Source organism: Populus trichocarpa, chromosome 6, assembly GCF_000002775.5.
Source record: "Populus trichocarpa isolate Nisqually-1 chromosome 6, P.trichocarpa_v4.1, whole genome shotgun sequence".
Taxonomy (NCBI): Eukaryota; Viridiplantae; Streptophyta; class Magnoliopsida; order Malpighiales; family Salicaceae; genus Populus; species Populus trichocarpa.
In genome coordinates this window covers 9,037,515-9,145,939 of record NC_037290.2, presented here as the reverse complement: position 1 = coordinate 9,145,939, position 108,425 = coordinate 9,037,515, and the positions used below count along the sequence as shown (strand labels likewise).

General features: G+C 33.2%; 9 protein-coding genes and 1 long non-coding RNA gene across 23 annotated transcripts; 7 read left to right on the top strand and 3 right to left on the bottom strand.

The window, feature by feature from the left end:
• Positions 1 to 13,002: 13,002 nt before the first annotated feature.
• Positions 13,003 to 18,423, top strand: LOC18100079 (glucomannan 4-beta-mannosyltransferase 9). Its single transcript, XM_024602474.2, has 9 exons — positions 13,003 to 14,028; positions 14,123 to 14,221; positions 14,364 to 14,616; positions 16,204 to 16,314; positions 16,450 to 16,586; positions 16,965 to 17,078; positions 17,217 to 17,416; positions 17,543 to 17,734; positions 17,830 to 18,423. Exons 1-9 carry the CDS (start codon positions 13,699 to 13,701, stop codon positions 17,990 to 17,992), a joined length of 1,599 nt encoding a protein of 532 aa, XP_024458242.2. The 5' UTR covers positions 13,003 to 13,698; the 3' UTR covers positions 17,993 to 18,423.
• A 6,888-nt stretch (positions 18,424 to 25,311) lies between these two features.
• Positions 25,312 to 29,910, top strand: LOC18100078 (enolase 2). Its single transcript, XM_006381263.3, has 16 exons — positions 25,312 to 25,663; positions 25,962 to 26,025; positions 26,141 to 26,205; positions 26,311 to 26,358; positions 26,554 to 26,640; positions 26,729 to 26,809; positions 27,365 to 27,466; positions 27,548 to 27,628; positions 27,988 to 28,062; positions 28,170 to 28,232; positions 28,338 to 28,415; positions 28,749 to 28,943; positions 29,100 to 29,150; positions 29,248 to 29,388; positions 29,485 to 29,541; positions 29,638 to 29,910. The coding sequence occupies exons 1-16, from the start codon at positions 25,595 to 25,597 to the stop codon at positions 29,716 to 29,718; spliced, it is 1,338 nt and encodes a 445-aa protein (XP_006381325.1). The 5' UTR covers positions 25,312 to 25,594; the 3' UTR covers positions 29,719 to 29,910.
• Positions 29,911 to 36,205: 6,295 nt separating this feature from the next.
• On the top strand, positions 36,206 to 38,981 carry LOC18100077 (splicing factor U2af small subunit B). Of its 6 annotated transcripts, XR_002982588.2 has the most exons (7): positions 36,206 to 36,622; positions 36,735 to 36,816; positions 37,129 to 37,255; positions 37,347 to 37,785; positions 37,922 to 37,955; positions 38,170 to 38,255; positions 38,666 to 38,981. XR_002982588.2 is itself a non-coding variant. In XM_006381262.3 (5 exons), the coding sequence occupies exons 1-4, from the start codon at positions 36,293 to 36,295 to the stop codon at positions 37,741 to 37,743; spliced, it is 936 nt and encodes a 311-aa protein (XP_006381324.1). In that variant the 5' UTR covers positions 36,206 to 36,292; the 3' UTR covers positions 37,744 to 37,785; positions 38,666 to 38,981. The 6 variants fall into 6 exon arrangements, 3 of the variants coding, with proteins under 3 accessions (XP_006381324.1, XP_024459961.1, XP_024459960.1); XR_002982591.2 differs by lacking the exon at positions 37,922 to 37,955; XR_002982587.2 differs by lacking the exon at positions 38,170 to 38,255.
• A 5,649-nt stretch (positions 38,982 to 44,630) lies between these two features.
• LOC18100075 (histone deacetylase HDT1) lies at positions 44,631 to 47,611 on the bottom strand. Its single transcript, XM_006381260.3, has 10 exons — positions 47,447 to 47,611; positions 47,219 to 47,289; positions 46,928 to 47,139; positions 46,791 to 46,804; positions 46,643 to 46,690; positions 46,387 to 46,562; positions 45,614 to 45,721; positions 45,413 to 45,503; positions 44,948 to 45,071; positions 44,631 to 44,883 (listed from the first exon to the last, which is right to left on the bottom strand). The coding sequence occupies exons 1-10, from the start codon at positions 47,457 to 47,459 to the stop codon at positions 44,823 to 44,825; spliced, it is 918 nt and encodes a 305-aa protein (XP_006381322.1). The 5' UTR covers positions 47,460 to 47,611; the 3' UTR covers positions 44,631 to 44,822.
• Positions 47,612 to 49,356: 1,745 nt separating this feature from the next.
• Positions 49,357 to 52,347, bottom strand: LOC18100074 (uncharacterized). The gene is made up of 4 exons (XM_006381258.3): positions 51,930 to 52,347; positions 50,570 to 50,896; positions 49,816 to 50,469; positions 49,357 to 49,640 (listed from the first exon to the last, which is right to left on the bottom strand). The coding sequence occupies exons 2-3, from the start codon at positions 50,888 to 50,890 to the stop codon at positions 49,825 to 49,827; spliced, it is 966 nt and encodes a 321-aa protein (XP_006381320.2). The 5' UTR covers positions 50,891 to 50,896; positions 51,930 to 52,347; the 3' UTR covers positions 49,357 to 49,640; positions 49,816 to 49,824.
• A 962-nt stretch (positions 52,348 to 53,309) lies between these two features.
• On the top strand, positions 53,310 to 61,451 carry LOC18100073 (delta(14)-sterol reductase). Its single transcript, XM_024602578.2, has 13 exons — positions 53,310 to 53,455; positions 53,540 to 53,657; positions 53,743 to 53,813; positions 53,946 to 54,002; positions 54,866 to 54,957; positions 55,672 to 55,719; positions 56,092 to 56,212; positions 56,312 to 56,358; positions 58,193 to 58,274; positions 60,311 to 60,387; positions 60,490 to 60,609; positions 60,935 to 61,009; positions 61,101 to 61,451. Exons 1-13 carry the CDS (start codon positions 53,414 to 53,416, stop codon positions 61,252 to 61,254), a joined length of 1,104 nt encoding a protein of 367 aa, XP_024458346.1. The 5' UTR covers positions 53,310 to 53,413; the 3' UTR covers positions 61,255 to 61,451.
• Positions 61,452 to 68,607: 7,156 nt separating this feature from the next.
• Positions 68,608 to 79,850, top strand: LOC18100071 (DNA glycosylase/AP lyase ROS1). Of its 7 annotated transcripts, none has more exons than XM_006381255.3 (20): positions 68,609 to 68,762; positions 69,225 to 69,749; positions 70,150 to 71,820; positions 71,935 to 72,345; positions 73,008 to 73,098; positions 73,194 to 74,574; positions 74,673 to 74,752; positions 74,961 to 75,045; positions 75,144 to 75,235; positions 75,312 to 75,380; positions 75,488 to 75,524; positions 75,619 to 75,701; positions 76,100 to 76,582; positions 76,865 to 76,901; positions 77,000 to 77,057; positions 78,049 to 78,188; positions 78,307 to 78,372; positions 78,463 to 78,577; positions 78,655 to 78,693; positions 79,525 to 79,850. In XM_006381255.3, the coding sequence occupies exons 2-20, from the start codon at positions 69,374 to 69,376 to the stop codon at positions 79,644 to 79,646; spliced, it is 5,436 nt and encodes a 1,811-aa protein (XP_006381317.3). In that variant the 5' UTR covers positions 68,609 to 68,762; positions 69,225 to 69,373; the 3' UTR covers positions 79,647 to 79,850. The 7 variants fall into 7 exon arrangements, with proteins under 7 accessions (XP_052310263.1, XP_052310262.1, XP_052310261.1 ...); XM_052454299.1 differs by having other exon boundaries at positions 70,150 to 71,829; XM_052454300.1 differs by having other exon boundaries at positions 68,637 to 68,762; positions 69,247 to 69,749; positions 70,150 to 71,829.
• Positions 77,394 to 80,516, bottom strand: LOC112328025 (uncharacterized). Of its 3 annotated transcripts, XR_002982595.2 has the most exons (4): positions 80,315 to 80,516; positions 80,049 to 80,224; positions 79,125 to 79,171; positions 77,394 to 77,853 (listed from the first exon to the last, which is right to left on the bottom strand). It is a non-coding gene; the product is annotated as an uncharacterized LOC112328025 (long non-coding RNA). The 3 variants fall into 3 exon arrangements; XR_008059639.1 differs by having other exon boundaries at positions 77,394 to 79,171; XR_008059640.1 differs by having other exon boundaries at positions 77,394 to 79,171; positions 80,049 to 80,214.
• An 8,778-nt stretch (positions 80,517 to 89,294) lies between these two features.
• Positions 89,295 to 103,825, top strand: LOC18100068 (serine/threonine-protein kinase CTR1). Its single transcript, XM_006381252.3, has 15 exons — positions 89,295 to 90,026; positions 90,738 to 91,039; positions 91,128 to 91,272; positions 91,501 to 91,604; positions 92,142 to 92,350; positions 99,420 to 99,719; positions 99,864 to 99,904; positions 100,620 to 100,688; positions 100,794 to 100,894; positions 101,041 to 101,125; positions 101,256 to 101,354; positions 102,111 to 102,179; positions 102,292 to 102,423; positions 103,266 to 103,360; positions 103,443 to 103,825. Exons 1-15 carry the CDS (start codon positions 89,421 to 89,423, stop codon positions 103,549 to 103,551), a joined length of 2,466 nt encoding a protein of 821 aa, XP_006381314.2. The 5' UTR covers positions 89,295 to 89,420; the 3' UTR covers positions 103,552 to 103,825.
• A 1,531-nt stretch (positions 103,826 to 105,356) lies between these two features.
• Positions 105,357 to 108,221, top strand: LOC18100067 (heat stress transcription factor A-3). Its single transcript, XM_006381251.3, has 2 exons — positions 105,357 to 106,115; positions 106,928 to 108,221. Exons 1-2 carry the CDS (start codon positions 105,660 to 105,662, stop codon positions 108,038 to 108,040), a joined length of 1,569 nt encoding a protein of 522 aa, XP_006381313.3. The 5' UTR covers positions 105,357 to 105,659; the 3' UTR covers positions 108,041 to 108,221.
• The last annotated feature ends 204 nt before the right edge of the window (positions 108,222 to 108,425 follow it).

Sequence of the window (108,425 nt, the reverse complement as noted above, 5' to 3'; positions counted from 1 at the left end):
AATTAAAATTATAAATATTAAATTTAAAAAATATAAATATTCAGCACATTTATATTTCCAAAATCAAAGACTAAAATGCATGGGTAGGAAAGGTTCATCCCCTTTATTTTTATCCCTTAATTTGATTTTTTTTCAATATGATCCATTTAATTTTGCTTAATGTAGGATTTGTCTTGGTAGTTTTTTTGGTCACCTTGATACTAAGATCTTGCAATGTCGAGGGAAGGTTTTGATGCTTGAATAATAATCGGTTTTGCAAAAAATAGAATAAAAATTGACCAGCTCAAAACAATTAAGTTTTAAAGGATCAAAATTAAAAATAAAACAAATATAAGTACTAGGATAAACGGGTAAGAAAATTAGGTTGGTGCGGGCTAGCTTGTAAAAAGCTTCCAATATCTTTAAGATGATGCTTAAGACGTCATACGACAACCAAAAAATTCCTTCAATCGTATCATTAGAATAGTCACGACATCTTCTTCTTATTAATGTGGCACATGGGAGCGAGTGTGGGACGATTTGTCACCAACGGTGATTTATTTTTTTCCCCTATTTTATCTATCCTCCACTGAAAACTCGTGCTAGCCATCCAAATCTCAAAGTTGCCCTTTTATTTATTGACATTTCAAACTCGATCCTTATTCTTTTTATTTCTAATTTTTGTTTTTGATCTTTTTATAAAATTTTTATTTATTTTTAATTTTATCCTTGAAGATATGCTATTTTTTTTAATCTGACCCTCATTCTTTTAATTTTTTTTTGTCCTTAAGTTAAACTAATTTTTCTTTTCAATTTCACCTTCAATAAAAAAAAATTAGTGTCCTCTAATTTATTTTTTATTTCAATTTCAATTTTAATTTTTAATCTTTTAATTGATATTTTTTGGGGATCTTTTTATATAATTGATTTTTTTAATTTATGTTTGAAAAGTTAACATGGATTGACATCGTTGTTTTTTTACTTATTTTCTTTTTTGAAATTGATTTTTTTAAGAAAAATTAGGTTTGGTGAAAATATAACATTTTATGAGTAATGTTTTGATGCAGTAGAAATTTTATAATTACAATAACTTTATAATTTTTTTTACAAATTATTGCTGTGATTTTATTTTTATTCTAGATTCATTAATTAAATATTTAATAAATATTAAAAATAAATAAACTTTATTAATAAATTAAACAAGAAAAATACCACGTATAGCCATCTAATCATCTCCATGACATATATACTACCATAAATAAGGTCAATGCTCTTAAGCCGACACTAAACTAGCCCACTATTTGGCGTGAAGAGTTAAATCTTACCGGAGTAATTCTACCATGAAAGTTGCTAGGAAAAAGTTAAGGGCTTGAAAGCTCGTTTTGACAAATAATGACCTCTTTAATGGAGATAAAGATGGTCGTTTGTTGAAATATTTAGCCCCCATGAGGTGTTAAAAGCGATGGCAGAAGTACATCAATCAGGATATTGACGAGTGATTTGATCTTGTTTTGGACCAAAACAAGGAAAGATTGCGTGGATATGGCCTAAAGTGTCTGGTTCAAGGAATGTTGGCACCTAGGACAGATGCGGAGGAGCTCACTGTGAGAAATCTTGCTACTCTGGACAGATGCGGAGGAGCTCACTGTTGATGGGCGACTAGTATGAGAATGAGCAGCCATCGTTAATTGCAGCATCGATATTCTTGATCTATAAAAGATACAAATTTGATCAGGGCAAGAGAAGTGGTCAGAAAACATTTGTGACGACCTGGTTCCAGTCATTGTGCCTGGAGCTGGAAGTATTGATATTTTTATTTCACCGGTTTGAAAGTAGTTTATTTTCGGAAAAGTGATTTTCTTGAAAAATAGATTTTTAAAGAGTGGTTTATTTTTTAATGTGTGATAGTATTATAAAAAATAATATGAAAAATATTTTTTAGTGTTTGGTTATATCATGAAAAATAAGCTGAAAAATAAATTATTAATATTTTTTTCAAGTTTATTAAAATAATAAGAAATAAATTTTACAAATTAAAAAGTTGAATGAGAATAAAATTAGAAAAAAATAATCTAATTTCATAAATTATCTCGAATAAAATAAATAACAATCAAAATAATAAAAATCAAATCTATCGGATAAAAAAGTTGAAAGATGATGAAATTAAAAAAAATATATAATTTCATAAATTATTTCAAATAAATAAATAATTAAAAAAATAAGGACCAAATCTTATAGATAAAAAATTTCAATTAAGAAAATAAGGTATTTTAGGTTGTTAAGTGGTTTATTGAGAAGTTTATAGTATTTTGAGATTCTTTTAGGTGAAAATGATTTGAAAATAGATTTTTAGGCCAAACCCTCTTAGTTTTCCGACAACCACGGTGGTGCACATATTCTAATAAGTAGCCTATTTGGTGACATATCAGTTGTAATGGAAAGCGACCTATGAAGCCAAAATAGAAAGAATGCGGGTGTGGACCTTGGATTTTTCATTAAGACCATGCGTGTGGACCTAGCCCATTAGCACTTGATTTTTTTTTTCCCTTGTCATTAATTATTTTTATTGGATTAGCTTTGTTTTTTAAATAATAAAATTATGTAACTGTCAGTTTTCTCTTATTCCAGAGCCAAACAGTAGATTCTTATAGCACCATCTTTTGTTATAGAATTAAATATTGTAATTTGAAGATGTTAAACTGATATGTACTCTAATTTTGGGTATTTCATTTTGGATTTATAATCATGTTTTAAAAATTAAGCATATTAATATTTTGTAATCCTTTTTATATTTAGTGCATCAATATTGAATTTTATATTATTTAAGATAAGATCCTAAAGATGACCTTATTCTAAATTTTAATGTCTATTAACCATTTAATGAAGTATGTTATATAAAATTATGTGTAAATTATTTCTGTTTAAATTTCATGAAAATTGGATGTATGCTATATTTGAGTTGTGTTTATATTATTTAAGATAAGATCCTAAAGATGACCTTATTCTAAATTTTAATGTCTATTAACCATTTAATGAAGCATATTATATAAAATTATGTGTAAATTATTTATGTTCAAATTTCTTGAAAATTAGATGTATTCTATTTTTGAGTTGTGTTGATGAGAGAAATGTCTAAGATGATTGGACTTTGACTATGATATTGACTTATGATATAAAAGAAATTAACGATTACTTGGTACGCTCCCAGTATAGGAAAAACTATGTCTAAATTTTGATAGGGTACATGCAAAAAAAAAAATCACCATTAGATTTTTGCATTACTTAAAGGTCATTGTTGTAGAAAAATATATTTTAAAAGTTAATGATGTTACACCATTAAATTTAAATTTAAAAAAGAAAAACTAAAAGGTCTCAAGGTTACACTATAGTCTACGAGGATATTCATTGGGGTTTCATACAATATATATTTTTTTTGCAGTTTTATTTTTCTTCGGTTACTTGTTTTTTTAACAAGATTCTTTAACCTGTAATTTATCTAGAATTGAGCTTGATAATTTATTTTGGTTAACTTCATAATCTTTTCTCTCAATATTAAAAAAAAGATTCCAACATTAAATTAATACTTGATTTGAAAATATAAAGTTCAATTTTCTTGATTTGATATAATTAAAACTCTAGGGATTAAAATAGATACTAAAACAAAATCGCAGCCTCTTTTCTTTTCTTTTTTCTATAGTAGCTAAGGCACTTTTTTAAAAAAAACTTTTTTCCCTATGATTTTTATTTTTATATTTTTAGAAGATTTGTTTTTTTAAAAAAATGGAGGATGACACGTTTTTATCCCTTTAACATAAAAAAGAAAAATAAAAAGAGAGAGGCCTGACTTCCTTTCTTACAGGTAAAGTATGCCGGCCCACCCTAGCACATACGTGTAGCTTATTTTGTTCCTTTTTTTTTAGAATTTTAATTTAAGTCTATTAAAATAAATTGATTAAAAATTTATTTGAGATTTTTTTATTAAATACCATTTAATTTTGTACTTTTTTTAACTAACATCATAATCTCTGTTTTTTTTATTATATTCACAAGTGTTTTTTTTTGTGCATTTCTTCATAATGTTTTTTCTTTTTAATTTTCTATTTGATCACATTCCTACGCATACCTATTTTTCTTTGGAGCTCGAGTAAATTAACTATGGAGTTCTATTAATAATACCTTAATATTTATTTATTTTCAATAAAATTTTGATCATACTAGCTTTTCTTTTATATTAAAAAAGATTTTGGTCCGGCGAATTACATTACACTGACTAGTTGAATATTAAATGTTCTTCATGATTTTCTTTATTGAACCTGTTTCTGGTTTCTATGTTAAAAAAAACATTGGTAATTATGTTCCTTACATTTAAAAAGCATTTTTTTATGACACTAATTACAAGAAATTACGAAAATATTTTCCGAAACATTTTTTTTTCAAATAAATGTAATATTTATCTAAACAACTTAACTAAAGAGTTGAGACCATTGAAACCCGGCCCGGCCCGGCGGGTTGACCAGGGACCGGGCGATCCGAGGTTGGAACCGGGCCGGGTTGAAGAAAAAACAGGGAAAGAAAAAATCCGGTGTGATCTGGCTGACCCGGCGGGTTGATCCGGCAAGATCTGATTGCAAACTCATTAACTTTTTTTATTATTTTTTTACTAAAACGATATTATTTTAATTAAAAAAATAATTCAATGACTCGATCAAAATTCTGAATCCAGATCTTGAACCAGATCGGTTCTTAAATTTATAGGAGAGACATCCAAATGGAATGATTATGGAGTATAACTGAATTTGGAAAATAATAATTAAATGATAGCTGGATCCAATTATATGCCGATACAATGAAAATGTGGATTCGTACATTTACGCCCCAAGTCAAAAAAAAAAAAAAATGATCAAAATAATAAAAAGTCTACACGAAACGCTGCATTGATCATCATGAATACGGTGGGGCCACCCAATGGCTACGGTTGAGCACTAGGTTGTTAAATTCGCGATTTTAACACGGCACAGAAAGTCATTCACAAACTTGAATTGTAAAAACGGATCTTAAAATCGTAAAATCGTAAGGAATTTTAAAATACATTAAAAAAAATTCATGCTTTAAATAAAAATTCATACATAACAATTTGTCCAATTAATTCAGTCCTATAATACTGAAATGACATTAAATTCAGTCAAATTCAACAATTTTCAGTCCAATTTTCACCCCATTAATATTCAATATTTTTTCAATCCAATTTTCACCCCAATTCAATCAATTCAGTCCAATTTTCACCGAGTAATATTTTGCACAATTCAGTCATATATAGTATATACTGTGGCATTCAATTCAACAATTTTCACACCCAATCAATTCCATTCAATTCAACATTATACATATACAATTTACTTACGATGTCGCCGGCTGCTGTTGAAGATGATGATGGTAAAAGAGGCAGAAAGCTGAAACCAGAAAGGAGAGTAAAAAGGCCCTCTATTGTCTATGCAAACAACTTTTAGAACAAGGATCAGTGTCATCCTAACCATTTGATTATTTCACCTCACATTGTCTCCTCACTGTCTGATCATCGTGGAGTTTTTTGTTTTTACTCTAATCAATGGGAGCCCGCTGCTCCAAATTCTCTCTCTGCTGGTTCCACTCTCATCTTAAACCTTCAGTCCTTGAATCCTCCGATCTCGGTAAATTCATCAAGCCCCTCTCTTTCTGCCAGTCTCTCTCTGTCTTTTTCTTTCTTTCTTTCTTGGGTGTAAAATGAGGGGTAATAGTTTGCGTAATGGCCGCTTTTGTGGAGGATGGAGAATAGATCGTTGTCGCCGCCTGATTAGGGATTTATTCTGTTGGAATTGGAAAGAGTATTTGTGAATTGTGATTTGTGAAAGAGTTTTTCGCCTTAATTGGAAAGAGCAGAGTGAAGACAGTCACGTGAGTCCGTGACTGTGCAGGAATAATCCAATAGGCATCTGACAGCTGTCCAGGAGGGGGGGATTTTGTTTCAGGGCCTCATTTTGTCAAAATCGCAAAATCGGTCCTGAAATCGCGATTTTGCGCGATTTCATCCCATTTTTGCGATTTCACTCGATTTCAACCCGATTTTACCCATTTTTTATTTTTTCAAGCGATTCAACCAGTAATGCATGTTTTGACTCATAAAATCGTACGATTTTACGAGTCAAAACGCGATTTTAACAACCTTGGTTGAGCAGATCCTTTCATTATATGTCCTGCTGCGAGTTTCTCCACGTGGTATATATTGTTTATGTTTTAAATGATTTTTTTATTTCTGATCCTGTATGTAGACTTTAAAGCACGTTGTACGTCGGCAGCTGCATCTAGAATTGTTTTTTTTTACAAAAAAAAATTGAGAAATCTTTTTAGTGGTTAATAGATCATTCTTCTTGTTTATATTTAATCAAATTAAATAAAATATCATAAAATATACATTTTATATTTATATTTAATTTATTTATTTAATTTTAAATTTTTTTTAAAAAAATCTAATAAAAACAACAAATAAAAAAACCTAGAATAACCCGAGTCATTTTCAAAATTAGTGAAGAATCTTACACGAAGCAAATAAAAAAAATAATGGAACCTGATCTTCAATTAAATAAATGCTAAATGAAGAAATTGAAAAATATGAGCTAACAAAATATCATGAAGTGAGCATCTCATGCTTATTTGTAATCAATTAAATTAAATTATATATCCATAAAAAAAATCTAAATTTAACAATAAACAATAAAAAAATCCCAAGATAATTCGAGTTATTTTCTAAATCACTTAAAAATCCTACAAGAAACAAATAAAAAAAATTAACAGAGCTCGATCTCCAATTGAATAAATGCTAAAGTCTAAAAAACAAACAAGCCCGAGTGAACCTTTTAATCATAAGTTAATATCTAAAACTCGAAATTTATGAAATTCTAGACCCAGACTCAATCAAGAAACTCAATTCCCAACCAATTGAATGTCGAAGGACGATATCGGGAAAAAACATCAATTTAAAATACCTGTCAAAGTAATCAAAATAACGAGAATCAAATTTTGTAGAAAAAAAATACATAGGAAGGATGGAGTTGCAAGAAAAAATCAATCTAAAAAATTATCTCAAATCAAACAAATAGAAATAAAAAGAATGAGGACCAAACTTGAAAGATAAAAAAAATTAAAGCGGGATGAAATTGAAACATAATTCTAAATTCATAAATTATTCCAAATAAAAAATTAGTAATCAAAAGAATATAGATCAAATCTAAAGGAATAACAAATTAAAGGATTACTTTGAGACTTTAAAAGGACACGCGGAAATCGAGGAGGTGAGAGAAAGAAAAAAAGCCACCAGTGGATTGCGCTGAACTGGATGTCTGATGCCCACACGTGCCGTCTTATCATGGAGGCGATGTTGAAACGATTCAAACATGCACAACCTGAAGGGCACGAGGGCCGCTTGGGCGCTAATGCATGCACTGCACACGTCAATAGCTTTTTTTTTTATTATTATAATACTTATATTTACTGAATTACAGAATTTCCCCTAAACAAAATTGATAACAATAAAAAAAACTCTTAGATATTAAGAAAAATCAACTTTTAAATGCATTTAAGTTATTTTACTTTTTATAAAATTAAAAATACAAAGACATCCCTAGGCATTAGCTTTAAAAACTTTGATTTTAAAAGTATTTTAGTCATTTTATTATGTATTACAAATGCAAAAACAATAATTTATCTTCGATCAATATGAAAATAACAATTTAGTTTTAATATTGTTAAAAGATCTAACACAACTTCAATAATTCAGGAATAAAAAAATTCTATTAAACATTTTAAAATTATGATAACAAATGAATACAACAGGGATAGAAAGAATCACCACCAATTTAATGCATTTCCTCTTTCATGAGTCGTATTATTTTCATATTATTTAAGTATATTTAAGTATAAAAACTAAGGCCCGTGACAAAAGTCCTCACATAATGTTTCCTCTCTTTTTTTTCTCAGTACTTGAGATATTTTTCCATATATGGAACTCGATTTTTTTTTTTTATTCTTTGGTGTTGCAGTTTTTTTTGGGATTAAACTTTGTGGTTTACTTTGTCTGCCTTGGCCAGGGGATCATGCCGTGTCAGAAAAAAAAAATATTGTTCAATTAATGCTTGATTTGTCAAAATTAAATTAAATTTTATTAATTTAAAATAATTAAAATTATGATAATCAAATTTAAAAAATATAAATATTCCGTACATTTTTATTGCCAAAATCAAAGACTAAAAATGCATGGGGAGGAAAGGTTCATCCCCTTTATTTTTATCCCTCAATTTGATTTTTTTTCAATATGATCCATTTAATTTGGCTTAATAAAGGATTTGTCTTGATAGTTTTTTTGGTCACCTTGATACTAAGATCTTGCAATGTCAAGGGAAGTTTTTGATGCTCAAATAATAATTGATTTTGCAAAAAATAGAATAAAAATTGGTCAGTTTAAAACAATTAAGTTTTAAAAGATTAAAATTAAAAATAAAACAAATATAAATACTAGGATAAACAGATAGGAAAAATAGGCTGGTGCGGGTTAGCTTGTAAAAAGCTTCCAGTATCTTTAGATGGTGCCTAAAACGTCATACGACAACCAAAAAATTCCTTCAATCTATCATTAGAATAGTCACGACATCTTCTTCTTATTAATGTGGCACATGGTAGCGAGTGTGGGATGATTTGTCACCAGCTTTGTTTTATTTCCCCCCCTTATTTTCGCTATTTTCCACTGAAAACTCTTGTTAGTCATCCAAATCTCAAAGTTGCCCTTTTATTTATTGACATTTCAAACTCGATCCTTATTCTTTTTATTTTTAATTTTTGTTTTTGATCTTTTTATAAAATTTTGATTTATTTTTAATTTCATCCTTGAATCCAAGTTTGTGATATGCTATTTTTTTAATCCAGTCCTCATTTTTTTAATTGTTTTTTTTATCCTTAAGTTAAACTGATTTTTCTTTTCAATTTCACCTTCAATAAAAAAAAATTAGTGTCCTCTAATTTATTTTTTTATTTCAATTTCAATTTCAATTTTTAATCTTTTAATTGATATTTTTTGGGGATCTTTTTATATAATTGATTTTTTAATTTATGTTTGAAAACTTAACATGGATTGACATCGTTGTTTTTTTACTTATTTTCTTTTTTAAAATTGGTTTTTTAAGAAAAATTAGGCTTTGTGAAAATATAACATTTTATGAGTAATGTTTTGATGTAGTAGGAATTCTATAATAACAATAACTTTATAATTTTCTTTACAAAGTATTTCTGTGACTTTATTTTTATTCTAGATTCATTAATTAAATATTTAATAAATATTAAAAATAAATAAACTTTTATTAATAAATTAAACAAGGAAAATACCACGTATAGCCATCTAATCATCTCCATGACATATATACTACCATAAATAAGGTCAATGCTCTTAAGCCGACACTAAACTAGCCCACTATTTGGCGTGAAGAGTTAAAATCTTACCGGAGTAATTCTACCATGAAAGTTGCTAGGAAAAAGTTAAGGGCTTGAAAGCTCGTTTTGACAAATAATGACCTCTTTAATGGAGATAAAGATGGTCGTTTGTTGAAATATTTAGCCCCCATGAGGTGTTAAAAGCGATGGCAGAAGTACATCAATCAGGATATTGACGAGTGATTTGATCTTGTTTTGGACCAAAACAAGGAAAGATTGCGTGGATATGGCCTAAAGTGTCTGGTTCAAGGAATGTTGGCACCTAGGACAGATGCGGAGGAGCTCACTGTGAGAAATCTTGCTACTCTGGACAGATGCGGAGGAGCTCACTGTTGATGGGCGACTAGTATGAGAATGAGCAGCCATCGTTAATTGCAGCATCGATATTCTTGATCTATAAAAGATACAAATTTGATCAGGGCAAGAGAAGTGGTCAGAAAACATTTGTGACGACCTGGTTCCAGTCATTGTGCCTGGAGCTGGAAGTATTGATATTTTTATTTCACCGGTTTGAAAGTAGTTTATTTTCGGAAAAGTGATTTTTTTTGTAAAATAGATTTTTAAAGAGTGGTTTATTTTTTAATGTGTGATAGTATTATAAAAAATAATTTGAAAAATATTTTCCAGTATTTGGTTATATCATGAAAAATGAGCTGAAAAATAAATTATTAATATTTTTTTCAAGTTTATTAACATAATGAGGAACAAATTTTACAAATTAAAAAGTTGAATGAGAATAAAATTACAAAAAAATAATCTAATTTAATAAATTATCTCGAATAAAATAAATAACAATTAAAATAATAAAAATCAAATCTATCGGATAAAAAAATTGAAAGATAATGAAATTAAAAAAAAATTATAATTTTATAAATTATTTCAAATAAATAAATAATTAAAAAAAACAAGGACCAAATCTTATAGATAAAAAATTTTAATTAAGAAAATATTAAGAGAAAAGAAAATAAGGATCATAAAAATAAGGATCAAAGTTGGTATAAAAATCAAATTAAATCAAATTCTAAGGGATGAAATTAAAAAAAAAGATTCAAAACAAAATATATAGCAATCAAAAGTTTGAGGGTCAAATCTGATATAATCAGCAAATAACATGATATTTTTAAATTTTTTATAATTTCTGGAAAGTGTTTTCTGTCTAAAATAAAAAGAAAACACTTTCCGAAAACCAAGTCAAATTTTTTTTTAACTGAAAATTGTTTGTCTTGACTAACTTTTTTTAATAATAAACAAATAAAAATTTAAAAAGTAATTTTCATAAAACCACTTAAATGAAAACGAATAAGTAACTTAGTTTCTTTTTTAAAGTGAGAGAATAGGACCCACAACTTCCAGTTATAATATCTGGGTGAGAAAATTCATGATAAAAAGGGTGTTGTTTGGATTGAGGGAGAAGAAATTTACTTTGGGATGGTTGGTTTTTTCCTCTTTGTCATCATCTTCATCCATGACATCAAATATTGGTAAGATTTTTTCTCCACACTGAGAGCTTGGGAAGAATCCAGGTAAGATTTTTGCACCGATCATGCAACCTAATCTCTAATCTAATCTCTAATGGGACAAAATTAAAGTGCTAAATATTTGTCAAAATCTTAAATTTAATTTTTAAAGTTTTAATTGTTATAAATTAATAAAATTTTATTTTATTTTATAAAATCAAACAACGAAATATTTCCTTAATATCTCAAGGTCTTTATTTGTGGATAGACAAAACAACTAACCAAGCTTAAACCCATATTATTGCAATGTAAAAAGACTAAATTAAAAAAAAATGATGTATCAAAACATAAAATATTAAATAATAAATAATAAATAAATAATTACTGCTGTAATAAAAGTAATCTCTCTCTTGGGGTACGTTAACTTCAAGAGGAGATTTAGGTTTCAATTTAATTTTAAGGGATGACCTTTAAAATAATAATAAAAATATATATTAAGTATAGAAAAACGTGACATTTCCAAAAACAAATAATATTTAATATGTTGGTAGAGAAACTTTTAAAGGTTGCGTATGCTGGTTAAAAAAGAGGTATAAGTTGGATAAATAAATAAACATTTGGGTTCAGCAAAAACGTGGCCTTTATATATATATATATATATATATATATATATATATATATATATATATATATATATATATATATATATAGTTTAAAGACATGGCCTTTTATTTATTTATTTATTTAATGAAAAAGACCCACAATTAAATGTCGGTTAGTAATTGGGGGCGTATAAACCATTTGCTGAGGGCGATTTCTATGTATCTTCTCATTTCCGACTGAAATTGTGGAGTCTAATGAAACAGAGGAAAGCTGTTCTATATGCTCTTAAGGTAGAATAGAATGGATTCTGTTTTCAGACTGTATTTTCAGTAACTTGCCGGTCATTTTAATCTTAATTAATCCACTCGATCTCGTAAATAAATAAAATAAAATAGAAACACTCGCGTAACGTGCAAATAGAAGATTACAGCCAATACATCGACACAACCGGCAACCAAACATGCACACAAACATGACTTTAGATAGTACATTGACTATGAAGCATGCACATGGAAAGATTATGCGTGTTTTGCTCTGCTTTAAAAAATAGAATATGACAAGTCACTATATGTTTTTTTTTTTTAATAATAGTTATTGGTGCTCGTCCTACGTGGTATTATTTGAATCAGTAAAGAAACCAATCATGTCAATATAGATTAATTTGGAGATTTAAAAATTAAATTATCTTGATAATAATTATGAAAGGAATAATGGTAGTCTCCTTTCTCTCTCTTTCAGACTTAATTATTCCCTTTTTCTCTCTTTTAATTTGGTATTTTATGATAAAAATAGATGATTTCTTAATCTAGAAACTATAATATCATGTTCCTTGTTGTTGTGATGATTTCCAAAAAAAAATAAAAAATATAATGTTTATATTTTGAATTAAGAACATGAAATCAGAGAGGGCAGGTTTCCAGCGCATAGAAAATCGACAACCGTAATGCATCGATGAGCCTCGCGATCTAGATGCTCCGTCCATTTCAATGCTATATTTTTCCATGTGAGAAAAAATCGGGTGACTAAAAGAATGAGGGACTCATCCACCTCCTAAATGATTAGATATTTTAACCCATAAGACTTACAATTACATTCGAATCTATTTATTAAAAATAAATCATGAACGACCTGAGATCAGGTTGACCTGATATTGGACCGGTCCGAGTAAGATAAAAAACTAGAATGAGTAAAATTTTATTATTTATAACATGGCTAATTTATATTCACATAAATTATTTTTTAATTTTTTATATAAAATATAAAATATTTAAATACTTTTTTAAATTTTTTCAATAATTAACTGAAGTCAACCTATATAACCTGAAACTTGACTTCATAGCGCGGTGAACCCGGCCAGGTCTGATAAGTATGCTGGAGGCTGCTAGCCGTTGGTTACTTCATTTTCACCCTGTTTTGTGCTTGCTTTAAATAAGCGGTGTAATTGTGGTTGAGGGGGGAGGAGGACTATACCCTTTACAATGAGAAGTGATGAAAAGAATACAGAGGAGGGAAGTGATTTAAAAATAAAAAACAAAAACTGGGAAGAGAGAGAAATTCAGGGAGACCCTCTTATATAAACGGCATTATTCTGTTCCGTTTTTTCATGCTCTCTTCATTTATTTCTTCTCTCTGTTTCTAGATTTCTATTCGGGTTGTTTCTGCTTCTGTTTCTTGAAGCAGAAATACCTTTCCATTTTGCAAATTATTATTTTTCTTTTTCTCTCTTCAGAGCATAAACCACACACACTACAAATTTGTCTTTTCTTTGTTCTCTGCTTCTTCCAGCTTCTTCTTTCTTTTTTTTTGATGGATTGACAGCTCAAGAGGGTTTCTTCTTCTGGTTATCTTTTGTGGGTGTCTGTATAATAGGGTTTTTTCAAGCAGTGACTGACATCGCAGCTCTGTGTGTCCGTTGTTTAATTGTTGCGTATACCAGAAGCAAAATCACAAAGCCAAAAAAAGAAATATTCTCTCGCTTTTGTCAAAGGAGGTCCTTCGAGACACATTCAGATCTAGCTAGCTAGTGGGTTTCCTCAATAAAAACTGTTTATTCTAGCTTCGCATTTGTTAATCATCCTCTGTTTTTGCTCTGTTTTTGTGCCCTTGTTAAATACATAATCATATATAGATCAAGAGTAGGCAACAAATGGAGAGGCTAACCTCAACACAAATGATTCCTGATGCATTTCAAGGTGCTAGAGATGACGTAACAATGCAATTTGCTATGATTTGGGGCCAGATCAAAGCACCATTGATAGTTCCTCTACTAAGGCTCGCGGTTGCCATTTGTTTGATCATGTCTTTGATGTTGTTCATTGAAAGGGTTTACATGGGCATCGTTATCGTGTTAGTTAAGCTTTTTGGTCGGAAACCAGATAGGCGATACAAATGGGAGCCGATGAAAGATGATGTTGAGGCGGGGAACTCAACTTATCCCATGGTTCTGGTTCAAATCCCAATGTACAACGAACGAGAGGTCCCTTTCTTTTTCCTCTTTCTTTATTAAGACTACAACCACTAGATTTGCATTATTAAACTTGTGTTTTCATATTTTTTAATCCGTCTTGCAGGTTTATCAGCTTTCAATTGGAGCTGCATGTGGTCTCTCTTGGCCCTCAGACCGAATCATAATTCAAGTCCTCGATGATTCAACAGACCCAACAATCAAGGTAACAAACATGTAATATACTTATGTGACATTCATCTAGTGATCTTAAGAGGATTATTCTTTTTTAATCCCGTTTCCCAGCGTATTTGTGCACTTGGAATTAGAAAGGTGGAGAGTAAGAAATAAATTATGTCAAAATGCAGGACATGGTGGAGCTGGAGTGTCAGAGATGGGCGAGCAAAGGGATAAACATAAAGTATGAGGTTAGAGATAGCAGAAATGGTTATAAATCAGGGGCATTGAAAGAAGGCATGAAACGAAGCTACGTGAAGAGTTGCGATTACGTTGCCATTTTTGACGCAGATTTCCAGCCTGAGCCTGATTTTTTACGGCGCACCATTCCCTTTCTAGTCCACAATCCAGAATTGGGTTTGGTCCAGACTCGTTGGAAATTCGGTAACCTCGCTTTAATCACTATTTTCTCCGAGCTTAATTTGGCTGTCATTACTGTTAATTTAGGTGCTTAATTATGGTTTCACTCTTCTCTAGAAATTGTCGGTGGGTCTTTTGTTTGGGTGCTGTGCTGCACTGCTGGGTCCTACCTCGTAGATCTAACACATCTAATCCTTGATTGCCATCTGGATCCGACACGTGTTATGTGTGGCTGTGTGTATTTAGTTGGACCCACTTGCCAAACTGCTCCAACTGCGCTTTAAAAACATCTCAAATCTTTATTATATACTACCAGTATAAAAAAAAAAGATGAAAATTGACGTAGGATGTGTTTTTTTCAGTTTTTAAATGTGTTTTAAAATTATTTTTATTTTAAAAAATATTAAATTGATATTTTATTAGTATTTTTTATGATTTTAATATATTAGTATTAAAATTAATAAAATATTTTAATATGTTTTTTTAGAAGAAACTCATTGCATTTCTGTGTTTTTTTAAAATAAAAAAAATAAATAAACTTTATTTAATTAATTTTTTTTTTAGTTTAACGTGGGTGTCCGGGCCAGCTTGCGCGCACCTCGACTAACCCCTCGACTAATCCCACGGGCCCTGAAGTTAACGACCATATAAACCTCCAGTGGCTATCATATGAGTAACCACAAAACTCGAACCTGAGACCACAGAGGGTGCAAATTTCTTGGTCTCATGTTTTTATTATTGAGTCACAATGTAAGGTGGTACAGCCGGGAGGGACATTTAATATTTCTAAATCAAATTTAACTGGGAAGTTGCGACAAAATTTAGGTTGGAATTTATGACGTTAAGTGAAACACATTTTCTGTGATATATTTTCCTCTATCTTCAAATTTTGCTAGGTAGTGGTGCCCTTTAAAACACGTCATATCATAAATTGAAAGCATCCAAAAAAGATAAATGGTCCTCGTCGATTAAATTTGTGTTCTTGATTCAACATGAAAAGAGAGGCTATTAATTGGTTTTCTAAGCTTTCCTAATTTTTTTATTTAAAATAAAAAAATTTATATTTTCAAATAATTTTAACGTTTTTTTAGAAAATATATTTTAAAAAAATAATTATTATTATATTCATCAACACTCTTAAAACACATGCATGCTGTAAATGGACCGCCAAGGATGGCTGTCGGTCCACATAATATACGGCAATCTGAAAGGATTTTCAGCAGCAGATGCTGCCTTTCAGCTTTTTGCTGCAAAAGCTGCCAATGTGTCTCGAACCATGGATATGGTTCTTGGTCCTTGTAATATATGGACCATTGATAAATCTAAAAGAGGAAGCGAGAGCATGGGCATGTTTGGCCGTTCCTGAATATCCCAAGGGGTATATCTGTCTGTCTAACATGCAAAACCAAAACCCTCTTCTTAATATTCCTAACAGCTACATGTGCAAACTTAATGGTGGACCTCATGCCCGTCACAATCTGTCTCTACTGACCGACACTCCACTTGATTTTGATGTTTTCTTGAGCAGTAAACAGAATGAGTTGTAATTATTTGCAAAATCTATGACAGCTATGTTGGTGACATGGAAATGGTTTTCTGTGCTGTTTGCAGTGAATGCTGATGAGTGCTTGATGACAAGAATGCAAGAAATGTCACTGGATTACCATTTTACAGTTGAACAGGAAGTGGGCTCCTCCACGTATGCCTTCTTCGGCTTCAATGGTAAATCATACGTTACTGCAGTAGCACTGCAGATCAATGTAACAAAAGGCTTCATTAATGAATTGAAGTTAAGCTGCATTTAGCATAATTAATTAGTTTGTTCTAATATGAAATATATCCTGCATTATGCTGCAGGAACGGCAGGTGTATGGAGAATTGCTGCGCTTAATGAAGCTGGGGGGTGGAAGGACAGGACCACGGTGGAGGACATGGACCTAGCAGTCCGAGCTAGTCTCAAAGGCTGGGAATTCCTGTACCTTAGCAGTGTAAAGGTAATTTGTAAATTATATATATATAAAAAGTTGTTTACATGCATGAAGATTAATCCCTAGCTACCTATATATGCAAAGTGGGTGCAAATTATAGAAGTTTACATCTAATTAACTTATTAAAATGACCAATGCTAGTTGTGTCTTGTTTGTCTTAAACAATAGTGGTGCAAGTTACATGAATAGATTAACTTCTGAGTTCTGACACACTCATGTGCTGAAAAATCTTACAAAAGTTTCATTTTCGAGGCACTTGTATGCATGTCTTATTATAAAATTTGAAAGATGCTTAAATGATTGTTTCATCTTAAAATATAATTAATTTCAAGTATAATAGTAAGTAAATTTAGTGTTCATTAATTAATGCAATATTGACTACAGGTGAAAAATGAATTGCCCAGTACATTGAAAGCATATCGCTATCAACAGCACCGGTGGTCTTGTGGTCCTGCTAACCTTTTCAGAAAAATGTTAATGGAAATTATAACAAACAAGGCAAGTTAGATTTTTTTTTTTTTTTGGCTTCAATTCGATATTCTTTTGTAAGTAAGAGATTATGGAGGAAACAACTAATTAAGAGAAGTGATTTGCTAATAATTAATTCATTTTTCGTGTACGTACTGAATAATGCAGAAAGTGACATCGTGGAAGAAAGTGCACGTAATCTACAGCTTCTTCTTGGTTAGGAAGATCGTAGCTCACCTTGTTACATTTATCTTTTACTGTGTTGTGTTGCCGGCTACTGTTTTGGTGCCTGAAGTCGAGGTCCCTAAGTGGGGAGCTGTTTATATCCCTTCCATCATTACCATTCTAAATGCAGTTGGAACCCCAAGGTAGGTTATGTATTGCTTTTGTCTATCGGCTTTTCAAGGAGCATAAAATTTCTCAAACTGCAGATGTATCGCTAAAAACTTCTCTATGATATTTAATACACCATGTTATTGTTGTTTTTCTTGCAGATCCCTCCACTTACTGGTTTTCTGGATCCTCTTTGAGAATGTCATGTCACTGCATCGCACTAAGGCTACCTTCATTGGCCTGCTAGAGGCTGGTAGAGTGAATGAGTGGATTGTCACTGAGAAACTAGGGGATGCTCTCAAGAGTAAAGCTAACAAAGCCGCCAAGAAACCCCGATTTAGATTTGGAGAAAGGTATGCATGTGTGTTAAATTTTCTTCTGTGAATATGTAGCTAGCGAAGTTAGAACTATTTATGCACTCATACATAATTACACTGAACGTTGACAGGCTCCATTTATTAGAGCTCGGGACTGGAGCTTACCTCTTCTTCTGCGGTTGCTATGATGTTGTCTTTGGGAAAAACCACTACTTCATATACCTTTATGCGCAAGCAATCGCCTTCTTTATCGTGGGGCTCGGCTGTGTCGGCACCATTGTTCCCCGCTCTTAGTGTGTTCGTGAGGCTGGGCTAATATTCTTGGCCATCTGCCTGGGCTACTTGTTCAAAGTGAATTTTCCTGCTATTTAGCTTTGTATAAAAAGACGGAAGAAGGTCATTCTTTTAGGTTTCAAGCATAAAAATTAATCAGTCGAGTGGATATGATTCCATCCAAAGATTTAGTTTCCTTTTCCTGTGAATATCCAGAAATGATCAATTACGGAAATTAAAACACATAAATGTTGTTTTACGTACGTTGGCATAAGGAGCAACCGAAAGTCGGCTTCTGGAAAGTAGATACAAGTTTCTGTTCATTTTTTAACGGGTTGTAATTGTGAGATTTTGTAGCTCTTTCGTCCTTTTTTTTTTCTTGTGTAAGTCGTCGTTGGCTTCGAGAGGGAATAAGCTGATAGAAATGGTGTTTCACAGTTGAATTCTTCGAATATGCTTCTCACTCTCGATATCAATGCTTGCTTGCATAGATTAGTTGTTCTTCTGTTCATATATTTTCTTTTTCCTGCCGTCTGGTCATACAAACTGTTGGAAACAACTAATTACGTAGGGCAGTGACGATTTGCCCTAATAAAAGTAAAGGAAAAGTAGCCAACGTTGCTAATTAATGACGTTTATCTCTGTTATTTCTAATAGGTGGGCTTGTAAACGAACCAAGCCGCGAATTTACCAAAAAAAAAAGATGTTAGGTGTTGATGGGCCAAGCTCACTTCTATTTCTATTTTATTTTTTTTGCCTCAAGAGTCCTTTTTTTATTAAACAAGCAATAGGTTGCTTACTTGGCTTTTACTCAAAACTTAGTCACCTGGCCGGAAAATCAAAGGGTTTGTCTAAAAATTTATTTTTCTACTCAATTTCACCTGAAATTTTTCAAAAAAACATAAAAACCTCCATAAATCATCTATCAACCTAAAATCACTAAAAAATAAATAAAAATCAACTGAATAAAAAAAATATAAATCAAACCCGATCTATTTTTCAAGCATGTTTATAGAAAAAAATCACTACCATCAAACTTTTATCATAAAATGAAACTTATTGATACAAAAAAAAATCAAGTTTCTTTATTAAAAAGTGATTATTTATCAACTTTTTTTTTTCTTTGTTTTCAAGCGACTTTCTCTCATATTTCTCAAACTGATATGTTAAGAAAATAAAGTTTTAGAACTATAAAAACCGGGAGTAAGAGAAAGGAAACTAGGTAAACTAAATAGAATTTTTGTTGAATTAAGGAAAGTAAGGGAAAGGAAAGTAGAATTTGATATTACATTTTGGTCTTTTTTGTTGAATTTATTTTTTTCTTAACAAATTTTAATAAATTGATTATTAATTTAGACATTGAAGGTTGTGATTAAAAAGATTGAGGATGAAAATAAAAAATAAATGAATTATTTACCTAAATGTTTTAGTATATATTGTAATTATAATTTTACCCTAGAAGAAGAAGAAGACATCGAAGAAGAACCTCGAAATTCATGCTGAAGAATTTCCCATTTATACCAAAAATACGCATGCTAAGTTTGAATTTAGTTTTGCTTGCTTCTTATCTATTTCAACTACTTCGACGCTCTTAATTCAATATTAGTTAACTAAAGTTTTATTTTTTGAAAAAAAGAATATCCATATAAAATAGTACTCTAATGACTTTTTAAAATAAAACAATCCATGGAGTTATTATTCTAATAATTTGTTTGATATGGGTTTTGAATCCAAATCAGAACTACATTATACTATACATTAAAAATATTGTCTAGTGTTTTAACAATAATTAAATTGAATATGAATTCGTTAGAATTAATACGAAGGAATTGCTTAGTTTTTTTTTAAGAAAAAAAAACATTAGACATGTAACTTAGGCGTATCTGAGTGTTGTTGATATTTGAAATAAATATTTTAAAACAGCAGAGATGTGAAAGAAATTTTTTAGTTGAAGATTGATAGTAACGAAGTCATGAGTGGAGAATACTACTTAATGTGGTCTATATAATTTTGATGTAGCTAATTTTATAGTTTATTTGTTATTATAGTTGTAGTTGTTTTTAAAAGTATATCTTATTCGGAAATATATTAAAATAATATTATTTTTTTAATTTTTAAAATTTATTTTTGATATCCACTTTTCAAAATAATCTAAAAATATATAAAAAAATTAATTTAAAATAAAAAAATCAATTTAAAAAAAAAACTTTTGTAACGCAAAAACAAACTTTATTTTAAAATATGTTTATCTAATCTTTTTTCGGTTTCAAAAGCAGTTTGAAGACTTAGACAAATGAAATCTTAGAGCTTGTTTGATATTGAGATTAAACATACTTTTTGTTAAAATTTAAAATTTTATTTTTATCTAAAATTATTTTTTTAATATTTTTTGATTATTTTAATGTGTTAATATTAAAAATAATTTTTTTAAAATATATTATTTTAATATATTATAAAAAATACTTTAAAAAATAATATTTACAACACTGTCTGAAACATTACCTTAAAGTAATAAGATTTTACGATAGCAAATAGCAATTATTGTAGAAGATTCCAGATGGTGTTGAGCTCAAGATTTTTTTATTTAGTCTTTGTAAATTATTAAAAGTTTTACCTTTTTAAGTTTATTTATTTCTTGTCTGATGTGGGCATTAATAATTGTCGTAAATAGTATTTTTCCTAGCTAGAAACTAACTCCCAGGTTGGCCTTAGAGTAGTATCTGAAGGAGCCTTGCTTAATATAATATCTTTGCGTTGCCTCAAACAATTTTCAATGCGATTTTTTTCGAGTTTCACTGTAATTTATCTTTTGAAATTTACTTCTATGAATTTATAGTTTTCAACTCTATGTTTTATTTTTCTTCATAATCTTTTTTTTATTGCATTATTTGCATGCTTTACTTACAGCCATATAAAATTTATTAGTAAACCCATATCAGAAGGGAGGGCGTAGAGGAAAATAAATTAAATAAATGGCCTGTAGTCGACTTAGTCACCACTCACCAGATCTGACATGGATTAACAATTGAGAATTCTTTTTTTAATATTCATGAAATTAAAAAAGGGGGGGAGGAGCACTCCCCTAAATCATGAAATTTAATATGGAGTAAAGTAATTAAAAAAAAATCTAAAATTTTGCAAGAGTCAACCATTAAGCAAGCCATCACGCGAGAGGAAGATCATGACATCTATGCATTTGAAATATTAATAAAATAGCATGGACTGTATATGTCGTGAATGGGTTATGCTGAGAGGATGATCATGCTATTTTATTTTACATGAGCTTCAAATAGTAACCCAACATGATTTTTTTTATTTTCAAGTATATATATATATAGATATATATATATAGAGTGAGAGGTTAGTTGAGGCATATAAAAAAAGAGATAGAAATACTCTTATGTATAAATAAATGAAATTAATTGCTTAGTTTGTTTTTTCTAAGATATTCTAGTTTTAATATTGATAATAATCTTCGATCGTACGTCTGTTTGTTTAAAGGAAAATATTTTAATTTTTCAAATTTTTATTTGCTTGTTTATTATTAAAAAAAGTTAGTTAATAAAAAATATTTTTAAATAAAAAATAATTTTGGCTTGATTTTCAGTAAAATATTTTTCTTTTATTTTATTTACCAAATATAAAAATAATAAATAATTAAAATGTGTAGTTAAATAATAAAAATACCCTTAGAAGCAAAGATTTTAAATTTGGAGTCAAGAGGATTTTTGGTATTTTCACAATAATTTTTTTTTTTTGTAATTATCAAGTTAACTCATAGGCAATTTAATATTTTGCTAAATAATAATAATAAAAAGGACAGGTGCATGGAAGACGCTCATGCACTTTAGACGACGAGGGTGACACCTCCCAGTGTTCAAAATGTTTTTTTATCGTGTCATTGGAAGCGTTGATGTATTCTTTTCCTTTTAAAGCAACACATATCAGTGTTGGTGGTCCGATTGACCTTTCTTTATTTTTTCTCTCTTCTCTCTAAAAAATTACAAGTTGTATTTTTTATATTGGTATTTCAACTTTAGACTTTATTCTTTTGATTTCTAATTTTTGTTCTTGATAATTTTCTAAAAGTTTTATTTGTTTTCAATTTTATCCTTCAATCTTAATTTTTCAAATATTATATTTTTCAATTTGATCCTTATTCTTTTATGTCTAATTATCAGGGTTACATATTTGTCTTGTTAACTCGGGTTAACCATGACTGATTTTTTTATATTTTTTTACTTTATTTTATTTTTCTGTATTTAATGGATTGTGAATTGAGATACATCGTTTATCCCTTTTTGAAAAAAAAACTTCTCAGGTTATTTTAATCACTTCTTTTTTAAAATTTAATTTATCTGTTATCGTTTTTTTATTTGATTGAAATAAACACAACTTGTTTGACTCAATCGAGTTTATAATCTAAATTACATATTTTTCTTTTATAAAATAAAACATGTTGCTACAACTAAATATTATTTTTTGTTAGAAAGAAATAGCCCAATCACGTGACAAAATACAGACACCAAGGATACTTCTAAACTACAAAGGAAAAGGAAGGCAAAAGAGCTGATTTATGATGCTGAGAACAACCCCTTGAACCCTTATTTATATTGAATTTTGACACTACAATTGAAGTCGAATTAATTAATTATCAAAATTAATTCTCACCATCTTTTAACCCTTAATTACCCACCACGAAACAAAATAAAAATATAACTATTTAATCATCTAAATGGTGGTCCAATGATAAGAGCTTGGAACTAAGAGGTTTGCTTTCTCTGTGGTCTCAGGTTCGAACCCTATGGTTGTTCATATGATGGCCACTGGAGGCTTACATGGTCGTTAACTTTAGGGCCCGTGGGATTAGTCGAGGTGCATGCAAGCTGACCCGGACACCTACGTTAAACTAAAAAAAAATATGACTGTTTTACCTTATAAATAAGATGTTTTCTTTTAAAAACAAATTGCTCAGTTAGTGAAATGTTAATAATCAGGCATGTTAGTTATGGATTGGTTAAAAGATAATATTTCTTCAATTTATTATCTAGGAAAAGAGTGGTAAAGGTAAGAAAAATTGGAATCTAGGAAGTCAAAAGGTCGAAATGTCCCTTGCAATTTCTTCAATTTCCCTTTTATTTAAATTATTTTTCGCAGAAAGCAAGAGCCATCGTATTTCAGGCAGCAGAGGGAGCTCATCTCACCAAACTCTTCTTGACGGTTACCAAACCCCGCCAACAGACAAACAAGAGAAGGTCAGGTATACTTACCCCTTCATGGTTGAAATGATGCTTTGATGCATAGAGTTTTTTTTATTAGAGAATAATATAAATTATATTTTAAAATATCATTTAATAATTTAAACTATTAAATTAAAATAATTCTTTAACATGATATTAAAACCTTAATAACCAAACAGTCACGAGTTCAAATCTCAGTGCAAGTTTTAAACCCAAAGAGCTTTCACTTAAACGGATATGTTAGAGAATAATATATATCATATCCTGAAATCTCACCTAACACCTTAAATTATTGGGTTGAGATGATTTTTTGACAACCACGTGTATAAAAAAATATGTTATAATTATATATCATATGTCAAATTTAAAAAAATGAAAATATAACACCATTAATTAAAAGAACTAAATAAAATAATTCTAATAAAAACTTACATTAAAGGTCAAAATTAGTTTCAATTAGGCAGGAAGTACAACAAGACTAAAAATACTTAATAAAAACACCTACTCTAAATATAGCTTAATTATCGGCATGAAAAAAGAAAAAAAAACTCTGATGTTTAACCAAAATTCAAGCTTGAAATGGGAAAAATTCAAATTGGATTGAGACGTAATAAATTATAAATACAAGTATAATACTATTACCAACTCATTAATTTTTCATAAAATTACTTTGAGACTTAAAAAATGAATAAAAACTTATCATGTAATTGTTTGTAAAATTGTCATTAATGTATAGAATAAAAGAGAGACAAGTAGAGAAAGTTATTCAGCATTTAAAGTAAATAAATCATAAATCTAAACCTAGTGCTATATTTTTTTTTCTTATTTTTTATATTTGAATTTGTCTGTATTTTATTAATATTATATTCATTATAAATAAAATTAATTTTATTTTTTGTTAGGATTATTATCAAACCGAATTAAGGTAAATCCATATTTGATTTATTTAATAAATAGATTAGCGGATCTAGATCGTATAAGTTAAAAATCAATTCCATTTAATTATATCGTATAATTCGAATCAAGATCTAGTCCATTGATAACCATAGTTGCCAATGGCAATAAAAGTTTTACCCATAAAAAAAGTGGGATAACTTTATTTATAATAAATATAATATTAATAATGAATATAATATTAATAAAATTATAATGACCTCTGTTTGAAGGTAATATCCTAACAAACGTGTGACAACAAATTATTAATAATATGAATATAATATTATATTCATTATACATATAATATTAATAATGAATATAAAATTATTTTTCGAGGGATATACTTTTCATTATTATTAATATGAATATAATATTCAATTGTTTGTTAGGATTAATATTTAAAAGTTTTCGAGGGATATACTTACTAAAATCCATGACCTCTGTTTGAAGCCTTGAAGGAGATCAACAATAATTGTTTTTAAATAGTTTTTAATTGATTTCAGTAAACTTTTGGTGATTCTATTTCTTTTCTTGTTAAATAGTTTTTTCCATCAGTAAAATATTTATTTTTTATAAAATATAATAGAGTAATTAAGATTTTAAGTTTTTATATAATTTTTATTGGAATTAATTAGAAAACAATATTTCTATAAAATGGGATTGTGTCAAAATAAGAATTATAGGAAAGATACTTATGAAATACAAATTATACTAAGAAATTAAGGGAAAATCTAGTCGATTAATAAAACTTGTATTAAATGGGAAGCAATATTAATAATTTATGGAGTGAAAATAACATCACTCCAGTATAATAACACCATATAAGTGATAAAAAACAAAAACTCATCAACCCATAAAACATTTATTCAGGGCGATTCTATGATTTATTCATAGAAGCAATCATTATTAACCAAATCATTTTTTTTCTTGACATCTCGATAACCTAACACCAAAAAAGCCAAAATAAACCATTAAATTCAATTTCACATTATTTCAATGTAAAAGAATTAAATAAAAAAAAACTATGGAGCACTGTTATGTTCCATAATGATTTTATGTCTTATACTTTAGTAAAATCATGAGATATTTTAAATTTCTCTTAATAATAATAATTTTAAGTTTGAGATTCTCATTTGAAAAAAGAATTATTTTTAAAGTGTAATTTGCTTTGCTTTGCTTTGAAAGAAGTATGGAAACCAAATAATTAAAAAAGAAAAAGAAAAGGAAACGACGTGATTTCTTGTAGTAGAAAAGAAATAAACCAAATCGTGGTGTGTGTTTGGTACTGAGGTTGAGTCTCGTGTGTGTACAAATACCTGTGTCTCTCTAGTGTTCACTATCTCCTCTCAAGTCCTAAGTAGCTAAACACTTGTCTCTTGCGCCTCCCCCTCAAATCTCCCTCTCCCTCTCTCTTTGTCCAGATCCAAAACCTTATTTAATCAAAGCTATGACGATTACTATTGTCTCCGTCAAGGCAAGGCAGATCTTCGACAGCCGTGGCAATCCAACCGTCGAGGTATGTCTCTTGAATCAATAGATTAATCAGATCTCTGTGGTTTCAATGTTTTTCTGCGTGAATGAATTAATAGACGTTTCACTTCTATACTGTTAGATTCGTTTATTCCAGTTTAATTCAATTCAATTGAGTTCAAGTAGCTATGAGCCTCCTCTGTTTAGTCATCATCATCTATGTTTAGGCTAAAAACTGAACTGCTATGAGCCTCCTCTGTTTAGTCATCATCATCTATGTTTAGGCTAAAAACTGAACTGAACTAATTTGATTGCTGTTGTTGTTGTTTTGCGATTGGGTGTAGGCTGATGTGACAACATCCGATGGCGTTTTGTCAAGAGCTGCCGTTCCTAGCGGTGCATCCACTGGTATGTTATGTTACTTTAGTACGGAGTATTTGATTTCTCTAATTCACTCACTAACAGTAGGCTTTTGCATCAATCATCGATTGTTATTCATTTTTGGGCTGTTGAATGATTTCAGGCGTTTACGAGGCCCTTGAACTTAGGGATGGAGGCTCAGATTATCTTGGAAAGGGTGTTTCCAAGGTTAAATTTGTTACTATTAATTTTCTCTTAATTATGTTTTACCATATTCCTCTCTCTAATCCCTGATCGGGTCTTATTTGTTTTTCTATCCTTCTGATTTCTTAGGCTGTTGGGAATGTCAATACAATTATTGGGCCTGCATTGATTGGCAAGGTTTGTTGCTCCCATACATACATATATATACATATACATACATATATATATACATATACATACATATATATATATACATACATATACATACATATATACATATACATACATATATATACACACATATATATATTCTTCTTTGTGCTTGTCTTAATAATTTCTCATGCTTTTATTTTATTTTTTCCTCCTTTACAGGACCCAACTGAGCAGGTCGCTATTGATAACTTGATGGTTCAACAACTTGATGGAACTGTAAATGAGTGGGGCTGGTGCAAACAAAAGGTAGCTTAATAGATTGCTGTTACTTCCTTCCCTGTTGTTTTTAGCAAGTTTATTAACTGGTGCGGTGCACCTTTTGTTATCTTTTCAGCTTGGAGCAAATGCCATCTTGGCAGTTTCTCTTGCTGTTTGCAAAGCTGGGGCCCATGCCAAGGGTATACCCCTTTATAAGGTAAATTAAGTTTTTGAATTGTTTTATTTCTTTTCATATCTGTAATATGATCCGTGAGAGTACTAACTATCCTGCTTGCTAAAACAAGTCCTGAATTATGTTCAGGCTCTGTTGTGTCTCATTTGATAGGATAGGTCTTAACTGTTAAACAAGCCAAAGAAATAAAGAGAAATACAAAAATAAGAAAGGAGGAAGCTAAGGTTTTATTGATACTGCATAATGCAATCAAATAATCAAAAGGAATAAGTTTTACCTAAATACAAAGAGTATATATAGGCTAAACAAAGGAAACTGAAACGAAAATGAAAAGACTATTCTACCCTTAATAAACAATAAAACAAAATAACCCTATATTTCTTAACATTAACATACACAAAGGTGAAAAAGTGTAAGTCAGGCTAAGCCCTTGGAAACAATGGAGTCAGTCCTGCTCTTGATGGGATCTCACAGACTGCTCATGCAATGAAAAAAACTTGATATATTCTCATTCTTATTCCCTTATTTTGCTACTGGTTCCTGGAGATATTCTCAAAATATCACATCTTTTTGGTGCAGCACATTGCCAACCTTGCTGGTAACAAGAACTTGGTGCTGCCAGTTCCTGCTTTCAATGTCATCAACGGTGGATCACATGCCGGAAATAAACTTGCTATGCAGGCACGCATTTTGATATTTCATCTAATTTACTTTTCAAGGATGCTGCTTGAATTCGAGTTTCTGACTTTGTTTCATCTGCAGGAGTTCATGATTCTTCCAACGGGAGCTTCCTCTTTCAAAGAGGCCATGAAGATGGGAGCTGAAGTATACCATCATTTGAAGGTGATTCAGCCCCCCCACCCACCCACCCACCCACCCACACACACACACACAAAAAAAAAGGGCAGTTACACTTCATTTCAAATGTAATTTCTATTTTGTTGTTGCACCTTTTGAGGGCTTAATGATGATAGCATAATTTCCCTGGGGGAGTCAGATTTAATAAATTTTTCATTGTTTTATATAATAGCTTCAGGATTCTGTAGAATAATGGTGCTTTGTACCTTTTTTTATGTTTGACCTTCAACGGACCCGTGCATTATTCCTCTGCAATAGCTTCCTCTGCAATAGCTACATCATCTTAAATCTTCCAGTTGGTTGTATAAGTAACACCAGTGACCATGTTCCTTTTCATTTTCCAGTCCGTGATTAAGAAGAAGTACGGTCAGGATGCAACAAATGTTGGTGATGAAGGTGGTTTTGCTCCCAACATTCAGGTAACCTTTTCTGAGCAAAATGTTATCTTATTAAAATTATTTGTTGCTAATTTGCTGTCCCATTTTCTGCCACTATGCTTATTGTATAAAACTTGGGTTGTGTTCAGGATAACCAGGAAGGACTTGAATTGCTCAAGACTGCCATTGCTAAAGCTGGTTACACAGGCAAAGTTAGTGTCTTCTTCACTCTTTCTTAATTGCCAATTCTTCTGCAGTTTTTTGATATTTTGATATAACAAGGGATGCCAGGCTGAAAGTTTTCATCATTTTATTAGGTGGTTATTGGAATGGATGTTGCTGCCTCTGAATTTTATGGAGCAGATAAAACATATGACCTTAACTTCAAAGAAGAGGTGAGTGTTTTTCTAGCATGATAAATTTTTTTTGATTGCATTATTTAAATTTTAGACAGGAAGATATGATCATTCTATTTTAGACTTGCAGGGAAAAAGTTAACAATACATTTACAGTTTTGATTTTTGTTTCTTCTTCCTCTTTTCCTCTTGCATTTGCAATGTCACCATGCTAAATATTGTTTTTAGCGCAGTAAAAATTATCACTGCCTGAGAGTGCATATGAGAAAGTAAATCCAGCTGGTTCTGGTCATTTTGAAGTATTGCTGATGTGTATAGTTTGTCTGTAGTGGAGGATATGTGAAATTTTATGCATTAATCTTGTTTTTGCAGAACAATGATGGTTCAAAAAAGATCACAGGTGATGCTCTCAAGGACCTCTACAAGTCTTTCGTGTCCGAGTACCCTATTGTATCGATTGAAGATCCATTTGACCAAGATGACTGGGAACACTATGCAAAGTTAACTGCTGAAATCGGAGAGAAAGTACAAATTGTGGGAGATGATCTCTTGGTCACCAATCCCAAGGTCAGTATGAGGAAGTTTCTCTTGCCTTCTTGGACTGTTTTTTGATTTTTATTACCACTGATTGCATGGAGCCTGTTTGACTGATCAAACAAGAAAACCATTAATAGCTTTCTGTCCTTCCTTTGACCTTGCTGCTGATCTTATTCTTGCTTGCAGAGGGTTGAGAAGGCTATCAAAGAGAAAGCTTGTAATGCCCTCCTCCTCAAGGTACTGCTAGTAATCTTCATATGGATTGTTGCCAGCTTTTCTGCCTTGTGTATGCTGGAGACAAATATGCATAATTTTCTGCGTCATATGGGAACAGGTTAATCAAATTGGATCTGTTACTGAGAGCATTGAAGCTGTAAAGATGTCCAAGCAAGCTGGATGGGGAGTGATGGCCAGCCACCGCAGTGGTGAAACAGAGGATACTTTCATTGCTGATTTGTCAGTGGGTTTGGCCACGGTAATTGAAATCGATTTCAGATCTGTGTTGGCAATTTAAATTTATTTCAATTTGATTTTGGCCCTCACATAATTCCCTCGTGTTTTAAATATTCAGGGCCAAATAAAGACTGGAGCACCTTGCAGGTCCGAGCGGCTTGCTAAATATAACCAGGTGAATATCTATGTCTACCAGTAAAATTCGTTTTGCACTTCTGAATAAATTTCTAGTTGATAGCTTGTCTAAGTCTCTTCACATTTGTGCATGCAGATCTTGCGAATTGAGGAAGAGCTTGGCGCAGAAGCGGTCTATGCCGGAGCAAACTTCAGGAGACCTGTCGAACCCTATTAGAACCAGAGAAGTACTGATGATTCTACTGCTGGATCTGAGCGTTGTTACTCCGTATGCAGTGAATAAGTTAATGGAGAACGGGTTATACACCCTGAGACTTTTTAAAATAATTTTCTGAAGAGTTTTGTTCTGAGATTGGAACAGTGTTTTATCGAGAAGATTTTTCAAGTGGAATTACTCTTTTTACCATAACTAGCTTTGTTCGATTGGCTTCTGAGCGGCGGGAAATGGCATGTTGATTGCTCTTTTATTATTTCCGAATTGATTTGATTCGCTCTGCACGTTCGACCTGACTTGCATTTTGCCGGTTGTGCAAAGCATGTAATTTAGATGAAAATCCCATCCCCTATCGCCTGAGAACTCGAACCATGCCTAGGGTCGGGTCGGGTCGTCTCCTTTAAGTTCCTTGGCAGATTAGTGTTTATTTTCCAATTTCATGATTTATCTTCCAGCCAAAAACTAAATTAATAATTAGCCAATAGTGCCAAACACTTGAATTCTTATGATAGTGAATACCAGCTGCCAGACCCGGGACTGATAGATTTTATTTAAAAAAACCGAGTGTTTAATTCTTCTAAGGGTATTTAATTTATTTTAAAGTTTATCTAAAATGTAAAAAGAATTATTTGTTTTTGATTAATATAATAATAATAAATAGACCCTATAAAAAAACTATTTCACCCTCAATAACAAGTTAAATTATTTTGTTTAAGAAGGGTAAAATGATTATTTTATTTGTTTCAATTCACGATAACATGTGTCATGATAAATAGAGTTTTTTTTGCAAGAAATGGAAGGGAAATAGTTGTACTAGTACTTACTAAGGGCAAACAAAGGAGAATGGTATCATAGTTACAAAAATAAAGGGGCGTAGAGGTAAGAAGTGGGAATGAAGCCAAAAGAAATAAGATGAGTTGGACCACCCTTAATTGCCATTTGTTTCCAATATGTAGTTCCTTGTGATGTGTGATGAAGCTGTGAGTAGCGTTCGATTTTTCTGCATCAAAAAGTCAAGAAATGGTGCTAACTGCTAACAAGAGAGAGTAAACAAATGGCTGCAAAATTGTTGAGTACATTCATAGCAAGCTAAGTTTCTAATGAATGATATGTTAATTAAAAAATCAACATCCAATTGCATGTCTTTACATAGTGGGAGCAAATGATAGGAGAAAGCTGGCGATATGTCTTGTTTAATGCAGAAGTACTGTGCAAGATTGATTTAAGATGTTGGTTGAGAAGGGGAAGAGTTGCAGATGCTGAGCATAGTGGCAACAGTCAGTTGTAATGGTAAAAATAGGGAGTTTGTTGTGGACATAGAATAGATCATTACAGATGGAGCTTTCAAGTGGTATTTCTTCTAATCCATGTATAGAGCCAACGGAATATACTAAAAGCAGCAAAGGTCTCATTGTGGCTCTAGCACAATAGCCTGCCGAGAGAAAGTGGCATAGAAAAGGGATGCGTACGTCTTGTTTTGTTTTTGTTTTTGTTTTTGTTTCCCGAGGGAGCTAGGTAGATGGTTTGGAAAGTTTGCTATAAAGACTGAGCTGGTATTGAAAGAGAAGTAGGGATCGTTCTGAGCATGTTTCTTTTTTAACTAATAGGCCATAACCGAACAAAGGGAAACTAAGTAAGAGAAGCTGGAGATAAGGAACAATGCAGTGAAGTGGCATGGAAAAGAGCTTGTTTACAGAGCCACGATGAAGTAAGGTTAATCTACTTGGACCTTGGGCTCAGGTAGTTTAACAGTGATTTCTCCACATGTTCTTGCTTTAGGAGTCGTAGAAAGTGTCAGACCCCAACGAAAATGCAAAGAATGCGCATAGGAAAACTAAAACAGAGACAAACATCTACGAGGGGGGAGCTCTGAATTAGAACCAAACCTATTTTGAAGCACAAAACAGCAGAATGCAAGGGTAAGAAGAAGAAGAAGAACTGCTCAGCCACGTTCCAATGCAGCATACAACTCGGGTCAGCAGGTTAGGTGAATCTATTTGAAATCATAAAAGACATGGCGAAGTTAATTCATTATGCCTAACCTGAGCTTGCAGGCCAAAGCTATGCCATAAACGAAGCTGCAAAGGTAATTGTTCTCTAAAAAGAGTAAGGAAGGTCACAAATAGTTCTTTTTTTTGTTCCCTGAGAAAACAAAATAAGAGAATGACAGGGAAATAGAGGGGAAAAAAACTCTAGAAGGAACAGATGCAAAGGCACACTTGATGAGCTGAGGTGCCCAGGGGAACACCTCAACATCCTGAGAAACTGAACAATCAAATCTTGAGCAGTCGCTCTTAACGAATAGACAGGTGTAATGGGTAGCAAGAAAAGAAGGAAGTCGTTATAGGTAATAGCTGTCTATTGGTTTGAATGCCTCTCCTGGTAAGAGCTATCTTTTTGATATATTGAAAGTGTCGCACATTAGGCTGAAAAACAGTCATTACATAACAAAATAAACAAGGTAGCAGATATCAAGTCGTAGATTCTGCTAACATCCCCTTTAAATTGATGTTTGGTGATCTAGAAGTATCGATTTATCAATAATAAATTAATGGCGAAGATGAGAGAAATCCTTGGTGAAAACATCAGCAATTTGGTGTTTAATGGAAATGTGTGGAAGAAATGAGGGCATGCCAAGAAACATACATCAACCTATAACAAAATAACAAGTATCCACACAATCAACTTAATGGGCATCATTAAAGCCCATAACGGTAAAGAATTTCCTGAAAGGAAGAATAAGCCGTGACTGGATGTTCCTTTGAGATATCAAAGAAGACAGTGAGCAAATATGTCTGGGATAGAGCTTGCATATACCGATTAACCTGATGAACAACAAACGAGATATCAGGTCGAATAATGGTCAAATAATTCAAATTACCCACCAATTGTCGATACATCGAAGGATCAGATAAAATCATCATCCTACTTATGCAACTTTAAATTTACCTCTATATGAGTAAGAACTGAATTACTGTCTTGAAGGCCGACTAAAGAAATAAGTTCTTGGGTATACTTATGTTAATGTAAGAGCGTGTTATTCGTACAATATTGAACCTCAAGTCCAAGAAAATATTGTTAGGGAGCAAGATCTTTCATATGAAAGGAAGATCTGAGCGTTGTTAGGACTGGTCAACTAGCTGGAGATCCAGTAAAATGGTATGAAGCTTCCCAAGCCATGCCTAGGATGCCTGCTTCAAACCATATAGAGTTCTTCTTAAGCAACAAACATTAACAGAAGAGGAAGGAAACAAGTCAAGAGGAGGAGATATAAATGTTTTTTTTTCCTTTAGGTCACCATGTAAAAATGCATTCTTCATATCCATGAGATGAAGTGATCATCCTTTCAAAATAACAATGACCATAACAGTGTGACCAATAGTTATTTTAGCCATAGAAGCGAATATTTCCTCATAATCAAGCTCATACTCCTGTCGATTCCCAAGTGCCACCAAACAAGTTTTATGTCGTTTGATAAAGCCATCAAAAAGTTGCTTGATGATATATACCCATTTACATCCAATGAACTTAACTCTAGTAGGACAAAGGGTTATATCCCAAGTATGAGTGTCATGAAGAGCCTGAAGTTCATCTTGCATAGCCTGACGCCAACACTCATGAGCAGAAGCCTGGGAATAAGACTTAGGCACATAAGTATTATCAAGACTAACCTAAAGAGAGGAAGAAGAACAACCATAACAATTTAGGGGTTGGGAAACCTTACTAGATTGACGAAACACATACATGACAGGATCAGGTGGCGGTTTAGAGGAAAGAAAAGGTAGTGGGCGATATCGTTAATACACAATACCTTGATTAAAACAAGAAAGAGTACTAGACAGATCATTAAAAGAAAAAAAACAAAATAGAGAAAGACATATAATTAGGATGAGATGAAAAGAAATATTCATTTTTAAGAAAAATCACATTGGGAGAAATACGAAGCTTATTAGCATCCATCTTAACACTTAAACTCTTTTATGAGAGTTACTATAAATAAGAAAAGCACACTGAACATATTGAGTAGTAAGCTTGTGATGTTCAATAGGAGGTAAGTGAATAAAATAAACTCAACCAAAAACATGAAGAGAATTATAATCACGACAAATACTAAACAAATGAGAATATAGAGAATCAAGATACAAAGTAGGAGAAAACAAATTATTAATCAAATATACAACTGTATATAAGACTTCTACCTATAATCTAGAAGAAACAGAAGAATCCAACATCAATGTACGAAAAATATTTAAAAGATGATAATTCTCACGTTTAGAGATATCATTCTATTGAGGGGAGTAAAAACATGAATGCTAAGAGAGAATACCTTTCTATTGGGGAAAAAATTGAAAAACATTAGACATGTGATTCCTTAGAATCGGAGCATAAAACCTTATTACAAGTAAAAAATTGGTTTTCTACAAAGGCAACAAAAATTTAGAAGGTTGAGAACACATCAATTTTAGAACAAAGAAAATAGAACCATGTGAAATGACTGTAATCGTCAATAAATATTACAAAATACATGTATTAGGCATGAGGAAAAACATGACTCAAACTCTGAATATCAGAATGAATAATTTTAAAACATCTAAAAGCATGACTAACCTCCAAATAAAAAGGTAAGGATTTGCGTTTTCCAAGTTTATAAGGAGTACAATCAAATGACAACGAAAAAAACTCATCTGTATTATTCAAATAAACATGTTTCATAAGATGTTCCAGAATTACAAAGTTGAAATGACCCAATTTCTTATGCCAAAACCAATTATTATTAATAGCAATGGGAGAAAAACCATTAGAAATTGAACGAGGAAAGAAAAAGGACCGAATACAAAAAAAAATCCCATTTTAGGCCCTCTCACTATCTCTTGTCCCGACACTTGATCCTGCACATAACAAATAGAATGATTAAAATGAAAAGGAACAATTTTCTTCTACTAATTGTCCAACAAAAATGAGATTGACAAATAAATTAGGAGACATAAACACAACAATAAATGAAGACTTTAAATTGTCAATCATTGTAATGTGACGAGTACTGTCATCGACGATTTGAATATGTTGTTTACCATCATACTTACAAACATTAAGTAAAGCAGCCAGACTTCTAGTCATATGATTGCAAGCATTAGAGTCAATTAATCAAGGAGAAGTAAGAAGATGTTTTTTACCTTAGAGATCAAGAGTAGAAAGGCATAAATAATCATATATTACTCGAGAGTAATGTTGGAAGAAAAACTCAGAACAACGAGTTATGAAGAAGATGTAGGTAGAAAAATAGATTGAACAACAATATAAAGAGCAGAAATGGATCAATTCCGAGGGCGGACAAGACAATGCTTAATAATATGACCTTGCTTCTTGTAATAACTACAAAATTTCTTGTTGCAATATTTTGCAAAGTGCCCAATTTCCATGCAACTATAACATTGTAATGGAGATTTAAATCATTCTCTAACTTAAACGATATAAGCTATATTAATCATCCCAGAACCACCAACATCTTGAGCAAGGCCAAGCTATGAGGCAAGATGTTGTTCTTCACGCAAGAGTTCACCCAAGCAAACCTCTAAAGATGGGATAAATTGGTGATTGATTAACCACCTCATGCACTTTCAAACTTATATTGAAGCTTTATCAATAATTGATCCCTCTAGCTCTCACAATGAATCGCTTGTAGTACTACTTAAGTTTATTTGGGAACATGAGAATTCACCAACCTAGAATAATCATTATATAAATTGATAAGTTTATAATAAAGTTACTCAATATAGAGATTCATTTGGCAATAGTTTCTGATGTCTAACTCCAATTGAAACTTTCAGAAAAAATTATCTTGATAATAAATCCATAGAAGGTAATTTTATATTGTCTTAGCAGTAATAAATCCACGAAAATTGTTGATCATATAAGGTTCAATAGAGCTCAAAAGTCGGGAAACAATTTTAGTGTCCTTACCTTCCTAAAGGAAGCAATTTTAGCATTTCCATAAACTAAATTCAAACTAAATTCCTTGAGATTAATAGAAAACTCATTCAAATGACCCTATAACTCTTTTGTTTTCATAAACATCCAAAAACTAAAATTTCTATCTAACATTATTCTTGTCACAAAAGTGTTTAAAATAATTTTTTTAACTAGAATTTCTAACTCACATAATTCTTGTCACTAAAGCGTTTTAAATAATTTTTTTAACATGGTCAACTGATAAAATACAAAATAATAGAAGAGGGGTATCGTGAGCTTGATGAACATTTTCATGCTTTAACTCATACAACATATAAAGAAAAATGCAGGCCCCGTGGGGTTCGAACCCACGCGTGCTTATGTATAGAAGATCTTAAACCGTCCCCCTCAAACTCTGGGGCAAACATGCTAACGTTGTCTAGTGATGATCTGTTTTATATATATATGTATGTATGTATGTATGTATGTATGTATGTATGTATTTTCTAAATACGCAATATAATTGATCTTTGATTATAGAAACACGCAATTTTTGGTATTTAGCACAAGCACGGGGAAAGGGGAAAAATAAAACCCTAGACTTGAATCGTAAAGAAATAGAGAGAGAATGGCGGAGCACTTAGCATCCATATTCGGGACAGAGAAAGACAGGGTGAACTGTCCTTTTTACTTCAAGATCGGAGCCTGCAGACATGGTGATCGATGCTCAAGACTCCACACAAAGCCGACAATCAGCCCAACCCTGTTGCTCTCCAACATGTACCAGAGACCTGACATGCTCACTCCTGGAGTGGATCCTCAGGCTCAATCCCAGTCCCTCGATCCCCGGAAGATCCAAGACCACTTTGAGGATTTTTATGAGGATTTGTTTGAAGAACTCAGCAAGTATGGTGATATTGAGAGCTTAAATATCTGTGATAATCTTGCTGACCACATGGTACTTTCTTCTTCTTCTTCTTCTCTTCTTTTTCTGAATTAAACAAAGTAAAATCATTGAATTAATTTAATGGGTTTGCTGTTTTTATTTTTTGGACTTTTTGTGTAAGCAGGTGGGTAATGTGTATGTCCAGTTTAGAGAAGAAGAGCACGCTGCTAATGCCCTTCGCAATCTTAACGGAAGGTTTTATGCAGGTTATTACAATTCATAATCCGTCCCTTTTTTTCTTGTGAGTTTTTGTTTATTGTTATTCTTATATTAAACGTATAGCTATCATTTTAATTTTAATGGTTGTAAACAATTCCTTGTTAATCATTCAACTTTCAATTATCTTTTATGTATTGGATTTTCCTATTTTAAATGTTTTCGCAGGTTTGTTTTGGTTCTGCTTCTGCTACTAAGTATTAGTAGGAAATAGCTTACCTATATGATATTTCGGTTGTGTTTTAAGAAGAGTTTAATATGGAGGCACATTTTGATATTTTCATGAACCCTCAACATGCCAGGGCGACCCATCATTGTTGACTTTTCTCCTGTCACGGATTTCCGCGAAGCTACATGTAGGCAATATGAGGAAAATGTTTGCAATCGAGGTGGCTACTGCAACTTCATGCATCTTAAGAAGATTAGCAGGTGGCTTTCTCAGCTTAATTGTTTATCCAGAAGATATCCCAATAACTTGGGGACTTGGTGGTCTAACCAATTTTTTCATTGTCGGTTTTAGGGAATTGAGGAGGCAGTTATTTGGGAGGAACAGACGAAGACGTAGCCGCAGTAGAAGCCATAGTCCTGATAGGCACCGTGGTCATGAGGAGCGTCCACATGGTGGCCGTGGTTTGAATAGGAGAGAGGATGACAGGGAGCATCACAATGAAAGGGGCAGGAGGCCTAGAAGCCGAAGTCCTGCACGCAGGGGAGGACGAAGTAGCCCTGGGGGGAGGAGAAACAGGAGTCCTGTCAGAGAGAGTAGTGCTGAAAGAAGGGCTAAGATTGAAAAGTGGAACAGGGAAAAGGAACAGACAGATTCTGGTGGTAGAGGTGATAGCAGAAACCCTGAAAATGACAGGGATAACAGTGACTTTGCTGAGAATGGTGGCCATTATGATGATGCCCAGCACTAGTAGGAGCTTGGTGGATACTAGGGACCTACCTGGAAACGTCTGGTTTGTCCCTTTGCTTCCCTCTGCTTCATGTTTGTTTAATACAAAACTCGTTATCTTGGACAAGAAATGCTGCAACTTTATTTTTATGAGACAGCCCATTCAGAAAATATACCTCACTACCATTTCCACTGTGCAGGTGGAGTACAGGTTCAGTGTCTTGTGTTATGAAAGTAAATTCAATTTCTTGCCCCTATCACCATCTTAAATTGAAAGGAAACGAAACGGAATGAACTAAAAAAGAAACAACAAAGGCATAAAATATATTTAGATCCTTCTAAGATCTCTCCTTTTAAACTGGAGTTGATTGTACATGCATGTTGGTGCAAGTTATTTCCACTGTTCAAAATTTATTTTATCAAGTATGATACCTGATTTTTTATGTAGATTTTAAGCTGATGTACCCGCCTTGTGAGTGTTGTATCATAGTGGAACTGTTTCTGGAGTAAATTCAAAACCTCAAAGGTTGATAGGTACATTGATAGTTCAATCTCTTTTTTATTTTTAAAAATAATTAAAATTGTTTTTCCTGCTTTAGCAAAACCTTCCAAACAAAATACCTGTTTTAATTGACTGCTCTCTCTAAAACCACAGAGTATTGTTTGCTCAGAGATGTTTTGAAGCTCTATACAACTAATCCTTGTTAAAAAAAACCAAGGAGGAGGCTTTATCTGATCAAATTAACTCATATCTCCTTGTAGTCAGGATGGGTGATCAAATCTTACAGCAATTTGGAATTGTCTTTTGCCCTTGTATGATTATTTCATTTTCTTCTAAAAACCCTCAACTTACCTACTTTACTAGTTTTGCAGGTTCAGGCTTTCCTGCTTCCCAGGATCGGCCTCAATCTCTTTTGGCAGCTTACAATGATATTTGTATACAGGTTGGGCTGTTGTTTACCTGCAGAGCGTTTTAGTGGAGTTCCATTTTAATGTTGTTGAAGCATCAAGAAAGCCCTTGGATCTTTGTACGATGAGGAAAACTCTGACACTTCCATACAAGGTGAAATGGCTCTAAATCATTTGTCATATGTAGATTCTTCAAATGGAATACAGATTGAGTTCTTTGGGATATTGGTAATCGTGTTTTTGTTTTTATCATGCACTACTGTCAAGTTCGTGGATTGTTGTTTTGCCACATCGAGTGGAGATTGTGTTGTGAGCTTATGATCAAAATATTTATTTTATGCTTGTTGTTCAGTGTTTGCGCTTTCACCGGTCTGGAACCCTTTACCTCATCAATTATCATTTAAAAGTCAGATGTTTAGAGGGTAGAAGGTGCCGTAGAAGTGAATTTGGGAGCAATGGAATCCTGAATAAACGTGGGTTTTAAATCGAGTCCTTCAGTTAGGTCTGATTAGTTCCCTTTCCAATATTTGACAGAGGCAATACATGTGGTTTTCACATGTTTTATAAAAGAAATCTATTTGTATTCATCCTCTCACTCACCAGTGGCGTTTGTTTTGCATGAAATATTGTTCTAATTCCCCCCTGTACTTGTCTAAAACATTTTAGGAAAATTGTAAAATATTTTATGGTTAACCTATACCGTTTAGTGTATTTTGTTGAAAATTATTTTTAGTTCATAATATAATATTTTAGCACAATCACACGACCCTACCTGCCACAACATTTGTCATCGCCACCATTATTGTTAAAACATCACGTTATCATCTTTTGCCACCGTCTGTGTATTTTTTGCAAAATAAATGCCCTAGTCTCGTATGCATATCCTTCTACAAATAGAAAACAAAGTCCCGTTAATCTAGCTTTACAGATACGGTCATACATGCAAGTCGAGTTTGCACATCCTTCTACCCGGAGAACAAAGTCGGGCAAAGGAATCAGCACTGGTGTTGGAACTTCATCTTCCCTAGTGTCATGACAATCATTTATGCTATCTTTGCCTCTCTTCTTGATCTCCTTCAACCTTTTCAAATCATCTCTCCACTGCTTCTTTTGGAGTTTCACCTGATACTCGTACTAAAAAAAAAACTTACCTTTGCTCTCTGCTAAGCTTCTGAACATGAGATTTACTCAAAGGTTTGAATGGTGGGAGCTGGTCCTATTCATGCTCATCTTCTCCATCGGAATCAAAGAGATCAACTAAGTCCATTTCTGAATCAATGTATTTGAAAACCCATCACTCCAAAACCTATAGCAAATATCATTTACTTGAAAGATTTAATGCTGCATCAAATTCCCAATTCATTCCGATCTACAAAAACCTAATCAAATCTTTTGCAACTGTGATAGCAATGAATCTCTTCACCACTAATCTAAAACAGAAACCAAACCGTTCAATCACCATCAAACATGAGCGACACCAGCAGGAGCAGCGGCAGAGGAGGCATCGCCACCGAGGAAAGACAAGAAACCAGCATTAGCAGGCTCTTGGTCATCAAGAAACAAATCATCAGGAACCCTAAACGCACCATGAGCATAAAGAAGAGAACCCAACCATTAAAGCGGAGATCAAGAGCGATCCTGTGCTTGTCAAGAAAATAACAACAATCGTCAAAACAACAAGAATCTCTAACATTTCACAGTCCGAGGATGTACGACCAACAATAACCAAAGGCTGATCTGGTGGTCGACAGGGATAGAGGGGGTCGGGGTCGGGGATTGGGATTGTAGGAGGGGGAGAAATGATTTGTCATTTTGTCTCTCATTGTTATATATGGGGTACTGTGGTTATTTTATTATATTTGAATTATTATTTTTATTTAAGTTGGAAACTGTAATTTTTTAAAATTTACTAGATAAATATAATTTTAACTAAACTATAAGATAGCAATTTTTTATTTATTTAAGGTTAGCACCTTGGTGCATTGATGCCAATAAAATCTATTGATCGTAGGCGCAACATCACTAAGACTGTTGGGAAGAAGATTTTCAGATTGATTAAGGAGAGTGTAAGACAATTGCATGTGTTGCCGGCTGTTGGTAAAAAATGGAATTGTTCAAAACTTGTTCAAATAAAATATAAACAATATATAGCAAGTTATATTAATTTCAAGTGGTTAGAAAATTTAATGTACTATCTCAACTTTTACTTCCCAAGCCACCACTATATAAACCACTTAAAAATCTTATAATCTTTCAATGTGGGATGGAATTACAACCACTGTATAAACTACTTGGAAATCTTATAATCTTTCAATGTGGGATTATAATTTTGGATTTGAAATTTTTTTATCAATCAATGATTTTTTTATATCAATTTCTCATTTATCCATAATTAGTTTTAGACTTAAATTACTTATCTTGAAGAACATTTTCTAGCAAAACCTTAACCCTAAATATAAGTGGATCCTAGATTTATTTTGACCTTAAATGTGTCCATTAACCATGTCAAAGTCAATTTTAAACAATCACTTACATAAATAAAAATTGTTTGACCAATGTATGAAGACGTGATGATTCTTAAAGAGGAAATGAATTTGTAGATCACTATATTAGAATAGGTAGTTTTTAGCTTTGAACATTCTTTTATGTAGTGCTATCAGATTTCCTTGGCTAATTAGTAAACACCGTGTCTTGAACTATTCGATTTTTTTATGTAAACTATGATAATAATACTCATATAGCTCTTATTCTAAATATTTCTTTAGTTTTCACGACTGTGTTTATTTTGGCCATGAACATCTTCTGATTTCATGAGTACTAAAGTGAATTCAACCTTTTAAAATTTTTAAAGAAACAACTATATTTCTCTCATATAAATAATATCTCTAAGAATATTCTACTTTACTTTACTTGGTAAACCAAGATATGAAAATCATTAAAAACATAATTCACCCTTGTCATGTTATAGCTAGCACCTTCATTCATCATAGAAATAAATAGAAAATTTATTATTTCTAAATGCTAATGAAAGTATCATATGAATTATAGTTTTTTCTTGGACCATTTTTCATCTTGGGATATCTAGTAAACCAGATAGGGTAATTATTACATCGTTTTCATCTTTAAAGGCTTTGAGTGCTTTCTCCTCAATAAAATGTACACAAACTCTCTTATTAAACTTTCAGTAAGCAAATTCATAATATTTTCCTTCGATCTCACATAGTCCACGAAAATAACTGCATTAAAGAGAAAATGTTCAATAATATTATGTCTATAATGTATATCATTATACATGTTTCTTTGTGCTCTTTCAATTCTATACTAGTTATCATATTGGACACAAATTATTGTCACTAGCTTTGGCTAACATGAAACATCCTCTTATAAATCTTAAAGTCACTCAGTTTCCTCTATAATTTTGTCAAGAGCTATAAACTCTAATTTTATCGTGGATCTTATGATGCACATGTGCTTAGAGTATTTTTAAGACACAATTGCTCTACTAAGCATAAAAATATATCCACTAGTGGGTTTTGAATACTTTATTTATAGATTTCTAATAATTTATTTGAGAATTTTGCTTTATAATTTATTTCAATTTACTTTCTATGAGGTTATCCTAATCTCATAACTCAGGTCGCGGGTTAACACGATCTTAGGTTGATTTTTTTGTCCTTTTGTATTTGAATTTGTTTTCGATTTATCTTTCAACATTAGGTTGATTGAAAATTGAACTTTATAATTTGTTTCAATTTGATTTATATGATCACAGTTTTATGATCCGGGCCGTGTTTTTGAAAGATTAACCCAGGTTGATTCAATATGTTGTTGTCTCAATATTTTTAAAAAAGATGTTTTTTTTTTATCAAATTACGTTTTTACCTCTGATCTAGATTCTTTTGGACTCACCAAGTCAACCAAGTAATATTAGTTCAACCCCACACAATTTATTGTTTTTTCTACTAGAAAATATGTTAACAAATACCTAAACGTTTTTCTTATATTAAAAAAAAATAATCCAACTCTAACATTGCATGAGCCAAAGATCTAGCATACTAAACATAAGTATTTTTCCTCTATACTATAATAGTTGTTTTCTACCAGAAACCAGTAGCCTTTATTTAGAACATGTAGAAAAATGTGAGGCTATCATATGTGTTTAGTAATGCAATAGCTGCTTTTGTAAAAATGTATTGAAAATATTATTTTTTTTATTATACTTTGAAAATTTAAAGAGTTAAACATGAAAATCAAAAAGAGAAAAAAAATAAAATTATCAGCACCAAACCAAACATCCATAAAAAAACACACATCAGCCACAAATGGAGGGGATGCCAAGAAAAATCAAAGATCACCCCATAAGTTGTTGCTTAGCCATCAAGCAACATCACACACTCCGTTCAAAGATAACAACCAATATTTAGAGTGTGTTTGGTATTGCGGTAGTTATTTGGTTGTGGTTTGAAAAAAGTTGTTTTATAAAAAGTATTTTTAGTTGAGGTTGGTTTTAAAAAATAGGTGTTTGGTTAAAACTGTGGTTGAAATTGAGATTGAAGAAAAAGTAGTTTAATGTGTTTGGTTAAAAGAATGCTTTTCAAATTGAGGTTATAAAATAATATATATATATATATATATATATTGATGATTTTTAATTTAAATATTGTAGATTTAACTATTGTTATTACATTATGAAATAAATAATATTTTTTATTATTCCATTAAACTATGTGCAATTTCATCACGTACGAAATATATCCAACAAGGACTATATTTTCCATGGTTTCTTAAGTGCGCAACAACAAAAACTGAATTTTTTGTTACGTCATCAAACGATCTCCTTCTAATTTTTTGAATAAAACACAATTACAAATAAAAATAAAAACTGAATTTTTTTTAACTGGGTCGGACCCGGCAAGAACATAATTGGGCTTGCGATCAAATTCTGTAAATGCTACGTCATCAATCGATCTCCCTTTTAATTTATGTAGTGTTACTAAATAATATTAAACACTAGTTTTTCGAGTAAAATATAATTTAAAAAAAATAATTTTTTTTAATGTAAGTAGTTATTCACCTGGCACTGTTCACGTGAACAGTGCCAAGGTGACTTATATTTAGCTGGACACCCAGGTGAATTATATTCACCTGGTTGCAGACGTGAGAAGCAGCTCTCAACTGCTTCTCACGAAACGGTGTTTCACCAAAACTATACATGGATCCCACATGAAAAGCAGGTGAATTTTTATATTGCCAAACGTAATGTTTACGTGATGAGCTTTAAAAGCAGAAGCTACCGCGTAAACAAACACCCTCACACACTAACAGGTGCACGTTACAGCAACTTTTTTTAATATTTATTATAACATAAAAGACCAACCTACCTCTTAGCCCATTTAATAATAACAAAAAAATAAAAAAAAATAAACAACCTGAAAATACAACTCCTCCAGGACCAAAGGCAAGGGGTTTTTTAACTGAAAAACCCAAAATTGTCCCTATATGCAAGGTCTTCAAGGGCATTTTTGTATTTTTACTGCTCTAAAAAATCTAAAAATTGAACTTCTACCCAATCAGCCAGGCCAAATATCTTCGGTTATAGATAGTAATATTTGCACTGTTTTGACTCCCTTTCCCTTTTAGCTTATTCTGTTATTGTTATATCAGGTATGAAATATAACTGGCTAAGAGAGAAGATGCTAAGAACTTTGAAGAACGAATGTCCTTATGCAAAGGCAGGCTAGAGAAGAGCGGCCACCACCCAAAATTCCAATTTTAAGTTTACCGCCCGAGTAGCAGCAAAATTTTGCAGCACTCGTTTAGTAAGCTTTTCATTGATTCCAAACCACGCAAGCAAGTTAGAACCTGCTCCACTAAACTACCATGAGCAGGCTCGAAGGTGTGAGATGGATTTCCCTAGCATTGAATGCGCCATAATTACGTGCTTCACTTCATGTGTCCTTGACAGATTCTATAAATAAATCATCTAATTTCAGTTTCGGCTTCCGCAGCTAATATATTGACATTGATTCTTAACCAGATCGTTCAAGATACCGTCCACCAAACATGGAGAATAAAACCGCTGAACCAAACATAATCAACGACTACCACCTTTCACATCTCTACTAAATCTAACTCAGTCTCATAAGCAACACCCGAAAACATCAAGCTGATCGAGCAAATTAAAAAACCATCCTATGCAGCACTGTGCTTAGCCTTTGAATGTGATTGTAAAGCGTTTTCCGAGCCAAATGACCTGCAAAAATTTCAATGTAAGACTCAGGAGAGGATTAATCTCAGAAGCAGACCATGTAATATACCTGTTGCAAGAGTTGCAAGAAAAGGATTTTTGAGCCTGCTCCTTCCTCTGACTGTTAGCAGATGTTTTTGCAGCTTGTTTAGAAGGGTGAGGAGTTGCTATATGGACACCTGCTTTCTTCAAATCTGCACAATCAGACAGCCAGTCATCTATAATTTGAAAATACTAACACCATGGGTATCGAACTAAATCATGCACATTTAAGTAGGCAAAATTGGTTAAAACAAGATAGCACCCAACAAAAAGAACAGATGAAACGAACTGATGTATAAGCACATGAAATATTAGGGTTAAAAAATGGACCATCGCAAACCAATCCCCCATCCAAGGCATCAATATTTACATCTGAGACGACAATTAAATGCTATCCAAAGGTAATCAATGCGAAAAAGCTGAAAAATGAATAAGAAAACACGCTACCATTATCCCTTGAGTAAGAAGGAAAGGCAATGAGACAGAAAATCACCGGTTTTTTGAGGAGTTACAAATTTAGCCTTCTTATCAGGTACAGGGTTTTTTGAAGCAGATTCTGCGGATCTCTTCTTGCCAACTTCAGCCTGCAATAGTAAAAATCACAGACAACCCCAATCAGTATAACCTCAGGAAAAACGCAGGAATATTGTTTTAAGTCAAACATATTGACATGTAGGGATACAAGCACTCCCACCTTCTTTGGAGGCTTCACATCCCCATCATCACTGTCATCATCGTCTTCATCACTTTCATCATCCTCGTCCTCACTACTCTCATCCTCATCATTGGCCATCATCATTGCCTGAAAGAATTACCATGAAAATTAGCAAAATCAAAAGATGTCATAACTACAATCTATAACAAGCAACTAAATGCAGTGAGTGGTTAGCCATGAATTCAACTCAACAAAGAAAAACAAAAACTCCAAAAGGCAAAACAAACCATTCTAACTAAGCAACTCTAATAAACAAACGTTGCTCTGGAAAATTAATCTTGAAAAGATATGCTTGATTACCAATACAGCAACCAAACATGACCATGAATCAGTTAAGATTAGCTAAAACAAATACACTTCCATATAGGTAACTAATTAATAGTCATTGCACCACCAACCAAAATTAGTTCTCTAATGGAACTGGTTAGATAACTGATAATTTGATTGATTTCACAATCAGCAAAGCACCATATTTTGTATCCATGGGACAAGTCCTCACACAAAGATTGAGCAATAAATGCAATTGGATGGATCACTCGCAGTGAACATAAATGGGTATCAGAGATCCTTATGCAGCTGGCACATAGTTTTCACTCTTCTGTAGGTCATTTGCAATTTTCTCCGCAATTACACAAAGCCTACTTTAACTGGTGTGTTCATGTCAGTGTTTCAGCTACTGTAGCCTTAAGAGGTCAGAGATGTGCAAGCAGAAAGCCAAACTCAAATAACAGCCTACAGACAAAAATCACTACCTGATCATCGCTTGACTCGCCATCATCAGATGAATCATCCTCTTCATCACTGCTATCATCATTCTCTGGTTTGGGTTTCCCATCTTTGTTCGGTTCCACAATCTTCACCTTCTGCTTAGAATCAGGTTTTGCAGCATTTTCGTTTTCAGGCTTTGGTTGCTTTGCCTCTTCTTTCCCTACAAATTAAAAAAGATCATCACATCAAGTCAGGTGGAAATGAGTACAAGACAATGCACAAAGCAAACATTAACACTACCGTTATCAACGGGGACTGGGAGATCCTCTTCACCATCAGAAATAAACTCTGAAAGGTAAAAAAAAAAAAAGGTGCTGATTCAAGGACTATTGAAAAAACCCAAATTCAGAATTGAAAATTTTTTTGGAAATGCATCAAAATGACTCACCGTCGCTATCACTCGTAACGAAATGACACGAAGGCAGTCAAGGAGACAACAAGAAGAGAAAACAGAAAACCAGTAACATGAGAATTATAAAAACTGAAAAAAGGCATTATGAAACATTAATCTGTGTAAAAGGATATTCGGGTTGAGCAACTTTGTATCCGCTGAAGAAAACACTCCCATTTTTCAAGTTATGAGAGAGCTCGAAGTCTTTCTCGAAGACAAGATCAAAAGGTATTTGAGGGATTTTCTCATGAGACAGTGTTCCAAGAACAAGCTTCTGATCATCAAAATTCACAAATAGGCAGACAGATTCATTCCCTTTGTCCTTCTTAGCCTCGCCAAGGCAAGCCTGTCAAGAAAAAAACAAAGAAGAACAACTAAATATGAAAAAATGTCAAACAAAGTTCACCGGAAATCCCGTTCAGAACCTGCGAAAGATGGAGGATGAAGCCATCACCACTTTCAACCCTAAGGGGCTCGCCACCTTTGACCTCAACACCTGAGCGTAGCAAACGGAAAAATGGCGAAAACATCAATTAAAAGTCAAGATTTCTGTTATTTTCAAGATGCAAAATTCGAGAACCAAAATCACACAAGTAGAAAATGGATCCATCGATCGAAATGCAAGCAAGTTTGAGATAAAAAAATTGTTTTACCCCAGAACTCCATCGGTTGGCAACGAGAGAGAGATTGCTCAGACACAGTTAGGGTTTTTCCTTTTACCTTTTCTCTTCTAAAAGAGCCTAGAAAGAAAAGGTGGATGGTATATTATTATTTCTTTTTGTTGAGAGAGAGAGTTTCCAGAGCGTTTGGGACAGTGTTTTAACGCGAGTTTTTAAATCAATAAAAAAATTTATTTTTAAATTATTTTAATACGTTAATTTTAAAAATAAATTTTAAAAAAATATTATTTTATTATATTTATAAATAAAAAATACTTTAAAAATTAATTATAATAACTACAAAAACACCCCTGAAAAATTATATTGCTACACGGTTGGGCCCAATAATATATATTTATAGCATAGGACACAACTCGCGAAGCATGAATTTCAACTTTTCTTTACATATTTATTTGTTTTAATAAGATTTCAAGTTAATTAAAATTATTAAATTAATTTTTAAGAAAATAAAAAGACTTGGAGCCTTATTATACATCACATTTCATATGATCAAAAAATTTCTATAAATTTGGAATTTAATAAATATAATTTCTTAGAATAAATTGTTCATTTAAAATAAAAAAATATTGTGTTTTTATCGTAGTTTTAATATTATCACTTAAAGATCCTTTAAAGCCCCTTTTTTTATTTGACTTTGTTGCCTAAGTTATAATAATGTTGTGTTTGTTGATCTTTGAATTGTAAGAAAATTTTTTATATGACTCTTAGCTCTAATCTCTTTAAGAATTAAATCAACTTTAATTATAACAAGCTCATTCTTAGTCTTGGTTAATTCTTCCATTAATCGAACCACATTGGCCTTGATTGTATGAACTTTTTTATATATATAAAATAGTGAATTAGGAATGGTATGCATTAAATGAATCTTGATTATATAGCTATGAAGTGGGGGTTATATGGCTCGTAAGAATAATAATTGTTTTTTGATAATAGATCTATCATTAGTTCAAAGTGACAATCCTTGCAAGTTAAGATATTGCATTAAACCGTAGTGTTCTCTTCTCTCCTAGTGTTTGTCTTTTGAAGTTGAAGGAGTAATACCAATTGAGGTCATATCTTTATTGATGCAAGAGATATTATAGCCATCTCACTTTTATTTGTGAGGCTTAAAAGAATTTTTACACATTTTTTGAAAAAAAAAGTCATAGAATGAGGATTTTAGTAGGATTTCTCTTAAAAAATAAAGTTTAGGTTAATAAATGAATCTACATTGATAAATCCTATAATAACAACAAGTGTGTATGTCTGAAAATAAAGTTTAGGTCACATATTCCTTATAAAAGGGTCTAAAAATAAAAGAACATAATTCAAGAGAATCAAAACCATTTTCTTATAACAGCTGCAAGACTTCAGCATTTTTTATAGACAAAAGACTAGAGCAGGCTTGAAAACCTGAAACAGGAGTATCAATGCTTCCAAACCAACCTCTTTCACGCATGCCCATGCCTAAGACTAATAAATCAATCCAAAACAGAACAAACAAATCAAAAACCGTGTATTGAAAAGCAGGGATTCCATTCACTGTGAGTATTAAGGTCATTATAAGAGATTGACATATCTGTATACTTACAATTTATCTCTAAAAAAATAAGGTTTCGATGGAATGAGCATAACAAGACTAACCAAACAAGGACAAGATTTCCCATTGCTTTCCCAAATAACTATGTCACTGTGTAAGACGACATATCTTTACAATATAATGTGCCTTATAGCAAAGTATATATAACTGTAAATACCAGATAAAATATAATAGGATTTCTTATGAAATGCATCACTCGAATTAAATCAACCCAAAAACACAGAACAAACAAAGCCAATTTCGGTTGATTGTGACAATTTACATGAATTGCAACTTAATTGGGGACTTGTTCTCAACATAAATGTTGTTAAAACAGTCATCATTGTTCAATTAGATTATCCAATAACATGCTGTTAGAATAGGCCTAACAAATATCAGTGTAATTACAACATAAAACCATTACAATATATCAACATAAGACATTGCATACACGTTAGAGAACTTAACAGCTGTTCATTATGAACTATGTAAAGAACAGAAAATAAAAGATTCACAGCCTGATCCATTCAACGTGAAGTTATCATGCCATTGCGAACCTTCCACGAACACAGCAGTAGACAGCAATAACATTGTTTTCCCCTCTAACAACTGTTAAAAAATATAACTTATATTAACATGTGGTTCACATAACATATTTCATAAGGATAAGACAAACAACACACAAACAATAGTAATTTGAAAGAATAAATTGTAAATAACGACATAACTTAAGGAATTATCGTATGTAAAATTAGGAAACTCAAATGAAAAGATAGAAATTGACCTCTTTTTTCTACTGTTTTGATTGTCGTTCGTACATTATTTTCAACCAAGAGTATTTTCTCTCAAGATTTCCCATTGCTTTCCACATCTCCCTTTTGCTTCTTCCACGGAAGAATTCTGTTGCGAAGATGTGTATTGGACTTCCAAAGTCAACACCATGTATTGAATGAAACTCTTCCATTACCTCCTCAATGCTACATCCTTTCTTGTCTCTTGAATTCACTGTACAATTACTAGCAATCAAAACACTCTCAAGAAGTCGATCTAAACGTGAGCATAACTTAGCTCCCATTCCAGACCCCCCCTTTTTTTTTTGAGGTTGAGGTATGGAGGTTTCAGTAGCTTTTCTTTTAACACTACTGTGGTTGCTACTGCTATTTGGGACATTACAACCAGCCACCATCCTACTAACATCTTCCACAAAATCAGGAACAACATCCACCTCTGAATCGCCAATTCCTTCCTTGAGATTTATGCCAACATTACTTGAATTTCCCAATCCATCACCACCTTGATCTTCTTCAGAAATCATTCCTTGAGATGGGGCCCATGCATGTTGTCCAGTTGCGACAATGTTACTGAACATTGTGTCATATTTTGCACACAATGTTGGCTCTATGCCGACATGCCTAAACTTCTTTGCTCCTCTAATTTCCTAACAGTAATAAACAAAACATAGTCAAATACAAGTTACGATTGCATGATTTTAAGGAAAACAAAATTCATTTAAGATAGTAAGTTACTAAAAAATAGACCTGTATTTTAGTTTTCCACCATTCATCAGATGCGGAGATTGTACCAAGTTCAGAGCTCCATCCAACACCAGTTTCAGATATTAGCCTTTTCCAAATCCTCCAGTCCTTTTTAATTCCGTCCCATTTGTTCTTCAGTTGTGATTTAGTGAACGAATGTCCAGTTTGTTCTTTGAATGCAGTGATAATAAATTTCCATCCAGCTTTGTCGAAGTGAGTATTAGGCCTCATCCCTTTCTCGATAGCTTTGATGCATATATCGCAAAATGTGTGCAACATTGCCTTGGTCCAAGAAGCTTTGTCGTGACTTTCCGACCCATCCATATGTTTCTTATAAAGACAATTAGTTATAGTATGTTAGGATGAATGTGCAAGCAATATGCATGTTACTGTTGGATTGCAATACAAACGAATGACATGTATGTAGCTACCAAAAGCTTGACAGAACAGGAAAATGGTATTCAGTATGTGTGAGATGTAAAATTAGAAAGACAATATAGTTAAAACAAAAGGTATGAAGAACTTTAAGAATACAAAGATGCGCACATAATGGCATTTAACTTGCTGTTATACAATTAAAAAACAAAGACAATCATAAAAGAGAAAAGAAAGTGGCAAACATTGCATTGGAGTAAAATAGAATAAAAAATGGCCAACTCTCCAAGCCATTGTAAGCAATTTACCAAACTTTCTTCTTCTAATTCCTGACTGCCTTAAGAATATAAAACCAAAAACATGACATCCGTATGAAAATGATAGTGATGGTGAAACAAAAGTAGTCATTGCCTGCTACCCTACTATTCTATATTAAAATTTCAGTCATGTGCTACAGGTTAATCATTCATTCAGACTCGTAATCTCTCAAGTATTAATCATTTTCCCTTGCACCAGGTGAGTTAGAGTAGCATTGCAAGAGTGTAGATAAACCGACTGTAGTAGTGGCATGAAATGACCAATTCAATTGTCGGTGAAGACCATTTGTCATTACCATGAACTGAAGATAATCAACTTCTATGGAGACTATATGACATCAAATGTCAACATTTTGATGGCAGATTCACTAACTACATTAATGATAAATAGTTTCAGATATATTACGAATCATGACAGAAATAATAAAAAAAAAAACAATTACAGTAAGAAAAGAAAAAATTGGTAGAACCCATTCCAGAATGTATACAAAAAACTAATTAGTCATTTCATTCTATCATGAATTAATAAACCAAAAATTACATGCACAGTAAGTTCCTTGAAGCAAGCTAAGGAAGAAGATAGATTTTGAACATGGCAACAACAGATCGGTAATTATAACAAATAAAATGAAGTAATTAATGGCAGTAAACAACAAATGCATCGAACTCACTGAAATAAGGAAGAAGTCTGATGTTGTCGTTCTGGATGTAATTAACGTTGAACAAAATGTTGGTGTTCAGTGCCTTTTCTGCAGGCTTGTGTTGTGATTATGGAAGCGTTTGGGGGATGCTCTGTAGATCTAGGTGCTCTGGTTTCTCTATAGAGTCAGAGCTTTTTAGAGGACGTCTCTGCAGGCTGGTTTCTCAGGGAAAGAAGGAGGTCATTTTTTGCCTTTCTTTACAAACGGTGAAGGAGACTAGCAGGGCAGCCCTGACATTTTATAGTAACTCTGGGCAAACATTTAAGAACCCCAACCACAAAAGCATGTAATTAATTAGTAAAACATTTAAATTCATATTTAAGAACCCCAACCACAAAAGCATGTCTACACTGCTGCGCAATTAACTGCGTTTCATGGGTGTTTGTTTACGCGGCTGCGGTTGTTTTTAAAGCAAAACCGCAGCTGTTAAACGTTTGGTAACATAAAAACCATGATTTACTATTCATGTGGAGCCGGTTAAAATAAATTAAAATCATAGGTTTGCGAAAAGAAGTTCTCTACTGCTTTCTGCCCTGCATAACACAGTGGAGAGTGAACTACTGAAATCCACTGTTCACGTGAACAGAAGAATCATTCTTTACTGTTATTGTTCTGGACTGATTGGGTCCGGTTCAAAACTAAATGTATTGAACCGGTCCAACTCAGTTAAAAAAAATTCAATTTTTATTTTTTTAATTATGTTTTATTTAAAAAATTAGAAAAAGATCGCTTGATGATGTAGTATTTGCAGAATTTGATCGCAATTCCAATTTTGTTCTTGCCGGGTCCGACCCAGTTAAAAAAAATTCAGTTTTTATTTTTATTTTTAATTATGTTTTATTTAAAAAATTAAAAGAACATCGTTTGATGACGTAGCGTTTGCATAATTTGATTGCAATCCAAATTTTGTTCTTGATAATATTTTTACTTGATGTTGTTGCGTGCTTAATAAACCATGAAAAATGTAGTTCTTGTTTGATAGATTTCGAACGTAATGAAATTACACGTAGTTTAATGGAATAATAAAAAATATTTGATATCAATATTATTTATTTCATGATATAATAACAGTAGTTAAATCTACAATATTTAAATTAAAAACCATCAATATTAATATATATATATATATATATATATTTTTAATTATTTTATAACCTCAATTTGAAAAGTAATTTTTTAATCAAACATATTAAATAATTTTTTATTCAACTTTAATTTCAACTATAATTTTAATTAAATATATATTTTTTCAAATTAAAAACAACTAAAAATATTTTTATAAAACAATCTTTTTCAAATCAATACACAATACTAGATATACTCAAACTCAAATTTGTCGCGGGTCCCACGACACAAAACTCAACTCTTTTCGGAACCAAACAATGTAGTAACATAAACAAACACAGAGTTGCAAAGTAGAAAAAAGCTCCCTAGACAGAGAGACCCATTTCCAAATGGATCTGGATTATCTTCTTGTAATTCCCTCTTGGAAATCTGTAAGTAAACTGGTTCTTTTCTTTATCATTATGTCATGGAATCTTGTTCCGACTTTAACAAAATGGATTTGATTTGATGCATAGGTTGGTATACTTGTAACATTCCTTACTTACCTCGCTATTGCTGGATCTGTACTCCCTGCCAAACTGGTTCCCGGTGTCACTTTACAAGACGGCTCTCGTCTCCATTATCGTTGCAATGGTCGTTGCTTGTTCACACTTTTTTTCATTTGCTCTATATTCCTTCTTCGTCGAAACCCTCATTGTTTGTGTCTTTTCTTCTACAGGGCTGTTCTCAATGCTGTTGCTGGTTCTGCTTCTTGGTGTTGGAGCTAAGATGGAACTTTTATCACTTACTGTGCGTTTTTTTTAGCTCTATTTTCCCTTTCTTTTCTTAACTTTGCCATTTGTTTTTAAATGTACACTCACATTTTCTTGCTCTATTTTGACTCCACTTATTAGTTAGTTAATGTTCAAATAATGTGTGCAGGTGATATCAGAAAGAGGACTCGAGCTCCTATCGGCAACATTCATTTTCAGTTTTCTAGTAAGTTATATTTTAATTAGATTTCTAGTTTTATAGCTTTCAGGGTATAAACGAATATCCATTTTAATATTCTTGAGTGCAAGTCTAGCTCTTCTTCCTTTTTTCATATGAAAGGGTTTCGCAGGTCAACATACATCATGAATTAGACATGTTTAAGCATTGCTGAACTTGTCTACTACTTTTCAACTTTGTTCTCAATTCTCAAATTGTCGAGCTTCATGCGGCACTGCCTCGACCATGCATAGATAATGACCATGATCTATTTCTCAAATGCAAACAGTGGTCAATGTTTGATACCAGAATGATGTGATATGATGTGGGCAATTCTCTACACCTATCGATTTCTAAAGAAGCCCTTTCAGAAAAAGAAAAAAAACAGAGATTTAGATTCAGAAAAGCAGGTGGTTAGGAGGGCAGTGCCATCCTTTGGCTTATTGAGTTCAACCCCATGAGACTAGATCTTATGTTATAATTAAAGGCAAACATACATTAATTATTCAATCATTATGCTGAAACAGAAAATCTTTATCCATATGAAATGCTTTGGTTATGCACTGTCATTGTTGTCCATTACTGATTGTAATACTACTTTGCCTTTTTATCTTCAAGCCTTCAGATTTTCCTTAATATATTTTCCACCAGACTAAAAAAATACACTCTCTGTTGTCCAATCAAACTAAAAGAAGTACACGTGCCAATTCAAGCTCAATGTGTTCTAGTGATTAGTTTTTGGATGCTTCAGCATGAACCATACCTTGCTATTGACAGAATTATAGTTGCTGCTCATTACCTTTTCTTTATTTTTGAAGTAACAATTTTCGTTGCTTTCTAATTGTTCCTCTAACTCTCTGTTTTCATTTTAGGTGACGTTAGCACTCTATGCTGCTGGTTGCAAGTCTCGAAATCAGAGTTCTTCCCTTAAGCCTTGTGTTACAGGAAACCTAATACATGACTGGTACTCTAGAAGAATAACTCGATCCAAGAGATTCCAATTTGAGTAGCAGAATTTGATCAAATTTATTATATGAATGACTTCAGGATCCTTTTTTTTATGCGTCTTGTTTCCTACCTGTAGTTAAAAGAAAATCTTCATTTTTTGTTAGTTTACTGCACATAATTGTGAATATGAATGAGGAAGAGTAAACTTTGAAGAGGCATGCGTAGTCCTAATATTACTATCTTACACGGCAACAGAATCCAAGCTACATATGTAATCCATGATTAGATAATCTCACTGCTGCCTGGTTCTGTCATCCAATGCAACACAAAATATGGCTGCTAAAGGGGGTTTTGATTTTTATAATAACATCAAATTCAATTCTGGCTATTATATGTCAACCTTTGGTCAACAAATTAAGATTAATGGGACTGCTCAATTTACCACCATTGTTTCTACCTAACCTATTTTTTTATAATGAGCACAAGGAATTGATTCTCGAGCATAAAGTTTCTTGTTCCCTCAACAACCTTTGCATCATTGAATTTTGTCTTCATTGTGGCTGCTCCTGCTGTGCCTACTTAATTAACTTTCAATGATTTCTTCAATAAATTTTCAGCATATTGTCTGGGAAAATAAAAGGTTCATCTTCTGTGTATCTGTTAGCTTCCCTAATGGAATACTTTTTTGATCTATTATGTTAACGTTATTACCCTTTTTGTCATTCAATAGGTGGTTTGGAGTACAGCTCAATCCTTCTTTTTTGGGCATTGACCTCAAGTATGTGATCCTGTCTTAAATTGTATATGCCTTTTCTTCTGTGGAACCTGATAAGAATCTTAATCAATGCTCATGCAATTCAGCAATCATATGATGATAGTCTCTAGGATTTTAATCTTGATATCAAACTTTATGTTGCTATATCTGTTACTGTACTTGGTGCTTTTCTTTGTTTTACTGTCTCATTTAATGCAGTAATAGCATGGATGTTCTTTGTTCCTATTTGGTCTGTAGGTTTTGTTTGCAGCTGATAACAACATAGATAAGATGGTTTAACATATGTGCAAATCATTGTTTGCGTCTTGAAATTTTGATGTTAGTAGTAAAGAGATGACATGATTATGGACTAACAATGGTGGTTCTCTTCTGTAGATTCTTCTTTGTTAGATCTGGAATGATGGGATGGTTATTTATCAATCTATCAGTTCTAGCAAAAACTATTCAGGGCGCCACCTTGAGCCATTCGATGATCCTTTACCAAATTTTCTGTCTGGTAATTTAGCAATTCTTGGGAGCACATGATTTTATTCTCATCTCTCTTCCACATCAAATTGGATGCTGAATGTCATTTCTGTCTACATCCTGCTTTCAGATATACATCCTGGACTACTTCTTTTATGAGGAGTACATGACCTCCACGTAAGTACATGACCTGTGCCTCTGCTGCAGAAATTGTTTCAAATACTCTTCTTTTCTCTTTATACTTGTAAACCTGCAGAAAACTGGTAAATAGGAATGACAAAGCTTGATTGTGGTTTCCAGTTCGAGTTTTGTGCTCAGATTGGAAGACTTAAGTTCAAGCTTGTTTATCAACAGGAGAGAGAAAAAAAGGGCAAGGGAAGGAGAGAAAACAGGACTTTTAGTGCAAGTGGGCCATAACATTATCACACAATATTAACCTACTTGTTCTGCTATACAAACTCAACTTATATGAAATCTGAAAGGCATATGTAAAAGTAGAACAATAGGGAGCTCTAGTTGATGTATCAAAACAAAGAAACAGAGAAAATGATTTGGAAATCTAGTTGATTGACTAGAGCACTGAGCAGTGCAAAGATTTTCCTCGAGCTCATCCGATGTTTGTATATATTACATAAGCTCTCCAGCCAGACCTAAGCCAAAGTCCCTTGTAGGAATTTCTAAACTATGGCCAACTTTAGTCCCCCTTAAATTTTAAAATGAATCCTAGTTGTGAATATTGGTATGTGAAAATAGCTATCATACAGACCCTAACATAAAATTTTTCTTTGATAAGAAAGCTCCAACCAATTAATGCTACTTCTGTTTTTATGAATATCAGTTTGTGAGTGTTATATGCAGATACCGTTAAGTAATTCGGGATGAGTTTTAGGCAAAGGGTAGGTAAATTCCAAGAAGCCATACTTATGTCCCAACTGATATTTTAGTTCTATCTCATACTTCTTAAATTATCTGTTGGATTAAAACTTCAAAGTTTCCAAAGTGAAAGCTAAAACTCAGGGAAAGTTTGTGAAGAACTGCTAGATTTATGTCTTTCAAGAATATGTGGTTGGTAGAACAGACTTTCTAAAAAGCTGCACCTGACTAATATCACCTTGTGGCGTAACCTGAAGGTTATGAATTCTTTCTTGGTTTTTTTTTTTATTTCTAGGAAGATACAGTCTTCAAGTGTCGCAAGTGTTTGGCCTCTAATAGTATTTGTGTTGGCAAATAGTCTTCTCAACTATAATACTGAATTTGGAGGAATGATGAAGTTGATCTGATTGTCCTCTTCTTTAAACCATGCAATTTGTGATGCTTCAATTTTTTTTCGGTACAAAATCTATTGCTTTATCATCTTCATTGAATTCATCAACTTGTCTTACAATGCCTGCCAGTTGTTCCTGCTCCTCTGCATGTGGTGTTGCTAAATCTGAAATTTACTTTCAAATGCTAGCACAGGGTTCATTGCTTTGACTAAGATTTCTTTTCACTGTTTCCAATACTTTTTGCACCTTGTAATTTGCTCTAAAATTCTCTTCTTGTCTAAAATTCGTTGTAATATTCAATGGAACTTGATTGCATGCATACTGTGACAATCAGACTTTGGGTCAGCAGCCACACTCAATGCACTTGTTTCCTAACAAACACCACACATTTGTTCTTTCAAGTCATTTGAGATTCATGATCTCATCATATGAGAACATAGCATATGCAAGTCTAGTTGGGTCATCACCATCTGAATGGTAATCCTACAAATGGTAGCATAAGAAATTTTTACCCTGAAATTTACATCACTAATTCCTGACACTTGACAGAAATGAGGATTTTAGGGACTATTCATGTGAATTATACAATGAAATAAAGCAAAGATGTGTCCATAAACTTGCCCTTTCTTATTGAAGCACTAAAAGTTACAGAACCCAAAAGTTTCCTTGTTATTAAATTCAATTTTAGGTTATAATTTTAAGGTTCTTTATTTGGCGTTCGCATACTAACCTATTTTGTTTTACAGATGGGACATAATTGCTGAGAGATTAGGCTTCATGTTGGTGTTTGGAGACCTGGTCTGGATTCCTTTTACTTTCAGCATCCAGGCAAGTGACTGTGAGCTTGACATTTATTTGAAAGAACTTTGTTTGTCTCTTGTTGCACTGCAATCAATGTTTTTTGGACAATTGCTTAAGCTAATAATGAAATGTAATATTTCCATTTTCATGGATGACTAATTAACCCATCATAGTCAGAGTCTCTGTAGTGTCAATCAATAGATGGTTATTGCATATTGACCAGGTTCTGGCAAAAGATACTGCTATGTTTTTTGCAAAATAAATTGAATGTTTTATAAAAAGGGAAGTCATGTGCCCAACTCACACTCGGCTGTGGGATTGAAAATTGAAAGGTGCATCCTACACTTTTAGTATACATGCTTCATAATTTATTAGATGTAAAGAATTCTACAAGTGCATTATGGGTTTTATTTAACTAGGTTGTTTGTTTGGCTTAAAGTTCTTCATTGATATTCGTATTAAATTCCCATTTTTAGTATGATTTCTTATTGTAGAGAGCTTTCTAGTATAATGCGGATTCTGTGTAATATGATACATGGTTGGGTTTTGCTTCTCTAAAGAGAGGCCTGTAGACTCCTGTATGAGGTTGGTTTTGGCCCATGAGTAAAAGACTTTTGTTATGGGAAGATTTTTTTAAAAGCTTTGAGGTGTTGTGTTTTAAAGCACCTTTCAGAAGTTTTGCAAGTAATAGATGTATCCTTTTTGTAGTAGAAGCAGTTGCTTGGTCTCTTTTTAGAAGTAGTTTGGCCCTTTTTGGCATGATGGTATACATTTTAGTTGTTTGTAGGAGCTCCAAATGTGGGTCTTTTTGGAGATAGTTGTGTAGTGAGAAATATTACACTGGGTGTAATCGAATTTGGATAGTGGGTGCGAGGGCTTGATCAGTGACTACAATCCCTTTTTTGATAGTGAGAGTTAATTTGAGTAGTAAGTGTAGTGGAACCACACTAAATTCATATATGATTGTTTTATTGCTTAAATTCATATATAATTGTTTTATTGCTTTGTGTTAACTTGCATGACAACTAGTATTAGAGCGTGTAGTTTATATAGATCATGAAATTAAAGATAACGGACATTGTAGCCTTAAGAAGACATGATTGCTAATGATCATTATACTAAGTTTTCAAAAGAGTAAATTTTATGTGTATTTTGTTGATGGCTTGTATGTTGATGATCATGAAATTTGAAGATGCACGAAATTCAACTTGAAGATGATGTGATGCATGATGGAATTTGATCCAAGATGGGGTTTGTATTGAATTCCTATTCTAAACAATATTTCAGTTTTCCTATTTATTACAAGATTATTTGTTGTGGATGGATTTCTTATTTAATGTAAGATTTCTTATACAACAAGAAATAGTTTGGTGTTGCCTCGAAAAATAGAGATAGTAGTAAAAGATTGTTGGCTTTGACCCAGAGTAGAAGATCCTTGTTATGAATAGGATTAAATTTGGCCCAAGAGAAGATGAAGTCTCATATTTTGAGAAGTTTTCTGTTGGTTACTTCAAAGCATCTTTGAGAAGTTTTGCAGGTCATGAAGGCATCCTTTTTGTCGTAGAAGCAATAGAGGTGCTTGGTCTCCTTGCAATAGTTGATTGATAAATTTTGTGCAATAGAGGTATATTGTTTGGTAGTTTTGAGGAGCTCCAAATTGTTGGATTTTCTAAGTGAGGGGGATTGGCTGGGTGTATTGGATTTGGGAGTGGGTGTGTGAGGTCTTTGTTTGTGCATGTAAGATCAGTGGCTTTGATCTCGTTTTCGTAGTGAAAATTAATTTGGGGGGGTAACTGAACGACATTAAATTCATGTGTGCTTATTTTATTGTTTCCATAGTGAGGCACAAACAACACTTTTAGCCTTGTGGTTTGTTTCACCTTTCCAGTTGATATGCATGTTTAACGCCTGCAAGATCAGTGTTACTTTTTATTATTGTGAGGCATTGTCTTCAATAACTAAATTGCAATTACTAAGCCTGCTACTACCACTTAGGAGGTATGGCAAAGCCTATACGAGACTTAAAGGACACCATTCAGTTTGTGTATTGTCAATGTTTATAGGGCTGGTGGCTTTTGGGTAACAAAGTGGAGTTGACAACTGCTGCTGTTATAGCAAATTGCTTTGTTTTCCTGATTGGGTAAATTTCCGGCAATGCGTAGTTCACTCTTTTTGTGACTTATATTTGACTTCTTTCAAATCATTAACTAAAGTTACAGTTGTTTGGCATAAAACTGGGCAGATATCTGGTATTTAGAGGAGCTAACAAGCAAAAGCATGTCTTCAAGAAGAATCCCAAAGCACTTATATGGGGTAAGCCGCCAAAGGTTGTTGGGGGGAAGCTGCTTGCTTCTGGTTATTGGTGAGATTTCAATTTGATCGTCGATATCTTCTTCATTATCTCGTATTGCCATCATAACTGTTCCCTTTTTCTTTTTCTTTTTATACCATGGGGAGAGGAGATTTGAACTTATAATGTTCTCTTCAGAGGAGAGGTGTAGTTACCAATTAGGCTATGCATCAACTCCTGTACTGATGGATTATTATTACAACTGCATTGTTGCTGTTGTTGAGGGATCTGGGTGTGGGGTGGGCATGAAGCATCACATTTCCCATGGGTTCTGGCAACAACATCCATGATGGTTCATCTCATGCATCTTCTTGACGTTATGTTTTTTGTGTTCAAGGGGGGTCGCAAGGCATTGTAATTACCTGGGTGACCTGTTGTTGGCACTATCCTTTAGTCTGCCTTGTGGAACAAGGTAATTTTCCAATTTCTTTATATGAATTTCTATAGAATTAGATGATTCAAAAGCAAACAGCTTCCAACAAAAAATGCTCACCTTTTTGCAGTTCTCCAGTCCCATACTTCTACCCGATTTATCTTCTTATCCTTCTAATATGGAGAGAAAGGAGAGACGAGGCTCGCTGTGCAGAGAAGTACAAAGAAGTATGGGTGGAATACCGTAGACTTGTTCCATGGAGAATACTGCCATACGTTTACTGAGACAAAGCTTCTGCCGTAGTGCTGGAGAACTCAAGTGTACGAGCATCCCAGTGGTTGGTGTTTGTATGTCATGTGTTCTTTGTAGGATTTATAACCAGCAATTTGGCGACCATTTTGCCTTTTCAGCTTGAAACGATCAACACAATTTTGTGTTTGTTCTGAAGATGAAGGGAGAAACTTTTCCATGATTTGATTTAGAGTGTGTTTGGTATTGCGGTATCTGTTGTGGTTGTGGTTTGAAAAAAGTTATTTTATAAAAAGTACTTTTAGTTGAGGTTAGTTTGAAAAAAATAGGTGTTTTGTTAAAACTGTGGTTGAAATTGAGATTGAAAAAAAATTAGTTTAATGTGTTTGGTTAAGAATGTTTTTGAAATTGAGGTTATATATATATATATATATATATTAATATTGATGGTTTTAAATTTAAATATTGTAGAATTAATTACTCCTATTACATCATGAAATAAAAAATACTTTATAAAAAATACTTTTTATTATTTCATTAAACTATTTATAATTCCATTATATACAAAATTTATCTGATAAGAACTATAGTTTTTATAATTTTTTGAGCGTAGATAAAATATTATCAGGTATAAAATTTATATTACAGTGTGATTGAATTTAATTAATTCACTTTATATTAGTGTTTTTTAAAAAAAAATGTTAAAAAATTAACACACTAAAAAAAAAAAAGAATTTCACGTGAACAGTGCAATTTGCACTGTTTATATGCTCCATTGTTCGGTGAACAATGAGTATGCCTCCCCTGTTCACTTAACAGTGGACACATGCCTCCACTGTTCAGTGAACAGTGAGTATGCCTCCTTGTTCAGTGAACAGTGTAGCATGGTTGAATTGAGAGCCGCGCAAGAAAGTAGCATTTTTCTGCTTTTCATCTGCCTGCGTTTCGCACGCAATTTATTGTGGGATTCATGCATAGTAAGTAGCTTTTTTTTGTTAACCAAACGTTTGCTTCATGTGTTTTTGAAAAAACACAAACTTTAACGCGTAGCCAAATGAATTCTTAGTCCCCTAGTTTTGAGGCTGGAAACCAAGACTTCAAAAAAAAATTGAATTTTGGCCAACAGCCAAGCGAGTTTATATCCTCCATTATTTTTTGTCAGATAAAAGCAAGAAAAGAGTGTAGGGTATTGCTAAAATTCTGCGATAATGTAGTATACTGATGTCGTATTTACATTTTCACCAAATTTTAACTGCATCATATAGACATAAAAATGTTTGATGCCTCTTCTTTCTCAAAATTACGAGTCCGTATCATTATTCAATGAAACAGGAAAGCCCTAGATAGAAAGTTGTAAATATAATTCATGTATTTTACTGTTGTACTGTTCTCTAAAAACAGATAAAAATTAACTGCCATAAATTAATTGGAGATATTTTACATGTATAAAACTCTTTTCAATTCTAAAAAAAAGAAAAGAATTTAATTTAATTTTTAAAAATTAAATATGAATATTAATGAATAATAAAACTTGAAACAGAAAATAGAAAATATATACTTTCTGCAGCCAAGTATTGCTACTGCACATGACTTGGATTTTCAAAATTCCTTCAAAGTAATTATAAAATGAAAAACAAATATTGAATGAAGTTCTCCATTTTTTTTCCAAGGTACTACTCATTATTACTGGACCAAAAACAAAAGAATTGTCGATATCTTATGAATTTTGTGTGCCGGCCATCATTATCTTCTTTTTACTGTGCATTTGCTTTATTTTTTATCATATAATTAAATAAAATAAATATATTAAAAATAATCAAGTTTATAATTTAAATTATAAATTTTTCTTTAACATATTTTAAAAATATGTTTTTATATTAAAACAAATTTAATCTAGCTTATGATATAACACGTCTAGTTAAATATTAACACAACTCATTTACCTTCCACGATGTATACTCACCTCTTTTACTACGTACTTCCACATCATAACCAACAAAAACCAGAATATATGTATCTCTACTAGCTTCATTAATATATATATCACAGTATTTTCCAAACACAAATTCAAAGACTTTCGCTCAATTTTAATTTTTTTCATCCAACCGAGCCAAAAAAAATCTTGAGCAGCAAAAGAAGGAGAGAAGGAAGAAAAAAATGACCCAACCAAGGAAGAGGGAAAAGAAGAAAAAAAGGCCTAACCTAGGAGGGAAAAAAGCCCAACTAAGAAGGAAAAAAGAGTAAAGAAAGCCCAATCAAAGAGAAAATAAAAGCCCAACTAAAGAGAAGAAAGAGAAGAACGAAGAGAAAAGGCCCAAATTGAGGAGGTGAAAAACAAGGACCAACCTAGCCCAATTAAAGAGAAAAGTCAAAGCCAACCAAAGAGAAAAAAGATGCCATCTGAGAAGAAGAAAATAACAAATAAAAAAAAAAGGAGAAAAAAATGCTCAAACTGAGGAGGTAAAAAACAAGGCCCAGCCTAGCCCAATCCATAAAGAGAAGAGAATGGTAGCTAAACCAAGCTCAATAACGCCAAAAAACCCGTCAATCCTTTTCAACGAACATGGCACACCAAACAATGTTTAAAAATGTTCAAGCCACCATAATTGTCCACTTGATTCTTTGGTTTACAGGTTATTAGTGTGGCTTATTTAAATGTCTTATTAATTTTATAAATTAACAATGTTGACATCTACCTGAATAATTCATCTTACAGGTTAGTTGTATGGTTGTTCATAATAAAACAATTATTCTCCATTATTAATTTATGAGTAAAATGTATAATAAAAATATATAAATACCCAAGAATCATCATCAGGTACGAAACACAACATACATAATGATCAAAAGAACGTTCTTTTTTATTTTCTTTCTCTACACTGCTTTTTTTTTTCTGGTATTTTACTACCTTTTAAGAGGTCTTTTATTTTTTTAAATAGACTTGTTTTACAATATTGATAAATCGTGAGCAAGCCCAACTTCAAAAAAAAAATTCTTTCAAGCCTATCAAATAGTTGTGGAACGACCCATAATTATTTGAAGCTTTCTTTAAAACCTATCAAATACTTGTGGAACGACCATAATTATTTGAAGTTTTTTTTGACTCATTAGTGGATGTTAAAGAATAATATAAATTATATCTTGGAACAGCACCTAACAGTTTAAACTATTGAATTGAGATGATTCCTTGACATAGTACTAGAGCTTTGATGATCAAGAGGTCACGAGTTCGAATCTCACCATCTTTATTTATTTTTAAAAAATTAAGTATAAGTAATATGGGTCTGTGCAAGTTTCAAGTCAAAAAGCTTTTACTTGAGGGGGTGTGTTAGAAAATAATATAAATCATATCTTGAGACCTCACCTAACAACTTAAGTTTTTGAATTAAATTGATTATTTGACAGTGAAATCATATTTGAGTTTGTGAGAAATTAAAATTAAACATAGTTTATTTCTCTTCTTATATATTCCTAAATTTCTGCTATATATAGATACAATATAGAAATAACAAGACACAGAAGACTAATCGACCTCCCCACCACAAATACATCAACTCTTCTAGAACTTCACTTAATAGCCCTTTGGCAAATGAAAATATTTGTTAAGGTTGTTCTAGCCACACAAAAATATCTCATAGCCTTGCCCCGTCCCCGTTACATTGTACAACCACTAGCTTAATCACCTGTGCCACCAATCACACATATACAACTTTAGTTTCTTAAGAAAACATAGCAAAATGACATGCATGAAATTAGGCAAGTGTACCACCTTGCTCCAAAGTTTTAGTAAATTAATCGAGTTACGTATAAATTAATTTAGATATTCATGATTAAAAAAAAAACATTCTCAAATTAAATATCTCCCGAGTGATGCTCAAAAATCTAAAAATAAAACGTCAAATAGCCATAAAAATATATCCATCACCAGCGCTGCCCTTTAAAATCCCACTCGGACAATCATGAGCAAAAAATACCATGATATGAGGAGATTATATGCATTTTAGAGGATACCATGCATGTGGGGGAGACTTTTTTTTATGTAAACAGGAGATAGACACCACCTGTCTCTTTAATTAGGGTTTTCATCTCTATAAAGATGACATGCTCCCTGATACGATCGAGAAAACATGTATAAGACATATAAAATCTTATCCTAACCACGTTTTATATAGATCTACCCAGGTGGTATCGTTAACTTGGAGACTGGTTCCACCAAGCTCATTGCCCATTTCAGCACGATGAAAAAATCCAAAAATTCGTTACATAATTGCCTATCATGACAGGGAACTTTTAAAACCATGATTGAAATTGTATCATGTTAAGGCAATACGAAAGCCATTAATTTCTTACAAATAATTAATTGGTTGGTTGCATGGTGTTATATATATATAAAAAGTCAACACAAGTTATTTTTTTAAAAAAAATATCCTTGAAATTATAGCTTAAATTATGGAGTTAAGTTTAGTAAAGGAGTGTTTGGAAATGTGGTTGCGGTTATTTTTTAAAGTGTTTTTCACTTGAAAATATATTAAAATAATGTATTTTTATTTTTAAAAAATTATTTTTGATATTATCACATTAAAATATCTGAAAACATAAAAAAATATTAATTTAAAATTAAAAAAATAAAAAAAAAATTAATTTTTTTTAAATTCATTTAGAAGAATAAACAGAGTTTTAGTTTGGCGGACATTCCAAAAGTATTTACAACACAAATCCAAAGTACAAAGTCCACACTAACATGTAATTAGCATTCACCACCCTTGGTAAATCACCACTACCGGTGTCACTGATTGTCCTGTCGAGACTTGTGACTTGACAGAAGAAGACAAACACTGTGGCCATCTGGGTACCATCGCCAGCCCTAACGGCATGCTGACGGAATCTAAACTGAAAAATTAACAGTCCTTGTTTTTCGCGGTCTCACGCTCTACAAGTCAAGTTATTGTAACCACGCAAGTGCTTTTTCGGTTTCAGTTTGCTCACGTGTTTCGGTCCTTTCCTTGACGTTTGACACGCCGGGTCATACGCCTTTTTTATACAAAAGTCCACTCTTGCCCTTAATAATTTCATCGATGTTTCATTTCTATCCTTGTAATTTGTAATTTCACAGTTTGCCTCTATAGTTTTCAAAAAGTTTAAATTTTGCCTTTTTTCCTACAAGAAACTCGCAAAAGTTTCAATTTTTTATTATTTTCTTTTCTAATTTTTCCTCTCCAATCCCATGAATATTAAATCATATAATACAAAAGGCTTAAAAAAACAAATAAAAAATATGGATGGTGATTCCACTCTATGAGTATATTATACTATATATAAAATAATATTTGGGGTTTTTCCCCCAAGTGCTTTACTCCCACCTGCTTTATCGTTGCTTATATAAATAAAGAAACACCTTATATTTGTTTTATATTTTTAATATTTTTTTTATTGCAATTGAATCCTTTTATAGTCTAATTCAATAGAATTAGACTTGAGATTATAAAAAGAAATACCAAATTAAAAGATATAGGATTGAAATATAAAAACAAAGAAACAATGTCTAATCCCACAATCTTGACAATTTTTAATTTGATTCAAAAATTCATTTTTTAGTACGTGACTTTTTCATTACATTAAATCTTTTTAATTTTTTTTAAATATAATATTTTTTATATTTGTAATTAAACTCTCACCTTGTTATTTTTAATCAAATGATACATTTTTATTGAGTTGGGTTTTTAAATTTAGTTTTTTTTCTCATTTCTTATTTATTTATTTATTTATGTATTTTCATTTTTCAAGTATTAATCTGTATAGAATTCACAAAATATATTTTATAAGGAAAAATTCCATAAATAAAATAAGAATACAAGGGCAAGCAGGTCAGTGACCCATTATTATTAGTTTAATATATAAACAATTGAAGCTGGCCTCTTAACTAAGAAAAACAGATAGAAAGATATAAATTTGAATAAAAATAGTTTTTTTATATATGAAATCCATAAAAATTGGTATAAAAGTAGAATATCAAAACGCATCAGCAATTGATAAAAAAATATATATCTTATAACATAGGCAAAAAAATTCTCCATTATACACACACATATGAGTTAGTGCCCGTTTAGCACTGCGGCAGCAAGTGAGGTTAATTATATATCACAGATATTGATATTTGGTTAAGTTTAAAAACAGAATTTTCTTTGGGTGGAACCCACCATACTTGCGGCTGTGCCTCAAGTTTAACAAAAATAAAAATTCACTGCTTCTACCCATGTTCAGTCTTAGCAGAGTGAATAAATTCACTCTGCAGAACTATGCAAAGTGAGTTTTCAATTCATTTTCATTTTGCATTGTTCACTTAAAGTGAACAATGCAAAATGAATTGAAAACTCACTTTGCATAGTTGGGTTTATTCATTGATAATGGTCGGATCGAGTCCAGCGTAAACCTAAATATTTTGGACCGAGTCTGATCTAGTAAAAAAATTAATTTTTTAATTTTTAATTATGTTTTAAAACTAGTATTTAACATTATTCAATGACATTGCATCAATTAGAAAGAGATCGCATGATGATTTAGCATTTACAGAATTTGATCGTAATTTCAATTTTATTCATGATGATATTTTACCTGATTTTATTACACACTCAAAAAACCATGTAAATTGTAGTCCTTGTCGGATGAATTTATATAAAGTATTATTTATTTCATGATGTAATACCAGTAGTTAAATCTATAATATTTAAATTAAAAATCATTAATATTAATATATATCTTTTTTAGTTATTTTATAACCTCAATTTGGATAGTATTCTTGTAACCAAACACATTAAACTACCTTTTGTTCAACCTCAATTTCAATCACAATTTTAACCAAACATATATTTTTTCAAATAAACCTCAACTAAAAATACTTTTTATAAAATAATTTTTTTCAAACTACAACCACAACAGTTATCACAACACCAAACACAACAGTTATCACAACACCAAACACTCGTGTACAGAACATCGGGACTCGGAAAAAAGATAAGGCGGTTAACGTGACGTTAGATCTTTTGGAGAAATCATGAGGGCATTATTGAGAAACTTGAACTGTAGGGGTAGAGGAGTGAGCACTCACGAATCTATAAGGGCAAAAAAGCTGAAGTTCAGTCATCTTTTAATTGGTCGCTTTGGTCCCCTCCACTCTCTGTGCGTGCATGTTTCGTATACCCGACAAATACACACCTATCTTTTTCCTGCTACTTCTTAAACCTTGCAAGCTGCCAACGATATATCCATTTATAGCACAAGAAAATAAATTTAACAACAAAAGCACAAAAGACAGAGGTGATTATAATAATAATTAAAAATTAAATTAAGGCTGGAATGTTTACCGGGAAAAGAAGTTATCAGTTAAAAGAGCCCTACCTGTGTACGTGTCTATAAAAAGCTCTGGTTTTGATGCTAGGTTTCTTTTTTACCTATCCTTTCTCTGTCTGTCGCCTGCTTACTAACTTATTATTTTCTTGGCATACAAGTGACCAGAACAGATCTCCGGCATTGACTCAGTCCACAGGTATCCTTGACTACTAATGGGATTCCTTTTTTTATACATATATATTTCTTTTCCTGATATTTTAGTCTATAGCAACAGAAGAGAGTAAAGTGGCATTATCTGTGGAGAAATGGCTTTTCTTGTATTTTTTTATTTATTTTTCTGATCTTGAATGGCTATTGATTTCTTTAAATTCTTTCCGGGAATATCCATTCGGGTATATATAAGATAAGATACATTTTTTAGACTGAAAGTGTCCCACTTTATTGCTTACAATTTTTGGTGAAGCAGCAGAGCCGCTCCCAGCCCCAGGTCTGTTAGAGAGATCTGCTGTTTCTAAGAAGTGAATTGGAGTGTTTTAAGGAATTGGGAAACTGGGTAGCATTGCTACTCGTGTTTTTAAGTTTAATCAGCTGAAATTTGTTGCTGTTTGTCTTATGTTGTTTGTCTTCAATTTTATTTTATTTTTTCCTGTCTAACTAGCTCCAAAAAATGGGGGCAAAAGGAGAACGATATTATCCACAATTCACCTTGAAGGGAGTTCCGACCGAAGCCTGCTGAGCAAATTGAAGACAATCTTGCCTCAAAAGGAAATGAGCACTGGAAGGGGTTGAAGTTTCTGAAAATCAGCAATGGATGTCGGCAGGCAGAACCAAAAGGAGTCATGGATTCCACAAAGTCATTTTAGGCATATCCTACCTCGTGTGATCTACACAGACAGGCAGGGAAACCAGCTAGACCAAGCAAGTAGTTCAGAAATAAAGGGGTTATCTGGATTGGGTGAGTGTTGTCCTCCCTCCAGTTCCAATTGGGAGGCGGCTGCTAGAGGTGCAGAAAAGGGCAGCGCCGGTAATGACTATGTCGAAACATCCAGAGAGCGCTCCACTGGTAATACAGCTACATGGAACCCTATGTCTTTGGACGACCCTCTGTTGGCTCTTGCAGATGCAGCTTCCAGGGAACATTTAAATCCATGGATTATTGGCAACTACACCCAGGAACCCAAGTGTAAGCATAACCGAGTTGGCTTTAGAAAAAACTCATTTCTGTATACTTGGCTTTTATTTCACCAAGGCAGTTCCCTCATGTGCATTCATTTAGCTGCCAAGTACCTGCAGGGTGTAGCAATAGAGATAGAGAAAATGATTATAACAACAAATGGAATTCATTCAGACATCAATGATATAATCAATCAATAGTAAAACACACAATGGACAGAGACTCTGCGTGTCATTTTGTCCAGAAAAAGGAGAGAAAAAACAGTCCTTTTGGATGTAGGAACAAGTTTCCAGTATCATTCCCAAGAGAAGCTTTAGTAATTTTAGTTTCTTCATCGATCTGGAAATAATTTGTCTCCATGAAATTTCTATTTTTTACTGAAACTGCTTGTGGTGAAAATTTCTTCCAGGGGGGGAGGCAAACGCATTCCCTGCCGAGACCACCTCCCAGTTTGCTCCTGTAACGCCAGACAAGGGCATGAAAGTGGAGTCCAAAAAGATCATAGAAATGCAAAATTTATGCACACATTCAAGAAATCAAGAATTTAGTGATGATGGAATTGTTTCCAGGGGAGCTGATGCCAGTGGCCTCCAAACTGATGAAGAACTCCTACAGCGAGCAACAAATTCATCGTTTGCTGTTGGGTCCCCTGTGTTAAAGGAGAATCACAACCCTGACAGGAGAGACAGCGATGTTATTGACCTGAACAGAACACCACAGCAGAAACCAAGGAGGAAAAAGCACAGGCCCAAGGTCATCAACGAAGGCAAACGCAAAGGGCCACAAAAATCAACGACCCCCAAGTCTGCTGCTTCTACTGAAAAGCCAACTGGTAAGAGAAAGTATGTTCGAAAGAAGGCGCTCGGTAAAGCACCAGCAAGTTCCCCAGCAGAAGCAAATGGACAGTCTGCTGATCCAAAGATAATTGAACAGGCCAAGAAGTCTTGCAGGAGGGCCTTAAATTTTGATATAGAAAGGCAGCCTAGAGACAAAAGCTCTAAATGCAGTCCACCTTTTGACTTAGATTCTAAACCAGAGGCACAAACAAGCGCAGCAATAAATCAATCAAAATCAACAGTGTTTCTTGGTCGTGGAATTGAAGTGATGGTGGAAACCACACAAGCAGGCATTGCCTATGACCTTACCCATTCTATAAATCAAATGCTTAAAAATTACGTATCATTGCGGGACAAAGAAGCACCAAGCACATTGTTTCCTGCCCAGACTAGTGAACAACAGGGCAAACAGGATGGAAATTTACAAGAGAAAGGGGTAGATCAAGGGATTGCTCATGATGTACAGGAAGACACGGCACAAATCACTCCAATAAGTCCTAATGGCTCCAATTGCAGCACCAGCACAACTTCGACTTTGGAAGGACAGGCTAGCAGATCAAAGAGGAAGCATTCTGAACAACCAGACACCTGCAGCACAAATCTAACTGGGATTCACTATAATTCTTTGAATGCTTACCAAACCATGCCTTCACTACTATTTCGAAAGAAAAAGAGGTCAGAAAAGGGACAAACTCCAGCCACATCATGCACATCATCCTCAGTGACTGCTACAAAGGACATTGCGATAGTAGAAACAACATGCCCACAGAAGGATCCTGAAAGAGATCCTTTCACACCCAATATCAACTGTTGGATTTCTGCTGCTCCTCGTAATGGACTTCCAGGCAAGCATGTAGAAGAAAGAATAGATCTTCTCAATGACCTGCAAACTTTTGGCTATAGCATAAACCAGACAACAAGATCAACCAAAAAAAGGTCCAGATGTCCTACTAAAACTCGAGATCTGGCTTCAGTGACCAGAATTCCAGGGTGTGCATTGCACCCAACAAACCGAAACAGACTTGTACCAGTGGATTGTAATGGGCAGCAAGTAGGAAACTCACACAGACCTCACATGAGTGTAGAAGCCGTGCTGGCAGAGATGAATGGGACATGGACAACCAAAAAGAGGACCAAGAAGAGAGCTTCTCTGGTTAATTCAGGTTCCTACAGTATAAATGCAGTGCCATATCATGGAAAAATCGTTGTATATAATCAGCACAAATTCTCAGCCAAGGCATTAGGTACTTTTTGTAAGAATTCAAATTTAGACCAAGCTCGTATAAGAATTTTTGAAATCTGAGGAACCTAGCAAATCCGCAAAGTGCCTTTTTAACTTTTACAGCTATTTAATGCAGGTGCTCATCCAGAAGAAATGTGGAAACAAATGTTTTCTGTTGATTCAATAGTCGAGCAATTAAAGCATCTCGACATCAAGAGGGAAAGCAATGACATTGCATTTGAAGAGCGGAATGCACTTGTCCATTATAATATTGGAGATGATATGCGGAATGCACTGGTCCTTTACAAAAGAGATGGCACCGTTGTACCCTATGATGGTTCTTTTGGATCCATCAGGAAGCGACGCCCACGCCCAAAGGTTGACCTAGATCAAGAAACTAATAGAGTTTGGAAGCTTCTAATGGGAAACATCAATAGTGAAGGCATTGACGGAACAGATGATGAGAAGGCAAAATGGTGGGAAGAAGAAAGGGCAGTGTTCTGTGGACGGTCAAACTCATTTATAGCACGGATGCATCTTGTACAAGGTACAGATACAATTTTCTTAAATTTTCTCATCGGGCTTCTCAGTGGAAAGTAGCCAATCACTGATTCAGTAACTTTATAAAATAGAAAGTACTTAGTTCCTGCTGTCAACTAATGCTTAACAATAGTACAAGACCAAGCATAGAGCTGTTAGGATTTCTTGTACTATAAAAGTCTCATTGCCAAGGTTGATAATTCTATCCTCAAATGAGATTTTTCTACCATCAAATTAAAACCAGTCCATCTAGCATACTGAATCGTCTAGAAAATCAGAAGAATATTGAAGGTCAAAATTTAATTAGGAAGAGAAAAGAGCCAAGGTCATAAGCATGGAGCATTTTATATGTCTTGATAAATGAAATCTAAGATGTGCAATTAGCACTTTCACGACCAGCATGATATAGTGACACCAGTCCGCAGCAAAAAATAAGATAAGACAATCCACTATCAAGAAGGAGATATTATTGAAATTAAGAAAGTGTAGAAACAGGCAGGAGATAAAACATCTGCATATTTGAAATTCCAAACAAATTAACCTTGAAACCTCATAAGCAATTCAGTTGAGAAATTCCAGTTACATTTTTTATCCTGAACTTTTCCTCCAAATTTTGGACTCAAATTACTCTTGAACTCATGCTATATCAGTACAATATCAATTACACAGGGGACAGACGCTTCTCTCCGTGGAAGGGATCAGTTGTGGACTCGGTGATTGGAGTATTTCTTACCCAGAATGTCTCAGATCATCTCTCTAGGTAAAGTTGAGTTTCCCATATAATTTTGATACAGTGCATAATTAGAGAAAAGGCAAAAGTAAAACCTCTTATACCATTTATTCATTTTCCTGCAGTTCCGCATTTATGTCACTTGCCGCACGGTTTCCCCTCAAGTCAAAGAACAAGCCATGCTATGATGAGAGGACTAGCTTAGTGATTGAAAAACCAATAGAATTCATACCAGATTCAGAAGAGGGCATAAGATGGAATGAGGTGTCAAATCAATCAATCTGTGGCCAGAGTTCGTTGACTATCCATGACATTGAGCCTGATGAAGAGCAAGAGGTAGTCAAAAGCAGTGAATCCTCTGAAAGTAGTACCGGCATTGTCACCTCTGAAACTGAACCACATACATTCAGTCAATTGATGGCGAGCAGATCAACCATTGAGACCTCCATGACCAGAAGGGTAAGTTACATGGTAGAAGAAGGGACACAAATAATTGATGGAATCTCAAGTCAAAATTCAGTGATTTCTGGCCAAAACTCTGTGAATTCTCCAATTGGGCAAGCTTCTGAGAAAAAAGAATCATGCTCGGAGAACATCTCAGAAGGAGAATATCTCACTGATGGATCAAAGCTCAACAATTATAACGATTGCAGATCTTTCATGGAGCTTCTGCGAAAGGTTGGATCTCCCTTGATGCAAGATGCTTACAGCCAAGGAAATGGCAAGATGGACAGTTTGAATGATCATAAAAGCCCCATAGGAGTGTCCATGGTCGCATCCAGTAATTGTTATTGGCACCTTACTTCTAACTCTGGAGCTGTGAAGGTTGACTGCTTTGATATGATCCCTAAAGAAACACAATATGGTGATATAGCCAAAAACAAAAAAGAAGACAGTGCAAAAGATCACAATGCCCTTGCAGTGGAAACGGCCAGTCAAATTACTGATCAAAATAAGCTGACCTTGATCAATCAAGAAGCATCAAGATCTCCCATGTCAAATAATCAGTCATGCATCGACATTCAAAAAGACAAGCATACGAGTGTCCAGTCTACAGCCATGCCTGTTGAAGACCCCAAAGTCACTGACAATTCATTGATTCAGATGCAAAATAACTACCTGCAGAAAAATCAATACTTACAAAACCTTTCAGGAGAAACCACGCATATAACTGGAAGTACCAGTGCATTTGATAGGCAGCAAAAGAATCGACAAAAAACAACAGAGTCTGAAATGATTGAGTTAGGTTATTCACAAAGTAAGGAGCTCAATGAGATGAAAGCTGCCACCAGAAAAGCAAAAAGCAGAAGAGTTGGAAATGAAATAAGAGATGACGTTGACTGGGATGCTTTGAGAAAAGAGGCAGAAGCAAATGGAAAGAGAGAGGGAACAGAAAACACAATGGACTCACTGGACTGGGAAGCTGTAAGATGTGCAGATGTTAATGAGATTGCCAACACAATCAAAGAGCGTGGGATGAACAACATACTTGCAGAACGGATAAAGGTATACATGTCACAATCAATAACAAAGATTTCTAAAGCATGGTTACCCACCAAAGCTAGAGCCTATCTTAGTTGATACTGACTGGAAAATCCATGCAGAACTTGCTTAATAGACTGGTTAGAGAACATGGAAGCATTGATCTGGAATGGTTGAGAGATATTCCACCTGACAAAGCAAAGTAAGCCGAAAGGATTAACCATATAGCCTGCATCAGTTGAATGCATTAAAATACTACTTCTGCAGTTATCATATAAACATGGCATTACTCCGTTGCTAAGCATATGATATAGTAATTGCATTTTCTTTATTAGAAATATTAAATGCAGTTGCTTGGTTTATAAAACAAGACAAAAAAATATATACTTAATTACAGCTTACTACTGCAGAGAGTATCTGCTAAGCATTAGAGGATTGGGGCTGAAGAGTGTGGAGTGCATACGGCTTCTGACACTTCATCATCTAGCATTCCCAGTAAGCTTTAATCAGTTGGACACACTTCATAAACAAAACAACATACGGATCTCAACTTTTGGCTATTAGAGATCTCAGCCCTAAATATTGCATAACAGGTTGACACAAATGTCGGACGCATAGCTGTACGACTGGGATGGGTCCCCCTTCAGCCACTGCCTGAATCACTTCAGCTGCATCTTCTAGAGCTGTTAGTATTATTAACTGAAAGGCTACTGACGCTAACTAAATGATTATGACACAAGTACTAATGTGCTGATGTGCAGGTACCCTGTGCTGGAATCAATTCAAAAATACCTCTGGCCTCGATTGTGCAAACTTGACCAAAGAACACTGTAGAGAAATATTCCATTTGACATTACCTCAACCATGAATACACTTAATGTACAAATAGAATTAATTATGAATACATTTTACTAATCCATTGTTAATGCATAAACAGGTATGAGCTTCATTATCAGATGATCACATTTGGAAAGGTGTGTTTCATATACTTTAAACTTGAAGTGATATGCTCTTCTTTGTGGTTAATGAAAAGCTCAAGCTAAGGAAGCACTATCTGAGATCATGCAGGTATTCTGTACAAAAAGCAAACCAAATTGCAATGCATGTCCAATGAGAGGAGAATGCAGACATTTTGCAAGTGCATTTGCAAGGTTTGCATATAATTTGTTCCATTTCTTACAATGGCACTGCCGTGTGGTTAGCATGGTAGCAAACAAATGCAGGAATTAGTTCCATAAACCTACCACCATCTAGAACCCTCTTTAGTTTTCATAAAAACTGGAGGTTAATTTTTTTTTAATTGGATCAACTAACCAAAGCTTCAAATGGTTATGGATTATTCAGTTAAGTAAAAATGATGATTTTAAGAAAAAAACCAGCTATAACTTCATAGTTTGATTATACCATGGACAACCATTTCCATGAAGAAAATATTGCAGTTAAGTTAGCATTTACAAATCCCAATTAAGAAACATACCCTGAACAACATTTTCCTTAACATGCATGAAAAGCAAGATTTGTTAACTTATCATAAACTTATTGGATGCAGTGCAAGGCTTGCCCTTCCAGGACCAGAAGAAAAAAGCATAGTGAGTGCAACCGAGAACATATCTGGCCAAAACCCTGCTGTGGATGCTGCTCAACTGCCCCTGCCCCTGCCCCTGCCCCTGCCCCAAACAGCTAAACAATCCGAAGGAAGTCAACAGCCAGAAGCAAGCAGGCTCGCAGAAAGCAAATCCAGAATCACCGACTATGAACCTATCATTGAAGAACCATCATCACCAGAACCAGTGTCTACACAAGTAACAGAAAATGATATGGAGGATACATTCTGCGAGGATCCTGATGAAATTCCCATCATCAAACTTAACATTGAAGAATTCACTCAGAATTTACAGAACTATATGCAAGAGAATATGGAACTTCAAGAAGCTGATATGTCCAAGGCCTTAGTTGCTTTAACTGCAGAAGCTGCCTCCATTCCCGTTCCCAAGCTTAAGAATGTTAGTCGGTTACGAACAGAGCACCAGGTGTAAGTAGCAACCTCCTCACTAAAACTGTTTTCTTATTGAAACAGTAGTAGGCAAAATTTAGCTTATGAAGTAAATGTCACCAGCCCCATACAAAACTTGTAACTTTTTCTAAGGGAATCAAAATTAGAACATGATAAAATCTCACCATTCAGCATTGAAGCCAAATGCTTTTCAACACATTTCATGTTGTCCATGATAAAAATAGGCAAAAATCTTTTGCCGGAACTAAAAGGTAAAATCTTCTTGTACGTTCTAATTTTCTCTCTTTCACCATCATGCAGATACGAACTTCCAGATTCTCATCCCCTTCTGCAAAGGGTTAGTTAATTCTGCATCTACTTCATCAGCAATGTTACATGAAATGTGCCCACATAGCCAAACTTCTTTCCTAATTATGTGTTTTGCTTTTGAATCAGTTGGATAGGCGAGAACCTGATGATCCATGTTCATACCTTCTTGCCATATGGACACCAGGTAGGTAAATAACAAAGAGAAACTGCTATGACACATTTCTTTCTGCATAGTGTCAAATTAGCTGAGTTGCTGATGAACTATTCAGGTACTCTATGCCCAATATTAGCTGGGGTAAACTCAGAAATCAAGCAAGCCATGTCAAAACCCTGTGAGATGCTTTTAGGAAAAGGATCTGAGTCCAAGCTTTGCAGGGTTAAAAGCTCAGAAGCATGGGTTGCTTCTTAATACCAAGTCATGATTAAAATACTCACATATAGGTTTGGATCCTCGCATCCTTGGATGTGGGATTCATTAGTTAAGAACGAAAACAATGGTCAACAGAAAGAACAGAAAATCTACAAACAAGCAATCCATTCAGTCAATGATATTGTCCCTCAACAATCATAGTCAAGTCCAGCATCAAAAAGGAATGACTTATTTAAATCAGTCTAATGACCATCTCACTTTTAAGAGAAATGTGGAATTTGTAAATTCCTGCATCAAAAAGAAGTAAAAGATGAGGGATTCCGGAGCTGCACCTAGTGTGTCCCAATCTGTGTCTTAGGCTTTCCATCTGAGGCAAGCAGGCCTGTTTGGATGACCATTAATCTTTCTTCCTCCCCTCTTCTTTTACAAATTTTCATAAAGACCAAAGGTAACAGGTTTGGGTGCATGTGGTTTGCTGCTGGCCATGTGGCACGCTCAAGCTTGACTCGCTTGTCACTGAATAGACTACTAGTAAGCTAAGTGTGATCTCGCAATTCAGGGCTTGTGCCAAGATCAAGAAAAGCTCTTTCAATTGTGGGAGTAGAATAACCTGAACAGTCCAACAACTCAACTCAGCTCAATTGAACACCCTATGCATTTCCCATTATAGCATGAGCAGGCACAAATCACAGGTTTGAAAAATACATGCGATGTTCAATAACAAGTTAATGCAGGCAAAGTTCAGATATGTCTAGGCTATAGTTCTGTAGGTATCTGATCAATTGTGCAAAATCACCCACATTAGGCGAAACAGCAAACTCCATTCAACCACTGGAAAGAAGTTGCAGCTTACATGAATGTGGCAAATTGTGTGATGAGAAAACATGTTTCTCGTGCAACAACATACGGGAAGAAAATTCTCAAATTGTTCGAGGGACTCTCTTGGTGAGAATAAGCATGCCAATATTGCCAATATAATTGTACTCTTGAAAAGACTTCTTAGTGAAGGTTGGAATCCATATAAATTAAATATTAACCAATTGTTCTAACATGTCAAAAACAGATACCATGTCGAACAGCGATGAGGGGAAGCTTTCCCCTCAATGGCACATATTTTCAAGTTAACGAGGTAATAAGCTAGCAGGACACCTTCAGGTGATATAAAGCATCTTTTGAGTTTTGCAGTTTAGATAATGCTAATGACATGTTCTCTATGTAGGTATTTGCTGACCATGATTCTAGTCTGAATCCAATTGATGTTCCTAGAGCATGGATATGGAACCTGCCCAGACGAACTGTGTACTTTGGAACCTCCATACCAACAATATTCAAAGGTATATATATAGTAATGCTGTTATGACAAATGATATGAAATCAATAAATGGCACTCACTGTAAGTTTGGTCTATCAGGTTTGACAACAGCAGGTATTCAGCATTGTTTCTGGAGAGGTAAGTGATAGTGTAGATTCTTCCTTTCTCTATAGCTACCTACTGGCTACTTTAGTTTCAAAACTAGCCATTAGTTCTGCAGTTGTTGCTTTGGTTACCCTTGCGTTCTTTTATTGGAAAAGTTATGGCAAACATGGTGACATGAATATGCATTATTTCATGCCAATGCTTCTTCACTTTAACCATTAGATTAATGCACAAAATCCTGATATGATATAGAATCCTAACATTCTGGATTCCTCAAGGCAGCCTTGTGCTGAACGCTAACCAGCAATAGGTTTTGAGAATATCTCCTCCAAAAACCGATGAGTTTCTCATGTTGCTTTTCTAGTTAGTAAATGAAACCGTTAGAATAAGACTTTATGATGTTTTGATTTAGGCGCATGAGATCTGACAATTTAAAAATGCTTGAGGTGGCACATGGACTTCACCTGTAGATGCAATATCAAGCTTTAGGGATTCTCAGTCATATTGAACTCTGTAATTCAAAAAAGGCAATTAGTTCCCTGAGATGATCATGTATGATGAATGCACACGGAAAATGGAGAGACAATTGTACTAACAATAGAATGAAGAATTTACATGCAGCTCTGAAGAACAGCATCTAACAATGGTACCCTTAACCCTTACACGCAGACATGCAAATAAGCCTTATCTTTCTTTCTGCAAGAAGTACACGTTATGATAGATTTTCCTCAAGACTAGACAATATACAAATGTTCCAAATATTCATTTTTGATTTATTGCAATTCCCCTTTTTTGTGGAACTCGCTTTAAGATTTGCTCATTCTCTATTTTTTTTTTTTATATAAAAAAAAATGAGAATTGCAGGATATGTCTGCGTTAGGGGATTTGACCAGAAGACACGAGCACCCCGACCACTGATGGCCAGATTGCATTTTCCAGCTAGCAAATTAACCCAGACAAAAAAGGGTGATATTAGTGGTCGGTAGATAACACTCATAATTATCTGCACCACAAGCAGAGTGTGACAGGTGACCATGTTTGAGCAACAATAACCAGCGGCAACAAATTCACTCGATTCATAAAACGAGGTGAAAATTTTCAGCTTATGTTGTATGATACCATAACGTAATGTGCATTTGTTATTGACATGGCAATTACTTAGTGATATGCTTGCATTCAAGCATTCTTCACCTGGTATCACCGACATGTGTAAAATAATGCTAACATCATAGTAGCTATGCTAGCCTTTACAAGGACAAGCTTGTGAGGAAGCCGGAAAAATTGATATAACCAGAACTAGAACAACAGATTTAGAAATGCTACAAGTCCTGAAACATCTTCAAAGCATTTCCACAAGGGATAAATAGCAAGATTTGGGCATGGCTTACTGATCATGTTTTGCACAGAGCCGTCCAGACATCCATCGCAAAAGGCATGTTCCGATTTGGGATAGATTGTAGCTGAGTTTGCCTTGCACATTACTGATCATGTTTTGCACAGAGCCGTCCAGACATCCATCGCAAAAGGCATGTTCCGATTTGGGATAGATTATAGCTGAGATTGCCTTGCACATTAAACAGATATTTTGTTAACAAAAATCTATCATTTGCGTGACAAAGATTTATACATAAAACAAAAAATCTACAACACCCACCAGAGATGAGAAATGTGAAGATGATGGAGAAACACAAGATTAGATCCCAGATATTGGTTCAAGGATCGGACTAGTTGACACGGTTAGGATTCGAGAAACAAGAGAGCAGAGGATGATAATGCAACCTTAGCCGCCTTACCGCCCTGGCCTTTTCAACTTCTCCTTCCCTCCTAAACCTATCTTTCCTTTTTAAAAATGTTTGTTTACCTGAGGAGTTTGAGAATAAGATGAAGAGTATTTTTTAAAATAATTTTTATTAAAGTAATTTTTTTTATTTTTAATATTGGTATATTAAAATCATTAAAAGCATTAAAAATGATTAATTTGATATTAGAATGTAGAGTATTTTTTTAAATAATTTTTTACTTAAAAATATATTAAAATATTTTTTTATTTTTAATATTAGTATATTAAAATCATCAAAAAGCATTAAAAACAATCAATTTGATATTAGGATGTAAACTACTTTTTAAAATAATTTTTAGTTTAAAAATATATTAAAATATTTTTTTATTTTTAACAATAATACATTAAAATTATCAAAAGCATTAAAAACAATTAATTTAATGTCCCAAAAATATTTTTTAAAACACCTAAAAACAATAGCAAAAATTGTTTCGTACACCTCCTTTTTACATGAATTAAGGGAACACCTCCTTTTTACATGAATTAAGGGAACGCGGCTGCGGTGGTGTTCCCAAAAAATTTAAATTTTTTTTTATTTTTATTAAAATTTAATATGGTTTGTACGTTTTGGATCGTTTTGATGTGCTGATGTCAAAAATGATTTTTAAAAAATGAAAAAACATTATTGGCATGTATTTTGGCACGAAAAGTTATTTGAAAAGCACCCACAACCATACTGCCAGACACGCTCTAATTGGTACAGTGCGTTGCTATTTGCGTTTTGTCTTGATCATGTATTTTTTATTGGTAAACCCGCATTATAGTTTTACATAAATTCATTGAAAATTCTTTTTTAAAATCTTAATTAAGTAAAAAACTATAACTTATAATTTCTCCTAAATTACTTTTTCATAATGCCAAATAATAGGTTTACTGTGTAGATAGCTTGTGCTCAACCATGGTCCAAGTTAAAATCTTTTAACATAAAAAGAGATGTATGAGCAATCAGTGACGGAGTCACAATGAAAATTAAGGGGCAATTGCCCCCTTAATCCTTTTATTTTAAAATAATTTTTATATTAGAATTTTAATATAATAACTTAACAAGTTTAATTTTTTTTGTATGAACTACTAATTGATCCAAGCTTCTTATTTTTTTGAATTATTGTTCCTGCCTCTTTTTCTTTTACAAAAAATTTTTCAAGTCCTAAACTATTAATTAGTTAAGTAAGTAACCTTTTATACTTTATGTTTTAGGTGAGTTTCTTTCATTTTTTCTATTTATTCCATTGTTTAATTTTAGTTTTATTTCTTAATAATTAGTTATTAAAAATGTTAGAGTTTATGATAATTTATGGATTTGTTAAATTAATGTGTATGGATATTATTATATGCATATGAATATGAATTGAAACGAGTTTTGATGATTTAATATGTATTTTGTTATGAATTTCATATGAAAAATGATTGTGATCAACTTACTAGTGATTAAAAATGAAGTACTGAACAACTCAAAAAATTAGGGACACAATAAAAAAATATATATTAATATTTATATTTAACCCACTTGTATAAAACAACAAGTCAACAAAGAATTGTTGTCAATAATTTCACTAGTCCCTAAAGATTTAGAAATAGATGAATGAAAGTTAATTGTATATATTAAGAAAGAATGTCTTTAATGAAATTAAGAATGAAGTTATTATGAAGCAGTTTCAAAATATGAAAACTTGAAAAGAATAATTATAATGTAAGTTTTTTCATTTTAAAAATATTCTTAAATTAAGTTTGCTTGACATGAGTTAGTACATGCATTTCAAATTGATTTTTTTATATACAACACATGTCTATATAGTATATAATATCAAGTATCTATTAGTAATTTGCCCCCTCATTTAAAATTTTTTGGCTCCATCACTGCGAGCAATGATAGTATTTTTTAAAAAACAAAAATAAATATTGAATTCAGATCATTGAATCGAATGTGTTAAATAAGCTCGTTGATTTAATAATTTAATCATATGAAAAAAAAAGTTGGTGACAATAAAAAAATATATAAAAAAAGACAATGACTAATCGAAAAAATAAACTTTTGTTAATATTATGAAAATATACCTTCTAAATATTTTTAAAATGCATCAACAATACTATTTGATAACAGAGCAAAAATTAAATGAAAATAGGTTAATCTTGCAAAGAGGAAATTAAAAAAAATGAAGCTAGATTACCAATCAAAATAACAATAAAAAAAATGGAGATCAAATTGGATATACAAATTAAATGCAATAAAATATTGAGAGATAAAATTAAAGAAAAAAAATCAACTTCAAAAGGCATTAAAACCAAACATAAATAGCGATCAAAAGAACGATACCTGAAATCGATACAAATACAAACTAATATGACACATTTGATTTTTGAAATAACTGACATGAAATTCAAAGCGAGAAGATAAAAAAGAAAGAAAAGAAGAAAAAAAAACCAATAGTGCTCACTCGCAACCCCTCTATGCACACATGTTTGACCACCAGGAAAAGAATGACATGACATTTCCAATATTATTGTTGAAGGCAATGTTTTACTGCTGGAAAATGTTGTGTGTGCTGCCTAGAGAATGCAAACGCCTCCCATTTGTCAATGTTATTTTTTAATTATATTTGTATTTGTTAAAATATTAAATTGTCCCTCATTAAAATTGATTATTAAAAAAAACATTAGAAAAAATATAAAAACACCCGTTGATGTATGTTTAGTTTTTTTCTTCTTGATTTTAAGAGCAATTTAGTCATTACATTGTGTAATCAAAGTGTAAAAGACCTAAAATCCTTTGGATCTTAGTTTTATTTTTAGTTTATCTAAGTCATTGTATTTTACATCAAAATATCAAAAGACTAATGTATCCCTGATTAATATAATAATAACAAATAAACTACATTAAAAAAAATCATTTTACCTTATAACTAGTTTATTATTTTTTACTGAAATGGGTAAAATTATTTTACTGTTATAATTCACGAAGCATTATCTCACAACCCATGCTGCGCATTTATAGTTTTTTGTTTTAATATCTAATTTCTTAAAACTACCTATTCATACGTTTACTTTAATGATGAAGTATTTTGGCAGCCTGGTCCCGAGCCCATTTATTAATATGCACATGGCTATGAACCTTTGACTAGTACTGTCAGCTATGGCTGCAATAGTTGTGGATGTATTATTTGCTATTGAAATAATTTGATGCTATTATGATATTTAAAATTCAATATTTTCATTTTTCGAAGTTTCATTTTTTATGGCTTTTAAGGGATCTCTGACGGGAGAGCCAAATGGAAAATCATAAGCAATAGCTGCTAAAATGGCTGGTCTTCAATTGTTTTTGGGTCTCCGACGGGATAGCCGAAAGGGATACTAAAATCCCTTTTAGAGGTAAGAAAAAAACCGGAAAACCGATTAAACCAAGAAAACTAGAAAAAAAATAATCGAAAAAACCGAACCGAAAAAAAAAACCGATTAAAATTTTGAAAAAACCAGCCGGTTTGGTTCGGTTTCGGTTTTATAAGAAAAAACCAAAAAAACCGAACCGAAACCGACAAAAACCGGAAAAAAACCGAGCCAACCGAGCCAATCCGGAAAAACCGAACCGAACCGAAACCGTTCGGTTTGACCCGGTTTCGGTTTTTTTTCAAAAAAAAATAATTTCGGTTTGGTTATTTTTTTTGATAAAAACCGAACCGAAAATGATCACCCCTAATCCCTTCTGTGTATGTTTTCTTTCGCGGAAAGCTATACAATTGAAGGAAAATTTTATCTGGTTTTCCTCTTTAAACTTTCCCTCTCTTTTCTTAATTTATGTAAAATACAAGATAACTTGTTAAAATACTAGAGTACCACATGAGAAAAAAATTTAAATTACACTATTTAATATGTTATATTGATAATTTAGCTGTTTTAAATGGTTATAAATACTAATAAAATATTAGTCTAGCGGTTAAGGCACTGCTATATCCTTATAAAGATAAGAACACAAGTTCGATCTCTAATAAACGTACTTATTGGGAGGGGCAGCTACGAATCCCTAACAGGACTAGTCTCACTATTTAAAAGAATGTAAGAATACCCGAATAAAAATAAAAAAAATAGTTATAGATGCCCTTAAAGCTCTATTAAACACCCTTTTTTTGGTTTTTTTGAAAATGCCATGGGTTAACAAAAACAGAAGATAAGGGACAATTTATGTGCTTTGTTTGTCATAAATTATTTCTATTTCTTAAAAAAAATTTGATGTTTGACCTTGCACTTTAAAAACATGATCAACGAAATCTACTTTACGATAAAGTGTGCGTTTTGCAACTCGGTATATATGTTTTTTTAAAATGTTTTTAATTAATTTTTTTATATATATTTTTAACATCAATATATCAATTATAAAAAATTAAAAAATATTAATTCAATGTATTTTAAAACAAAAAAAACTTTTAAAAACAGATTAAACTACAATTTCAAGCACCCTAAAAAAACACCCAAGGTTCAGAGTGAAGAAAATGTTTTTAAATTTTTTTAAAAAATCACTTTCCCTGGACAACTCGACAATTAGAATTGTGCACCACTCATTATTTTTACGTACACCACACATTAATATAGCATTTCACTAGAAGAGGAAAGTCTACATAGCACAAGAAGGAAGACGAACTACATGATGACAGTTAGAGAGCTGTAAATTTAGCTTGGAGGGTGTGGGATTTAAATGAAAATTCAAGAAAAAAGCTAGATAACTAAAATCATTGAAGTTAAAGATGTCCAAGTGAAAAAATAAAAAAAAATCTATTAAACACGAAAATATAAAAGGATCTTATATATTGACGATAAACATTTATAAAAATTGAAAAATAAAGTTAAAACAACAAAAGATGTATTGAATTCATACTCAATATTTTTTTCATTGTACAAGACCCATGAATTATTCTGAAATTAATGTCAGGATTTTAAATAATTTATTTTTCAACAAGGATACGAATTAATAGCAGTTTCGTAGTTGCTTGAAGTATTTATTAAATTGTCGACACTTGCAATTTTAAATGTTTTTGATTGATTTATTTTTGTCGTTTATTTTTGTCGGTTTATAAAATTCATTTAGTAATTTTTATTTGGAAGTTGCAAGTGTCACTAATATTTTATTTTATTTTTTACGGATGTTTTACATGTGCGTGTGATTTTTTTAGGAGGGTATAGTTGTCATTTTATATTATATATCCTAGAAAAAAAAAAAATATTTTAGAGGGGTGATTGTCCTCTGGTTCCATCATTGCATTCTGAAGTGCACGCGAGAAAGTAGAATTTTATAATAAAAAATTACCAAAAAAATCAGTTTTTCAAAAGAGTTGCCAGTGGCACTACGAGATTGGATTTTGCGGGCAGTAGTAGTTTGGACCGGGCTTGTGGAGTTGTGGTGGTCATGAAAGGTGAGTCGTGGTATTGGAAGTTGAAAAAAAAAATGTGTTTTTTACTATTATGTAAATTTTTAATTGAAAATTAAAAAATATATATAAATTAATAAGTTATAAAAAAATTATTAAAACTAATTAAAAAGTGAAAAGTTAATATTCCTTGCCACCAGCCAAAGATCTACACTTATAAATATTTGACCTCGTATTTATTATTTAATTATTTAACCATTAAAATAGATATTTGCACGAAAGAAAATGATTTAAATTTTGGAGAAGAAGTATTTTTCAATTTAATTTTTTTTTCTTATTCATATTTTAGTTTGTGAAACATATTTTTTTTCATACACAACATGGTTTATTGAATAAGAACCAAAGATAATTAAAATAAATATTCAAAAAAGTTATAATGGTTCGAAACATGAAGGAAAAAATGAATCTCTTTAATCAAAACTCCCTTTCTTTACTCACGTGTCTCTCTTTTTATAAAAATATATCTTTTTTTATCAAAATAATATCTTTATATAAAAACTTATCATAAATTTAAAATAAAGTTTTAATAGATAAAAAAATCATGAATCAATAATTTTTATTTACATTGAATATAATTTTTTAAAATAATAATAAAACAATAACAAAGGTATATATTTTTATATCCAGTGAATATTCATGGGCATGTTTCTTAAAAACAATTGCACATTAAATTTATATATAATTATTCAGAAAATAATTACTAATATTATAATAAAAAACTATAATATTATTCAATGACATAATCAAATAATTATTTAAATGATACTCCAATAAATTTATTTAAAGAGAATCTCATTATCGAATGTAAAGAAACAAAAAAAATGATATATATTAGATGAAATACTTTTAAAATAGTTAATAACATATTGGATGATATGCTTAAAAAAAAAACAATAATGAAACGATTTCACATTGACTTGACCCGGACAAACCACGATTAATCTATAATTTAGGGTATGAAACTATGATAACCTTATGGAACCTAAATTAAAATAGATTAGGGGATCCAATTTTAATCAACCAAATATTGAACGTTGAAAATGAAAACAACATTTAAATAACAAAAAGACAAGAAAAGCTATATTTAAGCAAACAAAAATACAATGAAGTATTTAAGCAATCGATTTATTTAATTTAAAACAAAAACTTATATTTAAGCAATCGATTTATTTAATTTAAAACAAAAACTTATTTTTAGAAAAAACTAAATTTAATAAAGAATGACAAATAAAAATATCTAAGATAACCAAAATTATTTTAAAAAATAGTGAAAATCCTATAGAAAACAAATAAAAAAATAACAGAGTCTGGTATCCAATTAAAAGCCCTTGCCAAAGGATAAAATTGGAAAAAAAAACACGAGATTAAAAATATAAAAAGAAAAAACAAATGACTCAGGCGAATCTCCTAATTCCGGGCTCATTTTTTAAATTCACAACCTGTTAAATTGTAGACCCGAGCTCAATCAAGAAGTCCAATTCAATGTTGAAGGATGAAATCATAAAAAAATCGATTTATGAAATTTTCCAGTGTAAAAAAAACAAAAATAAAAAATAATGGAGGATAAAATCGTAGAAATCCAATTTTTTAAATGATCTAAAATAAAATAAACAGCAATATAAATAATGAGGATCAAATTTAAAAAAATTTAAAAAATAAGAGAGGATGAAATTAAAAATAAATTTAATTATATAAAATAATTCAAATAAAAAATCAATTGAAAAAACATGAACTAAATGAGAAGAAAAGATAAATAAAGAAATATTATAAAATTTTAAAAGGTTAAACGTGAAAATTAAAGAAGAGAGATGGAAAAAAAGAAAAAGAAGCAAACTTATCAAACAAAAGGGAATTACGCCCCACACACTACCCATAAAGGTAAGCCTTGCAGTTATAAATCAGAAAACATCAAGGAATGCCGTGTTTTGGTCGTTGTAAGCTTTTTAAACATGGTGGGGTGAACTACTCGGCGGTACGTTCAATGCATAAGCCAACTTTTTTTTTTTTTTAATGTATATTTATTAAAATATAAAATTACTTGTAAAACCATGAATAATAAAAAAAAATAAAATAAAATTACTGAGTTGGCCATAATTAATTATAAAATGAACAAAAAATCCATTAAAAAAATCCAATTATTCCCATCTAACATTTGTTTTTTTTTTATAAAAAAAACAAACAATAATTTTAAAAACTAAAATAAAATGATTGAACTGGCCATAATCAATTTCTAAAACGAACAATAAATCCCGTAAAAAACAATTATTCCCAACTAACATTTTGTTTTAGAAAAACAAGACAATAATTTTACTGTTTTAATCCCCAGTAAATCGATGCATTTCTTCGTGATTTTCCCACACCACGGGCCTTAGGTTATGCTAATTAACGTGGCAGCAGTGGCTGAAGCGTGACGCGTGCAATCAGGTTATCTACCCTTTCACGGAGGACACCAAAAAGGAAAAACAGGAAAATCCCAATCAACATTCCGCCAACGTGTGATGTGAACAAAGTATCCTTCCCTTTTCTAATTTCCACCAGCCTCCCCTCAAAAAGTAACAACCTTAACAAAAAAAAGAAAGACCATCCCTCGTACTAGTCCTCTAACTGTATAAAGTCTCTCAATTGAATCCCCTAGCTACCAGTTTGATCAAATGAACTTGACATCTATGTATTTCTTCTTTATATAAGGAAGCTCCTGTTTGGATGCGGTCTAGATGGAGATTGATAAAATTAATTATTTTTTATTTAAAATTATTTTTTTACATTTTTAAATAGTTTTGATATATTTATATAAAAAATAAATTTAAAAAATAAAAAAAAAAATTATTTTAATACATTAAAAAATATTTTAAAAAACAACCACTGTAAAACTATCAAACACCTTCGAAGACATTAAACATTGCACATGTGATGCTAGTCACGTATTTTCTAATGATATATATTTTTAAAATTTTAAACATAAGAAAGAACACATGTGCAAGATAAATTATTTCAATCATGTCTTAACTTGCCCTTCTAAAATTAATTGAAAGTAATTGTATAGTAATTTCACATGCAAAACCCGAGAGAGCACGTGACTAGTATGTGCATTATATTAACGATATCTCCTGTTATTTTAACAAAAGGACCCAATGTGGGACGCAATTGAGAAAATCGTTAATGGGGTGGACTGATATGAGATTTGCCCTAAATTAAACTATACTAATAAAAACAATTAACTTCTCAACCATGAAGAACAAAAAAAATAATTAAAAAACCCAAAGCATATTACGATCACACCACCAAATAAATCGCACCGCTTTCCTTTCTCTCTCCGACAATGGAATTCTAGAGAGAGAAAAATTGCAAAAAAAAAAAAAAGGAAAAGAAAAACAAGTTCAGGTTCAATTCACCTGTACCAGACTTTGAAGTCAGTCTCTCTCTCTCTCTCTCTCTCTCTATCTATCTAAAGATGGCGGTTTTACTCTTTTTTTAACCTCTAAAGAAAAGAAGAAAAAAATTTCTCAATGGAAATGCCCGGTCGAAGATCCAACTACACTCTCCTTAGCCAGCAGGCAGAAGAGCAACAGCAAGCAGCGGCAGCATACTACGAGTCGTCTCTCTCAGGTGACTCGAAAAACAACAAACTAACAATAAAGCAAGAGAGAAGCTTCGTGGATTGGGAGTCGGATCATAGAGCAATAGCAAATCAACAGCAAGGAAACAGTAATCGAATTGGTTTGTATCCATCCCCTGCAGCGATCGGGTTACAAAGGCAATCGAGCGGGAGTAGTTTCGGAGAGAGTTCGTTATCGGGAGAGTATTACCCGCCGACGACTCTGTCAACGGGCGGAGGAAATGAGATTGATCAGGCGTATGGGTATGAGGATGGGAATTTTGTGAGGGCGGCGGCCAGACCTCCCGTGGATGTATCTGCTAATAATGGATCGTCAGGGAAGAGTTGGGCGCAGCAAACTGAGGAAAGTTATCAGTTACAGCTGGCTTTGGCTTTGAGATTGTCGTCCGAGGCCACCTGTGCTGACGATCCTCATTTTTTGGATCCAGTTCCGGATGAATCAGCCTTGCGCTCCTCTACCTCTAACTCGCCAGAGGCCTTGTCTCATCGATTTTGGGTATGCTTGCTACTTTATTGCCTGATGAGAATAATGTATGGGTGATAAAGAAACGTTGAACTCTTAGATAGCTAGGGAGATGAGGGCAAATTAATTTAGTCGATAAATAATGTTTGAAATACATTCTAAATGATCATGCAATGAAAATGAACCAATAACATGGAAGACGAGATGTGTTGTTTGAGATAATTTGGGGAAGGATTAAGTTTATCATTTTTTGGTTCGCTCATGACAAAAAGCTTAAAGTTCAGTGGTTGTACATCGTTAAGCTAGATCAAAATTCCTTTCTCTTAATTAGCCCTGCTGCAAATTCCTTTCTTCATCATCCCTGTTGCTCTTGGTGGATGATTGCATGGAATTGCTCTCATTTAGTTTTACTGATACTTCTCAATCTGTACCTTTAGATTGAACTGGTGACATGGAAGCAAACTTTACATTAAGCTTGCAGCAGCTGAGTAGACAACCGTTGTCTAACTGTCTTCCAAGTAGTTTCTTCTAGCTTTTGCTTTTGGCGGATCAAAACTCTGGCATCGTTGTATCTATCCTAGCCTAATAATATCATGCATGTTAGTTCATTTTAGTTTAGTAAAGGGAAAGATCAAATATTCATAGTTCCCCTTTTTATTTGGTTCCTCCTATTACAAAATAATAAACCTTGATTATTGGCATTCACTGTGAAAAGATGCTCGTTAATAGTGTAATGCACATCAGGTGAATGGTTGCTTATCATACTTCAACAAAATTCCCGATGGATTTTACCTAATTCACGGGATGGATCCATATGTGTGGACTGTGTGCACTGATTTGCAAGATAATGGTCGTATTCCATCAATTGAATCACTGAAGTCTGTGGATCCCAATGCTGATTCTTCAATGGAAGTGGTTTTGATTGATCGGCGTAGTGATCCGAACTTAAAGGAACTCCAAAATAGGGTCCATGGCATCTCTTGTAGCTCTATAACAACAAAAGAGGTAGTTGATCAGCTGGCAAAACTTGTTTGCAACCGGATGGGGTGAGTTCCAGTCTTTAATTGTGCAAAAATCTAGGAGGTAGCTTTTTAAATAATACTTTGTTCATCACATTTTTATTGCTATCATAAGGGGGCCAGCCAGCAGAGGAGAAGATGATTTCATTTCCATCTGGAAGGAATGCAGTGATAATCTAAAAGATTGCTTAGAATCTATTGTGGTTCCAATAGGCAGCCTATCCATTGGTCTATGTAGACATAGAGCTTTACTATTCAAGGTAAGATCTTTCATATTTTCATGCACTGATTTCTGTTTTTGGTTTCAACAGTTAACAAGGTTATTATTTGCAACTTTTATGTGAGTTGCTGTATTTTAATATTCATCTCAAGTATAATGAAGCATGTTTCTTAACAGTCTGGCTAAAGATTCCTGATTGTGAACTATTTTTTGTAATTTTTTCTTGGTAGCAGAAAGGGATTGACGGAAACTTGTATGATTTGTGTAGGTGTTAGCTGACACCATTGATTTACCATGTCGAATTGCAAAGGGCTGCAAATATTGTAAAAGGGATGATGGTTCCTCCTGTCTTGTTCGGTTCGGGCTTGACAGGTTATTATTTTTTCCTTTTTGCCAGATTGTGGTTTCTTTTTCTTATGATGTATTCCAATTCAACAATTTATCCAACTTAGTCAGTTGGTTTAAATGAAAAGCTAATTAATCCTGGTTAATTATGAGTTATTGACATTCTCTCATCATTGTAGATTTTTCCTTTACATTCTTGTGAACACAACCTCCCTTTTTCTGGGATCTATTCAACTGCTCATTCCTTATTACATGTTAAGAACACCGGAGAAATTCATTTTAAGATTAACAAAGTAGAAACACTGCATACAAATTCAATGTAATCAATATCTTGTGTAAAGGTAAACAAAATTTTTTATATCAATAAATACTAAATTGCCAGTTGCTTGCTTTGGTTTTTTTTTGTTCTCCTTCTTTCTTCCTTCGGGTTCATCAATTGGATCATTCTTTTAATGATGCAATCATGATCTTTTTGGCAGTCTGGGACTTTGGCAACTGCATGTTTCATACTTACAGCTGCAAGTTGCAAGCAACATCTGACAAAGTATGTTTAATTCATTTCAGGGAGTATCTAGTTGACTTAGTTGGGAGGCCTGGTTTTTTATGCGAGCCTGATTCCTTGCTTAACGGTCCTTCTTCCATCTCAATTTCTTCCCCATTGCGCTTTCCTCGAATCAAATCAACTGAAAGTACTGTTGATTTTAGGCAATTGGCCAAACAATATTTCTTGGACTGCCAATCACTTAATCTTGTATTTGATGATGCGTCAACAGGTAAATATTTTAAAAAGAAGTTGTATAAACTACACAAGTCCATATTTCTTTGACCTGTCTCTGGATTTGTTTATTTGGCTTCAACATGCAATTTTTATTATTTGCTTGCATTGAAGAGGGTGTCATTTGTGTTTGCCAATTTCTCATGTCATATGCCCTTCATTGCAAGCTTTAATTAATTGCCCAAAGTGATCGTTTTATAAGAATTTGCTACTTAGATTCTTATATACTGTTATTGCTAATTTCTTGTTTTGCTGCTAAAACTTGGTATTGGTTGATAGATTTGCTTTAGAGCATTGTGTCCATGCATGAGGCAATTCAAATGCATAAAAACCCTTATAAAGTTTATTTTTCCCAACCAATGGAGAAATTATTAATTGTACCTAGTTCACAAGTGAGACCATGAACCAACCAACTATGTGAGGACACAATCATTTTTGTCTTTCCTTTGAATAAAAAAAATCTTTCTATTATTTTAAAGCCATAGTTATTGTTTGTTTATTTTAAAGTTGATGATGTTGTCAAATAAGATGATATATCCTTCCACAATTGATTGGTCCCTAGTTGTGAACATGTTCATCTAATAATTTCTCTGGTAGAATACTTGTACTTATCAAACCAAAGAACCGTACAATTATTTGTTCATTAAAATACTTAAATGTATTGGATGGATTACCTTTCGATGACCTACTTTACTGTAGACATTCCTAATTTAATTTTATATATCCCATCTTGCACAAACTCGCTGACATACATATGCTCATTGCTTTACAATTCAAGAGTTTTAGTTTTTTAGCTTTGTGGAAATTGTTGCAACTACATTTATGAAGCAGATAGACAAGACTGGTTCTGAAAAGAAGTTCATGAAGAAACTCAGAAGCTTCTTATATGAAGCTTCAAGTTGTTTTAATTATTTTCCTAGTTAATTTTGGGTTTTAATTATTTGTTTACTACTTAGCTTAAGACTTATAATTTAATTAGTATTTTATTATTGAAGAATCCTAATGCCAGATGTATTGTATTAATTTGGTAAGTTTTAATTATGAATTCTTTTCTATAAAGGATTTTAGGATTAATATAAATAGGTATATCTAGTTTATTTTGAGATTCAAACTATTTAAACTTTTGATAAAATATCAAAGATTTTCTATATTTCTCTATAGTGTTAGGTCTATAACCTTTGAGCTTGAGAACTCTAGTTTCTACCAGCTATTTGCCTCGTCAATTGGTATCAGAGTAGGTTGGCCTCTTTGATGGATGGAGATGATAACAACCCACTAGGCAATGCATAAGTGGAGGCCCTCTGGGGTGTGTGATCGTTTGGAGCAAGCTATAGTAGATCTAACTCGGTTAATGGGTAACGCAAACAAGAATCGTGAGGAAGAGAGGAACTTGCCTGGAGACTTACCTTAAGGCAGGCCTAACCCCGGACCATTCTTGAAATTCCACCTAGACAACCAATTGTCCATGTGGATGGTATTGGTGGAGACGAATTTGATGAGATAGACCATTGTAACAAACACATGATTTTCGCATCAAGATAGAAATTACAACATTCTATAGAGATTTGGACATAGAAGAATTCATGGATTAGATCGCTGAATGTGATAGGGTTAAAGAGTACTTAGGTTTCTTAGAAGAGAAGATGGTGAAATTGGTCGCATATAACCTGAAGGGTGGAGCTTCTTCCTAGTGGAAACGTCAAACAAATACATGGTTAAGAGAAGGGAGACAACCTATTATGTCATGGATGTACATGAGGCGATTATTGCATGAGAGATTCCTCTCTCCTGACTATAAACAATATTTGTTTTAGCGATACTAGGATTGTTCACAAGATAATAAATTTGTCAGTGGGTATACCGTTGAATTTCAAAGGTTGGCAGAACATAACAAACTCCAAGAGATAGAGAATCAGTAGGTTGCAAGGTTTATCAGAGATTTAAAGTAACAATCCAAGACAAGATTAGAGTATGGATGTTTACGCTCTCGAAGGTAAGCAATATGACGTTAAAGGCTGAGATGCTAATGAAAGAGAAGGTTGGTAGTAGTGAAAGATTTGATAGGTCCAATCCTTCTAGGAGACCATATAATGAGATAAGTAGATTCGGTCCTACTGATAAGGGGAAGGCAGCAAGCCAACTCAAAAGAGATAATGAACAAGTTGAAACAAACAAATTGAACAAACCCCATGCCATGCCAATGATAGCTAAGTGCTTTAAATGTGGAGAACCAGAACACCGTTCTAGTGATTTTAGGAGAGAAATCGGTCAATCTAATTAAAGGGCAGTATGAGCCAGAACCCTCCAATGATAAGGGTGAGCTGTGTGAACTTGATGGGTATGACAAAAGATTTTTATAAGGATGATGATGAGAGACAAACCTATGTGGTTAGAAAGATGCTGCTAACACTAAAGGTTGTTGCAGCGAAACAAGTTATTTCATAACCGTTGCACTATAAATAAAAACTTGTTTGACTTAATTATCTATAATGGAAGCTGTGAAAATATTATTGGTAAATATACTGTTGATAAATTGAAATTACCACAAGAACCTCATCTTGAACCTTACAAGATTGGATGAATTAAGTTAGTGAGAGAGATAAAGGTAAACCAATGATGTAGAGTACCCTTTTCCATTGGGAAGTATAGGGATGAAATGTATTGTGATGAGGTAAATATGGATGCTTGTAGTTTGATTTTTGGTAGGCCTTGACAATATGATGTGGATGCTAAACACCTGGGAAGATATAATTTGTATAAAATTAGAAAGAATGGTGTGAGTTATACTCGTGTCTTTGAAGGGATAATCCAACCCTAAAGCTTTTAAAGTAGAGGGGAAGACTTTCTTACCATAACTAGTTCAGGACTTGAGATGCAAGCAGGGGTATGGAAAACTGGGCAAATTCATGCATTGGTTGTGAAGACATTAGTGGATGAACATGCAAAAAAGAAAAGTACAAACATTCTTGAAACAATTAAGCCTTTATTTGCCGATTTTAAGGAGATTCTACATGATGAATTGCCGGATGGGTTGCCATCGATGAGAGACATTCAACATCATATTGATTTGGTGCCGGGAGCTAGCCTTTAAGTCTACCACATTACTGAATGAGCCCTAAAGAGGGTGAGATATTAAAGAAGGTAGAAGAGCTGTTGAGAAATGGTCAGATTCAAGAGAGTAAGTTCTTATGCATTTTCAGCATTGTTGACTCCAAAGAAGGATGACAATTGGCGTTTGTGTGGACAATTGCGCCATTAACAAATAACCTTGGGATACTAGTTTTCAATCCTCGGTTAGATGACATGCTTGATCATATACACAAGGCATCAATCTTTACGAAGATTGACTTGAGGAGCGGTTACCATCAAATTCGGATTCGGCCAGGTGATGAGTGAAAGACAACTTTCAAGACAAAAGAGGGATTGCATGAGTGGTTGGTTATGCCTTTTGGGCTATCTAATGCGCCAAACATTTTTATAAGGGTGATATATTTTTTCTACGATCTTTTATAAATAAGTTAATGGTTGTTTATTTTGATGATATCTTGATTTATAGTAGATCTGAGATTTGATCACGTGGGACACTTGAGGAAGGTGCTTTAAGTGCTGCTAGAAAACAAATTATACGTGAATATGAAGAAGTGTAGTTTTATGATTGATAAGCTACTGTTTTTAGGCTTTATTGTTAGTACAGATGATATACATGTTAATGATGAGAAGGTCCAGGCCAACCCCTAAAACAGATAATGAGGCTCGTAGTCTCCATGAGTTAACTACTTTTTATTGGTGATTCGTTAGAGATTTCAGTAATATTACGAGACCCATTACTGATTGCATGAAGAAAAGGAAATTTGATTGGAGAAGAGGCAGAAAAGAACTTTGCTTTAATCAAAGAAAAACTAAGCAATGCTTCGGTTTTAGCACCTCTAAATTTTGACAAACTGTTTGAGGTAGAATGTAATGCTTGTGGTGTTGAGATTGATGGAGTTCTATCCTAAAAGAAGAGACCCATGATATTTTTTGGTGAGAAGTTTATTGATGCTAGGTTAAAGTGGTCCATATACAACAAAGAGTTCAATGCTATTTTTTTTAACTCTTATGAAGTGAGAGCATTATCTGATTGGTAAAGAGTTTATGTTGTATTCTGACCATGAGGTGTTGGGATTTTTACATAATTAAAGAAGAATAAGTAATGACATGTATGCAAGATGGGTTACTTACCTCCAATGGTTTCCAATTATAATTGTGTATAAGGTTGGGGTTCAAAATAAAGTTGTTAACGCTTTGAGTAGAAGAGCAACCTTGCTGGTTACTCTTAAGGGATCACTGAATTCAATTGTTTGAAAGAGTTGTACGAGTATGATGAGGATTCAGTGAGGTATGGAAGAAGTGTTAAAATCTGCCCGCTGATGACTTTCACATTCATGATGGATTTTTGATGAAAGGTAATCAACTTTGCATTCCTCGGTCTTCATTACAGGAGAAGGTGATTCAGGATTTGCATGGAGGAGTTTTGATTGGTCACTTGGGGTGACATAAGACTACTAATGTTGTCCTTGATGATATTATTGGCCTCACTTGAAACAGGATATTAGTAAGTTTATGCAAAAATATTATATTTGTCAAATTGCCAATGAACTAAGTACAGAATACAAGTCTATATATATGTGCCTCTAATTATTCTTAAATACATATAGAAGGACTTGTCTATGGATTTTGTACTTGGATTACCTCGTGCACAAAGGGATGGATTCTGTATTTGTTGTAGTTAACTGGTTCTCAAAGATGATGCATGACACATTTTATTCCTTGTAAAAAAATGAATGATGTGTCTTCTATTGCTTAACTTTTCTTCCGAGTGGTGGTTCATTTACATGGGTGTTGAAGACCATCACTTTTGATTTGGACAGTAAGTTTCTCGGTCACTTTTGGCATACGTTATGGAAATTGTATGATTCTTCATTACAGTTCAGTAGCACAAATCCACATGTAGATAGGTAGACCATTGAATTGAACACTTGAAAACTTGTTAAAGAGCATTTGCGGTGACAAGCTGAAACAATGAGATTATGCCCTTGCACAAGCAGAATTTGCAAATAACAGTGCTAGACACAGTGCCACAGGTAAATCACAATTTGAGATTGTATATCTACAGTGTCCTAAGCATTTGCTAGATTTGATGCCAATTCAGAAGGGTGTTGGGTTTAAAGTGGCTACGAAGAAGATGACCATGGATGCGCAAGCTACTGTGGAGGATGTGAAGCAGAAGTTGATGAAGACCAATACCAAATATAAGGAAGTTGTTGATATACACTGCGTAGCTAAAGTGTTCAAGGAAGGAAATAAGGTGATGGTGCTCTTTCACAACAAGAGATTTTCCGGTGGGATCGTATAGCAAACTACAACAAAAGAAATATGGTCTTTACACCGTCTTGACGAAGATTAGTGACAATGTTTATGTTATTGATTTACCTGATAATATGAGTATTTCCGGAACTTTTAATGTGTCAATACATTTATTATTTCTATGATGATCAACCTTTGTATCCAAAGCTTAGAGATGACTCAACGAGTCTTTTGCAAGTAGAAGGATTGGCGAGAAGCGTGTCGCAACTACATTTATGAACCAAATAGACAAGTCCAATCTTGAAAAGAGTATGTGAAAAAATACATAAGCATGTGATATGAAGCTTGAAGTTGTTTTAATTATTTTTCTAGTTAATTTTGGATTTTAATTATTTGTTTTCTATTTAGCTTAGAATTTATAATTTAATTAGTATTTTACTTTTTAAGAATCTTAATGCTAAATGAATTCGATTAATTAGGTAAGTTTTAATGAGGAATTCTTTTCTATAAAAGATTTAGATTTTTAATAAAATATAAGAGATTTTCCTTCTTTCTCTACTGTGTTAGAGCCCTAACCTTAGAGTTTGAGAACCAATTTCTATGCACACTATTCGCCGCGTCACGTGAGACTTATTTGATGGTTCTAATCTGCATGCTTTAGCTTCTTTGTAACTTTGATAACCAAAGACCAAGCAGATGGTTGTGTGGTATAATAACCTTCTCTCTTCTCATAATTGATTTTGGAGAAAAAGCCTTGATCTTGGGTGGTAATCCAATCACTTTTGGAAGGATAGGAAGCCATGTTGACTTCTTATGTGTATTTAAGAGACCTCCTTTGTTAAATTAGGTTTTCTTTTTAACTCTTTAGCATGATAACTTAAATACTTCATCAGTGTTAATATGTGTTTAAACAAACAGGTGTTTTGCTTTGAATAATTTAGTTTGGGTTTGATAGAGTATAAAAACAAGTTAATGGTTTGGTTAGTTGGAAAATTTTGTAAGGGTAAATTGTAAAAGTTGGTCAAAGTAGAGATAATTACTGAACAAATTATTCAGTGCAATTATTAAGAGAAGGCACATAAAGTACAAAAAACCATCTATCTCTACTTTTGAAGTAATGGTTTTTCCTTGTGCTTATATGCCTTTTCTAATTTTGGTTCAAGAATTACGTTTAACTTTAGATGGTAGTTGCTGAGTATTATCTTTATGGTTAGTTTGTTACGAACTTCTTAGCCAGAAGCTCACCTCATTTTTAAGTTTAATGTAGATTGATAATTACTAATTTAGTGAATTGCACCTTTTTAAAGTCTGCTAACCATGTGCTTGTCATATGAGCATAATAAACAGGTCATGTTGATGTGGTTTGTGTGCATTTTATATTTCCATATTATTGCCATTAGTTCTTGTCTTTTTCTGTTTTTTTCCAATCCAATCCAATTACAATCATATACATATTCGTTTTGATTTCCTTAGTTCCATTACCCATATGTGATGTATGATATGCTGACCATCAAATTTATTAAACTTTGCTAATATTCCCCCCTCTGCTAGGTAGTATATATGTCTAATTATTGAATTCCCTTGCGAAACTGGAATTTGATTTTGATGTTTCTGTTTTTCTATCGTATCCAAAGTGTAAAATTGGGCTTTTGCATCTATTAGTTTTCCATGTAGTGAAGAAAATGCTAAGTTTCCATTGCTATTGACTGCTGTAATTGCAGGTACTGTTCATGATGGTGAAGCTCCTGGATTTTCCATGTATCCTAAAAAAACTGACAGGACAGACTCGGAAATAAGTAACCATGTGCAACTCCCAAGTAACAGCAATGAAATTTCTCAGTTACCTCTGCCACAGAAAGTTAGTCGGATAAGTAATCATGTGCAACTCCCAAGCAAAGATTCCATGTTTTCTGAAGGTAGTCAACTGCTTTCTGGTAAAACAAGTAAAGAACTTTCACTTGATGCGGAGGATTCGGATATTCCATGGAATGATCTTGTTTTAAAAGAGAGAATTGGAGCAGGTACTTTTCTTGATAGACTTGGAAAGAAAAAAACATGATCATGGTATATTAGCATAGCACCCATGCTTCTCTCATGCCATTATGCTATTGGCCCCAATTTTCTTTGGGAGACTGCACTTATTTTGTGAATGGGTGTATTTTCAGGTTCTTTTGGAACTGTCCATCGTGCTGACTGGCATGGCTCGGTAAGCTTTTCGTATTTTTTTATGCAGTTGCATCACGATAGAAATGGTGAAGCAATGTTTTGCACTCTGATTTCTTCTCTGGTTTCTGAATGTTGATCACAATCCATGATTGGTTAGTGTAGGATATGTTTATATTTATTTGGGGTGGAGATTTTAAGAATGGTTATTTGCCTGACCACTTGATGGAATCTGAAGGAATATGGAAACTTAAGCTATATGGGACAATGTTTAATTTCGGTAAAATCCAAATTAAAAAGGAAAACGAGTTGAATTTTATTATTTCCTTGCCTTTTATCTCAACATAGCATCCGAAGGACTATAACATTCACCTGATCAGATAGTTCTACGGGGCGCAGCTATGGTGTTATGTTCAAGCAATATTGCAGCCTTCAAGTTCTTGCTGGGACTGCAATCAACATACCTAGGATGTATTTTTTATCACCCAATATTTTTGCATTTTTATGTTGCCAAGAAAAGCCTGTCCTCTATCTTGTTCCAATTTTTCTTTTTTATCTGTACTCATCTCTTGCTGCATTACTGTCATTCTTGCATTTGAAAATAGAAGGATGCACATTTATATATATAGTCATTTTTTAGTGGATATTTAAATATTGTTTGCCTTCTCCATTGATTGAATTTTCTTGAGGTCAATTTTAAACTAAATTCTATGATCCAATCTATTGCACAACATTTTGAATATATGTGGTAATTGCAGGATGTTGCTGTGAAAATTCTCATGGAGCAAGACTTTCATGCTGATCGCTTTAAGGAATTTCTGAGGGAGGTGTGTTTTATCTAGAATTGAGTGTGATGTGCACTAAGCTCAAGAATTTTTTTTTCTATTTCTTCGTTTGTATTTGATATGTGAAGCTTCATATCTTTTGTTCAGGTTGCAATAATGAAACGCTTGCGGCATCCAAATATTGTTCTTTTTATGGGTGCAGTTACTCAACCGCCGAACTTATCCATAGTGACAGAATATTTATCAAGGTTCTGTTATTTCTTAGAAACCCCCCTCCTATTTCTTGTATAACGTGGTCTCTATAGAGTAAAACCGTTGTCTGCTTCACTTATTTGAATGTAAATCTTATCGCTGTTGAAGTTAAACCAACTAAATATTTTTGTTTGCACTGCAGGGGTAGCTTGTATAGGCTTTTGCGCAAGTCAGGTGCAAGAGAGGTGCTGGATGAAAGGCGTCGGTTGAATATGGCTTATGATGTGGTATGCATGTGAAAACTTCATGTTTTCTGTAATCTCTTCCTTTTCTATATTTAAACTCGTCATGGGCATTCAATATCAATATCGTCTCCTTGTCTGGGATAGCTAATTGAGTTTTCATTGTTGTTCACAGGCAAAGGGTATGAATTATCTTCACAAACGTAATCCCCCCATTGTCCATAGAGATCTAAAATCTCCTAATCTTCTGGTTGACAAAAAATATACAGTGAAGGTAAGGCTGATAAATCCTTGCATGTAGGGGAAAGACTGCCAATTTCCCATTTTATGATTAGAGAGGAGGGAAACATAATTAAACTCTGTTGCCTTTTGCAATCATGAATTTAATTTGTAATATATGAAGCCTTGGTAGGCTTTGAAGAATATACTGTTAAACAACTGGATCTAGGTAATTCACAGGGCTTGTTATCTTTTTCCCTACATGGTTAGATGCTATCATGTCCTGGTATTGTTGCTTGCTATGGTTTTGCTTTGATTATTTCTGGGTTGTCTCGTAGATGAAAGCTAGCCTGTTCAGGATAGTCATTTTTCTTGCTTGTATGATGCATCACATTGACAATGCTTTGCGAAATTTTTTGTTGACAAGTTCCAATTCAACATGAGTGTTGATGTCATTTACTGCATGATGAAGTTGCGAACTTCAGCACAGTGAAGAGATAGTAGCATCACTTTTTTTCTCTAACAGAATTTCTTTAGTAGATGTAAAGATTAATGCGATATTATTTTATGCCTCAATTAGAAGGATATGTGATTCTGTTAACAAGCGAGCACGTTTATGAAGGAAAATTTGCTTGGCATCTTTTGTTTTCTTTTGTAAGAATTGCTTTGTGTACCAGGGTGTGTTCTGGGGCCTCCAAATGTTGTTTTATTTCTTTTTTCCCTTCTGTTAAGATTTCAGTTTTGTTATCAAGTGCTTCTTTTACTTTGTTACATGTCTTTCCCTTTTGCTTGCTTTGTCTGATCCATTCAGGTTTGTGATTTTGGGCTTTCTCGTTTCAAAGCAAACACATTTCTTTCATCAAAGTCAGCAGCAGGGACTGTAAGTGCAGTAAAACTTAACAACAACAACATGACTGGATCTTTATTTTAAGGTGGCATGGGACACTCTTTATTGAAATATGTGCTTAACAATACCTTTTCCAATTTATTAGCCTGAGTGGATGGCACCTGAAGTTCTCCGTGATGAACTTTCAAATGAGAAGTCTGATGTATACAGCTTTGGTGTAATCTTGTGGGAGCTAGCAACATTGCAGCAACCTTGGAGCAATTTAAATGCAGCACAGGTTTGTGTTATGATAGTTTCATTTTTGATTTGGAAATGATAGAATTTGAATGGGCAGATTATCCCATGTTGGCAATTTAACTCATTATTGCAATTAGGATTAAGAAAAATCTTGGAAATGGATACTCAGAATATTATTAAATGAGACAATATCCCATAAGTGGATGTCTGCATTAATAACAAGTCAGTTGAAACTATAAAAAAGACACCCGCCAGTTTAGGCCTCTCTAATTTATAGGACCCACATATTGTGTTTTATCCTTCCTCAAGGTCCTCAGTTGGAAAGTTGCTTTCTGATGCTAGCTTTTATGCCTAGACATCCCATACAAAATAGATGCCTTTCCCTTCACGTTCCACGCATTTAGCTGAAGTTATGTGTTCATCATAAATGGGCACATGACCTATTTTTAAGGTGTCCACCTCCAGGCTGTAGCAATGGGCTAAAATAGAGCCAGTTCTATTGCTTGAGGGGTGTAGAAGCTGTTTGTGTGCTTTTATTAAAGCTTTTCGAGCTTATTTAGGAGCCAGACCGCTGCATGTGTATGGTTATTGAAGTTGTTTCATTTTATTTAAGTGTTGCAAAATATACCCTCATTTTGGTTATTGTGGTGGCCGCCAGTTCTGCTGTCTCTCATTCACATACCCTCATTTTGGTTATGTGGGATGATTTTATTATGCCTGTATTCATCCTTTTCCTTTCTTGTCTTTTCTTTTCTTTTTCATGGCTGATGCAAGTTCGGTTCCTTGGTACATTGTGTTTTTGCAATCACTGGTGACAATACATTGTTTGAAATCGATTACAAGATATAGATTATGGATATGGATATGGATACTATCTTATAGGTTGTGGCAGCTGTTGGTTTCAAGGGCAAAAGGCTTGAGATTCCACGGGATTTAAATCCTCATGTGGCTGCTTTAATAGAAGCGTGCTGGGCCAAGTAAGTTGCAACCCTTTTCAGTTAACTGTACACACTATTTGCACCCCCATTGTTTTTTATTTATACAAATGGTTTCCTACAGTGAACCATGGAAACGACCTTCCTTCGCCAGCATCATGGATTCATTGAGGTCATTGATTAAACCTCCGACACCCCAGCCTGGTCTTGCGGGCATGACTTTGCTTGCCTGAAGGATTGGAACACCGGCAGTCTTATTTGTGCACATAATACAGCATTCTTTTGAGATTGGTGTCTGACAGGAATAACCACTGTCTAATCGTCTCAGGTGCAATCCAGCTTGCTATGCTAACATTGAATGATGCCTGAATCTGAAGTCAGCATTACCTTTTCTGCTGCGACATGTATTGTTTGCCTAGGTGGGTAAATTGTATAAAGTCTTGTAATTTTGCATGTAAAGTCTGTAACTTAAATTAGCTTTAATGAGAAGTAGCTTCCTCGGCCTAATCTTCATTTGCTATCAGATTTCAATTTTTCACCCGACTTTGCTCGAACAGCTAAACAATACAAGGTAAAATATATCGATAGCTTTTTCATTAATCTCAACTAAGTGTACATTTATTTCCACACATTTAAAAAATCTGTACAACTTGATGCTCTATAAATGAAGGTTTTTAGAGTGTTTTAGCGGTAATAATTGTTTTTTAAAATTATTTTTATTTGAAAATGTATTAAAATAATATTTTTTTTAAAAAAATATTTTTAATATTAGCCCATCAAATTAAATTACAATTATTTAAATATCTATATATAAAAAATTAATTTTTATGAAATGCAATTTGAGCTGTGATGGAAACAAGGTATGATAGGTGATCAAATGTTAATCAACAAACTCACAATATATAAGATCGATGATATCTAATTTCATTATGAATTGTTTCCTTTTAAATTTATTTATTTTAAAGATTTCATTTTAATTAAAAATGAGCTATTCATCATATATGAGCTAGTGAAATTATAACGGATGAATTCTTAGGTATAATTTCTATGGATGCATGCCAATTGGATGAATTTTTCAAGAGCACCTCATTGCATCCAGGTTGAAAAGGATAAATTGTATAAGGTATAGTTGTCCTCTAATGAGTTGTGCTATTAAATCTAAATTAGGGTTATCCGTAAAGAATTATGATAGGGTAGCCTGTGAATATCTACGCGGTGGAGATGATGATATCATATTACGCAATAAAAAGGGTAAACTTGCATATATACGTTATGAATCTGAATATGACCATCAACATCCAAGATAAAATTTCTGTATAAAGATCCCAAAAAAAAAAAGAGGACATTATTAGTTTGAATTGGAAAATTTAGGATTTCTCTATTTTTTTAATTTTTAATTTTTAAAATGTATTTCAAAAATAATTAATAAGATATTACTAGTTCTATAAAATTACCCATTTGAATTTTAAAAAAATTATCTTATTTATTTAAATTATAAATTGAAATTTTGATATATTATATATATCCCAGGTAAATAGCATATAAATAAAATATTAAAAAAATGTGTACGTATATATGAGCAGCCAGCTAGTAGCTAGGTAAGTTAATAATGGTGAGTTTTTGTAAGGAAAATAAATAGTTTGAAGAAAGGTTAAATGCTTTCATATGCTCAGGCTGGGTCAACCTCTATCTTTGTCGTGTGGCGTATATGACAATGACATAACATAAAGATCTTATTTCCCATTGGCCAACGAGTTAGCTTCGCCACCAAGCATTACGACCAGCCACCGCCCCCCTTTTCAAACCCTAAACAGTAATTTCTTGGAACATCCCATCAAAATTATAGACATCGAAGGAAAAAAAAATCTAATCCCATATTGGGCTCCAACTGTCTCCTCATCAGCCACAAAACCACAACTGGCGTCACTGTTTTGGTTTGCTCAGGCCTCAGGGTATGTACCTTAAAATCAATCTATAAATAAATAAATAAAAAGTATTAATTAAGAAATAAAAAGATAAAGTAGATATAAAAATAGTTGGGTATCATTTTCGTAGGGGGGCCTGACAAAATAAAATAAGATAAAAAACTATGGTCGGGAATCCCCAGTGGAATTTGAGAAAAAAGAAAACAAAAAAAAAATGTTTGGAATAACTGTGACCGTGGCCGTGGAAGATGAACTGAACCTTCACCGCCTCTTCCTGAAGATTTTTTTATCGAACAGTTTGTCGGCGATACACAGCCCCACTCCTGTATATATTCATGCATGCATTTTCGATCCTTGCTTGTTCTATTTAAATCTCATCTTTCAAACACTCCTTTTCTGTCAAAAACCAAAGCGTAATGAGCCCAGAAGAAGACGATACATACCCAAAATCACCTCACAAATATTCTTCATTAATGGATTGTCAACAGTCTTCTAGTGCAGGGTCGATATTTGTTGAAGATTTAAGCTTCCCTGCTGCCGCACCTTCTCCTTTAATGGACCTGGAGGCTTTCTCCTATGTAAGCCCGACGACTTCAGCTCATCCAGTATCATCATCGGCGACTGCCAACGAGGTGGATGAGGAAGAGGAGATGCCACGTCCTCTTGTGTGCTTACAGGAGAATCCAGTACCGCCTTTTCTATCGAAAACATATGATCTGGTGGATGATCGGATGCTGGACCCAATAATTTCGTGGGGTTCCATTGGGGAGAGTTTCGTGGTGTGGGACCCCGAGGAGTTCGCCAGGCTTGTTCTCCCTCGGAATTTCAAGCACAACAATTTCTCCAGTTTTGTCCGACAACTCAATACTTATGTGGGTATCGTTTTATATAATATAAATACATACATCTATATTTTTACCAGGCCTCCATTGTGCTATATAATGGTACCGTTTTTTGTATATCTTTTTTTTTTCTATGCTTCCATTTTGGATATTGGATTTGACAATCTATCTTTTGTAGATGTAGCTGATGAAGGTATTTTGTTTTTGTAAGACCTGGGAATGGAATGTGTGTATTTATGGGGAGCATACATTAGTATCTGTCTGAGGTTTCTGAAAAATTCAGCTTGTATAAGATTCTTGTGCAATGGAAGGATTTGTTAATTTATATGTATAGCTTTGCTGTTCCTTGTTCATATCACAAATGGAATACAGGTGGACTTTTGTAATGCTATATGCATATTTGGTTACTGTAATGTTTGGGGTAGTAGGCAGAACCAGAATAATAGTTAGTGATGTAGGATTGTTGTCTTATGTAATATACAAGGTAGATTTAGGGAAATGATGAAAGGTTCTGCATTTGGCTAATATGTATCCCCGAGGTTTTCATCTTCGTACTGCCAACAAATGGACATTCTTCCCCTCCTAAGCATTTATTGGAACGGGGAGTTGCTTGCATCTTGTGCAGGTAGAATTTCAGGTTCATATGTTATTGCTGTTTGCCAGTTTGTCAATAATCTAGCTCATCTATATATTTAAATCAGCTATTGCTTGCATATGAAAATTGACAGCTTCAAATTCTCTTGCATGAAGCCGTATGTATTATGCCAATAATTGTATCCATATCTTGTTTTACATGGACTTCTTTTCTTCATTCATTCATTCTTGAGTTGCTCTGGGTTCAGGGGTTCCGCAAGATTGATACTGATCGATGGGAGTTTGCCAATGAATCTTTCAGAAGAGGCGAGAAGCATCTGTTGAAGAACATTCATAGGCGCAAATCAACACAGTCCCAGCAGGTTGGGAGCCACACGGGGTCTTTAACTGAAGCAGGGAGGTCTGGATTGGATAGTGAGGTAGAAAGATTAAGGAAGGAGCGGAGTGTGATGATGCAGGAAGTTATAGAACTGCAGAAGCAGCAGTCTGGGACTGTTCACGATGTGCAATCAGTAAATCAGAGACTTCAGGCAGCAGAGCAAAGGCAGAAGCAGATGGTTTCGTTCTTGGCAAAGTTGTTTCAGAATCCAGCATTCTTAGCCCGTCTCAAGCAAAAGAAGCAACAGGGAGAGATTGGTTCATCAAGGATGAAGAGGAAGTTTGTTAAGCACCAGCAACACCAACATGCCCTACCTGAATCATCAATGGAAGGGCAGATTATGAGATACATGCCTGATTGGAGAAACATCACATTATCTTCTGTGGTCCCGGATACAAGTCCAGCCTCTATTGATCAATCTCCTGATTATCTCTCAGAAGGCATGGTAGGCCTGGGTCTTGGCAGTGAAGCAATGCCATTACCTGAAATTGTTGCACCTGATGAATTTGCCATCTCAGACGAATTAGGATTGGGACAGGGATTTATCAAAACACCAGAGCAGGTTGGAGAAGGGCAATCAAGCGTGCAATTTGAAGATCCCAAGCTCAAAGGAAAGATTGATATGAGCCCGCAAAATGAGGCTGGTCTTGAATATTTTGTCTCTTTTCCTGAGGATTTGGGGATGGAGAAAAGCTTTCCAGAATTATCTTCCCCTGGCATGGAAAGAATTGTTAAACAAGAGGATGTATGGAGTTTGGCATTTAACACTAGTGCTGGTATGTCTAGTTCTAGCAATGTTCCATGGGATAATTTTTTCGGATATGATATGCCAGAGTTGGGATCAACAGGTGGCTTCTCAGATATCTGGGATATAGGTTCTGGACAAGCAGGAGGAGGTTTGAGCATGGATAAGTGGCTGGCTGATGAAAGTCCCGTTGATGAGTCTGATAGTCAAGCTGGCCAGCCAAAAGATGATAAATAAATGAATATAGACCTATTGGGTTTCATTTACACCAGCACGGTGTGGCCCGTGTAATATAGTTTATAGATCATAGGGTCTAATAATTGGACATCTCTCATGAATATTATTTGATTGAGAACCAAATCTCATTCTTTTAAAGATCCACAGGTTTCATTATAATATTCTTTGGCTTCTTGTATTAGCTATTCTTGTTCATCCATATTCTGTTAGAGTTGGATTAGGTCAGTGTTGCAGATTCTCTCTTCTTGCTACGGATACTCTCGAGTTATGAATATTGCAGGACTGCAACCAGAGACATAGAGCATTACTCTCCTGTTGGGTTTATTATATTTTTGAACATCCTGGTAAGTTTTGGTAATTTGGTTATCTTCTTCTAGTGTGCGTG

Coding starts and splice junctions, on each gene's coding strand:
- LOC18100079 (XM_024602474.2), top strand. CDS start 13,699: ATGGAGAGGCTAACCTCAACACAAATGATTCCTGATGCATTTCAAGGT. Junction 16,587..16,964: donor TGTACCTTAGCAGTGTAAAG/GTAATTTGTAAA, acceptor TATTGACTACAG/GTGAAAAATGAATTGCCCAG. Junction 17,079..17,216: donor TGGAAATTATAACAAACAAG/GCAAGTTAGATT, acceptor TGAATAATGCAG/AAAGTGACATCGTGGAAGAA.
- LOC18100078 (XM_006381263.3), top strand. CDS start 25,595: ATGACGATTACTATTGTCTCCGTCAAGGCAAGGCAGATCTTCGACAGC. Junction 27,467..27,547: donor GAAATAAACTTGCTATGCAG/GCACGCATTTTG, acceptor TTTCATCTGCAG/GAGTTCATGATTCTTCCAAC. Junction 27,629..27,987: donor AAGTATACCATCATTTGAAG/GTGATTCAGCCC, acceptor TTCATTTTCCAG/TCCGTGATTAAGAAGAAGTA.
- LOC18100077 (XM_006381262.3), top strand. CDS start 36,293: ATGGCGGAGCACTTAGCATCCATATTCGGGACAGAGAAAGACAGGGTG. Junction 36,817..37,128: donor TAACGGAAGGTTTTATGCAG/GTTATTACAATT, acceptor TCAACATGCCAG/GGCGACCCATCATTGTTGAC. Junction 37,256..37,346: donor CATCTTAAGAAGATTAGCAG/GTGGCTTTCTCA, acceptor TGTCGGTTTTAG/GGAATTGAGGAGGCAGTTAT.
- LOC18100075 (XM_006381260.3), bottom strand. Junction 47,140..47,218: donor TCATCCTCCATCTTTCGCAG/GTTCTGAACGGG, acceptor TTTTCTTGACAG/GCTTGCCTTGGCGAGGCTAA. Junction 44,884..44,947: donor TCTTGCAACTCTTGCAACAG/GTATATTACATG, acceptor AAATTTTTGCAG/GTCATTTGGCTCGGAAAACG.
- LOC18100074 (XM_006381258.3), bottom strand. CDS start 50,890: ATGGATGGGTCGGAAAGTCACGACAAAGCTTCTTGGACCAAGGCAATG. Junction 50,470..50,569: donor GGTGGAAAACTAAAATACAG/GTCTATTTTTTA, acceptor TATTACTGTTAG/GAAATTAGAGGAGCAAAGAA.
- LOC18100073 (XM_024602578.2), top strand. CDS start 53,414: ATGGATCTGGATTATCTTCTTGTAATTCCCTCTTGGAAATCT. Junction 56,213..56,311: donor TTTACCAAATTTTCTGTCTG/GTAATTTAGCAA, acceptor TCCTGCTTTCAG/ATATACATCCTGGACTACTT. Junction 60,388..60,489: donor TGCTTTGTTTTCCTGATTGG/GTAAATTTCCGG, acceptor AAAACTGGGCAG/ATATCTGGTATTTAGAGGAG.
- LOC18100071 (XM_052454299.1), top strand. CDS start 69,374: ATGGATGTCGGCAGGCAGAACCAAAAGGAGTCATGGATTCCACAAAGT. Junction 69,750..70,149: donor CTACACCCAGGAACCCAAGT/GTAAGCATAACC, acceptor AATTTCTTCCAG/GGGGGGAGGCAAACGCATTC. Junction 75,702..76,099: donor TTTGCAAGTGCATTTGCAAG/GTTTGCATATAA, acceptor TATTGGATGCAG/TGCAAGGCTTGCCCTTCCAG.
- LOC18100068 (XM_006381252.3), top strand. CDS start 89,421: ATGGAAATGCCCGGTCGAAGATCCAACTACACTCTCCTTAGCCAGCAG. Junction 90,027..90,737: donor CCTTGTCTCATCGATTTTGG/GTATGCTTGCTA, acceptor AATGCACATCAG/GTGAATGGTTGCTTATCATA. Junction 91,273..91,500: donor ATAGAGCTTTACTATTCAAG/GTAAGATCTTTC, acceptor TGATTTGTGTAG/GTGTTAGCTGACACCATTGA.
- LOC18100067 (XM_006381251.3), top strand. CDS start 105,660: ATGAGCCCAGAAGAAGACGATACATACCCAAAATCACCTCACAAATAT. Junction 106,116..106,927: donor TCCGACAACTCAATACTTAT/GTGGGTATCGTT, acceptor CTCTGGGTTCAG/GGGTTCCGCAAGATTGATAC.